This window comes from Indicator indicator, chromosome 19 (genome assembly GCF_027791375.1).
Source record: "Indicator indicator isolate 239-I01 chromosome 19, UM_Iind_1.1, whole genome shotgun sequence".
In the NCBI taxonomy this organism is placed as follows: Eukaryota; Metazoa; Chordata; class Aves; order Piciformes; family Indicatoridae; genus Indicator; species Indicator indicator.
Genome location: NC_072028.1, coordinates 3,208,124 through 3,352,302, shown reverse-complemented (window position 1 = coordinate 3,352,302; position 144,179 = coordinate 3,208,124). Strand labels below are relative to the sequence as shown.

General features: G+C 40.2%; 1 protein-coding gene across 1 annotated transcript; it reads right to left on the bottom strand.

Moving 5' to 3' along the window:
- Nucleotides 1–29,714: 29,714 nt before the first annotated feature.
- On the bottom strand, nucleotides 29,715–105,386 carry ADAMTS18 (ADAM metallopeptidase with thrombospondin type 1 motif 18). Its single transcript, XM_054389619.1, has 23 exons — nucleotides 105,285–105,386; nucleotides 105,054–105,132; nucleotides 102,793–103,109; nucleotides 78,118–78,400; nucleotides 74,087–74,286; nucleotides 73,032–73,115; nucleotides 72,074–72,233; nucleotides 71,349–71,454; nucleotides 67,594–67,731; nucleotides 66,059–66,212; nucleotides 64,935–65,030; nucleotides 63,566–63,714; nucleotides 57,906–58,078; nucleotides 55,830–55,960; nucleotides 55,569–55,692; nucleotides 54,137–54,381; nucleotides 44,369–44,510; nucleotides 42,736–42,862; nucleotides 38,131–38,335; nucleotides 35,785–35,976; nucleotides 35,226–35,438; nucleotides 33,668–33,815; nucleotides 29,715–29,830 (listed from the first exon to the last, which is right to left on the bottom strand). The coding sequence occupies exons 1-23, from the start codon at nucleotides 105,384–105,386 to the stop codon at nucleotides 29,715–29,717; spliced, it is 3,684 nt and encodes a 1,227-aa protein (XP_054245594.1).
- Between the last annotated feature and the right edge of the window lie 38,793 nt (nucleotides 105,387–144,179).

Sequence of the window (144,179 nt, the reverse complement as noted above, 5' to 3'; positions counted from 1 at the left end):
TGGCTGATTTATGTGGGCAAGGGTCATTACATGTGGGTAATATAAAGTGGCTGAAAGAAAAACTAGACTGCTTAAAATTAATATCTAGCTGAAATGAATTGTTACAATTCATCTTTACGTTTGGATTAGCAGAAAGAACACCAGCATGAGAGGCAAGATTTCTTCAGGGAATCCTGACCCTTGCTCTCTTTCATACCCTGCCAATGAGAAAGTGGATGTAGACCTATGGAACACAGGTACATAGCGTAGACACCATTGAATCTCAGTTATTATCTTGGAGAGACTCAAAAATGCAGGAGCTGTGTTCAGCAACCATCTTCATGAATTGTCCTCTAGCGTTACAGCTCCACTATCAGGACCTGAATTAATTCCATTTGGCATCATAACTTTTCTGTTGGATGTAGGAGGGGAAAAACTGCAGCCTGCTCAGACTGATGAATGTTTAAAGACTTCTCTTTAATTCCTCTTTTTCTTTTTTTCCATGGGGTTGGGTTTTGGTTGGTGGGGGGGTTGTTTGTTTGTTTTAAAAAGAACATCATATTTTGTTTTTAAACTGCTTGGCTTGAACTCATCATCCATCAATAACATGCCATACTAATGTGGCCTTGTGTTAGTCCTGTGCTATGTATTTGAGAGAAGAAATGGTGAGGCTTTTAACTGTAACAAATACATTATTTTTCTACTCAAAGGAGCCAGACATCCTGTGTGGCCATCACATGATCACCACCTCACCTTGAAGGAAATTACAGTGATGTGTGTCTAAAATGTGAGTGCTCAAAAAGAGTTTTATCTGCAGTTTGGTTCTTCTCTGCATTCTGCCTCAGTAGAGGAGACAAAACCAGCCTTGCTACATTGCTTAAGAATAGAGATAGTAGAAAACATACAGTGCATTATTACATTCCTTTCTGTAGTGACATTTGCTTTAAGATAAGAAATGAACAAAATTGCTTGAGTTCTGCTGATGGGAAGTGAAATCTAAGACGTGGGCATCATTACTGCTACTGTTATTATTATTAAAGTAGCAGGAAGTGCAGTGCTATAAAAACTTTTCTAAGCAGTCATTAAAGGTTCACTTCACACTTCTATCTCTTTCTTCCAGACTGAATCCTGAATCATTAATTTTGCACTTGACATTCCTAGAAGACAGGTTTTTTGAAGCAAAACCTTACCTGATGTCTGAATACACCCTGAAGATGTTAATGGTACCACAGCCATGAATTCAAGACAAAAAACGATCCAAGTACCTTGAGTTTATTGAGACTTGAAAACAGTAAGATGTGAAGAATTTTGGTTTATTTTCCAGCACCATACAGTGTCCAAGCTTTAGACAATATCCTTTACTAATAACAATCTGAGTAACCAAAGTTGTTAAAAATAAAACATGGTCCAAGACACTATGTGAAAGGGTCATATATTAGATTCAAGAGCAAAGAGAACCGAACCAGACCAAACCCAACCCTCACTCCCTCCCTTACCAAACTCAGTTTACAGATAAACTAACTTTAAAGATAAAACATGCAGAGAGACTTGACAGTAAAGGTAAATACAATATTTGGGCTGTGCAAGTAAAGTGCCTCTAGAGAAAATACTAATATTTTTTAAAAATTGTACCAGCCTCTATAAAGTGTTTTGTGTTTTGTTTCTGTTCTTTTTCCCTCTTTCTTCACCCTTTTTCCTTTCATTTTCCCTTTTCCCTCTTCTCTCCTTTCCTTTCCACGAGATTTTTCTCTGTCTGTGCTTCACCAAAATAAAAAATAAATTCAGGGATCTTAAAATGTCACTCAACACTTTGTTTGGAAGAGACACCCTTTCACTGTATGCAGCTATCCCTTCCAAAAGAGTTTCTCACTTTAAGAATATCACAGCAACGGGAAAGAAAGGAAATGCTGGTGGGTTTTTTTTCATTTCCAGTCTTCTGTGAAGCTTTTTCTTCCTCCTTTCCTATCCCAGCAAAAGTCCTTTCAAAATTAAAGCAAGCATGTGAAGCAAATTATGAGTTATGCTTAACTGTTAACAAAGGGAGAGCAGCAGGCTCAGAAATTCTGAATATCTCATGCATTATTGCCCTCTAGTGTTACTGCGGAATGTATGTAAAAGATTCCAGCTGAAAAATTGGAGAGAAAAATGTACATTCCAAAGATACAAGACTATAGCTGAACCTGAGAAGAAATGATCATATATCTGTGGAATGAGGCGTTTTGCAATCCCTTGACTTTGGCTGGATCTTTACTAAAGAACAGTGCTTTGAATATTCATTTCCACACAAAGTGAATGAGGAGCATGGGGATCTTTATTTTGCTCTCTACATCTCTATTCATACTCCAAAAGATGTCTCTGGTGCCATATGGGCATTTTGAATTAATCCCAGTTTTCCTGTGGCTGGAGGTTTCTCAAGGAGTTTAAAATGCTTGCTTTAGCAATGGGCCAATATAAATGAAATAAATGAACGTGACAGTGTAAGCTCAAACCAGCACTGTTCTAGAGTGGCATGGCAAATTGAAGTGTGGTCTGTTAAGATGTGTGATTCTTGAGACTTAGATATGAATTAGATAATAGGAAAACAGAAAACAATTATAATTTCCTATGGCAATATTCCGAGGCTTTCAAATTTCCAGGGAAATGTACAAGTTGAAATAGAAATAAAATTGCAAAGGCAAATTATTTTGTTGTGTCTAAAACAAATCCGTGATGCAAAGAGTCCCAGATTGTGAGGGTATGTGGATCTGGATCCGCCCTCTCTGTGAAAGCAGGGTTGAAATAACTACTGTCCTTCTGCCACAGAAAAATTATGTAGGCTATGCTATATAACTCCTTACTGTTGTATTAAATGTGTAAGGAGTCTGTTTTGTATGTCTTTTGCCAGCCATTTAAGGCACTGACAATTAGACTTTTTAAGTCATTTGGGCAGTTGCCATGCTCACTATGTCCTAGAATTTTCAAAACAGCTGAGATACTTCTGGATTTAAAAGGGTTTTGACAAAGGTGAGATAGACAAAAATTTCTGAACTGTCAGTAGGTATTTATCTACATCTGAAGAAATGAAATGTCTTTCAAAATGTGACCCTAATCCCTTTTCTGAGAAGAGCAGACCATCACATCTCAGTACTGGCTGTGTTACATGACACTTTTGAAACATATTTTGCCCACATTTTTACACATCTCCTTCACCTGCCTGCAAGACGTTAGCATGCAGACAACTTAGAGAGGATGATTTAAAATCTGATCTTGAGCAAGGCACTATTTTTCTAGAAGATTGCAAATGTCTCTAACATTTCATGCTCTGAAGCTCATTTTTTTTAACGATGCTCATAACTAGATTTTTATGGTGAATCTTTATGATTCAGAGAAATCAAATCTCAGAGTGATTTGTGTCCCCCCTTAGCTATGGCTATAGCTTTATAGTAATGTTAGGAGGTGCACTAGTTGTTTTTTTATATTCAAGGCCTGTTAAAGGATTTATATCTGAAGCTAAATGGGTAAATGTACTGCAGATTGCACATTTTCCTAGTACATCATGAGGCCAATTGTCTTCATGTACATGACTGAGGTGAGAGGTTTTCCAGAAAGGAGTTCCACTAGCGTCGAGGAAGATTTCAGAGCATCAGCAAAAAATGTCTCAGGATTTTCTTCACAGCTCACAGCAACTGCAGCCATCACAGCTGTAAACACTTGTCTCCACAGAGGAATCACCTGAGGTAAGCACAGCATAGAGATTCTTAAGGTAGCTCTTCATCCGTGTGAGGCTCCGCACAACCCAACACCACAAACACTGTGGAAGTAAGTGCTGGCTATTAATTTTCTCTTCTGAGCAGTACAGCTGTCCTGGCTGATACTAAGGAAAGTGCCAGTTTCAATCTCTGAGCAAAGGAAATGAACATTGTGCTTAAACTCTCTTCATCTGTTGGCTCTGGGACACAGCTGCCTTTAGGCCATGACTCAAACCTCTTGCACTCTAGATTTACTCTTGAGCCAGTGACAGTAGTAGTGTATGTAAGGAAGATTGCACCTTTATCTCTAATTTGAACTGGACACAAATGGGATGTTGTCATAGTCAGAATGGAAGAGTTGTTTAACTTGGGAGGGCGGATTTATTCTTTTAAGTTTTGCATAAACAGCTTAGACTGGAAGGTAGGATGTCAAAGAATGCAAGAACATCTTTTCTGAGTTCAGAAAACATACTGGTCTCTGCTTGCACCCACCTGGCCTTTTTTCCTTCTCTCCTTCTGGTCAAAAATGCTCCCTTCATAATCATTAGATCTGTTGCCTACCTGCCTTTTTCCTTTTTTATGGCAAAAACAATTTCCAGGCTCTTTTTCTCCTCATTAGTCCTCTATGATCAGCAGAGCGGTAGGGAAGCAGTTTGGATAATTTTTTCTCTCTTACGTTAACAATAGAGCTTTAACTAAGACACCACTACAGAAGCAGCAGTAATGAAATGCACAAGTCAAGGAGAACACAGCTGTGACTTTCAGAGTTTGCAGGGCTGTCAGTGAGAGAAAATGTGTCTTTACCTGTAAAGCAGGCAAATTTATTCTGTAAGACTTTGAGAGAAGATACACTGGGAACTTCACAATGCTATTTATTCAGAGTCACTTTTCAGCATATAACCACTTCTTAAAGTTCTTATAATAGTCACTAGGAAACTCATAAACATCTCAATGCACCTTACATCCTTACCTCTGTCAAGAGTCAGCAGCCAAGTTGATAACAAGACCTATCTTCTTTTATTTTGCTGGAGAGACTTTTAATCAGTTCACAGTTGCCTGGTATGTGTCTAATTTTATGCAGCAAGCAAAAGATGAGCATATCCATACTGACTTAGCAAGTTCAGAGATATTTTGCTTTGAAATTTACAAACAGATAGGATCCATGACTGGAATTGCAAATGTAGATAAGCATAACACATTCAGAATTGCATTTCTTTTCTTCTAAATTGTTTCTCTGCAGCTTGTCATTGCTTGTGTACCATATCAGCAGACTCAGGACAGGCACAGCAACACAAATGTCATTGGGCCACATTCAGAGCAGGATGCAAGCTCTGGTTTCACGTATGCAAATACATATTCTAAGATTGTTCACATTTTCAAAGAGAGCTGTATGTGAGATACATGGGAGAGTAACAGGAAAATTTCAGCTTTAAATGCATTCCTGCCACTATGCCTGGCAAATTTCCACTGCGTTCTGTAAAGTTTAAATCTATACTAAGAAGAAAATTTGGTCCTGGGAATAGCACAGACTACAGTGTGTAGGTCTGGCCAGGAGCATGCTGAGCTAGAAGGAGAATTTGGTCTATATTATTGAAGAGCATAGTTTCTACCTTGAGTCCCATAAAGAAGCAGAATGACACAGAAAAGCCTATTTTAAGCATCTTTCTTTGGCTCAGGAGCTCATGTCTTAAGGGTTTGGTGGTATTAAGTATACCTCCAAGCAGATACTTAACACCTGAAGTATGTTAATGGAAATTATTTGATTTAGATGTTAAGTGATAGCTCACACAGGGTTTTGAAGATCGAAGTAGCTTAAACCTTACCACTTTGTTACCTGGGCTCAAGCTACTCTTCATGTTCAGAGCCATCTCTGTTCTTCCTTTCTGAGCACAGGGGTGAATTGATCTCCATCTGCCTAGGTTTCCTCTAACTGGAGTGCAAGAGAAGGTGCAACATGTAGGGCTGTTCCTCCTTTAGTAGAGTCTTGGTTCAGATCCTCAGAGGTACATGACTTTCAGCTGGCATGAGGTGCACTAGAGTAGATGCTTAAGCTTATTTAGGATCTGGACCTCAAGTCTTGGCAGGAATTAGCTCTTTAAATCACTGCTAAATGGAAGTGCAGAAAGGATTTTTTTTTACCTTAGTCCTTTTACCATAGTCCCTTCCAAAGGATGAGGTGTTTGCAGGGTACAGAAAATATCTTGAATGTGCTGTACTTGCACTATACCTGTTCTGTAGCTACACAGAGAACTTTCAGTTCTGGCACCTCTCCCAGATTCTGCAGTATGTTCACTTTCAGTTTCAACCAGTTTAGTAGTAAAAGATCATTCCTTGGCAGTGGCTACAAATATCACAATTCCCACTGTGAGGAAAAGTTTAAATATTCAGAAATTCCCCTTTAAAGGATTACTTGAAAATCGTTGTAAGAAATTCTGCTCTTGTCTGTGTCTGTTATTTTGTGAAGTAAAACAAAACCATAAAACCTTAAGAAACAAAATCTGTCTTTGGCCTTACCCTTGCCTGGACTGAGCATACACATTGATGGAACTAGAGTCTTGTTAGTCTGTTTGAAAGTTTCATAATAATAATATGTCCTACCCATTCAATACTAGAGCTCAACCACACTAATAACAAGCTCTTGGAGATCTGGCAGCTGCATTCTTCTTGTGCTTGCTGCTTTTCTTTTTACCTGTTGCAGAGCACTTGGGCAACTGCTTGTATGGCAAATTCAAGTTGACATTGTCTTAGAGAGGCAAGAGAAGACCACAGCTGCATGCCCTAATTGTAATTCTCAGGTGTGGAAAATGAAGTAATTCTCTTGGTCCAGTATAAAAAGGATCTGATAAGTGCTGTTCTGGTTGACTGTTTTTATGATGGAGAGGAGGCCTTTAGGGGAAAGACTTTCAGCAAAAAAAAATGTTAGAAAAAGTTTCTCAGAAATTTTCATGCAATATCTTGTGAGTCTTGATTACATTTGGAAAATCAGGCTGAAGGGAATTGCCTCTTTATTCTTAAGCTCTGAGTTTGGAATATAGGGAATATACTTGTTTTTCTAATAGTTCTAACTGTAGGCTTTTAAGCTGTAGTTGACTTGATATGTTCTTGGCTTGCTGACTTTGCTTTATCCTCTTAACAGAATAAATGATCTTATGTAATAACAAACCTGACAGATCTTCATAATTGATCACAGTTCCTGACATATGAAGGACACAGGATGCAAACAGGATGAAGCAGTGTAAGTATTGTGCAATGTAAGTATTGATTTGTTTAATAGCAGTACTGCTTTTCTCTGTAAGTGCCCACCTCAGCAATAAGAAATTTATGGGGAAAAAATAGAAGTAGGAAGCAAATTTATGTTTAAATGAAAAAAATGTATAACTGATAACTCAGAGCTTGCCAAGTAGTCTTTCATTGCCCCAGGGTTCAGTTTTACATAAAGCCCTTAACTGTATCAATAGATTCTTTTTGGACTACTGCAGACTAAAACAAGTGTAAATGTGGTAGGAGTAATAAATCAACTCTGCTTGTACTAGACACAAGTTGGTGGTGTTCAATACCCCTCTGCACGATGGTTTACAGATGAGTGATTGACAATAGGCGAAGACGTGCTGTGAGTAATGGGCTAGAGTGGTGTGGTGAGGGCTGCTCACATCTCTTACAACAAAATTATAATCTAGTAAATTGTGCTTTCAAAGCCCAACAGCCTTGATAAACAAGGAATGGCAAGACTTATTAAAGTGTAGTCCAATCATTGTTACACCCCAATGCTGGAAGAGATTCGTGTCAGGTTCTGTTACTGCCATAGTTTTCACAGCATCCAAATATCTCTTTTGAGGTATGTGAGAAGGCACATTGACACATAATATGTGCACACCTATTCCCAAACCTGCAAAACCACTGCAGGAACCCTTTAACCTCTTCTTTCATCTTCTCTTACACATCACTGTTGTCTCACAATCTGCTCCCACTGAGCATGCTGCAGTTGTCTAACAAATTTCACATTTAGGTGGTTGACTCACATTACACTCCACAGGGTCATATAAATGTTCTGAAACTGACAGTTGTGATTACAAGTTAGTTGGGTAAGAAGAGGACCCCTGGGCACAAATCTCTGATGTACCTGAAAATTTTTTTGGCAGCAGCAACTAAATCTATCCCAAGCCTACAAGGTCAATTTGCAGCTCAGTTGCCATCCATATTTAACTGCCTCACACATGGAAATTTTACTATGACAGTGATAACATCTCTAGGAAATACCTCAAGTAAATTGTGTCCAAGGATAGCCTGTAATCCTCATTTCCTTGAAACAATGTTCCAGGATAAGTCATTCTCCTAATGATGCCACCTCATGTTAATTTTTTTTTTAAACTTAACATGACCCATCAAAACACAAATGAAAATATGTTCTTAAATAGAATTCACTTTGATTTCAGATCTCAATGGCTTGTAGCTTGGTAAGGCTTGGTCATAGACTAGTCTAGACTTTGCTCTGCTAACCAGTAAGGGGAAAGGGTTGGCTGCTAGAAGGGATGGAGAATCCAGTGTAAGATCATTAAGTTACTTAGGTTTCCTATGTTAGTTGTGACAACTCATATTATGGAAGCACTTAAGGGTAGGAAAAAAGGAAGACAAGGAAAATCCTGTTTACATATGCAGCCTCTTCCCTAAGAAGTTTTGGTTTCTGATGATTTGCTATTAGGAGTTGTTGCTGAGAACTAATACATTTAATCCAGTAATAGTATGATGAAACACCAGATAACTACAGTTACAAGAGGAATCGTTCTTACATGCATAATGCATGTAGTAGAAGCAAATTAAGTGTGGGGGAAATCAGACTCTTGAAACATGTAAAGTATTTTGCATTTAGCAAGTTTTTAAAGTATTTATCATGAGATGATATGTGAGAAGTTTTCAGCTGAGTTTTTTGAGAGAAGCACTTTTCTCTTGGTCCGTGATCAAGGCAGTGCATGGTTGTGTGTGATATAGGGATATGCCTGAAATGGAAGAAGATTTTAACCCGCATTTTTTAATTCACTAAATGAAATGGATGATGCTTTTCAACTCTCAACACAATCCACTTCTGAACTGCTAAATATAGGGTCTGGGGCATAAGCCTATGAGGAGTGGCTGAGGAAGCTGGGCTTGTTTAGCCTGGAGAAGAGGAGGCTCAGGGGAGACCTTATTGCTGTCTACAACTACCTGAAGGATGGTTGTAGCCAGGCATGGGTTGGTCTCTTCTCCCAGGCAACCAGCAACAAGAGGACACCATCTCAAGCTGTGTAAGGGGAAGTTTAGGCTTGATTTTAGAAAGAAGTTCTTCACAGAAAGAGAGATTGCCCATTGGAATGGGCTGCCCAGGGAGGTGGTGGGGTCGGTGTCCCTAGAGGTAATTAAGACTGGATGAGGTGCTTAGTGCCATGGTCTAGTTGATTAGTTAGGATTAGGTGATCAGTTGGACTTGATGGTCTTGGAGGTCTCTTCTGACGTGGTTGATTCTGTAAAGAAAAATAAGACATTCATTGCTCTGAAGGAGTTGTTTAATATTGAGAAAATGCAGCCGATATTTTGTCTGATTTTTTTTTTTCACTTTTCCCCCCCAAGAACAAAAGCATGTAAAAGCAAGGGAAATTGCTCAGTTGTGGTAGCCTGTAAAATAAGAACTGCAAAGGAGGGGAAGTAACTTTCTCTAGCTGTGTGTTTCTTAAGTTGTGAAATATCTATCCAGCATGAGAGTTCAAGAACTTCAGCATTCAAACACTGCAACTAACTGCACCAAGGGCCTAATATAATGCATGCTGAAGTCAACAGGAGTCTTTCCATCAGCTGGAATGGATGTTGGATCAGGTTCAACACAACACAGAAATGCACACTCTGCAGTCCTTGCTCTCAGAGGAGCTTTGCACTATGTCAGCTGAAGTAAACTGTCCATTAGCTGAGTTGGTATTGTCATCTGCGACACTGAACACATAAGCAATTCTGCAAAATAAACCTTATGCTAGAAGGCAGCAACAGGCACTAGATGCAGGTTCATGCATATCTTGAACAGCACCACCTCTGTGCTATATATGTGCTACCATGTCTGTTATGCAAAGTTTCAGCTCAGCAGAATTAGTCTTTTCTGTATACTTAAATTTGATATTTAATCAAAAGGCTGAGTTATATAGTTACCTAAGGAGTAACTATATTTCTATATTTCAAACTGTATTTCAAACTATATAACCCAAGATAGGGAACGAACATGCAGGGAGGTGAAAATGCAAAAGCTTTTTCTCAGTCTATACACCAGTCTCCCTTGTGACCCAAGGCAAAGTTGCTGTAGCTTTCTCCATCGTTATTAATTTGCTAAAATAGCAATAAGACCTAACCAGGGACCAGTAAATGCTGCCAGTGTTCTCTTGTGAATGTGCCCTCTTGTATTTCACAACCTGGAGTCCTAGTCCTGCATAATTTTACTTTTTTATTTATAGCCCTCTAAGTACGTTTGTAGAGCTACATAATGCAGCCTTTGTCAGAGGTAGAAGGTTACTATATAGCTGGCATCTCTGAGGCAGGAATACAACCCAATCAAAATGATGTAACTGACAACACTTGGTGCTGCAACCATTGTGAAGTCTTTGCAGCACTCTGAAATGCAGAATGGTGCTGAAATCATGATGGTTTTGCCAGGAAAGGCACTACACCAGTGCCAAGGAATAGTGTCCTTAGTTGCATGAATTTAATGCTCCATGCTAACCCCATTCTCACTGCAAACTAGTCACCAGGGACAGCTCAAAGGAAGACAGCTTTTAAGTAAGAAATCTAAATCAGTGGAAGCTTCCTGTGGAGGTCTATGCTTTCTTTTGCTGCCAGAAATCCCTGTCCTTCATGTCAATAAAATTAATTGATTCTAATTTTGCTAATCCCATTGCAAATGATAAAAACCTTACTCTCTTCAAGTCTGCTCCACAGGGCTGGAAAGTGATTGTTGCAGTAGATGTAATATGATGGTGATGATGAGTTGGAACTCCTAACATCCAGCATGATAGGGTTGTTTTGCTTGAAGAGCTGTGTCTTTAGCCCTAAGTATGCTTTATGCATCACCTATTTCTTGAAGCACTAACTTTATAGTGGGCAGCAAAGTCTTTCTTCCTATGCAGAGGAAAAGAAAGTTTTGGTTCTCGTACAATCACTGTGCACTTGATGGTAGGAGAAAATACTAACCAGATGTATCTTTGAAGTATCTGTGGTGATACAGTACAGAGTAGGACAGATACCAATCCTCCTATAAAAAAAAACAAAACAAAACATAAAGACTTTTGTAACTGAGCCTGGAAAGCTGTTCAGTAACTACCTAGGTTTTAACCACTTGAATTTTTTGTTCCCCCTTCTGCCCCCTCAGGAGCAACATAAATTTAAATGAAAGATAATTTACAGTGTTTTGAAATAACATGGTGTATGTTAGCTTGTAAGTGTCAAATATCATTAGACCTGATGGGAAGGATGAAAAAGGCTATATTCTGTGCCATGCAAAAATGTGCTGTTTGTAACACAAGCTTGCAGCAAAACTCCAACCCTAGCAGGCTGCCTACTGCTTTGCCATATTGCTGCAGGTGATACTAGAAAGCTAGACAAAAAGAAACAGATTTTACTTTTTCAAAGCTGCATCTTTCCTTCTTTCATCTCTTGTCTGCTTATCTCTTGCTGTTGTTCAGACCCCCCTCTAGGAGGAAGATTAAAGAACAATATGAAAAAACAAAGGAGATAACAAGAATGTCTTATTTTAAAGAAACCTTTCTCAAGAGTCTCTGCTCTCAAATCCTTATTTTCTGATTTTAATATTGTTTGCTTTTCTGCTTAAAGACATTCTTCCCAGTCACAAACACTCCTTTTGCCATTTCCCATGTCAGGAAGGGAAATCTGGGGCTGGAGTTGCTTGTATTAAGGTACAGTTACAAGGAAAAGCAGATGGAAGATAAAATTTGGTTGAGATTTTCTGTCTGTCTAGCCACTCATTCATTTATTCGTCATTTCCATCTGTCTTTGCCTGGCTTCCAAGATTGCATTGTCTATTTCTCTAAGTGCTGATAAGTGCCAGAGGTTTAACTGAGTGCTACATTCGCTTACTTCAAGAAGAAATAGTATTTCATTGTAGTGAACTTGTTTTGTGTTCAGTGTTTCTTATAGGATTTCTTAAGGTATATTTGTTAATGGGCCAGCAGAAGGTTTTTGTCACAGGTTTATTGTGTAGATCATCTTAAACAAAGATGTGTTACCTGCAGCGTGGGACATGTGCTTCAGGGTTCTTTATCTTTATTCATCTTGCAAGGTTTTAATCATTTTTCTCACTTTTCAGCTGGCTTGATGCTTTATTATATTCTTTAAGATTTATTCAGCAAGATACTTCTGGGTTTTGTTAGCATGGGAAAGGATTCCATAAAATAGGTGGGATTGTATGCAAGTTTTAAGGTGACTTTCTTGAGCAGATCAGATCTTAATGCTAGGTGTTACTTTAGGGGGAACATAAACTTTTTGCCTCTGTCTCCCCAGCTGGAGCATGGAGATACTAGTGGTACTCTCTCAGGTTGCAAATGGCTAGTTAAATAATCTGAACTGTTGACTCTTTTATACACTGTGCTGACAGTTTTAAAGTGCTGCAACCTCAGAAAGACTCACAAAACCTGCTGGTTTTAAGCTCATGACGTTTTGATCAGATAACCACCAGTATTTTGCATGTAATGTGAACATATGTGTGCATGTATATAGCAGAATGCAAAGTCTAGTGTTGAAATTATTAACAGCTTTATGTTAGAGCACTGAAATGACCCGAAAAAAACACTAAAATGTCATATAACCCTACTTAGAATAGTGGTAGAAATACCTGATGAACTGAATGATGTGATGCTAACAATTCCTGGGTATGGAAAGCAAGATATGGATGCTGTGAAGTTAACCAGCCAGAGCTAATGACCATGTGCTGATGTCAGGGAGTGACCATGGGGAATGACCCAGGTCAGATCTGCAGCTGAGAGGGGATGTATGTTTTGAAGAAAGGATCAGGAGATGGAGGTAGAGGTACTTCTCTTCAGGTCATCATAGCAAGATGATAATTTTAAAGACTTAAAATACAAATCAGAGTCTTTCAACACCTAGAAGTGGTTACTGCTTTGTTCTCAGTGTGGTTCTTTTTTTTTAACTGTTCATTCATCCTTTCTCTGATTCTTTGTCTTAAAATAAGTATGTGAATTGGCTGAAACACTCCACAAAGTTTCATAAGGTTACATTCTCAGCTTTAAGGGGGGGAAAAATGTAATCTTTCTTCCTCTCAGTTTCCAGGATCCTTTGTCCTCCCTTTTTCCTTCATTTGCTCTATTAACTCTGTTTGTGAAATAGTTAAATCCTGCTAGGCATTGAATACCAGTGCAGAATCAGCATTGGGATGATTTGATATGCCCCACAACCCTATCAGCAACTGGTGAGCAGTTGGAAAAAAAAATCACATGCAAGTTATTTCTGCAGTTTGTCTCAAGATAAGCATCACATTTACTGTCTCGAGACAAATGTCTATATCTTTGTGGAGCTTAAATATGTTACCAGTTTTTTCATTATTATCTTTCACTCACTTGAGAATACTTCTCTGTGCAGTACACTTCAGTGAAAGCCATTTGGGTAAGAATTACAGGATTACGAAATGTATGATTAGAAACTTTCTTCAGAGAAAAGAATCTCGTTTTCTCTCTAAGCAATTATTTTATTGGAGTACAACTGGAAGTTCCCCAAAACTTCATGCTTGCATTTCTGAAAAGAGTCAGCCTGTCATGATCATTTCCATATGTTTTGCAAAAAGAAATAGATGTCTCTCCTCAATTTCCTTCAGCAGTATGCATTAAAATATTCATTGCATTTTTATAGTGGACACATACAACATGTATCTTCATGTCTTGTAAATAAATGCTTTCTCCTTCTCTTGACCAATTTCATGCTATAAGCCTTTCTGAGATATCATCTTAGCTGACATGTTTTTTTTTCTTGCCTTTTTATAACATTTCAGTGGTTTGGGATCTGAATTGTACAATATTCCTCGATCTGATTTATTTTGTTATTTTATTGATAGAGTTGCATGGTCACTGCTGTGCTGCTAAGATATTCAGAGTAAGAAGGAAAAGAACTTAAAGTTCGCCTTCAACCTGCTTTGCAAACTTGGCAAGACCAAGGTGTAAATTGGTGGTGGGTGGCATGTGCTGTTCTTCAAATATTCTGAAGGGAATTTCCTGGTATGAGAAGTCCCCAGTCTGTTAAAATACCACCACCAGCTCCTTTGCCATATTCCCTTAGAGAATCTGAGGACATTGGAAAATTTTGTCTAATGTCTGCTGAAGTCTGACCAGCTCAGTATGGGAGATGTCACGTTGGAAGCCGGCCGTTACAGATCAGTGTAGTTGCACTGACTTCCCTGACTACTGAAACACTATGCTTGGGTTCCTGATCTTCCCAGCGTAGTCAATCCCATCTGCAGAAAATGTTCTCATGTAGTGCTCCCCTCAAGCTATGCAACAGCCAGCTTCACCACGGTTCTGTTGGCACCTCTGGGTGCAGAGGCAGAGATAACTGCACTATCTAGGATGTTCTTATGAGACCCCTTAGGGTAGGACTAATTCCTTAATGACTATCAGAAGCTATTCCAATACTCATTGCCACGTAGTGAGACACTGCTCACATTTCATGTTGCCTCTTTCACAGAAGAGAATGTTTCTAAGAAATGCATTAGATTTTCCTTTAAGTGTTTATGAAAGAGGAAGAGAGAGCCATTGGACTGTCGTGTAGGCTGCTTTTCCAACCCCACAGTTATCTGGCAATAAACACTTGGATAGGAGTAAGATGAAATTGTGAAATTGAATCATTGTGTCTCAACAGATGGTCATGAGCAGCCTGAATAGGAGGTGAGTGCATCATATCTTTGACTTGATTCTGAGATATATACAGTTGTGTTCTGCCTTCAAAGGAAGTGCCTAAATACCTTTGCTATAATGGAGCTATACCACGTTAACTTTCAAATGTATACATTATCTCCATTGCACTCTAAGGTAGAATTTTGGTTCTCCTGAGCCAGAAGGCATGTAAAAAATCACAAAAGGGAGTAGGCTTCTATTGAATCTAGCAGAACGAGTTGATGAATTGTATGTGAAATAGGACGTTGGAAGCCTAAATATGTTCTACATCCTTTCCATGACAGGCTATGGAATATTTATTATAAATGGAGACATAAAGCAGGAATAATCTTCCCCATGACCTCACTGTGACAAACTGGCTTTCTAATTCTTGCTGAGTGCTGATTATTACTTGGCTAACACTCTGAGCTAAAGATGAAGCATGTGCTAAGTTGCAGGAATTCTTACAAGTAGGCTGAGCTATTTTCAGAAGGGCAGTTCTAAGGACACATTCATCCTTTTACTTGCAGGAGTATTTTTTTCTTAAAGAATGAGAGTAGATCCACATATTGTTTTGTCTGAAGGTTTTGCACATATGAATGCAATCACTCATTTGTGTATTATGTTTAGTGCCTGGGTCAGTGAAGTACAACTGTGAAGTGGGGGTCACAGAGCTTGGCTACATGCTATGAAAGGTGCTCCCATTAAACACCTTTCTGGAGGTGTATATAAAAGGAATGGGTGTAACATCAATAAGCTTGCTTCAGTTTTGATCAACTCAGAGAGAATGCTGGTGAGAAAGGTAGCTCAGAAATAGATGTGACATGAAAGAACAGAGCTAAGAGATTCCTGGTTGAGGTTGTCCCTTGCTGGAAACATTCAAACCACTTTTACGTGCAGAATTTCCTCGTGGAAGGAAGCAAGGCTGCTGCTTCTTGTAGCAATGCAGCTGCTTTGCCACGTACTTCTTCTACACAGTGTTTTCAGAAGGCTAGAGAGAAGAACTACAGTGAAATCACAGACAGATGTAGAAAGTCATTAAATTAAGAATTGTGCCGTTCTTCATGAAGGTTTCCCCCTTGTACCATACTGATGATTTTACCATGAATTAAGCCAAACCTACTTCTGGTCTGTACTTTGAAGGTAGGAATCAATGCCCTACAGCAAAGATTCACCAGATCTGTCTGACCATAAGTAGGCTTTCTCCTGCCCAGAGCTGTAACTGTAGCTGTCAGGAGCCAACACTTCTAGTGTGCTCTGAGCAACATATCACATACTTTATGCTCCTTAAGTTTACCCTGGACAAATTTTAATCTAGCAAGCATGTCAAACCAGTCAGATCTACCTGAACAGTTGTCTTGTTCCATACCTTTCCCCTGTTGCATGATGTACTGTTCCAAATCTCACAATAGCCTTTAATCAGTTCCTCTTATGCTTACCCAGCAACAAGCCATAGTCAGGGAACATCTCCAAGTTCTTTCTTCCCATGTTTTCAGAGCCTGTTAATGGCAGGCATTTTGCAGTTTTGTTCCACAGCCCTCTTGATGTGTAGATACAGGAGCAAGGGGGGAAAAAGGTAAAAGGTTTCATGTCTTACTGAGACTGAACAGCAAGCATAGCACACTTCTGGGGATGATTGTTAAAACATTTCTTCTCATAATGTCCCAAAAGTGCATAAAGGAAGGATCCATCATTCTTTTTGTCATCATCTAAACACCTGTAACTTGCTTTCAAAGTTTTTCTGTATGGCACAAGAGTTTCTCTACAACTTATTCTACCGTCTCACCATGCAGTCTGCTTCTATGATACAACACTTCTGTTCTGAAATTAAGACCACTAGGGGAGATCAGTGGATGGAATTGTCTCACAGGAAGAGTGTAAAACATCAAAAATAAAATGAGCAAACACCTCTTTTAAGTTTTAGATGAGCTGTGGAAAGTTTCCTCTTCTATGAAGTTTCACAGACTGCCTGAATTTAAATCTCCCAAATCTGTGAAAACAGAGGTTTGTGTTGGCTTCTTTCTTTCTTTCTTTCTTTCTTTCTTTCTTTCTTTCTTTCTTTCGGATTAAAAATATGAGTCTTTCTCCAAAACTAGATAGGCTCACATTTAGCAACACTGACAAGAGAGAAAAGCTATCTCCAAGCTCAGTAGTGTGTTTCTATTGGCTCTGTCATCTAAGCCCCATGGTATCATCAATGCAAGCATATTGTTCATCTGTGTAATGTTCTTAGTTTCTCAGATGGATCAACATTTCTCCTGTTTTACAAAAAGCGTGACACCTTTGTGTCTCTGAGGTTGTTTTCACTCAAATGGAACAAATCTTTTTTTTGCAAGCAAGTCAGCTTGCAAATACAGTTTGGGTTTTGTTTTATTTCTCACAGTCTTGATATGACTTTGAAACTTTACTGCCTGCAGACTCTGTTTGCAGAGCAACCCTTGCAAGCACATACTGCATCAGTTTGCTTTCAATTCCTTGGATGTTTTCAGCTCCTGCCTAGACTTTTCACTTGATAACGGCAGAACAGTGATATTGAACAAACTGTCAAATGCATGAACAGATGTCTTAGAACAAAATTGTAAGCTAGGCCTAAACCTATCTGTAGTTTCAGAAGCTGATGACACTTGTTTCTACAAGCTTAAATTCTGCAATGTCTTATGGCTATCCATCAGTACCTTGTGGGATGATCACAAAAGTCAGAACAAAAGGTCATGTGGGGGGGAAAGAAATCTGAGTCAGATTTTACAAGAGAGATGTTCTTCCGTAGCAGATGTCTATAAACATGCAATACTTGTCCACTTTGCAGGAACAGAGGTTATGTACTCTCATAAAGGGATCCCTAGGCATGTGCTGATGGGAATATACAGTCAGACTAATGCAGGGGAACTCAGGTATTCTGAATCCATCAGGATTTAACCCCTCTTGCCCTCTAAGGAAGGCAGTGAGATCTGACTTTCCATTCCAGTTGCTGGCCTGATAGCACATCTGCTTGTGTGTGTGGGAGGATAAAGGGGCTGTAACTCTTATCTGCAATAAATAAATACTGTTTCTCCTCCTCCACAGATTTTGTGTGGATTTTTGGTACATATGTTCAGCTTCTACACAGAAGCATGCCATATGTGCAGGCTAGCTCTTCCTGAGGTATGAAAAAATCAAGAAACCCACAATTAGCATCAGTCCCACATATCTGGGGAGTTTCAGAATTGGAGCTCTGAGGGCTGGGTGACAGTAAATTCGTAAGGAACAGAGAGAAATTGGGACAAGAAGAGCAGCAACCAGTGTGAAAGGGGAAGCAGAGGCCTGGAGCACAGCATGCAATCTCAGTGTGACTGAGCATTTTGTAGTGAGCTGAGCCATGTGAGGCTAGGAAGATTTTGAGTGAGACCTAATTAAAATCATCTGGCCCTCATGAGAGAGATTTCTTTTTCCTTGCAATTACTTTTTGTGTGTTGAGGATTTAATTAGGCATGTAGAGCTGATGTTTCTGAGAGGAATTCAAAGCACACTCATAGCTATTTTTAGGATATTATTTTATTGTTGGGATTTGGGGATTGCAAACACTAGTCTATAAGAACAAAGAAACTATGTGTCCAAGGTTGCAGCAATGGTTCATGACTGCCATGATCAGCAGCTATGGCAGATCTGCAGCTTCAGCCCTAGCTGAACCCAGGACAATATGATTTTGGGGAGGCATCCCAAATAGGTTTTAATTATTTCTTCTTTGACCTACTCCTGGCCTGCAGCTGTTCTGTGATATACTAATATTAGATGAAACTTTGGACAACTATGGTTTTGATAAGGTTTTCCACCCGTGTCCTTATTTTTTATTTCTTTTTTTTTCTTTTTTTTTTTTTTCCAATGATCACACTTAGAAAAAGAGACCTTCTGGGAGCTTTCTTCTTGCAGCTGGTCTTCATAGCAAAAAGTAACTTAGCAAGCAGTGGTTGATAGTAGCCACAGACCTGATGAGGGTGCCAACTCTGGCTCCTTCATTTCAATTCCCCACGTTCTGCATCTTTTTAACATGAAGATAAAGTTGAGCATTATGGCTCTGTGAACATCCAGAGCACTAGCACAGCTAAGAGACCAGAGATGTGTGATTTTGCCAGAGGTCTCCCTGGAATAACTTTGGAAAGTCAAACTGAGAAATCATACCTGAATGTTTTTTGGTAGACCCTTATGGCTGAGGGATTTCTTTCTTTTCTTGCTAGAATTTAGAGCTAGAATTTAGCACACACAGTTGGCAAATGCAGGTGCTATTCCTGGCTGAACTGGGCTCATAGGTTCTCTTCTCTTACTCAAAAGACTTCACATTATTTTCACCCCAGAATTCAAATGTCAGTTACCAGAAATGGTAGATTACAGAGAGCCCCATGAAGCAGGCTCTCTGTGTGAACTCTCAGGGGAAGTTCTAAGGATCTCACCCTCTTCTGCCCCTTTCTTACATTGTATGGTGTGAGGGTTTTCAAGCAACAAAAATGTCTTGATTTAGAAACAGGTACATAAGAAAAAGGTGAGGTGAATATATACGTGTGTAAACATACATATATTCTTGTTCCTAAACAAGATTCTGAAATTCACTTAACCCTCAGGCATCTCTTTTAATCCTTGAACTCTCACCCAAGCATTAATTTCTAGAATTGCAAAGGGATGAGGAATCTTGTCTCTCAACTGTCAAATAATTCAAGAGCCCTCCTGCTCTGCTACTGCATCGACTATGAGGAGAAAAGCCTGAGAAACATGCTGCTAATTTTTAGCTCTCTTTTAGCACTGTTTGTAGTGTAGCTCCAGTCTCTAAGAGTTAAGGGAATTTTCTTCCAGCTCTTGGTTTCTCACTAAATTCACTAGGTGGCTGTCTAAGAACACACATAACCTTGTGCTTGCTGAAACACAGCTTCCGTAGCTGTGCCATTCTCTGATCTCACACTGGAGAGCACCCTCTCATCAGCCACAGCAGGTACCAGGTAGCAGCTGCAAGGTCTGGGCTGAGAGAACCTCAGCCTCATGCCTACTGGACCCCATATCTCTTTGATTAAATCAGTTCTGTTCTCCAGGACAGAATTTAGTATTTGTGTAAACTAAGTGCATGTCTTGCTTGAATGGCTTCCTTGCAACACCAATTGTTTTAATTCTGTGTGGTATTCCTAGGAGTCAGGTAAGGCTAGTTTGTTTGAGTAAGCCAGAGGAGTGAGGCAAGGCAGCTTCCAGAATCTGCAGACTGTGGTTAGTATGTGAGGGGATAGACTCAGAAGACAAAAAGCAAAGTTCAGTTCACTGAACACCCTTCTTGTTAAAGTCCTCATTACCAGATGTGGCTTGAGTTTGGCTTGTACACGTGGATTTTGTGCAGTTATGAATCCTGTAACTTAAGGGAAATGATTTCTGATTGAGATGAAAATTGGACCCTAAGGCTAAGGCTGAGCTGAGCTTTGGGCACGTATCTCAGTTTTCCAATGCTTTTCACTGGAAACCCTGACTTAGGAAGGAAAGTATGCATGGATCTATCTCCAGTCCATGTGTCATCCTATTGTCTTCAGTACTGCAGAACATAAAGCAGGGAACAAGACCACACAGGAGTGCATCTCTCTAGAGCACCTCTGAATCTTACTTGCTTGGTTTGTGTTACTCTGTAGTAACCCAGCAGGATGAGGTGGGGAATGGTCAGTACCTCATCTCTTGCCTTAATGTGATTGCAGCAAAGCTGAACCAGCACATGGCTGGGAATGACCTTAATTGCTTATGGATGGAGAAACGAGGAGGATGGGAGAATAGCAGGGCATATAAAAGTTATCTGTACTTGAATCAGTTTTTTGCCATCACTGTGTTTTCAACAGGATACTTACATTCCATGAAACAGTATTTTTTTTCCTTTAGTTTAGCCTTGTTGAAAAACGTAGATTTACCTGACACTTTAAAAGTTTTCAGTTGGAAACGCTGAAATGTGATACTCAGGCTGAGGGCTGGGTCAACTCCATATCTTCCAGAAAATCTCAGACTGTGAAATAGTTTGTTTCCTGTCATCAGGACACAAAATACTGATGTACAGCTCTCCAGTGCCTTCTGAGGGTTGTAATTCACTTGTTCTCTGCCCAGCTCTGGTATGTTTTGGCACCTTACAACTGCACCATACCATTTCCACATGAAGAGAAGTGCATCATTTTAAGCCTTCGTTTGCCATAAATCTTAATTTGCATATTGCAAATTTCTCTGAGATAATAACAAATTCCCCAAATGGTTTTGCCTGGCCATCAGGCCAGCATGAAGGCCAGCATTCTTGGCTCAGAATCTGCAGGATTAATATAAAACACTAAAACATGATACCAGAGCTGATCAAACTCTGCAGCCTACACCTGAGGGGAATTTTTCTCATGGAATTCATAAAAATGTCCTTCCTTTCCCTTGATTAGATGTGACTGTTAAAGTTTAAATAGAAAGCAGCAACTTGTACATGGACAGCAGTGGGAGCTTTACTGTTCCAAAGCCATAACTTTTAATCAGCGTAGCTCCCTGTCAAAGTGGATTACCCCAAGACACTTCACAACCCACTCTGCTCCCACCCCCTGATGGCTTCAGAGGGGGAGCTTTGGAACAAGAGTAGAGAAGTAGTGAAAAAGGGGATGCAATTGTCCGAGAGAGACAGAGCTATGTGCCAAAATGTCTGAAGGTTCCAGGAGTGTATGATTCTCACATTATTGGGACTTTAGTGTTTAAATGACTGCTGCTTCTAAAAGGGTAAATCCACTGTTTGCCTTCCTCTTCTGTAGAGTTAGTATGCCACAGTAGCACAATTTGGAAACTGAGGTGTAAACTCTCCTTTCAAAGAGTCCTTTGGTAGTTGAAGGTTGCTGGCTGAGATCCATCCAGTAGGCAGTGAGGTTCAGAAGGTTAATGAAAAGTTCAGCGAAGAGCATTAACAAAAGCCAGCACCAAGAATAACACAGTTCTCGAAGTGTTCTGCTCCTGGGCAAAGTGTGATTGTGTAATCTAAGGAGCTGGGGAACTATTTGCTCTGCCCGTTTCCTGAAGACAGCATAGCATGTATGAAATAGTTTGGGGGTGTTTCTACCTTAATTAAGTCCTTTATATAAAAAAAGACCTAGACAAACAGTCTGGAACAGATATGAAATGTATAATGTGGATATGTGGAAAGCAAGATTTTGTGTAGCAAATCCTAAAATTGGGGTTAGAAGAATCTCTACTCTGACCTAAAAGAAGACTAAAACGTTTAATCTCCCTTTAAGTCACAATCTCCCGACAGAGCAGTGCTGTTATCAGTACCAGTTAACAGGAGGGCCGCATTGCGCTTGCCTTCATGTAGACACGAGGTGTGAGTTGTGTCTGCCCTTAATAAAATTAACCATTCAATTCAATGTAGTGAATATAGTGAGCTGGAAGTGATCCCTTGCTTTATCAAGTCCAGTCTCTGCCCACCACAGACTGCTATGTCACAGGTGTGCAGCCCAGAATTAACCACTGTTCCACTTCCCCTCTTCCTTACACAGTGCAGGAATTTGCAAGAACACCACCTATTGCTTTTTAACAGACTTGATACAAAAGGGCAAATACTCAGAGCCTTGTAATTCACAGAAGATTGTAGAAGTTGTTAAAATGTGTGTGTGCAATAATACTAGGAATGTATTTGAAAATGTCCAGAAAATCTTAATAGGGTGAGAAAAAAAATCCTGCTTCTTGACCATAGATTTAGCATTGGGTGTGAAAAAAGAGCAAATCACTCAACCAAGAACAAGAGAGTATCAGCAAATCCTGTACAGTATCTCATCTGCTTTTTGTAAGTCAGGAGATAAATTCCCTTCTGTTTGGTGTTTCCAAGTTACACTTCAAGATGAAAAACCCTTTCTTGGCCTCTGCTGAAGCCCAGCAGTACACCTAAGGGTAGGTCAAATTCAATGCAATGCAAATACTATGCAGCAAGTACAAGTCAGTGTGTCCTCCCTTCAACCTCCCAGTCGTTGAGCAACTGTTTTATAGGCAGCTCTGTGAACTTCTGGCTTCTCAGCTACTTAGCTCAGATGAGGTTTTTTCACCAGTGCTCACAACTAACCTGCAACACTGCACTGTGGCAGTGAAGCATGGAGGCTTTAGTTCTGCCTTACAGACAGCCATATGACTGGTGAAACTGAGCAGGATACTCAACAATTTGTAAGCTCTGGGGTAGAATCACTGTGCTAAGGAATAAATGAAATGGTTGATGACTGTGCCAGATGTTAAATGTGTCTTAGTGAGTTGAATGTTTTATATCACCTCTGCAGTGGTACACTATTGAATCTTTGTGGCCAATGGAACATAGGCGTAGTGTAGAGATTAGCAGGCTGTTTGTGACATTTGAGCAAGCTGTATGCTTACCTGAATGATAAGCTTAGAACAAGTTCATGATGTTCATGACAAGCTCCATTGCAACTGAGAACCAAGATAAAAAGTCAGCATTAGTTGTTAACTGGCCACAAGGCACGATGCCAAGTCAAATTCAGAACATGTAATATGGCAGACGTCTATCACAGTGCCTGATGGTCTCACTCAATAACTGAGTGCTTTGCAAATTAGATGTTCCAGTCTGTTTATATACAATTTGAGGTTTGCAACTAGTATTTTAGAAGTGGACACCAAACCCTCAAAATTAAATTGTGGTAAATGATAGTGTTTGAAGAAGTATATACTACACTTAATTGGAGAGAGCTGTCTTTAACCGCCTGTTATTGTCTGTGTTGGTTGACTTTTCCCCACACATAAGCAGACATGAGTAAATCGTGGTACTTCTGGACAACTTGGCATTTGCAGTGGTTTTACCATGTCTGAGGTGATGATCTTTCTGCTGACAGACTAGAAATTAAGTGTTCTGATCCAGTTAAAATATTTTCTGTCAAAGGAGTGTGCTGAACAGCTAAAGGAAGTTCTTTGAAAATTAAAATTTCTTTAAAGGTGTTGGGCAGTAGAATAACATTTTGTGGAGGGTGAAATTACGATATGTATATTGAATCTTATTTAGGTCCTGCAGATAAATGGTGGCATATCATTAATACAATGAGTAATCTTTGAGCACTTTCTGCAGGGTTTATATATTTTTATCATTTGGGGGTGGGGGTGGGGGAATCAGTGAGATTACCTGTTTGGATATTAAAAATATGCCTAGAAAGCTTATTCTGTCTTTTTCAATCAAAAGTTCAACTTCAGCTATTAAAAGCCCCCAAAATGAAAGCCACAAAATACTTTATTTAGTAGCTTCTGGAAATCTTTTTTTGGCAGTGGTCCATTCTGAGGAAACAGAGACTTCGATTACTCTTTACTTGCTCACTAGGATGTACAGTGTGGAAATGTGATTTCTAGTGCTCCAGAGAGCACTGTGCACCAGAATGGCTTTTCCTGTGAGATGAGCCATAACTGCATCCAGAGAAAACACTAGTGGCATTTTCTCTCTTCTTTCCTTATGGAAGGATAACTCTGTGTTCAGGTGCACCCCTCTGCTTGAGCCCTGCAGGGATCCTGAGCGTCATTGCAGCGTCCTGCAGTGCCTGAGGTGAGGACTCAGCATGGCTGCAGTATGTTACCATGCTAGAAGCATGACAGTTGGTCAGAAAGCACATTATACATAGGATTAAGTATTCTGTACCAGAACAGCTCTTGAATTCTGTAGATATCCTGAATCTCTTCAAATGTAGTCTGAATAGAGCTTATTGAGGGTTAGTATTTCCATGGAAGCACAGGAGTGTTGGCAGGGGATTCCTGCTTTGGGGAGAATGCCTTCAGTTTCTATTAGACAGACCTAATCCAGGTATTACAGTGATAAGAGAAGGTGAAGATCCCAAAGAGGGAATTCTTGTGTGTTTTTTCTCTGAAATCTCTTTGCTTCCAATAGGTAAGAACTTTGAGTAAACATTTCCACTAGAAACCTTTTCATACTGTTTTTTGAATGTTTGTGTCAGCTCTCCTATGTTATTATGAAAGGATTAGTGAACATTATCAGAACAGAACATAATAAATTAATACCTGGCAGCTCAAGTCACCTAAGGGATGCAAAAGGTCTATCTCAAGTTGCAGTGTTAAGGCTGAAATATGCAGTGATTTAATGGCTATAAAGCAAACCTGGAAGTTAGAGCTTAGCTGAAGGTTCCTGTCTCTATTGGCAGAATCCAGAAGTTAAAATGAATTCTGTTCATTATTGAGCATTTCTTATTATTGAAATATTTAGTAGTTTGAAGTATAGGTCCCATGATGCTTTTCTTCAGGGAGCTTAAGGAAACCTGGTTGTGATGTTACTGCACTGCATTGTAAATTGAGAAATTCAAGTTTTGTGTCTAGTTCAATCCTGCTGGGATGCAAGCTGTTTCTGTCCCCCGTATCTCCCATGGAAAATGAGTGCACCACCTACCTTAGCCCAGCCTGGTGTGTGTTGGTTGTTAGAAGGCAAGCTCCTGGGGCCAGAGCGTGCTTCTCTTTACCTGTACCCAGGGTAGAGGCAGTGACTTCCCATGGGCAATGCAACACAGAAACTCTAAAGAGCAACCTGCTCGTGCACCACTTGCGGTGCAAGTCTGAGTCAACACATCCCTGCTACTGCTCTGTCACTGCCTGTGGTTGTGGGAAGCATGTGTTAGTTGTAAGCTGCAAGGTGAACAACTCCAGAATGTGATACCCCTTGAAAGACACATTCCAGCACAGCCTGGGCCTGGGTTTGCTCTGAGGAGCAGGAGATGAAGAATACCTGTGCTTAGTGGTGAACTGTGTGCAGGAAGTAGCCAGGAAGGTCAGTTTGATTTGGCTGGTGCTCATACATCGTGGCTGGGGAGGAATGTAAGGGACTTTGTAGCAGCAGCAGCATCTCCTTATTTCAAAGCATTCTGATGGAAAGAGCACTTAACTGCCTTGTCAGAAGTTCACATCTCTCTAGTCCCTGGTAACTGCAGTTTACACAGACTCGCAGGATTTAATACATAGTATTACAAATAACAGCAATACTGGAATGAGTCACACCTACTGCTTTCTTCTTGTGGTAGCTTGGTTAGGACGCAGCATTGAGCACACCTCACTTGATTCATTCCACTCTATCCCAGCTTCCCTACTGCTTTTCCCTTCTACTCTCCTCTCAGACCTCAGCAATGCTCAGTGTTTGCTTTCGAAATAGAGTCAAGATAAAGTTCCTCAGTGCTGCTTTTTGAGATCTTATCTGCATGGAGCTGCCTTTGAAATGTTCTGCAGTGTCCAGACAGTGAGCCACAAGCAACACTTTTTCTGCTAATCACAATGAGCTCCCTGTTAACATGTTCTTTGCCTATTATTTCTTGTTGCACCCTCGGTAAGCCTTTCATGACATGTGTATACAGTGTTGTACACAATGGGATCCTCGTGACTCAGCAGGGTTGGACTTCCATTGCAATGGAAATAATTTCTTGTATTGATGCTTTTGAATAGGATTTGCTGAAAAATAAAGGAAATATGGGATATGGCTCATGTTACTGTAAAACCACATGCAGTGAAATGTTCTTCTGTCTCCAACATTTCATGTCTTCTGGGCATCCAAGACAGTTGAGTTTGATTTACACAATCAAGCCATTCATTAAATATCTGTTTGAGTTTCAGGCAGATGCATCCTTTACCTGAGTGATGAAATCTGACTACAGGAAATAGAGCTGCTCCTTTGTGAAAAGACCCCATTCTGCTTTATAAAGAGAGCCTTGCAGCAATATACTTCTAGAAAACTGCCAAGCTTTGTATATCAAATATCATTGTAAGGGCTCAGCAATAAAGCAGTTGTGGACTTGGGGTTGATCCAACCACACACTAGCACATCTTTATGCAATATTTCCTCTTTCAACATCCATCTCCAACACTGTAATTCACTGACAACCGTCAGTTCATTTTAATTCCAGAATTCTAGCCCAGAACACAAAGCATTTTAGTGTCTGAACTCTGGTGTGGGCATAGTCATTATTTAAATCACTAGTCCAAATCATGGTTGAAAGAGCCCTTGCTGGGAATCCTTCAGAAGCTGGCTAATGTATTGTTTGCTACCACTTACAGTATAATCTAGTAAGTCATGTTCAGTATTTTCTATCACACTGCTCTTTGGGGCTTGCTGTTGTCAGAGAACTCAGTGGTAGTGAATGAAGGGGAAAGTGGCAAATGTATGTTAAAGAATATATATGAAATGATCAGTGAATTGATGGAGTCCCTGCTAGGGCTTGGCTTGGAAACTCCTTAGCTCAGTCATTTTAAGAAAAAATAAGTATCACCTGGGCAGCTGGGAGTGGCTGCCCTAATGCTGTGTTGAGTAAGGCTTCTTACCTAGCAAACCACCTTCCTGATAAGTACATGCAGAGAATCATGCTGGTTCTGTGACACACAGGTGTCTGCTGTCTTGATGAGAGAAGCAATAGGTCAGTTTTGTCTTGCACACGGAGGGCAGACAGATTTTTGTGTATTTTAACTTTTGTGTTGTTATGAAAATAAGCCTATGGGATTATGTCCCTTTTGCCTTTTCGTGCCTGAAATGGGCACAACCCAGGCCAGCTGCTTCAATGGTAGGGTGGCTATTCAAAGGAGAAACATCTTCTGCTCTTAAAAGGCAACTACAATATATTCACTCCATTGAATAAGCAGTCCTGCATTCCTCACTTGCCAGTATAATGGGACCTTCACAAGTAGAGAAGTTTCACATGACCTTAGCACATATGGCTGACTTTGAGTGCCTGAAAGGAATGACCTCCCATTCATCATAATGGCTTGTTAACACTCACATCCACTGTGCCAGGGGTCCTCACCAATATTAACCCATACCAGACCTGGCAGAGAGGTCACACACAGCTGTGGTGGCTACATTTCCACTCCCCCAAACAGGAGGCTTTTCTTTTGGGCAGCTTTTGTCACTACCCCTCCACCGAACTGGCACAGGCTGAGAGTCACATACAGCAGCCAGCAAAGCAGCACAAGAAAAGAGGATAATGTTTTAATAAAAGATACTATGGGACAACAACCACGAGTGCAAATGAATGCTTTCACCACTTCTGTTACTTGGTATTTACTTATAGCCTCCATATTTTATTCATGAATTTTACAATTCCAAATATAATGAAACAGTTAGAGTACTTTATTACAAAGCTTATAAAATAATTAAATATTACACTTATAGTTTTTGCCTTTTTTACACCATAATTCATACTTTGTGACACTACCATTTTTTTTCCCTCAGTTGTCACTTAAGGAAGTGAGCAAAGAAATATAAAGGAAAAGCTATGCATTAATAAATTAATTATTTTACATAAAATAATAAAAAGGACACAATTATAAAAAAAACAAAACAAAACCCCCTTGTAGTTTTCCTAGAAAAAGCCCAAAAAAAAAAGTTATAATTACATGATGTCCAATGTCAAGACAGAGCAATGTAGGCTGAGATATGTTTCAAATCATCATTTCTTAAAGTATCACAGAATTCATGGTTTTCATTTCAACTGCTGCAGAAGGAACTGCTAATTTAAGTGACCACTGTCTGGCATTAGTGCTGAGCTGGCTAATCCTAGGCTGAAAGGATACTTTAAAAAAAACAGTAGGACTGAACTACATTCAGCAAAACAAGTTGTGGGATGGGGTGGAATTAGATAAATATGGCCCTCATAGGCACTGCCCAGAAAATTACAGCAGAACACAGCTCTGTCTCAGGGTGGGTTTGGCAGCTGGGCTGAGTATACTTTCAATGCAGAAACTTGGAAAATGGGGAGGTCTTGGGTTGCCCCTCCCTGGAGGTGTTCAAGGCCAGCTTGGATGAGGCCTTGAGCAACCTTGTTTAATTGGTGTCCCTGCCCATGGCAGGGGGGCTGGAATTGGATGATCTTCAAGGTCCCTTCCAACCTAATCTATGACTCTATTTGATGTGTAGTGTCACTGAAGAGCTCAGCCTGACTGATTACAAATACCATTATGGTTACATTTGCGTCATTTGCTGGTGGAATCTGAACTAAACAAAATTGTTAGGAAAATATATAAAAATAGAATTGACTTTTATTTGGTTAGAGTAAGTCCTCCACTTCTTCATTTTTTTTTCATATAAACTGTGTGAATAAATAACTATTTAGAGAGGTTTAGTATGAATTAATGGACTGTAATATTCTCGTTAGTCCCTTTGGGTAAGAGATGAATCAAAATTTGCAGAGATTTGAGATTAAAAGGAAGACATTCTTCAGTATCTTGGCATTCCAAGGACCTAGCTTCGGAAAAAGACCTAAAATATCAAGTTTAATTTTTAAAATTACATATCTAATGAGCTTAGAAAGTTGAAAACATCATCATTGAGCTGAATAATTGTGAGTTCCTTGAGGAAATGCTATTTTACTTGTAGCACAGCAATATTAAAACTCCAAATACTCTAATGCTGCATATTTCTAGGAATACATTTCAAGTTACTAGTTAACCACCTCTGAGTTTTTACACAAAGCAGAAAATGAGTTCTTCGAAAGGATAAAAACATAGCACGATGCCAAACTTGCTTTTCCAGCAGCAAGTCTAACAGAGAAGCACCATTTATCTTTGTAGTGCACTAGTTACCTCCTGTGGTCACACGAGTGATGCCGCCTTCTCCGGACGGCAGGCACCTGAAGGTCTTCCTGTGAAGGTGGCAGTGAGCAGCTTCCTTACCCTGGGCTGAGAGTATCATAAGAACAGAAAAGAAAAACACTTCTGGTGGTGAGATCTGTCCTGCTGCCATGCTGTAACCTTCCTCCTTGAGCTCCCAATTTCTTTTGCTTTGCATTCTGGTAAATTAGCCAGAAAAGGCTTCATTTCCTTAATTTCTTCCTCAAAACATAAGACAGTGCAAAATGACACCTTAAAGAAAGAACTGCCCCTCGTGTCTCCGTGTTCAAGTGAGCCATAGTACCCTGTGCTTTAGTGAGGTCAGCAGATAAAGGAAAAAAAGAAAGAAACGTTCCTTTTTCATCATCTATCCAACCATTACTGTACCTCAGACACTCCCTCAGAGAAAAGGTCTCCTCCATCAGTGGTTTATGTGGCACCATGTCTTGCTTCAAAACAAAGTTAATTCCAACATAAATTGAAGAGGAGAATCCCGTCGCTGAAGGGTTCAGATAACATGCTGCTATCAGTTCTTCTTCGTGCATGATTTACAACACTGCTTGCCATAAAATTTGTGGTTACAGACACCGTGCTGGGGTACCAGATGACACCAAGTGAAGAAATCCACACAAGAAGGATCATCTGAAGAAGAGAAATCCAAGCAATGCGCTAAGACTGTGTTTTAGCAAGTTTGCAAGTCAGGCAATAGTCATATTAAAAACAGGATGGGTGACTCCACTCAAGAAGAACCATGAACTAGCTTTCATCTCAAAAATGCTAACTTCTTTTTTTAATTTGCTAAGAGATATTTAATTTGTTAACTTATGGAACTAACATAATCAGAGGGTCAGAAGCTAAGGGAATGAAAAAGTTTAGAGCACACTTAGAAGTTCAGGAATACATGAGGCAGTTCCACTGTAGAGGATAAAAAAGGCATCTGTATTTTCAGCTCTAATGACAAGTAATTATCCTAAAGCCAGGTCCTTTACAAATGAGCCTGCTCCACGCTTGGTGCCTATTGCTTGTTGCCATCAGCACCACATGCAGTTTACCTGCACCTCAGAGGAGTGTCAGCTTTGAGTGTGTGTCCATGTACACAAGAAATGCATGGAAATCTGAGTACATGGATTCTACTCTGCACAAAGTGCTCCACTTCATGTTCCAGCACTTTCTAGAGGGACTTATTTTGCACCATTTGACCGTGCAGGGAGCTTAAGAAATCTCTCCTTAGACTCTTTAGTTAACTGGCATGAATCAGGAATTTGACTATGCCACATTGGTGAAATCTTAATTAACTGCAATGGGAAGAGAGACAGGCTGACAATGATGAGCTCTGAAAGCCAAGCATTTAATTACAAACACAAATAGACCTGAATTTTCAATTCGTATTTGATTTCATTTAAATTTACGTACAGATCATTTATACACACAGCCCAGTTACTTCAAAAACATTTCATAGCTTCTCCTTTCTCCAGTTTTGCAGTGGCTGCTTCATGTTTCTTTAAAAGAGCTGAGTGATGATTCACAGGGATGATTTATAAAGAAATTCACCATGTCTGAGAGAGCAGCAAGACACTTAAATGAGGTTTAGCAAAATTTATAGCTAAACTGAAATCTCCTGTGAGCATGGGAAGAGTTTCCATTTGCCTCTCAGAACTACTGTTTACATGGTCAATAAAAGGAATTTACAAGGAGACAGTGAAGAAAAATCTAGCCACTGTTGTCTGCATTCTCAGATCAGTTAAGCTGAGTCACAGAAGATAAATGCTCCCTCACACAGCACAGACAACTTCCTCATGTTCTGGGGGCCAGGAGTCATCTCCATCTCTCTCTCTAGGAATCTCTGCTGATTAGTCATTACTTCACCTTTTTATCACCCTCAAATTTATTTAAATGAACAAGAAATTAATTTAAGATGCCATTTTATTCCTCATTTTTTTACAACATAAGCCTGTCTGTAAACAAAGGCTTATTACATAAAGAACATGCTGTCCATGAATGAACAGTTATCCAGGAAGAGTCTCCTTCACTGGAGACACTCAAAACCCACCTGGCTGTGTTCCTGCATGACCTGCTCTAGGCAGCCCTGCTTTGGCAGAGACATTGGACTCACTGCTCTTTTGAGGTCCCTTCCAATCCCTAACATTCTGTGAAGCTGGACTCCAAGCTGCAGCCTTCCCGCTCCACAGCATTGCCTTTCTATTCTGAGATGAGTGCCAGCAGGGATACAACTAGGAGTTCAGCACCAGCTTTTGTCTTTCTTCACTTACTGGTCATCAGACAGAATTTGCTGCTGGAAGGACCCAAAGCAGACAACAGACGAAAAACACGCACAGCATAAAGTTAGGAAAGCCAGTCTAAGCCAGGGAGAAGCTCTCCTGCCATGGAAGGGTAAAGTTTGGTTGGACTTGATGGTCTTGCAGGTCTTTCCTAACTGAAACACTTACTTTATTCTGTGATGATTACAGACTGACCCCTCCCATTTCCTCCTTTCTTAGGGAAAACGTTTTGTGGTAACTTAAATCTGCATTACAGCTGAGCAAGGAGACTAATCCCATGTGTGGGTTTATGTACACCCTTGTGCTGCTTCTCCACAGGCCATGGTTTCAAACTAGAGAAAATTTAGACTGGATGTTAGGAAGAAGTTCTTTATCATGAGGGTGGTGGAACACTGCAACAGGTTGCCTAGGGAGGTGGCTGAGGCCCCATCCCTGCAGATGTTCAAGATGAGGCCTGAAAAGGCTCTTGCCAACCTGATCTAGTGGAGGATCACTGCAGGGGTGTTGGACTAGATAACCTTTGGAGGTCCCTTCCAACCCGAACCATTCTATAATATTTCAAAAATGCTTACTTACTTTAAAAAAAAAGAAATCTGCAGAGCACTGAGGAGGCAATGTCAAGAAATCTTTGTGCCCTTTGGAAGATTGGAGTGCAATGCTAACGTTGCACAAGTATGGCCCAAAGCTCTGCTCTTGGGACCTAATCCAAAGACTGTTGGAATGAACACAGAGTCCCAGGAACTTCAATGGATGTGGATCAGGCTGTGGGTTCCTTACTTGTGTTTACTCAAGTATTTGTATGTGTTTAAATTTTCATTTGTTTAAGCAGTTGGATTTCCTAGGAGTTACGGTGACCGTAACTGCATCTAACAGGGGCATGGAAGTGACCCAGTTAGGCATGGAAAGTGTGCAAACTCTTCCTGAAACATTAATTTCTTGACTGTGATCACTGAGCTGGAGCTGCATGGCTGATAATAGAGACTGATTTGCTTCAGTGTGATTCCAGCACAGCTGGTTCCCTCTCTTTTTGCTGGTTTAGACAGAAAGTTAGAGAGCAGTGAAGAGATAATTGATCTCTGGAGCCTGACGACCCAGTTATAATAAAGGGGAAAGGGCTCCTGCAGATGTGGGGAGAGAGGGAGAAACAGGCCAGTGCCCAAATTAATAACAGACATTACTCCAGACATGAAATATAGCACGGGTGAAAGAAAAGTGCTTGCTATATCGTGACAGAAAAGGATGCAATACAGAAACTCCAGAGTACAGCACGGCTTTTTAGGAAGGTTAATTTGGTGTGTTAGGAACATTTAGTTATAAAAACAGCAGAACTATTTACTTATCCCTTTTAGGACCATTTCAGCTATATATCCTTGCTTGGATTCAGGTCTCCTGATAGATCAGTTTGATACATGTCTTGAGTGGATGAAGCAGAGTGGTCTGTTAACACATGACTGAGTTTTACAGGGTTTCTGTGCGCAGTGTATGCCAGGAATCTGTACAGAGGAGGGGTGGTTGGCTAATGTCAATTTACAAGATGCAAGGCCAGAGCTTGACCTTTGATCTCAACTCTGTTGCCACCTTTCTCTTGCAGTCTGGCCTAGGTTTTATAGAGGTTACTTTCAGCTCACAGTTTTAAAATGGTAACGTGACAGCATATGGGATTCATGTTTAGAGTGCTTTAGCGTACCTAGATAGTTAGCATTATATGGGACCAACCTGGGCCTCATGAGCTTTACTCCTGCAGTTAAGGAGGAGTCACAAACTGTAAGCAGCCTGTAAACAAACCAATGGGATGGGGCTAATTCACTCGCTCTGTCTGTGGTGGTTCTGAAGTTAGTATTTTTCATCATAAAACAGTATCAGCATAGGATGCTTCTATGTCAATAAACAAGATGATATAATGATGCAGCTTAGCACCACATGGTATACTTTTTTGACATACTTTAAAAACCCAAACATATCCCTGTTTTTTTTTTTTTTATGTCAGTTTTTCTCTCAGGCCTGCTGTAAGATGGCTCCCTTTCGGAAGAGAGACCTCTAGTATCAAAGAGTAACTGAAGCTGCAAAGTCTGGGAAAAAATAATTTGAAATAACATGCCAAATACTAATCTTCAGTGAGTGTAAGTGTAAAAGGTGATTTTTACTGGATACAGAGGTCTAAGCAACCAACTCTGCTGCTGCATTTGAGGCCGAGTTTTACCTCTTTTCACAGGGACTGGGCAGAAGTTGGTGTTGCAGGCTCTCAGGACTGCTGGCTTCTGATGCGGCAAGCACCCTGCAGCTGGTCTTCCCTGGCGCAGGCACTGAACGCTCCGGGTCTGCACTCCCCCTCCACAGGTCACTGTACACTGTAGAGAAGAAAAAAGGTAAAGCTACCTTTCATTATAGACTGTCTGAGAGCCCACCAAAGCCAAAGGAGTAAGTCACAAGGGCTTTGGATTAGCCTTTCAAAGCGAGAGAGGTCAGGCTTGGATGTGTGGTTATTCAGCAAGCTCCATCAGGACCAATTTCTCAAAGGCGTGTATCTGTCCTGCCTTCCAAACCCTGGTTATTTAAGGACTCAGCTGAGTATCTGGTTCCTTACTTAGACATCGAGACAGAAACTGAAAACCTGTTCTTGATTGTCTGCACTGATTTCTTTTGAACTCTGAGCCTCTGGACCCAATGCTGCTGTCTGAGCAGAGATAAAACTCCCACTGGAACCATAGTTGTAGCAGTATCTGGGGAAAACCACTATGCATTTGGAGGAAGATCTATGAAGTATTTTTAAATGAGTAAGCCTTTTACTTGTATGTGTTTGATGAAAAGTTGTCTTTAAGATAAATGTGATCATTTTCATCTGATTACAATTGTCAGGCATACATTGTTTTATGTAAATGTTATTAAATGAGTCTGTGTCTCATTGATAAGTGACTCATAAAGTAGATAAGTTCCAGAAATACAGAAGCTTGTTTGCAAGAATGTAGAAACAAATGCAGACTGATCCCGTAATTAATCATACCATTTAGGGAATTCCAGGCAATCTGTAGGGATGCTCAAATACATTGTGCCTATAGATATGTAATAGTTCAGCCACAGTGCAGTCTGAAGAAGACTGAGAACAAAGTGTTGGAAAAAGTGTGGAATGTAGTGCCTCTCAAGCACGAAGAACATTTTTAGGTGACATTCTGTGGTTTCAGGACAAAGAAATGAGCTGCACCAAGTACATGATGGATGTGGACCAGCTGCATCATGTTTCAGTGGCTGAGTGGTGTGACCTTCGGGGAATGGCTATGTGCAGGGAACGCCTGTGAACTGTAAGTACTGGAGATATCTCCTCCATACCATCAGACATTTGACTACAGCACAATGTAAGACAGGAGCTAGCTTTAATCTGGGTAGCCTGGACTCACATTGCCATAACCCCAGTGGCCTAGTCTTCCAGCATTTTATGCTTGCCAGGTGTTTGTGCCACTCCAGCTCGCGTTCTTTCCATGTCAGATGATCCAGCAGCTTTTCTAGGTCTGGTGCTCTCTAAGCCCAGCACTGCAACCTAACCTTCTAATTACAGTAGAAACACTGTCCAAGAGTCAGCAGTCACAATACAGTTGTTTTGTTCTTTAATGCTGTGCAGTGAAAAGCACTAGGGGATGCTACTTGAGCTACCAAGCAGAGAAACTCGGTCCTTTTGTAAACTCTCTAAAAGCCAAGCCATGAAATAGTGCTGGAGACAGTGCAAGATAGGATAGGAGAGAGGAGAGAAAGTTTCTCACTCCTACCTGCTGCCAGGGTGAGGAGTACCAGCCAGACACCATGGTGTACAAGGGCTGTGATGGACAGGCTCCCTTGTTACAAGCTTCTTCCAGGTCAATGTTTGGCTTCTTGATGTTTCTGCATCTTCTCTGAGGGAAGGTGATCAATTTCCCGTGGATGCTTTTCTCACCACATTTTAGTTCTCGCTTTTGTGTACCTGGACCACAGGAGGCTGAGCACTGCAAAGGCAAAGTATACCCTCGAAATCCATAGAAACACATTGGATAATGTGCTGTGGGCAACAGGCTCCAATGATGTGAATCTACACCAGCATTATGTAACTAAACCCACAAAGCAAGCCCATGTTCTGTAATGTGCAAATTGAAATATGAATCCAGCCCAGTGGAAGTCCTGAAAAACATCAGGGCACATCTGACCACATCTGGGTGTGAAGAACTGTCTTGCCTTGAAAACCTGACTTTCAAAATGGCAGCTGAGCTTACTTTCCCCTAGATGGTTTGTGTGTGTCAGTGTTTCCAAAAGCAGCAAAGGAAATCAGCAAGCCATGTAGCTGCAGCACTTTACCTCACTCCAGGCAGATATCACCCACTGGAGACGGTCGTTTTTGGGGCAGCGTCCCAGCACACAGCTCTGCTGGGATTCAGGTTTATGGTCTCTGCTGCACATACTTTCAGGCAGGATTTTAACCTTAGGCGAACCTGTGCTTTTGCAGTAGACATCCCGTTTCTTAACACCTCTCCCACAAGTCTTGGAGCACTGTGATGGAAAGAAATATTCATTTGAACTAGAGGCAATGAAAACTGGCATTGTTTGCATTTTACAGCAGAGCGGTGTGGCCATTACAACCAAAGTAAACTTGAGATTCCAGTGGTAAATAGCTACCAATAACATCTGTTGTGTCAATTCTAAAACATTGTTCTTAGGACTTTCCTAATGTATGCTGTGAGTTCTGCAGCCCCCATATGCAGGGCAGGTAAGTAGTATCTCCCTCCTGTAGATGAGGTAAGTTGGGCCTGTGAGCAACATGCTTTCTTTCCCAGACAGCACAGTTGAAACCTGGTCCTAACATCCCATGGCAGAATTTCCCACAGCAAGATGTTCTCAGCTATTTGTTATTTTGTCCTCACCTTGGCCTAGAGGGATGAGACAGAGGCAGAAAGAACTACTCAGAGAATCTCTATGTTACTCCATCAAATGAATCTCACTATGAGACAGGATCTGATACAGACAATGGTTAAGACATTTGACTAAAGATACTTTGATTGCCAAGACTACAACTGAAGCTTAGGACAAGTCATTAGTGAATAAATACACACTGCTGGAGTGTGCTTCATAAAAAGATATTCTGTAATTTTCATGGCCTTAGCATACAACAAAATGCATGAAGGAACCATTTCTGATGAAAAGAAGAAATAAAACAGTCCTGAAACGATGCTGCCAGCTTTCTACCTTACTGCATCCTCCTCTAATTGTTAAATCACAAGTGTTTTAAGAAGATTTTGTGAAAGCAGAGGAGTATTTGCATGCTGAAAATTTGTGGGTTTAATGTTTCCCCCAAAGAAATAAAAATCTCTCCCCATTTAAAATGACTCTGATTTGTGTGGAGAGGCTGTTTATTTTGAGCTTGTGATCTGACAGCTTTCAGCTAAATCTCACAATCTTCACTACCTTGTTCAACAGGCCTGCCCACTGCATTTCAGCAGGACTTGTGAGCTTCATTTTCATGGGCTGATTTGAAAATCCCAACTTGAATTGTACACCTCCTAAAGAGGTGGAAAATGGAGGGGGTTTGAGTTTATTTTTTTGCTAGAGAAAGGGAAGTTTGAAAGTATGAATGCCTTTGAAGCCTTTGTTCTTCCTTTTTAAGTATCTGATGGTCATACCTGCTTTTTATGATCTCCTGCCACAGTAAGGTTTCCTTCATGTACACTGGAAGAAAGTTTCTTTGTCAGTGTTAAAACTTGGACTACTGAGTAGCTACTTGTCTGTCAGGGCACATTACAGAGCAATCCCTGGAGAGGCAGTCTGAGCAGCTCAGCTGGGAATGCTTAGGTCAAAATGTTCTTAAGAGTAACAGTACTAGAAGTATGCACAGAAGAAATAGATTTTTTTCAGTGAATTTAAATCTGCCTCTATTTTCACCAAACGCAGATGTGAAATGAAAATAAAATCTCTCCTTTTGCTATGTGTAGTGTCAGCTCTCCCTTAAATCCCAGATTTGCCAGCACTGCATTTATCCTTGCACTAATACGTCTTACAAGCATCAACAGTAGTGAAAGAAAGAGCAGAGCAGAGTTCTGTGTGTGTGGTTTTTAGCCAGGCTGGCTTGATGTCAGGCAGTTTGCAGGTTTGTGGAGCAGGGTGTGTGCAGGCAGGAATCTGCCCGGCGGGCTTTTTGCCCCTCCTGGCAATTAGCTGCAGCAGTACTCTACTTGTAGTGCAATAGTTACTCTAACAAAGGCAAAAGTAGAGAAGTAATCAGTGAACATGTAAATCACAAACGTATCGATTCAATGTGTGTGCATTAATATGCAACTCCAACCCCAAATGTTTCTTCATTCCCTGTCTGCCTCTCCTCTTTGAGAGAAGGTAATATTACTCTGGGAAGTAATCTCAGAGGGGGGTTAATGGTTTTGAAGGCTTCACAGAGCTTTAAGATATGAAACCAGTAAAAATGATCCATCTCTTTCTATGTGCTAGAAAGGCTACCACATGTCCACTTCTGGCAAGCCCTCCTGTCTGAGCACTTAGGAAGGCTTGATAAAATCTGTGACAATTATCTTCATGGATACAGCCACTAGCAAAGTATTCTTTTTTCACAAAGCTTGCACTATTCTTCTTTCACAGCAGACTTTTTGCCAATATTTTCATTATGCCAGCAGACAAAAATGAAAGTTTTTCTTCATTTACCTGAGACCATAGGCCAGGGCTCCATTCAGGTGGGCAGTCCTGACTATTGCACATCTGCACCTGTGTAGGAGTGCTGACAGGACACAGGGAATGGGCCACGACCTCCTCTCTTTGGAAAGCTCTTCTCTGCACACACTGAAGGAGACGACTTTGTTGCCCTCCTCCACAGGATTTGCTGCATGCACTCCATTCACCAGCTGACCAGCTTAAAGGAGAAAATGGACGTTAGAAACACAGCAGTCCAATGAGCTTTATAAACCCAATGCACAGCAGCCACGTATCAAATGGGAATTACTCAGGGTTTATCTGTTCCAGCAATCAAAACCCCCATAGTTACATAACCCATCTTCAAAGCATGGAGCACTATGCCAGGGATGAAATCTTAAGTCACACAACTAGAAAAACCAGTATTACTGCTTTGCAATTATCATCTACCAGAACCAGCTTGCCTATGAATCGGACCTGGAATCTGGAATTCCTCAGGGACTGAGAGATTCACTGCCATTGAGACTGGTGGAGTATCTAGAAGATCTAAGGGTCTGGCTACCAAATCACTATTCCTTTCAACCACATCTAAAAACCTCTTTAAAACAGGACACAAAGAATGGTAAGATGATCATTTTGTGTCACTTCAGCTGCTGAAGAGACCTCCAAAGTGCCTAACAGATCCAGGGCTCAAGGAAGCTGGACAGAGGGAGTTCGGTAAATCAATAAGATTCAGTTATTGCAAAGTTCTGCCTTTGTTGCTATGTTTTCTCTTTTACATCTCTCTCAGAAGACAGGGCAGAGGAAGAAGATTCACCTAAGCTGGCAGAAGAGAAAAGATGGCATAGCAGGGAAGGAACAGGCACAGGGCAATGAATGCTGGCATGCTGCTGTCCAGTGGTATTCATGTCAATCCTTACTGGCCTCTAGTCACAAAACAGAGCTTGCTTGCTAAAACCAGCCATTGTGTCATTAGCATAGCCAGGATTTAAATGTCCTCAGACTAATAAATTTGGCAGACAGATGATGTAGAATCTAAATACAACAGAGGAAATTTAACAAGCAAAAGCTGTTGGGTAGATCTGTACCCCAGTCACAGGCATGCCTCAGTTGTGCATCATCTCACTGAAGTTACCCAGCGTCTGAAGAATTATTGCCAATTGCTTAGGATAAGTTCAGCCTGGAAATGTCAATAGCTGCTTGCTGTTTCTGTAATTGCAACACTGAGGGGGACCCCTGCCTTTATGGAACATTTTGCAAACATACAACCAAGTGTCTTTGTCCTCGAAATCTTACAATGTGAAGTAGGAAAACAAAAGTGGAGAAACAAAGGAAGTTATGAAAGAGTAAATGATTACTCAAGTTGAAAACTCTTATTCAAAGACAGAACATTGAAATGAAACTGGAAATTTAAAAATAGCAGTTTAACAAATTTGTAAATAATTTCTGCCATAGAAGGGGTCTCATCTCAAATGAAGCCTTGGCCCATCCTGCTTCTGCAGCTTCTCACAGTGTCAGTCCTTTGGGCACTGGGATAGCTGCTTACATTCAGTTTTAATGGCAAGAAAGCTCCTCTTCTTCCTTTTTCTTTCCTTACTATGTGAAAGATGAGCAGCATCCCATTTGCCTGTCTGTTCACATCTGCCTGAAAACAAAGCTGATTTTAATTTGCAAAAAAATGTATAAAAAGCCCGTTTTGGAAAACTCCCTTTGGGAACAGAAGAAATCCTAACTCTCAGTCTAGTAACTTCAGTAACTGCCAAAAATAGTGGGAAATATTAAAAGCACTAATTTAAGGACAAAGAAATACTAATGTGAAAAGTCAGTAGTTATGTAATCCCAGAACACGTCAGAAGTTTTCTTTTTGTCTGATTTATAAATATTTGGACTGTTGCAATACAAACTTCTGCAGAGAAAAAAAAAGTTACAGTTTTATCCATTTTACAACTTTTAATTCATTTGCCTTCATGTTTTTGACAACAGTGATTGACAGAGCAACCCAAAGTGTTCATGTTAAGAGTTTATTCACTGTAAGTGCTCAGAGGGTTCCCCTCTTCACAGAGGACAGGGCAATAAACCTCCTTTAACGTCCTCTAGTAAACTGCCATTTTCCAAGACTATCTGGGCTGTGCTCCAAGAGTATCTTTCATTAGCTCAAATAACTAAATAATTATGACCAGATTTGGCAGCTCTGAAATCCAACAACAACAGTGTGCAGTACTGATGCCTTTCTATATTCTTACTGTTGGGATAGTAGTTTGCTCCTACTCAGACTAATAAGTCTTTGTTCTTATGCAGTAATTGTTCCTCACTGACCTTTGTAAGCCTGGAGCCTCTTTCATGTCACAAAACTGACAGGCTTGTATCTCATCTATTATTCACCTCCTTCCCTTGCTATTACACCTAATGTATTTGCCTTTGCTTTATTGCCTGGCAGTTGAGCACTCTTTGGATCCTCCATGGTATTTGTTAATGCTACTTTTTTATTATTATTATTTTGGCAGTCTCAGTTTTATGGCAAATACTACATGCTGTGACTTTCTGGGCAGATTCCTCAGCAGATATTCTGGCATAGTTTCACTCAGCTGAATGGCAATCTGTTAATTTTAGACATGGTCCTACATGTAGAGCCTCCACACATTAATAGATACTAAAGATTTTAAACATAACTAATTAGTGAGTTGAGTTGGTTTTCCCTAGAAGTGGCTTTGGGCTTTTATGGTTTTTCTTCTTGTACTCTTTTTAGGGTTCAGGTCATTAACTGTATTTTGCAGTAGTAAAACTAAGATTATCAGAACAAGTACAAGTCCAAGTCCAGCACCGACTGTCAGAATGTCAGAATGGATATTTGGCATTTTCAGTGATAGGTGCATCAGTGGATATTCAAACCACTTTGGAATCTCTGCTTAATAGACATGGAAATTTTGTGTGTGGTCAGTAGAAATGAATAAAATTTTGGTGAAGCTTTAGAGCATAACAACGCCACATCAAAACAAAGGTGAGCACAAACTGCTCTAAAAGACCCCTGGGAACATCACAGACAATACATTTCTGTGTACATGATACTGAGTTCATTGAATAAAAATAGTTCTGGCAGAAGATAAGTTGCATAGGAAAAGATTTGGTTTGGCTACAAAGATTACTTAGAATTGGTATTGAGAAAATCATGTGGCTAAATGCAATCAAGAGAAACTGCTGAAGCAGGAACACAGGGCTCTCTTGTCAGATGGTGCCATTATATAAACCTTATCTCCATCCTTTTGTGGTCACAGGCTGTAATTTGCATTCTGCCTACTCTTCTGTCTTTAGATTTTGCAGGGAATTCCAAACTATTACTGGACTATTTTTTAGTATGTTCAACATCCTGCAATCTATGGATTTTTAAATCAAAACAAAGCCACCACAGAACATACATCTTGTGCTTTGCCCCATCATCCTCTTCTGGACTGGGGGAGATGAGGAATGCTTCCTATTAAACTTCCTTAAATTTGCTGTTCTGTGAAGCAGGGCAGCAGGCTCAGCCAATTGCTTTTATCACTGCAGAGTAAAACCAGCAGATGACACCAGGCCTACAGTTTCCCTCCATTTCCCCTGCCTTCTGCTGCCTGGGCATTTCAGTGCATTTTCAGCTGTTTTTTTTTTCTCACTGAAACACTCTGAATGTTTTCAACATATTGCTTCAGCACATCTCCTGTTCTGGAAGTCAAAATGTTCTGTCCCACACAGTAGAGCTTTTCTGACCTTCGGTGTAAAATTAAAGTCACATTGAAGTTGCAAAGTCAGGCATCCAAAAATGAAAACCCAACAACCAGCAGAAGAAAGATGGCCAATGTGTCCATAAATCTACCATTTCTATTCTAAGCCACATAATACTGTCTTTAATTATATGAGCACACAACAGTTTCTTTTCCAAAGGACCCCTGCTACAGCTCCTATAAATCAGTGTAACTCCCTTGTTTGCAAAGGAGCTGATTTAGTTCAGCTGGATTCTAACCACTGATCTGTGTGTCAGTGTCTTCTTTTGCATCTCTTCTTAATGTCTTCTAGAAAATAAGATTGTTCACATAGGAAGTGTCTCTGTATTTATTTTTGTGGGCATCAGGAGCATTGCTGACAATTTATTTGGTTTAGATAGTCCTCTTCTTGGGTTCAGAATGCTCTGTGGGATGTTTTGTCCAAAAATTACTGATTACACTTCACAAGATTCTTTTAACCTAATCTAATATGTGGAATCTGAGTCATGGGGCCAAGCTTCCACACAGGGAGTAGCACTTTACTCAGGAAATGGTCTTATTGATTCAAGGTGAGTAAAGGTGGCAGAACAGGCCTCTAAGTAACTTAGATTTACTCAGTGTCACATAGCTAACCCCAGCATGGTGACAGAGCTGCAAGCAATCCTCAGGAGGTCCTGCTTAGCAACACTAGAAATACCTCCTCTATTGTTATCCTTGGGCAGAAGCCTACACAACAGTTTTAAACAATTACTGCTTTACCTTACAGAATAAAAGTGGATTCCTCTAGCAGGCTATACAGTCCTCTGGGCCTGCCAGAGAGGACTTCTTTCATGGTAAACTGAGTCATAAGGCACAGCCAAAAGGTGCAAAAATAAAGAGAACTTACTATGCTGGGCAGGGATTAGCATTGCAGAGCTTCATCTCGGTTAAAGGCTTCATCCTTGGGCCACACAAGGAGGAATTAACTCGTGTTCGATGATCTTCTAAACAAATGGCTTTTGCTGTAAGGTGTCCTATGGCAGCATCAGAAAAAACAATACAGTAAAATAGGTGTTTACTCAAAAAAAGTAGAGAAGAATTTTAACTCAACAAGTCCAAGCTCATCCTCGGTCCATTTCCACCAATCTGAACTAAATAAAAGCGGATTTCATTTGGCAATGCATTTTTAACATTCATTTCCTTCTCTTAACACCACTACTCTTGAAATCAGACGAACCATTTTAGCTAGAAGCACCATATTTGCTGAATCATCCCCCAGAAAAAAATTACTAATTCTCCAAATCCTAATTCCCTGCAGAAAGTAGCAGTGCTTGCTTAGAGCTCTCCTCATGCACTGGCAAACTGCAACAAAATATTCTGCTGCTTTTGACAGGAAAAAATCTTTACAGACTTCAGAATTTTGCAGGTTCCTGAACCTGAACTCTATCCGGTATCAACATCAGAACAGATCACAGAGAAGACCACAGATGCCTTAAGAGATGAAGTGATTGGATAATTTTCTATTTAATTGAGCTATGTCATTCACCTCACACAAGCTTCACTGGCACAGCAAGGCAGTTTTTGAAATAGGGTTGTTTCCATCATCTTTATATTCATGCTGCAAGCTTCATTTGTTTTACAGGGAAGGAAGAAAAATACAGTTGTCATATTTTATGCCTGCAGTGCTCCTGGTGGGTTTTCTTCCATAAATAATTTGCTGAGATGCTGCAAAGTCTGACAACAAGCTGGCAAGATATTCCTGAATTTCACCTGGGCTTTTTTTAGCCAACATAGGGGCACAGCATGGCATTTTCCTTTGTTACCCAGCCCTGTTCTTTGGTATAAAGACAAGTGCACCATACAGACTTATTTATATGGCCAAGGTTCAGTTTAAAGACCACTAAAATTTTAATTCTCAATTCTTTTCGTAGGATGCCCCACATGCTACTTTTCTGCATTCACTGACAAAACATCCAGGATTTAAAAACAATATAATAGATGGTCTGCATGAAGCAAATAACCAGAGGAATATGCTAATAAAAAAAAATACTTGAGAGAGAATTTCAAACTTTGGCCTGGCAGCACTCAAATATTTGTAATTAAACAGTGAGAAGATCATGGTGCAACAGCCAGTAAAGATCTTGATAATATTTTAGTGTTCAATTACTCTCTACAGATAAGATAAATGTTACTAATTATTTGGTATCTTTCTATGTTCCCAAATTACAACAACAACAAAACACAATTCCCACCTTGCTTCAACAGCAAGATATCAAATGCACACAGAGTGACCTAAAAAAAAAAAAAGACTGAGTCACTGTAAGTGACAAGAATTGAGGCTGGCAGGATTTTTTCCTCACTATAAAGGAAGTATGAAGCTACTTTATTTACAAGTTGTCCCACAAAAGCCCAAGGACTCAGTGTTCAGTGTAACCCCCTGTATGTACTGGCACACAGCTGCAAAATCAAAGGCAGCTGGAATGTTTGGGATATTTTAAAAAATGAAAACCAAGAGGATTAGCAATTGGGAAGTTACCTACCACCACCACAGGTAGCTGAGCACTCTGACTGCACCATCACCCAGGAGTAGCTTTGTTTTTTGACAGATGTCTTGCTTTCGTTGTTGGTTTTGGAAAATGTATATTCCCAAACGATCCCAGGATTTTTGCCTTGTAACAGGATCTGTAGAGGGGTTTGTTTAAAAAATAAAAGGGAGGGGGTACAGAAAGGGATTCTGTCATTCTGAAGGAAGATGAACTAACCATGTTACACGGATTGTATATTTATACACATCATGCTTGGGAAAGGATTTTCAGGATACCTAAGTGTTCAACAAGTTAAAAAGCATTAGAATAATTCCTAACCAGCAATGCATTTGCTTGGACTAACACCTGCAGGGCATGTAACAGAAGAGTGCAGAAATACAGAGCTCAGCATAATGCCTCTTTAAATCAGAAGGCATTTGACTAGATTGGTGAAGCAGAAATGCCTCCAGTAGATGTGCAAGCTCATCCAAAGACTTGGCAATGCAATTGTAGTCACTGCCCCTGCTCCAGCTCTCGCTGCTCTGTAGCCGCAACCAGCCCTAACCAAGTGAGTCCCTGTGCTCACTGGGAGCCAACTGGCAGGTGCTGGAGTTTGCCTGTGGCAGTGCAGTGGATGGATTGAGGATTTGGAGTGGGGGAAATTTCCTCTGTCTTTTTTCCTTGGCTGCTCATCACTATTTGATGTAAATGTTTTATAAGATTTAACAGCCCCTTCAGCTGAAGGAAAATACCTCTTCCATATAAACTTTTATTTTCACGAAGCTCTCTGACTGCTGACAGTAAAAAGTCCAACTCTGTTAAAAGAGCTGTTCCACAGTCATGCTGAAACTTGAACCTCAACTCCACAGGCATTACCGTTTGTAGAAAAAACAGGTTTCTATAATGTGTGTTCACTCTACTGTCCTTTTCTTAAGGCCAAATTGAGAGAAATATTTGATGTTCAGAATATGTATTCAGAACATGTGCTTCAGGAGAAAATAGGAAGCACTAACCCTACTAAGAACTGAGCCGTGGAAAAGTATTTCTTTAATTAAACCAATTTCTTTCCTGATTCTTGTTACACAACAGACCTCAAAATACTTTAATTTGCTTTTCTTCACTGGAAGGTCCTATGAGTTCCAAGGTATTAGCGTAGATCTCAGCACCTTAGGCAGCCAGAAACAATTTTGAGAGTAGCTTTATTTTCTGGCTAATGTACCAACAGTCAAAGTCAGATTTCCTCTGTCATGGTCCTATGAGGATTCACTTTCCCCATTTCAGTAGGTGCTCTGTGTTCCTTCAAATGCAGAGGCTGAAGTTCTATCTGGCCCTTTTGAAAATTGAGTGTCAGAAGAGGAGGAGGTTTTGTTCATACCTCAAGACCTTGTGTAAGGGTTAGCCCTCATCTCATTTCATTCTGACAATTGTCATAAAGCTGCACTATGTCAGTGGCCATAAAAGCAGTAAAGCTAGTAGACTGAACACTTGTCTTCTGAAAGTGCTCTGCTTTGTGAAAGGAGAGGCAAGAGGCAGAAAGAATGCAGCCTGAACAACAGAATTACAGAAGGCAGAGGAGAAACTGTAAGAACATAAAAGTGGCTACCAGTTTTACTCCTGTTAGACCAGTATCTTCCTGGTGCTGCAACAGAATAAATGAAATGAAGAGCAAATGATCTCAAGACGAGTTAGAACAAGACATGTTAGTATCTAGCACTTCAGCAAACAACCACACAGTGATGTAAGAACAAACCTCCAGCTGAGCGAGTGCCTCTAGGGTAAATCCTGCACCCCGGGCAACTTGGCCATACACATTTCAAGACCTTGGGCCGCAGCCCCTTCTCGTGCATTGAAGGGCAGACATACTTGTAACAGGCAAGTTCACTTCATAGTGAACTTCCTTCCCTTTCCTGGCCACCTGCCAAAGCTAGAGCCCCTTCTCACCCAGAAGACTACCAGAGCTGCATCATCTTCAGGTCTCTTACCTCTTGGACCATCCCAGCTATATAGAAAAGGGGCAATAATCAAACTCTGGAAAAGTACAGAAGACAAAACATTGCAGGACACAAACCCATACACTTCAAAGCCCCTGGCACTCAGCTGAAAAGCAGGATACAGTGTATAATGTTCAACCAAGTTTTCATCAGGAATGCAATACTATTGCAAAGTTGCAATTCTGCCAACATAATGAGCATATAAAAAGGTTTTCTACTGTATTTTCAAACATTCATTATGAAGCCCTTCCTTAACAACCCAATAACCGAAGTCTGCACATACGGCCAAGTTATCAGACCTACAAATTTGGAAAGACCTCCAGTGCTAGTCTACTTAACTGGATGCATTCCAGCATCCTTCCAGCCAACTGGCATTTGCTCCCAAATTTACAGCTGGCAAACAACCTCCTTAAACATTTCCAGTTCCTCAACAGAGCTGTTTAATGTCTACCTTTAACACACCAACCACCTGACTTCAGACACAACACTCAGCAGCTCTGACCGCAGGGCGCTGAGTTATAAAATTTACAGCTTCTAGAGTTGGAAACCCACAGACTCTATGGCTGGAACCTGCCAGGGCTGTGCTGCAGAAAAAGAGCTGTGGCTTTTGCTTAGGGCACAAAATGTTAAAACAATGGTTAAACTGAATTTTCCTAAGCAAAGGACCTTTTCCTCTTGCTGCTAATTTGATTTCAAAGCTAAACCAATACATTTTCTACACTAGCTGTCCATCTGCTCCTTTGTTTGAGGTTACATTTTCTTTCCCATGTCTATCCTTTGTTTCCTATATAATGCTGTACTTTGAGGTCCCATTTTTAAAGTCCATCAACATTGCTTTCTTATGAATGGCTTTTCAGGTGTTTTTTATTGAAAGACATGCACGTGAGCTTCCTTGCAACACACGGAATTAAAAGATACTAATTTAGACAAGACAAACTCCTCTTTCTTCCATAATATTCTGTCCAGTGTAAGTGTATAGAAAAGCATGCTAATGCCTGACATGAAATTAGCTAAAACCCAAACCCATTACCTAACGGACACTCACTAATCACTTACAGAGTGAAGCTGAGCACAGAGAAACAAGCAGGTAAAGGAGCAACTGTTGTTTCCCACCATGTCCTGCTTGTATTTCCATCTCCACTGATTCTCTATGTGCATCATTTTTGAATTCCAGCAAGCATGGCAGCTTTATTCCGAGTCTTCAAACTGCATCTACATTTCCTGGGTCACTCCCATGCTTTGTAAGGCTTTGGATATGTCTTTAGGTGGATGTAACAGAGATAAGCTATCTGCAGTGAGCCATCAATTACCCCAGAGGGGCAGAGGGAGAAGTTTGTCCCCATGAAGACTAGTGCCAGGCTGTGTTATGCTTGTGAGATCTGCAGGCTTCACCCACTGTGAGTCTACACACTGCTTAATAAATAAATTGTAACATCTAACATCCTAAGCCAGATTCTGATTTCTCTGTTCAGTTAAGATTAATTCCAAAGACTTTTATGAGTTTACTCTGATTTCAGTAGGACAAATCTAAGCATGCAATGTATGATGATTAAGGAAAACTGTGTTAAACAAGTTTTAAAACAGGACCATTGTCTTGAATGGGCAGTTATTGGGTGGGATCCTTGACAGGTTCTAACATCAGGAGCTTCAAAGGAAAGTGATAGAGCATCACTTTGGAAAGTACCAGTTGAAGAAGTTACCCATTGGTTGCTTAAGCCAAACCTTAAAACAAAAGGGGTTTTTATCCCTTCAGTATTTTTAAAGTAACTTTAAACACAACCTTAACTAAAAGCTTATGACAAACTATTGTTTCTCAGGAAAGTCCACTAAGGTCATTAAAAGTTAAAAAAAAAAATATAGAGTATCCTTGAAAGGTCCTGGATGATCTCATTTCCACTTCAGCTGTTTCAAATTTATCTGCTGTTGTTATTGTGTCTCCACTTTTTTACTCTTCACATGCTAAATGTCCAACCTTGAGGGATAGTGTCCAGTTAATCTCTCCTCACTAGAGGAGAACGCTTTTATCCGCTGGATTGAACCAACATCTGTATCCCATAAGCACATCTTAGCTCTCTTTAGCTCACTTTCTCTTTAGGGGAAATCAGCACAAATTTATCATCTAGTAGCTAATAATACATGCAATGCTTCATAACTGCAACTTGGCTTTCTCCCAATGGTAGCTAGATGATCACTAAAGTCATTCCACCTGGCCTCCTTTCTCTTTTTTCCCCCCTATTGGTAAAGAGGAAGTGATTTACTGGTTTTAATTAGACATATTCCTGCCTTGAAGCTCCCTTCGCTTTCTCTTCCCGTGAATGTCTGCCTCTTTGCAAAGCACCCTCCCCATGTTACTTACTGCTGTCAAAATAAAAGATTTTTTTAAAAATTATTATTTAACAAAGATTTCACAGTTTCTTGATCCAATATTTCATTCACCAAGTTTGAGGTAAATTTCAGTGAGGATACTGATCCTATCTCACCCTGAAAGACTACAGTGCCTTCCCAAATTGTATTTGATGTCTCAGTTCAATCAATTCTTCATCTATTTATTGATAGACTGGAAAACCAAATTATTAAACTCACCAAAATGATCAGAGAGCTGGAGCACCTCCCCTATGGGGACAGGCTGGGAGAGTTTGGGCTGTTCAGCCTGGTGAAAAGGTGGCCCTGGGGAAACCTTAGAGCAGCCTTCCAGTACCTGAAGGGGCCTACAGGAGAGCTGGGGAGGGACTTTTTACAAGGGCTTGCAGTGACAGGACACGGAGCAATGGATTTAAACTAGAGGAAGGTAGATTTAGATCGGACATTAGGAAGAAGTTTTTTTTCTATGAGGGACGTGGAACACTGGAATAGGCTGCCCAGGGAGGTGATGTAGGCCCCATCCCTGAAGACATTCAGGGTCAGGCTTGATGGGGCTCTGAGCAATCTGATCTAGTTGTGGATGTTCATGCTTACTGAAGGGGGATTGGACCAAATGACCTTCAAAGGTCCCCTCCAACCCCATGCACTCTATGATTCTATGTTTTAAAGTTAATGTATCAGTCCCAGATCACACAGTATTTTTCATCCCCACCTAGCCATTCAGTTTCTTTTGCCCTTTCAGAGTCTTTCCCATAATTCAAATGAGTCCTGGAAGGTGATTGAATATTTCATCAAATGGCTGTGACAAGTGGACCTGATATGAGTTGTGCATTGATAGAGCCCAGTGCTGGCAATGCCTCTTGTGCTCTCCCAGCTTCTTCTGGAAAGTATTTTCAGCAGTTACTGGTGCCCACTGGCAGCCCTTATTTGCAAAGCTAGATAAATGAATGATGAATTTACTGCTTGTTTCTCCTCAAGTTAAATATTTTTCAGTTAACAGCAAAACCCTGACAAGGTCTTTAAATGGAAAGTGCTGACCGAGGCTTACCTATGACCAAATGACAGATAAATGAGCTGAATATATTCAACTACATTAAAGAAAAAAACATCCAGCATGTTTCCATTTAAGATGAGACAATTACACTATAGAAACCATATTTTTAAAACCTGGTATTAATTTCTGATTGTAGGTTGTCATTTATATAACCCATTTCTGCCCCTTTGCCCACTGTCTGTTATTTCATCTAACCTGAATCTGACTATTTGGGGAATTGCCTTCTGAATCCATGATTATTTTTCATTTCAGCTTTTACTGATTTCTACAAACCCACAATCACCAAAATATCAGTAATTCTAACTTCAGAAGGATACAGATACACAAAGTCTGAAGGTCACTGGTTAGATGGTGGTTTTGTTTGGTTTTTTTTTTTACCTTCCCTCCATCTGTGAAATTAATTCCTGAACAATCCAGAAAGGGTTCTGATGAGTTCTAAAACCTCATCATGAATTTGGACTTCCAGTAGTGCTCAGGAAATACTACTAGTCTTACACATGGAATTCCACATTCATCTCTCAGTGCTCTCCTCCTCAGAAAATATTTGGCCAATATAGTTTGTATTTTTCCTTCCACAAACTAGTCAAATTACAGATTCACTGCCTTCATTGGCATGACTCCTTCCCATAATTATAGCCATAAAATATATGTAAATAGACCAAGTGTATTTATTTTTTGGTGCAATTTCTGGGTAAATAAGAAAAGCACTGTATCAGTCTTTTTTCTTGTCTTTCACCCATTTTTGAATAGTGCTTAGGACTGTGAAGTCTGATTAAATGATGCATGCTCAGCTACTGCAAAACCTGATAGAAAACCAGATGCCTAGGAACACCCTGTACAGTAAGACAGAAATACAAAACATTCTGCTGAACTGCAAGGCTGAACTTGTGAGAAGCAAGACATGAAGGAATTTTATGAATTTTTTTTTCTTATTTGGGTTTCCTCCTTCTCTCAATACATGCTTCAGATGTCTCTTTCAAGAAAATGTTTTAGAGAACGACTGCATTTCAAAGGCAGTGATTGCCTTGAGCATAGACCTGCCAGACCTGTCTGGACCCATACCTGGAGAGCACTGGTCCCATCCCCTCCTGTGGATCTTGCTCAGGGGACGTGCATAACCTGAACAGTTCTGGAAGTGTGCAGGCTGATTTGCATTCAGAAGCACAGTCAAAAACCTGGACTGTTTGAGTCACCACCCATATGTCTAGCAGAACTACGACTACAAAACTAAACAGGCACAAGATGTGTTAATCTGTCTTTCAGATCGCTGTGGAAAGGCATTAAATACACCTACAAAACCTGAATAATAAAAGTTCCTGTGCTTATGTCTGCAGTTTATTTACTTTATCAATACCTGCAGTGTGCACTTTTACAAGGCCTTGCTCTGAATTCTTCTGGAAAAAAAAATACCTAGAAAATAATGATTCCATTTCCTTTTAATACAATCTAATATTAAAAATTAAGAAAAAAAAGATTACATGAGAAGCTGAGGTCTGCACCCTGCAAAGCCTTATCTTATTGAAAACTAATTTAACTGGATAAAAACATAATGGCAGGACTTTCTTTTGTTTTATATTTCCCTGAACGTTACAGCTGAGATTTAAAAAAATAAAAGCCATAATATGATATGTTGAAACACTTCTTTCTTCAGTCTTCTAGCAGTATCTGGTATTTACAGTTAAAGTAAAATTTGTTTCCTTATCACTGCTGCAAACAGATCTTCAGCAATATGTCTGCTTTCTCAGAAAGTCCTATTTCTTTACTTTTCTTTGGCATATTTGCTGCTCAGACTTACTGGTAAATCATAAATAATGCAGATCTCTGAGCAGAAAATTTGGTAATTTTTTTTCCCCCAAATTCAGCTTGTCGACTCTTGCTTAAACTATTGAAAGAAAAAACCCTCCTTAACTGCATCTTATACAAATATCTAATTGGGGAATATGCAACTGCAACATTTTCAGTCATTAGAATCTTAGAAAACCCAGTGGTGTAGGTATTCCAATAAAAATACAAGGGAAGTTTAAAGAAGCTCTCAAAGGAGCAATAGCCTCCAGTTAAATGCTAAACCTTAATAAAATTGTTTAGCATAATTTGATAGGATGAAAATAGAAGTGTTATTTGGCATTACATTTTTTTCTTTATTCTGCAAGTATGTGCATGATATAAAGCCAAGTCATCTTGCAGGCAATTTATTATTCAAACCTCAGCTCTATTAGAATAGAGTTCAGTCCTCTTTGTATTATGACAAATAAGATTCCTGAGAGTTCAGCTGAATATTTCATAGTATCATAGAACAGTTTAGGTTGGAAGGGACCTCGGAGATCATCTACTCCAACCTCCCTGCTATGGGCAGGGATGTCTCAACTAGGCTCAGCTGCTCAAGGCCTTACCCAGCCTGGCCTTGAACAGCCTCAGGGAGGAGGCAAACACAGCCTCCCTTGGGCAGCCTGTTCCAGAGTCTCACCACCCTCATCCTGAAGAACCTCTTCCTTAGATCCAGTCTAACCCTGCTCTCCCTCAGCTTCAAAACATATTGCTAGATACCCTTATGAAAAATCCCTATCCAGCCTTCCTGTGGGATCCCTTCAGATATTGGAAGGCAGCTCTAAGGTCCCCCTGGAGTCTTCTCTCCTCTAGGCTGAACAACCCCAGCTCCCTCAGCCTATCCCCAAAGCAGAGGTGCTCCAGCCCTTGGATCATCTTTGTGGCCCTCCTCTGGACTGGCTCCAACAACTCTGTGTCCTCCTTATGATAGGGACACCAGAACTGGACTCAGTATTCAAGGGGGTACTGCATCTAGTATTTAGAAATGTGCTTGTTTCTTTGGACTAAGGCTATTTTGAGATGATTTGCAGAAAGGGAAGCATGTCTCTAACATGTGGACCAAACTCTTCCTTGAACCAGAGCATCCCTATTAGCATACAGACCCCAAATGAAAAAATCTTCAAGTGAGTAAACCTGTTTTTAAAAGGCATTGCAAATTTTGATGGTAATTTGTGTAACTACACATCCTTAGCTGATGTTAAACTGTCCATTCCAAAACGTGTTCATCCTAAAGTACTTTAACATATGTTCATGGTCCATGAACTTCAGTGGTTCGTAAGGGTGTAAGTACATTCCTCAGTCAGTAGGAATAGCAGCAAGGCTCTTCATTATTCCAAATAAACACTTACTGAATAGTTGTGAGAGTTCAAATAATCCTTGAAGACTGTATATCATGTCAGTCTGCACTTACTGTGCTGCTTAGTTTAAGAGAACAAAGCTGAGTAAGGGAGATGGGATGCAGAGCTCTCAGCTAACTGCTGAACTTCTGCAGAGAGCAGTATCAGTCCTGGTGCTTTACAGGGGGAGAACCACAGAGGGCTGCCCCAGAGCACAGCTGCAGTGCTTGCTCTCATGCTTCCCAAGTGCACCCTGGAGAAAGCTGTGTGTGATAGTGAGCTGGCCAGAAGATTGCTGGAAGGTGTGGGAAGGAATTGAATCCTATCTGGGCAGGGTCCTTCCTTCTCACAGGGAATGACTCATCAAAACAGACAAAACAGATTTGTTACAAAGCCAAAGACTTGTTAGAGCTTCCTAGCAAAGCAGGCAAACTAACGGAGCTAACAAGGAGTGAAGTCCTTGGAGATGCAGCCAGAAATTGACTCTTGGATGTTGTGATGCATTTTAAAATAAAATACAGTAAAGCAACCTGAAGTAAAAAGAGATTTTTCTTAGAACAGAAGTTTTAGAGGCCAATTTCAAAACACTGGGACAACCCACTTCAAGTACTAGAATTTCTACAAAATACAGTTTCACCACAGGGCATCTTGCAGAGAGTAGGTGATACAGTTTTGACAGGGAGATAAAGTTATACAAAATGTGTTATTTTAGATGCTATCATCAATGGAACCAAAACAACAGAACTTACACTGCAGCCTATGTGTAGCACTTTGACCACTTGTGTGTCCCAAGGTAGATGTCAAAACAGCTGTATACACCTGAAGTTTCACAAGTCCTGTTTGAAACTGCTACCATTAAGCCTTGCCATAAAGTTAGATTTCACTTTTACATCACTTTTATATTGTACCATTTTGTACCATTTGTTTTGTGCATTTATAATCTCAATTACCATTGTGTAGCAACTGAAAAATAATGCCCCACAAGGTGTTTTATGCACCTTCCTTTTCACTGAATTTGTGACAGCTTACTCAACTTCAGCCCTTGATAAAGTGGTGAAAGGCCTTTCAATCTAGCATGACCACATGATTAAGTCTGAAAGCTATCATGACTCAATGCAATTCTTTAATCTTGCTGAAAGCTACAGTGCAGAGCTAAAGCTGTCGTTGCTAATTCTGTAATAGACATCAGGGGAAGAATAAACAGAAGAAATCTTACTTCAAAGACCAGCGTCTCATTAGTTGGTCCTGCTGCATAGAGACTCTCTGGATGGTTAAAAGAGCGTTGATAATCAAAAACTGTTCCAGCAAAAGAGAACTTCCCTGGCCAGTCAATGGTCCAATCTCCTGTCAGGTAATACTTCTTGCTGAGGTTGCGCACCGCAAGGTAGCTGTTGGAGACTTGCATTTCATGGAGCTGTATGCTGCGAGCCCCTGCCGGGACAGTCACCACGGCATAGTAGTCTGGAATGAAAGAAGCAAGCAGCATTTTTGCAGATGTCATACAGATAGAGATGGCTTATCGCCACTGAGCCAGCTTTAAATGTTTGCACTTTAAAAGATATTGGAGACAGCTGTTCTGACCCACCAAATTTACTCTATTTTCAGAAGCCAGCTCTGATTTAACCCTTCCACACAGCCTGTAATCAGAGTTAACTCTGACGTATTTCAATTCCTGGAATTTTTCTTTGTGATTAAAGACAAGAAAAAGCAAGTTCACCTTAGAAAAATGCAGAACACATTAACAGAGGTTTCACTGCAGTTGTTTTACCATGTTTCCAATGTAGCTCCCTACAGTACTGCTCCCATCATGGACCAGCTTTGTGAGGAAAGATGCACTGGGAAGGAGAGGGCTTTTGGAAAGCCTTGTGCTCCACTCCATCTCCCTGCTCTCAGCCAGTGCACTCTGAGCACGTAGAAATCTCACTCATTCTGCAGCCAGATGAGACACTGCTGAGAGTGTCCAGCATGCACTGCACACAGCTGATTTTGCAGACCATGCAGCTCAGATTATTTCTCTAGTGTTGCACCTCTGCACTAGTACATCCTGAACAACTTCCTGGCCTGTATGACTTTATTATTGACATGTCTTATGATCAACAATAAATGGATCCTCAAGGAAATACTATCTGCATTTTATGCCTGAGAAAATGCAGCACAGTGAGATTATTTCACAAGAGGCCTGTGACAGTCCACTGAAGAAAAGTCCACCTCCCAGTGACTGGATCATCCACTGAATGAGCTGGATGGCTTCCAGTCAGCTTCATTTGAAAATGGACATGGAAATACTGTCATGTTTGGCATTAGGCTGTGGATGGCTTCTTATATCTTCTGCAGTCCCAATGCAGTCAGAGCTGCTGACAGCTATTTTTTCACTTAAAATCTCTTTTAAGAGGAAATTCACATGTAAAGGGAAAATGTGGCTTAAGAAACAAGAGCAGTGTTTGCAAATTAACTAACCAAGACTTATGCTCATAGCTTTCTTGTTACCAAGAAACAGGAGAAACGTGAACTCTCCTGTCACTCTCCCTGTGATTTTCAGTTCACATCTGGACTTCTAACCACTGCCCTAATGAGCAAGGAGTCATATATATTACATGGGGCTACAGCACAGCAATGAGTTGATGGTCATGTGGAACAGCTTTCCTTACCATTAGCTTTGTGCTGGATCAAATATTGGCCTTTAAAGAACTTGCACGTTGAATTATCTCCTTTACAAACTCCACAGGCATCCAATACAGCTTTGGAACCAAGTCCATGATCACACCCTACTTGCTGCAACCAAAAAGGCACAAGTGAAGGACTCAGACACAAGGGAATCTGAAGACACAGCTGCATTTTCCGTAAAGGAGTCAATTGCCCACTTAATAAAAATAGACATTAGGACTGTAAGAAACTTAATTTTATCTTACTTCACATATTCCATCAATGCAAACATCATATTTATTTGGAGAACACAGAGTTCCATCCTTCACTTTGGTGGACATTGCAAAGAAAAAGTCAAAGTCTTCAGCTGTGCAGTACAATTTACATCTGTCTTCCTCTGGGGGGGAAAGAACCAACAACAAAAATCAAGAGATGAAACTATTAGCAGACCTGCAGCACAGTTTCAATTTAAAATAACAAAACCAACACCCTGCTGTTCTTTTTTCCTCCATCCTAGATGTCAAGCTACAATGATTAATTGTGTGTGGTGACAAATTAGGACACTGAGATGGGCAGAAATATAGTCCCACTACAGTAGCTTATATTATGCTGTTTTAAAACACCTTGTGGGTTTGACTGACCACACATAGAATTAAGAATTAAAAACCAGTGTGAAAACATGTACATTGCATTAGCTCTGCTGATGTGGCCCTGATTTCATTTCCACCAGTTCACAGTTTCAAATTCCATTTTTTTATTAAGAGAAATTGGAGACTGTAATAATTTTATTTAATTTTTAGCTACAAGAATATATAAGATGATACAAACGATCAGTTCAGCTGAAAGCTAGGACTGGGGCCAGATGTTCCTCTAAGGAAAGAGCTTTTCTCTAAAAAATCCCAACCACCGTCAATCAAATTTCTTCTCATACATGGATGGTATCTTATGCTTAGAGAGGGCTGCCTCTACACTGACAGAAACAGTCATGCAATTGTAAATATTGACACAACTGCTGAAATACACAATTTTAAGTGCAATTGTAAGTGCAATAAATAAATCAGCATAACAGAATTTAGGAGAATATGAAGCTGAATTAAAAATAGGTTCCTTTTATTCTTCAATAAGCAGCTGGATTTCCCATACCACTTTATACAGGGGCAGGGCATCTGCAGCAGTTTGGGAAACCAGATCATTTTTTCAGGACTATAAATGTAGATCTTGGGGGAGATTTTGCAAAGCAGCTACAAGGACAGGCATTTTCAAGTCCCATGTCACTTGGGAACATCCTGCTTTTGAAAGTTACGCCTTTTGTCCCTAATTTTAAGCTCTTTTTTTTTTTTTTTTTAAAGTAAACACAGCTTCTACCTTTAAAAGCGATGGAGGCTACCTTAATTTCAGTTACACAGCTCTTGTACAACATCCACTGTTACATGCTCTCAAACCGTATTTCCTCTTTCCTCTGGCCACACTGGACATAGATTTCTACATACCCATGAAAACATCTACAAGGACTTTTGAAAGAATATAATCAGGCTATGAATGAAAGTGACCTGTTTGTGCATGTTTGTATATATAGATACAGATACATAGTTAGGCACTTATTATCATCAAAAGCAAATATATACAGGTGCTCAATGAAGCATCTACAATGTGACAGACCAGCCACTTTGATTCAAGTAGCAGCAACTACACCTACAAACTTTGCTTTCGAACTGCAGACAATGTGTTTTCTATCCGATCAATATGACTACTGATTCAAAATATTTGCACAATGAAGAGGTAGAAAGTAAAAATAAACTTTGCTTGTGTAGAAGTCAAGAAATAGTTGTTGAGACCTGAACTTTATGTAAGGGTCTCTTAGTAAAAGATGCCTTTAGAAAATGTATGCCAGTACGTTGTTTGTGTTTGCAATTCTCATGGGACTCTATCAGCAGAAAAGTCAAAGGGCTGATTTATTGTCATGTTTTGAAATCTGAGAACATTCCAAAGGAAGGAAGATTCTGGTAGTGTTACTGTGGGAGCTCACATTTCCCATGCTGAAAAATCCATGGAAATTGTTCTGTTTGGGTTTTACACTAACTGATATATAAAATGAAATGAAAGAAAGGAGTAGCAACAGGCAGGGAGTGACTCTAAGGACAAAGATTTACATTCGCAACCCAAATCAACCCTCTGCACGTTCAGATTCAGCTGTGCTAGAAAGTAAACACATCTCAAATAAGGCAACTGAATTTCTGTTTGCTTACATCAGGGTGATATTTGGCCAGAGAATATGGATGAATTACAGCTTATAGCTCTCTTCCTGCAATTGCCTTTGTCCATCAGAGCTGGGGCATAATTACCTTCCACTTTAGTATATGGCTTCCATTTGTAGTACCATCCCCGGAAAGGTTTGCTGTTGTACTCTGCGCACTGCTGGGCACGGAAGTCCAAGCTGTCTGCTGGACATGGCTGATGGTTACAAAGTTGATAAATACGACTGGAACCTTGGCAGAATTTGCCACCATACTGTGGCCTGAAGGGGTAAAAGGAAGAGACAAAAAAACTCTGCTGATAAACTTATTTTTGTGTGATCGGCCTGTTACGAGTGTGTAAGAATACAGAGAAAATGAAAGGACGCTGTCTTAGGGGATCAAGATTTCATATATGGGTTTTCGTGGTTCCTAAAACCAAGCAAAGCAGTTGCCATGAATTATCTGCTTGGATCCCTGCAAACTCAGCAAAGATGCAGCCATCTAGAGGTAACTCATGTTTGCACTGGTATAAATTTATGGGGTATTTTGTATTGGCTGCTTTCAATCTCGTTATACAGCTATATTTACTCTGCTGCACCCAAGGAATGAATATGTGCAAAGAATTACCTGTGACAATAAGAGTTAATAAAGGATAACAGAACACCGATCAAATGTAAACAGAATGAATAATTACATTTGGTTCTTCATTTGTTTTGTAAATCATTTTGAAAAAAAGTGCTTTGAAACAGTCAAAGGAACCAAGGACTGTGCATAGCTGACCTGCTTCAGGGAAATGTTGGAACTCATGGATAGCTTTAAACATGTCACATCCACTTCAGCAAACCTTACCTGGGCCTTGCCTTTCATTTGGGGCAGGAAGAGCATATTCTGTTACTTATATCTTATCAGAAGAATAGTTTTTTTAGCTATTTAGTCTACACATACAATCCAAACAATGTAAGGGGTAAGATTTTCTCTTTTTAAAACGACTGAGGGGACTCACAAGCTGCTGAGAAACACATTCACTCACTTTTGTATTCCTTCTGGATCTACACAGGAATCCACTGACGTTATTTTTGCAGTTTCACAATGCTCAATCTGCCAGTACTGAGCCAAATCCTCAGAACAACAAATTCTAAGAACTGTTGGTTGTATTATACATTTTTTTTTGCATCAAGTGAAAAGAAGTATTAACAGTTCTGCACTTGCACCCATTTATACAATGATTTTAAATGTTAGGGAACATACATGCCTGGAAGACAAGCTGTGATTGTTTGGTGGACACACTTAAGGAAAAAAATTGGAATAAAAGACACTGCATCATAACAATAAATTAACTAACAATTACAATTCATCATTAATAATAATAGCCTAAAAGACACAGTTGCAATGTATTGTTATTTTAAAACCCTAAGCACTATGTTAGAACTGTTCTCCAGATCAAGTATTCCATGCAACTTCTCTTGGCATGCATCTGCCTGGAGCAGTGTGGTGCAACATGGCTGAGAAAATTCAGCTGCTTTTCCTTTTTTGCTGCCTGTTTTTTATGTTTTGAATCAGCTTTGAATGTACACAGTACCTGCCTTTGCCAGAATTCTGGGCTACCGAACAGTCTTTCAAAGACGAGGTGGAAACCCACCTGCTACTCTATGTAAAACTGGGTTAAAGCACCAGCAAAAGTTGTGGAACAACCCCTAAACTTCTAGTGACTTTCCTTGAGGCCACCTACTAGCTACACTGACACTGGGATTGAAGTTGAAGGTCTTAAAAGGAAGTCACAGTTTTGGTCCTAGTTGGTGGCAATTCAGCCTGTGAAGGAAAGGGAGGATATTCAGCATCAGTGAAGTCAGAATGTATTTATGTTCATTTTGTGCAATTGGTAAGAGCTTTGAGTTAAGGCAGCCAAACCCTTGGGTCCTTACTCAGTTCTCTACAGGCATTTTTTACAGCTTCAGCACATGTGTGATTTTTGACCTCCTTCAGCCCTAGAAAGCAAATCTGCTTCAGAGTAAAGAAAGAAGCAATCTCCTTCCAAGTAAATGCCACCAAACAAGCAATATAGGAGAATTATTTATAGCTAGATCATGATTTCTAGCCACACTCTTGCATTTGAGGATGGTATAAAATTCCATGAAACTAAAGGAGCACTGAAAGAGGGATTTTGTTTCTCAGCTCTGTTACAGCATTTTAATATTACAGTACACTCCCATTACTGAAACAGTTGGCCAGAGAATTATGGAAACTTCTCCACCTTCGTTTTTCACCAGCAAGATGTCAGTAAGAGTTAAGTAATTCACAGGAAACTAGATTTAGATCTACAAACCCTACAAATAGTCTGAGAAAAGACTATTACCTACCCTGACAAAATAATTCCTTTATTAGTGATGTTTACACCACCAGTAGAGTTTGATTTGACAGCCTGCAGAAGCTCTGTGCTTACAACACAGAGAGTATTCCACATTTCTCTAGTGCTGCAGTGCTCCTCACACAGATACAGCCTACATTTTTCACTGGTGTTCCTCCCCAGAACTGACATGCATGGGTAAAGAGTTACCTGTGTATTCACAGATGCTGTTAGACATGAGGTCTTGGTAAGGATAATTGGGAGAAATTTGGTGAGAAAGGCCAGCAAAAAAAAGTCTCCAAAGAATGATTTGTAAAAGGAGTGTAAGTACAAAGATGTAAATAATACACTTCATATAAGACTCAAAGATTAAAATGCTACAAAAGTAGTTTAAATTAGTCCTGCAGTACCCTTTAAGAACAGGCTGCATGAACAAGGACAGTAAAATGGATATTCACTGCAATACCACATGGAGAGTAAGAATACCTGGAATGAATCTGATCAGGAGAAGTATTTTATGCATTACAAAATGAGGATTAGATTCTGAAATTCTGGACTTCTACTTTTTAATACTTTGTAATCACTGAAATTCAAGTGTGAGGACTTCTGTTCATGTTGTGGCCATATTAAGATAGTGTCACAAAGCTTGACTGTTTTATTCTGCATGAATTTGAAAGGTCTTTCAAGTTCTAGATATTAATCCCTGTTTTAAATGGCATCCTTACTTTGCATCAGTTCACTATAATCACTGTTCCAGATACTGTACACAAGAGATTAACAAGACATGTTCAAGCAATTTTGATTTGGTCTTTTGATTGCATACATGCCTAGAACTTTGCTCTTACTGAACAATGCACTATTGTGAAGTGAGTAGGATATGCAGTCCCACAGATATGATTTAGGTATTACTTTGAATCTCTCAGGCACTCTCTTCAGGTTCTTTCCCAGCTAAACTATTAAATGATGTAGTCTATTGCTATCTCTCAACTGTAAAACGTTGTGCTGTATGAAAACCAGATCATTACCCTGTGACAATTTACAGAAACATAATGATTTTAGCAAATCTCTGCTGTACATAACTCCAGGGGTAACGCAGAAGCTGGACCCAGAGCTGTTGGGGCGTGGTCACAAGGTCTGCCTTAAAATTACCAAGAGAAAGGGAATTGAATTAAGTTGGACATTATTTGCAAGAGGAAAATTTCACCTACAAACACAGGTAACTACATTTTCATAACCAGCAGCCTGCTTTGGTGTCCTTCACCATTCTTTCAGCCTCTACCAAGATGTCTCACTGTTACAGTCACTGGAAACCTCCCTCAGTACCTATAAGAAGCCATTTACTTTGAAAAATGGACTAATTAAAAACCCTCCTCTTAGAGTCCACCCTTCAGAGCCACACCCCCCTTGTCCTAATCTCTTAGAGAAATATATTTTGTTCTTTGCCATTTTCAAAATTTCACTATCCAAAATTGTCTGTCAAGCTTTTGTACAACATAAACATTAGCTCCTACCCAGATCTGGATTAAGAGCAGTTAAATATATTGCATATGAAACAACATACATATATGCACTGCAATGCATAAACACATGAAATATGCTTCATAAAGTCCAAAAAGAAAGGAATCATTATTCTTTGTGTGTAGTTAGAGAGGTGCACAATGAACAGTGACTAGGTTATAAATCATTCCATGTGGTGTAACACTGAAAACAGTATCCACATCTACGCAAAAGTGCTGTGATGGGGAATATCCAGCTCCCCAGGTACTTCTGTATTGTGAGAATGGCTTATTCACAGTCCTGTCATTTCATCGCTCTAACTCTGAGACTTCTAAAGCGTCTTCTCTTGCTCTAACTGAATTATCACTAAAACTGAACAAAACTGGATTTATTACAAACACAAATCAGTTCTGGTATCAAGTCTTAGTTAGCTACATCAAGTCTTTAATTAGATCCCTCTGAATGGAAGGTTTAAATACATAATGCTAGAGTTACAGACACCCCTCCTGTTAATGAGCTTCTGTTTGAAGACCATTGGCAATCATGGTCAGCTATAGTAGTGAACCAAACTGGAACATTTCAACTACTGGACATTCTTCCATCACACAGGGAGAGCAAGGGAAGGCTTATGAAAAATGTGCATACATAGGAATTTGGCAGGCAAAACAAGGACCAAAGTCAGAAGACCAAAATATATGTATGACATGTAACTGGGACCCTGGACTCTCTTGCTAAATAGTTTAATAAAGGTAACTGTCCAAGTAATTTTATTTATCAAAATACACCAAGAAACAACAGAAAAGGATGAAAAAAATGCTCTGCTATAGATCTGCAAAAATTGGCTTGACTGAGTGATGGTAATAAAGACTATTTTAACTAACTCACATTTTCCTATAACACAGTATATGAAGCATGGATATTATTACTACAGCACTGTATAGTAGGTGTGAGGCGTCTTTACAGCCTCATATAAACTGTGTCATATTTTCTCTGGTTTTTATTACTGCAGTTTAAATGCTGTTTTTATTGTGTGCAATGAAGAATACATGTGTCTATGCCTGCTCAAGTTGTGTATGAAATAAAACAGTGAGATTTTTTTTTTCTGCTAAGTTGAAGTGAATTGAGTACTTGGGAAAGATGCTGGTCAGATAACACTTTACCTCTGCTTTGAAAGAACACTGTAAGGAATAGCAGCAGTTACAGTGATAAGACATTCACTGCAAGAAAACACCAGAAATGTTTCACAAGAGCATACAATTCTAGGGTTCACCAACTTCAACTTGAACTGTGAAACAGAAAAGAATGCAAGTAACACGGCAGACATACAAAGACGTCTGTCTATAACCACTGTGATATTGAATTTCATAATTTTTCGGGTTATTATCCTAGACAATAATATCACATCAGAAGCCTTAACAGCCTTTAAGACCCTTTTCTCTTGTTTTAGAAATTATTAGGTGTGAATATGTCTGTGTGGCATTTTGTTACTTCATAGAAAAAACTGAACCATAGAATGGCGTAGGTTGGAACGGATCTTAGAAATCATCTACTCCAACCTCCCAGCCAAGGGCAGGGATGCCTCCCAACCAGACTTGGCTGCTCAAGGCCTCATCCAACCTGGCCTTGAAGACCCCCAGGGAGGAGGCAGCCACAGGCTCTACTTTCGAGCATCAGGCCATACTTTTGTCTTTCAGCTATGACTCGTCATAAAGGACATGAAAGAAAGGTCTTAGAAACATTTTCACATGTACTATTTCCCTGCAGAAATGAACTCATTTTTTCATACTAGTAACATAAATAGTTAGTATTAAAAAATTAGAAACATTTTCACGTCTACTATTTCCCTGCAGAAATGAACTAATTTCTTTTGTACTAATAACATAAATAGTTAATATTAAAAAAATACCTTTTCATATCTATGCCTTACTTTGGGTTATTGCAGTGTCTTTCTTGATATGTGACTCCTCCTCCACAAGTGCGAGTACATTCCGACCACTCAGACCAGGCTGACCATTGGCCATTTACCGGCTTGGGCCCATGATCACCGTACTTGACACACTGCCCTCTTCGACACCACTGCCAAAAGAATGCCAAAAACCATCCCATCAGAGTTAGCAGTGCCTAGCAGATGCAGAAGAAAAAAAAAAAAAAAAAAGATCCACACTTAAAGCTCCAGGCTTTACTCTAATAAACATGAGGTCACCCACTGAACTCAGTAAGAGAGCTCACAGTAGAACAAAGACTCTGAAGAAGATGCACACAATGGTATAAGGAAGTATTGTCCTAAGCATATAATGGTTTGGCTTGCAAAAAACCTCGAAGGTCACCTAGTCCAACGCCTTCTGCAGTAAGCAGGGACATCCTCCACTAGATCAGGTTGCCCAGAGCCCTGTCAAACCTCACCTTGAGTATCTCCAGGGATGAGGCCTCAACAACCTCCCTGGGCAACCTGTTGCAGTGTTCCAGCACCATCATGCTAAAGAGCTTCTTCCTAACATCCAATCTAAATCTGCTCTTCTCTGGTTTGAAACCGTTGTCCCTCATCCTATCACTACAGGCCTTTGGAATGAGTCTCTCTCCAAGTTTTGAGTTGTCGATTTCTGAGGCACACATTTGCAAAACTGTTCTCTTGGAGAGGATCTTTTTGCGTTACTCTTCCTCCCAAAATGTTAATTTATGGTCCAGTGCTATCAGAACCTCAAAACTTCCCATGTAATTTTAAAACAGTGTTGCAAAGCTCTCCCTTTTATCATTCAATTATGAAAGACTGAGCAAAGAAAAAGCAAAACATTTGTCAGTACTTGCAAATCAAACCAATATTCTACTGGAAGAAACATCTTAGCAAAAGAAAATATTTTGGGCAAGTAGAGATGAGTGTAAATTACAAGGTTCACCTAAAACAAATTACCAGGCTCTTCTAGCAGTGATCACTGATGATGATGTGCATGGTGGCTTTAGACTGTACAGCAAATATTATGGCTTAAGAAATGTTCAGATTAAGAGTGGAATTTGAAGCCTTGATCTAACTTCTGTTATAATGAATGGATTTTCTTACTGATTTAGATTTGCCAGATCTATCTTATCCCATAGCACAACAGGAGAGGCATCAATCCCTGGCATCAGATAGGTGCCACTGTTAGGACGAGTCCTGACTATGGATATGCAATGCAATCTTACAGAGCAATCCAGGTAGCAAATATGGAGGGATTTGGATAAAACTGGTTTTGACAGGAGCTGATATTTGACCCAATACAGTTCAAAATGAGTTAGAATGTCCTATCTATAAAACAACTTACCATACTTATACCACAAGCTGTTCCTTCTGCTGCTGGCATGAACTTTGTCTCGCATCTATGACCCACTTTGTGACACCAGAGAGACTTGCATATATCCTGAAAAGGCAAAAGTGCTCACTTCAGCACTCAAAATTCCCATTATTTCCTGGTGTTCAGAAGTAACAAAGATACAAGCTTTTTCTGCTTTGAAATTCATATAAATTAAAAACTTTTCTGAGTTCAGAATATCCTGGGTTTCAGATTCATAGCACAGCCATACCTTGTATATGGCCTTGTTTATGCAACATTTCACTATGTAGGTTTTTTAATGTTTTTGAGTTTGAGACCATAATAGAACACAAATGGTGTTAAAAAGTTCAAGGCTAAAATTTCATCAATTCTACAGGACTTTAATACTGTAAAGAGACTACAGCTCCTAAAACACAGGAGATACCTGGAAGCACAGTCTCTTCACAATGCTGCTCACTCTCTCTTCTTTATTAGCTGTAGAAGAAACGCAGCTGCCATCACCTGATAAATGTGGTTAGTATAAAATAAATCCAAATATTCCAGGATAATAACAGGAGTAACAGAAGTGGCCATACTTCTTCTTAGAATGAGCACTCTAGATTATTTAATAAAATGTCTTTTCTGAAGAGAGGAGTGTAGCAATCACTAAAATAATGGGTTAATTTAAATTAAACCTTCATCACAAAGTTAAGAGTGTAAGTTACATTTTTATTGTTCTAAAACAGCCCTATAGATCTTTTCCAGACCTTGCTGTCAATGCAGGAGTAAAACAAAACATGAGAAGCTTAGCCCTCCTTACCCCACACCCCACGCAAGCTTTGATCAAAACTCTACTTGCCTGCTAATTTCCCTTAGCATAGTAGGCAAGAGCTCATGAGTCTTACGTATTCAACAGCACTCCTTATGACTCCTAAAAGAACCCATTTCCTTCTGAAACTCCCCCTGGGATTGTGATATTCCTCAGAAGAGGCCAGTGCCTTCAAAGCACATCAGCAAGCAAGATAAGGCAGAGAAATAGCCCAGGCCTCTCAAGAACACTGTTTCACTTGTACTTAGTTAGTGTGCTGCAGCTCTCTAATGTAATTTTAACTTTTCAAAAGCATATCAATAGGTACCTTTACAAAGCTGAGGTTGCACAGTTTTGCTTTCATTCCAAATTGCCATTTGCACTGGGTATCAGCATCATAGATCTGCCCTGGCAGTTTGTCAGGGTACTTATACTGTCCTGTTTGCTTAGGTTCATCAATCAGGCAGGCTGCTTGAGCTGTACTATAATGAGAATGTATATTAATCACGACTGTGATCAGTAGATCGAAATATTTTAATTTGCTACAGACCAGCAAAAACACAGAATATGTTATACAGTACCTTTGACTAGCACTGAAATGAGAATAGCTGCTTGCAGGAGCCAAAAGACCTTGGCATCTTGTTGGTAGCCTGAGTGCAAAGTTTTAAGGAAGCAGGAATTTCCAGGCTTTGGGACAGTTGTGACAAGAAAGAATGATGTCAAATTCTTTATTCCTGTGTAACCAAGAGCAAGGTGATCCAGTCTGCTTCTTTCCCTGAAACGGATTCCCAAAATTGGGAATCAACAGATCCAGCAGGCACACTGAATTCAGCATCTGCTTGGTGTGGCTTGACAAACAGAAGGCTGCTGCAGCTTATGTCCTTTAGGCTGGCTGTGGCCAGCTTATGACCAAAGGTACTCTCTAGTCTACCCTTTTCCTTTGGATATTCTTGAGAACACGTGTAGGTCTCTTGGACCATATGGCATGTTGGAAGGCTTATGTGACTGTTTAGTTTGCAATTTGCTCGTGTTCTCAGAACGTGTTGCATCATTGCAGCAGGAAAAAAAAAATAATCACCAGATCTCTATCACCTTTCCTTTAAGGTACTAACTTAGAATTCAAGGATCAGATCCACATAGTTATCTAGGTGCTTCATTCTCATTCTAAGGAATTAACAACTATAATGCCTGTATTGGATCTGGGTCTTAGCACTGCCCACGCATTTTTTAGTAGTCCTGTATAGTTTCCCCATACATCACAAACAAAATAAAAGGCAAGTTGTACAGGAAAGGGCAATTCTGATGAAATCAAACTTAGTCTGAAAACAAGTTCCTTTAAAAGCACCACTGAATAATGCCAACATGCTGGGGAAGCAATAGGCATTTTTCTCTTTTTCCTTGTATTTCACCCCCCCAGAACCATATGAAAAATGTACAATGTCCTTACTCATGACATGAGCTACATCAGTGAGAAAGGCCACTGATGTTAATTTACATTTGGTAATGACTTTGGTACCACTGTGTCTGCCCTCTTTTGTGTTCACTTCCTACTCATTCCCTAATAAGCCTAGCTGCTGACAGGAATGCCTGGGAAAGAACGATATGCCTGTCATTACTGCAGGATATTCATGGAGGGTGCCATTCATGCTTTCAGAGGGAGGCAGGACAACACCACTCACACACCCCCCACCACCTATAGGCGTCGTGAGCCTGAGTGTGTGGGCTCAGAGAGGACATCAGCTTGAGCATGTTTTAAAAGAGGAGAATTTCACACTTAAGTATTTTTTATGTCTGTTCAACAGCTCAAGCCCAGTTACCGAAGACACACTCCCTGGCAGCAGCCCAGACTTACATCTGACCTACCTGAGGAATTTGTTGAGATACTGCCTGCTGCATACGGACCAAGAAAACACTCCATTGTTTCCTGTGAGTGTGGGAGACATAATATTACCCTCAGCTTTTCTACAAGGATTTCCTTCTCCATCATGAATCATACCAAAGCTGAAAAGAGAAACAGGCATGAGAGTGAAAATCTACCTTATTCAGAAGCAAGACAAAATTTGGGGCAGAAGAAACACCTTCTGTGTAACAGCTCTATGCTTTCATTCCAAAGGGACAACATATGCAAAATACAGATGACTATTAGGATGAAACAAGCTCCAATTACTAGCATTCAGATGTTATCGTTCATCATATACTTGCCTGATGAGAAAAAGCTAGGCAAGTTTCAAGAAAGACCCATAGTGGTGATGCACAGGAGCTCTGCAGTGTGAGCTAATGACAAGACACTCGCATGTAAGTACCAGAGCTGCAGGTTGTGCCAGAAGCTTTACAGTTTAACCATTGCTCTTTCCTGCAGGAGAAATGTTTTGTGGTGAGATGGATGGAAGTGAATCTTATGTTCAGTCACACTTGCACTTGCCTATAAATCTATCAGTTTAAAACATGCACACAGTCTGAGCCTTTCTTTGCCTAGTGATAATGTCTGTTACAATAAATGGTGTGGAGATCAGAAGGCAGGGAAGTATCTGTGTCACACAGCTATAAGAGGAAGGAAGAACCACATGGCTCCATTCAACAGCAAAGGGAGTGGGACTGAATGAATAGAATACAAAGAACACAAAGTACAAAAATAATTATTTTTCTAATCTTGGCCACTAACTTGCTACATTATCTCAGGCAAATCACTTTCTTTCCCTCACCTTTGTTACTACCTTGTCACTTACTTTGTCTAGCCAGAAACCCTCTTAGTGGGAATACTGCCTCTTACTGCCTCGGACTGTAGCATCATGAGGCCCTGCTCTCACTAGGAGAGATATTAGGATAATATAAAGAATAATAACCAATAAAAAACCCCACATTAAAAGTGATAAATTATGTGGCACTTATGGATATAATAGGGCTAATTTTCAAGTTTTTTTCATTTCACTGTTTTATATTTACCCACTGTACACTACATCTGTGAATTTCAATGTGTTTTGAATATAAATTTCATCATCTGTTACTTCAGGGTTGAAGTACACTGCTGATTCTTTGCCTGCAATCTGTGCACGTGCAGAGATTATCTCATTTACTGGACTCGATCCTCGACTACCATAAATCACTGCAGGCTCATCAGTTACTGCATGCGGTGCCTCCTGCTGAGGCTCCAAACTTGCTAAAATATATGGCTCCTGCTGTAAGTGGACAAAGAAAGTCCCAGCTGAGTTAGTATTTTAGAATCCTTTATGAAAGTTAACTGCGTTCACATCCATTGCAGCCAAAGAATCCACAGTTCATACCCCCACTGACAAAACAGGCCCTGAACGCCTGAAGGAACTGTTAAGCTTTCAGGTAAAAACACAAACTACTTAAAACAAGCCATAAAAATGCATGCCATATGAAGCTACTCAGAGTGTGACACAGTATCATCCTCCTGTGAAATCTCAAGGTTAATATATTCACAGGGAACTTCAGTACCTCCAAAAATGTCACACGTTTTTCCTCTTCTAGGAATCTCTAGATCACAAAAATATTCTGTTGTCTTACATCACATACCAGGGTGGTCTCACGAACATGAACAAATTATAATGAAGACATTCTGAATCTGATGCACTTTTTTCCAGGAGATAAGATGTGAAGGGCCCTGAACACCACACTTATGAGGAATGACTGAGAGAACTGGGGCTGTTTAGTCTTCAGAAGAGGCTGAGGGGAGACCTCATCACCCTCTACAGCTATCTCAGAGGAAACTGGAGAGAGGTGGGGTCAGTCTCTTCTCACATGCAACAAGTGACAGAATAAGATAAGGCCTCAAGATGTGCCAGGGGAGGTTTAGGTTGGTTATTAGGACCAATTTCTTCACAGAAGGGGTTTTCAGGCATTGGAACAGGCTGCCCAGGGAGGTGGTGGATTCACTATCCCTGGAGGTATTTAAAAGATGGGGAGATGTGGTACTGAGAGTTATGGTTCAATGGTAGTGGATTAGTAGCAGTGATGGAATTGTGAGCTCTAGGCTAGCTGGACTTGATGACTCAAAGGTCTCTTCCAACCTCAATAGTTCTATGAATCTATGACTCTAAGATGCAATTTATCATACTGGAGTATGGAAGTCCAACTAAGAAAGGCAGAATAATATGAGAATCAAAGGCAATGATGAAAAAGGGGGAAAAAAAAAACAAACAACAAAAAAACATTCACACATTTCCAACCAGAATCTCTCAAAGCAAATTAAAAAATAAAGAGGAAGGAGGACATAAAGAGACTATAGGGGAAAATTCTTGAAAAAAAGCTCTGGGGCTGATTCTCTCCTACTTCTGACTGAAGGGCACTGAAACTGTACTGAGGCCAGTGAAACTGCATTAGTGTGAGAGAACCAAACAATATCTATTTTACATATTTGGTCCCATTGAAAGCATTGCCACAATTCCCACAGGCTTCACCGGTAGCTGGAACATTCTTTAATTCCTTGTTTCCCTTCAGATGTACAGAAACCTGTGAAAGGGTCACTCATGTAGACATGAGGTCATAGTATATACTGTAGAGCATATTTGTACAATGAAAACTAAATAGTCCTGATTCAGTCATGCAGAATTGGAAGGATTCATGCCTTGACTAAACAGCAGAATACAGTACCACTGCTTTTCAGGGATATTCTGTGCAGTAATGCTTTATCTAACCCTTGATTCCAGGTTTGTACTGCATAGAGAAACAATGCCTCTCTACTGCCAGTGCTGAGACAGACTCCAGCTTGAGCTGTGTTAAAACTAGAAATCAAAACCAAGCAAAAAGTTGTGAGAAGGCAATTCAAAATGAATCCAACAATTCAGAGAACAGCTGAAGCTCCATGGAAGATTATTACTGATCTTGTTTCAGACACAGAAGGTTCTTAGGAAAACAACAGTCTTATTACCACAAAAATCAAATGGAAATCCAATGGGTATAGATACAGAAAGAGGCCACCAGAGTCTTTTTAGCCAAATTACACATTACACGCAGAGAGAACAACGAAAGACAGGGTGAATGGAATTAATGTCTCCCAGATCCTATGAAACACCAAGCTTTCTGGGAAAAGGGATTTCCAACAGACTCAGAGAGATCACACCTCCATACTGTGTACTGCAATGTGGAACAGCCACACCAATAGTAGAAGCAATTTGTCCACCAGAGCATGGCAATAGTGTGGGAAGCTTGTAGAATGTTTTTGTCAGCTTTTACTGTTTGTTCTGATGATTACCTGGAGTACAGGAAATGTCAAAAAAAAAAAAAAACCCAAACGAAAACTAAAAGGAAGCAGCCTGGGCAGCTGAGTCTCCATTTAATGCTAAAGGAAACACCTCTGAGTGGAGAGTCTTGACTTTCTTTGGTCTAAAATTGCCTGTAGCTTTCCTATCAAATTAGAAACAGGTATCTGTATCAGAAAAAGGTCTCTCTGCCTACAGCAGCAAAATTGGTCAAAATACCACAGTGGTTATTTTTATGATTGTTGAAGAGATGACATTTAACAAGGCCAATGCCTTAGCTCAATGCTCTATATTCTAATCAATATATACCTCTCTAGAAATCATCCATACTTCAGCAACTGATGCTGTATTTCCATTCACTTACATCTTTATTTATAGAAGGAGCATGGGACTTACTTGTGCCCAGATTCATGAGCAATTGTAAAAGCCAGTCCAAGGCCTGTATCTTCATTAATGGTGCAGCTACGGTATTTGCTGCACATGCCACTGATAGGTGCAAATCCTGAAGGAAGGAAGCAGTAGAACAGTTTGTTCCTCTCCAGAATTCCACATACATATCATTTGCAGTGCTCCTAATAAGACAGTCTGTTGTGGTTTATGAAGATGGTTCTTTGCTTCATCAGGTTTGTCACAGAGGAATCACAGGAGACCGTTATTTGACAATAAAGGGACTCCTGTATGAGACGCATAAATCAAACCTAACCTCCCAAAAAACATTTTACTTAGAAAGACTGTTCTCCCCACCTCATGCAAAATTTGTGAGGAATCCTATTTGAAAAGGGCAAGTAGACAAAAAAAGGGAAAAAAAATTAATCAGAATGGCAAGTAGTCAAAAAAAAAGAAAAAGAAAATGATCAGAGTGGCTCAAAAATATTCTCAACATCAAAAATATTCCTTGACAAGGTGACAGCCCCAAAGGATATCTTCAGATAGCTTATTGTGCCATTTTTCATGGGGCAATGACACTCTTTTTTTCTTCAAGGTATCTTAAACTCTGTAAAAATGATCCTGTCCTTCTCTCTTCAAGAAGGCTAACACTGTGCAAAAATGGACCTTTTAACTTTAAAACATTTCAGTCTGTATGAATCAAGAGTTTATCAGAATGTGTTTTCAGACCATACCTAAAGTATCACAGGGCTCATTTTTCCAAGAGCAGATATCAAAACCCGTAAGCAGGATGGCATGGTCGTGGCGCTTTCCATTCTTCCCAACCAGAGCAGATTGCCATTGACAAAAGCTGTTCAGTGACTGGTCTGCATGGTGGTTAATCAGCAATCCACTCTGTAGGTATTTACAGACACAGAAATAAGGTGCTTCCATCAGTACTTGAGAAAGGTGGTTGAAGGAATAAGAGTTGGCCAGGGAAAAGGGAATTACTTTTTCATATTTGTCCTACATAAACTTTTGTACTCCCACGTTAACTGCCTGTGATGGCTGATTCAGCTGATGAGTGAAACTATTACAGCTGTAAAATAAAACTCCCTCTCTCTGCAGACATAGCCAAAGTCAGTGGTTGGAATTACAGTGTACAAACAAATTTGATTCCTGATAAAGCTGAACACTAAACCATTTTCAATGTTTGGAAATTTCTGTGGAGGAAAAGCGTTATCCAAGTAGATCACCCATCACAAATTTGGTCAAAACAGATTTTGTCTTCTTTTGTCTCAGCACCCTTGCCAAAAGAATTGGCTCCACTCCCACCTTTTGTTACAGCTATCTTCAGTGTGGGACTTTCTGACTTCTTCCTCCTTCAGATCATCACATCCTGGAAAGCCCTGCTCAAAATCTACTTATTTAGATACTTCTTAAGTGGATTTCTCATCCAGCCATATCTCTTACAAAAAACGAAAGATGGAAATTAAGTTTTTCTTACTGGAAGCATTTCAAGGTTTTTAAAGACTGTTTCTATGAAATGAAGATTTTAGTATCAAAACCCGAGAAGCAGTGTGATTTTTATCTCCTTCTCCAGCTTTATGTCTTAAGAAACACCTAATGAAAGCTCATGCACATAATGTGGGGACACCCAGTGCTCCCCCCCTGTGAACAGTAGCGCCACACACAAATTCTGACACAACTTACAGGCTCTTGTTCCAAAAGAAGAAGGCTCACAACGATAATGTTTATATCACTTCCAATTGTTCCATCTTTAAACAGGCTGGAGACCTGCAACAATTATTGAAGAGGAAATATCAGCTATCCTTTTTTTTTTTTAAATAGACTAAACATATGTATTGAGTTACTGCATTTGGCTTCAATTTTCACTACAAATTAATGGAGTTATATACCTTGTAGGATTAATCCAAAAGAGCTTAACCCAGAAAAATTATGTCCCACTATACTCACTCAAAAACCTAGAAAACCTTCTACAGATTTTAAATAGGCTTTGTTCTGTCTTGGCTTTCTTAAGATCAAGTGTAATCAAGTTAAAAGTTCAAGTTTTGTAGTATAAAATCAAAGAGCAGAGCCACAAAGGAAAACAGATTTCTCGTTAAATTACATTCTTTTTCTCCAATCATTTTTGTTTCAAGGACATCAGACCAAACAGACTAAACTTGATCATACCAAATGAAAAGAAAGTTTCAAGTTCACAGATTCACAGATTGCATTGCATTGGAAGGGACCCTCAAAGGTCATCTTGTCCAATCTCCCTGCAGTGAGCAGGGACACCTGCATGCAGCTAGATCAGGTTCTTTTTTGTACTACTAAAGAAGTATTTTTAAATTGAACATTTTTACTATTCTCCAATTTTATTTTTTACCCTGCAGTTCTGTTGCCAGAGTTGTGATAACCTTGGGATGGTTTTTTAAAGAATGTTTTGAAGTAACACATTAGATGAAGTTTGAAGAAAAGTTGTGTAAGGTGCCCCTGCTTTTTGCTGGTATCAGTCTGCCTATGTGAAAGGCAAAATACTGGAACAGGCTGCCCAGAGAGGTTGCAGTCTCCTTCTCTGGAGACATTGAAAACCCGCCTGGACGTGTTGCTGTGTGACTTCCTCTAGGTGATCCTGCCCTGGCAGGGGGGTTGGACTGGATAATCTTTCGAGGTCCCTTCCAACCCTTAATGTTCTGTGATTCTGTGATACTCTGACACAACATTCCACAGGGAAACCATAGTTCAGCTACACCACATCTTACCATATTCATAACTGTTAAAATGTATGTTGTTACATTTTCCTTGCCATGTTTCTCCAACATTTTTTTATCTGCCACAACAAGAGTTTCAACATTTAGGCTCCCGTTTTTCTGAATTTTAGCAGATGATCTTTTGAACCTTGCAGAAGTCCCATATTCATCTGAGAGAATGTATGTCTCTTCTGTGGGTGGCTTAGGTGCATCTTAAAAGAAATAAAACTCAGTTTTGGAAAAGGTTCAGATCACCCATGAGCAGTTTCATCAGAAAATGAAGTATCACAGGTTTAGAGCCTTAGATTATTTTTACAGCATGTGATTTAATACTTATGGCTAAGTTCTTGTATATTTATTAAAAAGGACCTGATTCATTCCTAAGGGAAGGATGGCTACAGGGAGAGAAGGAAATGGGAGAACCACAGTCATATGCAATAAGCAGTTTAAAAATAAGGAATTAATCTAATAAAATAGTAGCATCTGTGGCAAAAAAAAAAACAACAAAAACAACAAAACTCCACCACACAGAGAATTGTTAACAGAATATCTGCAGTTTTCCTGTCCTTTTTGATAACTTCCTGAGACGTTTGGCATGTGCTATTTACATAGCAGTTGGTAAAAAAGTGCTTTCCACAACAGATGTCCACCATCAGTACATAAAGCACACACCACAAGTAAGATTCCTGCCAGCCTGCTCTTGTGATTGACATGAGCCTTCTACACGAATCTGCCACTGTGATTATTCCTGCTGGGAATATATTTATTTAGGATAGAAAATGTCAGGCAACAGCAAGGAGGGCTTGACAACAGGATATGCACATCCAGCCCACACTTCCCAAGGCCAGGGTGTGCTTTTTTCCTCTCTACTTGTGTAGCATAGTCAATGGCACAGGCAGACAAAGGTCTCTATTTCTTCAGAGAGACAGCAAATAGGTAATCTGTGTCCTACATCCTGTAATGCTGCTTCTGCATACACCTACACTGCCTCTGCACCAAGAATTAACTGGAAGGCCACTTCACCATACTGTTTGGATAACAATAGGAGGATTTTTTGACGTAGGGTGTAACATGACATTGATTGAGGCAGCCTCAGGTAATTAAAAAAAATCCTGCATGTGCCTCATCAGAATGTTACTCCAGCAACAGAGCTAAAATAGACACTACTTTCTTCCATGCCAAACTGGGAAATCCAGAACTCCATAGAATGCACAACAGCGGTCTGCTTTCCAGAACTAGGTCACACTGAACTATATTTAACATTGCAAGTGGCTCTGCTAGTAGATGTTAAAATGCACCACTCATTATAAACAATTGTGCTTTACAAGCTCAAAGAACTTTTCTCTTCTGGAAGCACATCAAGACATGAAGACATGCTTCACACAAGAGTGCAGCATTCAGTCCAAGGCACACCAGTTTCCGTGTACTATTTTAAAGGCAATACAACTTTAAGGCATTTGACTCATAAATCCATGAGCAGTGGAGTTTTGCTCTTGAATTAACTTCACTGCTACAAGTAAAACCTAAGCAGCAGCAGTATTTCAAGCATGAGTTACTAACTACAGTCCAGTTAATTCTCATGATCTAAAAACATTTTGAATGTAAAGAAGAGTTTGAAAGATGATTAGCTGGCTTCACTAGGTGCTCACAAATTGCCAGCATATGAAACTTTACAAAATGGTGAGTGGAACAAGCTACTTTTATGACACTAAAAGTGGCAGTGTGCTCTTCCCTCTTCTGTTCAGCAAGTCTGGATTCATTCTTAGGTTAGGATAAATCAGCCTTGCCTTCCTTAAGGCAAGGCTTCCTTAAGACTGCCTTCCTTAAGACTGCATTCTCAATGCCTTTGTTCATTCAATCTGGCATTTTCTGTTCCAAGTGACCAGACTGGACTTTGAAAATTTCAAACTGCTATGACTCCTGATGTCAGAACAAGAACAGTAATACAATGTAAAACCTGAAAATTTAAAAAGAGAAAAAAGAAGGAAAAAAGAAAGAAAGATAATAATAACAAAAATAAAGACACAACTTTTAAAAAGAAGTCAGGAAGAGCACAAAAGAAGTCCCAAACACTCCTAGAAGGGGTGCTGCCTTTACTGATGTATTTTCTTCTACATCCTGTATTTGCCCCATCTCAGTTAAACAATCACATATGGTTTTATTTGTAGAGCCAGTGAACATGAGACCAACTTATTGTATAGATTAACCACGTCTGGGTGTGGAAATGGGTGGTTATTTCTTAGAACTCTTATTTCCTTTCTCTCAGAAGGTTATAGGCATGTACTGCATGAAGTGAAAGACTGCAAGATGCGAAGAGAGTTCTGTGTTTAAGACAATTACATGCAATCTTGCTTAATTGGATCCTAACAGAGCATGTGACACTGAGTTCCTAAGCAGTGATGGGTAAATCACTTACACTAAACTCACCACAGTTGGATGTTAATCGCATGTTCTTCATTTAACATAAACCCAGCTTGAATACTCAGCTAAGAACTCATAGCTGTAACTGAAATTACTGAATATATAGACATATACACAACAACAGAAGCATATACTCTGAGAAGTATTTTAAAGAAAAACTCAGTTTATCCATTTGGTACCCAGAAGCAATTGCAATTTTTGACCTCTCCTGTGTCTGCAAGTCCCATTTATAAAGCAGGAATAATTATATCTTCTCACATGGAAGGAGGTTATGAAAATACAGTGTTCAAAATGCAGTCATTTATTATAAGGATAAGCACCATGGAAAAGCTCAACAGGACATGAATAATTGTGAACTTGGACAAGCAGCCACAGGGGTTACAGTAAATAAGGCACAAGACCACAGTGGACAATGCAAATAAAATAAACCACTGTGCAGCAGATGAGCTAACCGAGCACCATCACCCTCTGCCCTGAAGCAGGCAGCAGGAAAACCAGGCTCGAGGGAAAGGGAGTATGTATGAGGTAGTTTTGAACTGCATCAGAGTGCACGTTTACAGGCTGACTCACAGCAGCATCTGAGGTCTTGACTTCAAATCTAGGGAGCAGGATTTTTGAAGCAATGAATTTTTAGTAAGCAATTTTCAGGCCTCAGACAGGCCTCAGTCTCAGCCTGGCACCTTTTCACAAGCTCACAGATTACACTGGGTTGGAAGGGACCACCAAAGGTCATCTTGTCCAACCCCCCTGCAGTCAGCAGGGACACCTTTAACTACAGGAGGGCTGCCCACGACGACATCAAGTCTGATTTTGAATGTCTCCAGGGACAGGGTTTCAACCATATTCCTTGACAGTCTGTTCCAGTATTTCACCACTCTCACTGTAAAGAACTTCATTGTGATGTCCAGCCTAAATCTACCCTGCTCCAGTTTCAAACCATTGTTCCTTGTCTCAGTGCTACAAGCCCCTCTAAACAGTCCTTCCCCAGCCTTCCTGCAGATCCCCTTCAGATATTGAAATGTAGCTATAAAGCCTCCCCAGAACCTTCTCTCCAGGCTGAACAGCCCCAATTCTTTCAGCCTCTTTTCAAAGAAGAGGTGCTCCAGCCCTCTGATCATCTTTGTGGCCCTCCTCTGGATCTGGGGGTCCCAGAGAAGGACACATTACTCCAGGTGAGTTCTCACCAGAGCAGAGTAGGGTGGCAGAATCACCTCTCTCGACCTGCTGGCTAAGACTTCTTTTGATGCAGCCCAGGATCCCATTGGCCTTCTGGGCTGCAAGTGCACATTGTTGGCTTATGGCCAGCTTCTCATCCACCAGTACCCTCAAGTCCCTTTCTGCAGAATTGCTTACTGAAAGCCATGTCAATGTCAAGAAAATCAGACAAAGGATCTTTTAATCTAGGTAGAGATTAAACAAACTAACCAGTTATTCTGATGGCTTAATAAAACAGGTAAGGGTATCAATTTAAAAGGAAAAAAACCCCAGTTCCTCATATCTATTTCAATTTAGAAATGTATGATTTAAACTGATTATGTCTCCATCACAAAGGTGACTATGAATCACACCTCAGTTTCTAAGAGCCACTACCTCAAAGAAGGAGAGAAAGTTTCCTTACATACATTTCTTGCGCCGTCCACAAAAATGTTGCTTTTGAAACCTTCCATGCTGGTAACCATTCGCTTGAGCATGATACTTGTGGGAAGTGTGAATTCTGTGATGAGCAAAAGGAAAGTGTTTGGAATTGGCCTGCACAGAGTAGCGGTGCACCTTCTCTTCGGCAGTTCGTTTATACAACACATGGGGATGGTGTCCAGCAGGAGATGTGTAGTTGTGCTCCTGTGCTAGCTGCTGAGGTAATGGAGATATAAGGAACTCGATCTTCCGTGTCCTTATCAAACCTGACTAAAAAAAGAAACAGCACCACAAATTAGAGAAAAGACTGTCAAGGTTCACAGCTGGACCATGATGGCTCTTAAAGTGATCTCCTTTCAACACTTAGGTAATTAAAATGTTTTCCTCTGAATTTGATTCACTCAAGATACAATCTTTGTAGCTTTCCCAGTTAAAGTGCACCTTGTTCTCCTTTGGAGATGACCAGGTTTCGCATTTGGAAGCATGAAAACCAAGGATGTTGAGGGACTGGCAGGACCTTCACACAGTACCATGAAAAGTTTCATATGCAATAGTAGTCCATTCTTCACAGTACAGATTTGTTTGTGCACAGCATATATGTCCCATAAAAAGACTTTGTATGCTTTTGGAAAATGCAACTCCTAATAAATTCATACATTAATGAACCAAAATATTCAATAAACCAAAATATTCAGGTCTTTTGCAGAACAAGGTATTATCAGATGGAAGTCCTGGACTTATGGTGACTCTAAGCAGAAATGCAAGCACATTATAATACAGCAGCACAAAGTAGAAGTATCTGGGTATTTTAGTGCTATCATTCAGTAACCAACTCCCTGCAATTTGATCATCATAAATGCAGTTTAAAATTTATGCCTTCCTACAGAAGAAAGCTGATCAGTGAAAGCAAATATCTGATTGTTTTCCTTCTTGGATCTCTGAAAGACAGAAGTAAGTATGGGAAAACTGCACCGTAGTTTTCACATAGTATCTGTGCATAAAACTGCACATGTGATGAAGTGTTTCCAGGACCAGGGCCAGGGAAATGTGGGTGGCACTGAGGAAGTATTTCCATGCAGCTCATTAATCAGTTATGATTTTATTTCATTTCTTGGTTTTGTAAAACATGTTGTAATAAACACTCTTTTTTTACCAAGTCAAAACCCAAGAAGTTTCATCAGGTAATTCTATTACATTATATACATAATACTAGATACAGATTTTTGGTTTGGATCAGTGAGGCTCTACCATGTGCCAACATCCTCCTGCCAAAACTGACATCCCACAAGGACTACATATCTCCTATGCTTCAGAAAAGTATGTGCAGACAAACAAATGTCAATTGCAAACCATCTTACCCAACATCTGAAGTCCTCCCAGACCATGATTCCACTTATTAGACATGTATCACCTATTCCCTTTTGAAATGGATGTTTTTGTTTAGCCTAACCTCCTAGGACCAGAATCTCAAGAGCATCAGAAGGAGAGCAGTTCAAAGGCATTGTATTTCTTAAGGATTTGTGCAATTTTCTGCACTTTCAGAACTGTTTCTCATGGAGAAAACTCAACAGAAAACCAAAAGCAAGTGATAATAGGAAGTTACATATGAAATCTCCACACCTTTAACTGTTTCCTAAACTAATGCTCAGATTAAGTCTATTGAGCTGAAAAGATGATCAGAGATACTCAGGTCCTCAACAACCTATAATCATACACTACCCCCTTTTCAGGGACATTCACTTTTGACTTTCCAAATCAAAGACACTCCCCACTATGAGCATCTTTCACAGGAGCCCAAAACTAGCACTCAGAAAATGATACTTGTGATCTTAATTTTGACAATAGGAGAGAGTCTATATTATGAACTGGGAGGGTCTAATTGCTTCCTGGGGGGAAAAAAAAAAGATGAAAACAAACATAGCTGATACTCTGATTAACAGTTTACCCCCTCTCCTTTCCTCAACATGAATTCATCATTATGTATTTCAGCCTGTATCTACTTAACATTCTAAACGAAGGTTAAAATTGCCTCTGTCAATAAGAGACAGGCTTCAAATAACTGACAAGAATTTAACTTGCCTGCTCACTGCCATAAGTTGGCACATTTCAAATGTCAGATCACATTTGGTCATGACAAAGTACTTTCCAGTAGAGAAAAAGACTAATATTTTAATCCTCACGATGTGTGTCATCACACAATTTAAAAGTGGTTCTGAGGGGTAATCTTTATTTACTAGAATGCACTGATAACTAAGGACTGATAAATGATTTTTTTTCAGTTGAAAACCAGAAATGTAATGAATCTGTTTTTTATTTCCCCATTTTAAAGATTTCCACATCTGAAATTATTCCTGTAGGAATCATTTTGTAAATGATTCAAACCATATGGAACAAAGGGTTTTCTACATTTTCCTGTAAGAAACTGTCCCTGATGTACTCCAAGCTTCAGGCCCAAATGTAGTTTCTATATTTAACATTAAAAGGGACGATTGAGAAAAAAAGGCAAACTGAATTTTCTGCAACCTGCACTGCATGTACATTGCTGCGCCTTTGCATAGGCTGGAGGTGACTGAGTGCCTTACAAATGTATTCACTTTATTTTTTTTTTCCCCAGCAGAAATGACCCTAAATCTCTACTAAGACTTCTTTCCTTTGGGTTTTACATCAGACACATCCTCCAAATTGAAAAATGTTGTGTGAGTGAGAGATACCTTCTTTTTGATAACATCTAGTTTTATGAATTTGTCAAGAAGAAAGGGGAAGTGCCACAGAGCAATCTGGACACTCATTCAATCACAGACCATTTTCCATTTCTGCTACATATTGGATGGTTTCAAGGATTCTTATTCAAATAAGCTCTTTGGGAATTCCAAAGTAATGATGAGAATGCTGGCCTGGCTTCTGACAGAGATGCAGTGCCCTGCATCCTGCAAAGGGGCAGCTGGGTAATACCTGCCAGATACTTCTCTTGCAGATTCTTGGATGTTAGCCTGAGGTAAAGCAGTGGCCTGTGACTATGGCCATGTTGGCTGGGAAATGCCAGGGCACAGAGGCAGGATACCAACACAGACTCATCTTTTCCAACTTTACACTGCCAAGGAATTTCAGTTCCTTGAAGTCCAGGCTTACATAGAATCATATAATAGTCTGGGTTGGAAGGAACCTCCAAAGGTCCAACCTGCTCTGCAGTCAGCAGGGGCATTTTGGCTTGTCTGTACTCCCAGGCAGTGTAAGTGTTAAAAAAACAAAACCAAAAAAAAGCACAAACACCCCACAACAACTCTTAGGCTTTTTTTTCTACAAGTATCAGAAAGCTCTCTCTAATTGTGAGTTAGACGCAGTATGTCTATCCAAATCAAATACTTCAGTAGATGAACAAGTACTGTCAAAATTCTCAGGGCAATGTCAGTGTTAGTTTCCCTATTGCCAGCACAGCTTTAAACCTGTGTGTGGTTTTCCTTCAATCAGAATTTAGTGATATATTTCCATTAACTTTGATGGGTTTGGGACCCAACAAGGAGAGGGGCAGATAGGTCAAAACTCACATTTTTACTTCAGATTCTCTGCAATTATAACACTATGAGAGGAAGCAGGATGACAAAATCTTAACATTCTTACCAAGTCTAGACAACACAGCATGAAAAAGCCCAGGGATTCCTGTCTATTCCCTTTCTCTCCCACTGTGGCTATCACTAATAATAGCAGTAATTGTGAGAATATGGTGGGAAGGAAAACCCAAGAGATTGCTCAGCTGGAATTTGCTGTTCTCTTGTTCTTCCCTCACAACAGATATTTGCTGTCCTTCTGCAAGGGATATTCTCTTCCATTGGAAAGTAAATGGAAAGACATGCATTGATCTGTGTAGTCAGCAAATAATTCTGAATCAATAAATTAGAGGAACCGGCAGTTTGTTTGCAGAAAAGTTGAGAAGAAATGCAAAGGCAACATTCCTTCCACTTGCTATTTGTTATGAAAAGTTTGTTTAGCTCTGGGCTAAAGGAATTTTCAGATCCAATCCCTCTTTGTGAAATTCCTCAGTATCAGGGTGTTATCACCAAGGTAAGGCACTTGTTCTGTTTTCATGGTGTTTTTCAAAAGGAGAAAGTCTCAAAGTGAAATTTGGACAGGGGAGATTATAATAAAATATCTGCTTCAAGAATTCTTGTAATTAGATTATAAACTAAACAATAAGGAGAAGTTTTTAAACCACTGAAACCTGCTCTTAGCTATACCAAACCAGGTAAATCTTCCACTGACTTTAGACCCACATGAAATGGTTTTGAGAGTCACATACAAACATAGCTGTTTCTCATAGGTCTCATTGGCCTCTAACTGAAACAGCACAAAAGCTACTTCTGTTTGCCTCTTCCTCTGTCCTTAGAGTGAAGCCTTTGGCATCTTACCAGCCTGTAAACCTAATTCATTTTTTTAGTTTCAGCATTTCCAAAAAACAGACTTTCCATAAAAAAACCCAAAATCAACCAAACAACAACAAAACAAAAAAATCCCACAGAACTGACAGTGAGCAAAACACTTTGAGAACTTCTGTTTCTTGCCTATAATTTAACAAAGCTAAGTTAGAAACAGACAAACTCTTGCTCTAAACTAAAAGAGCCTCATGGCTGTGGATTATCTGTTTGTATACAAGGCATTTTCTTTAGATATTAATTAAATTAAAGGCAACAAGTTGGCCACATGCATATTAAAACTACAGGAGTTTCAGAAACGATGCAAATAATGAGGTAAGAAGCATAATGCAATGAAACTGAGAGCTAAAACATATGAATAAAGGAACAGTAGTGTCTCTGCTAAACATTACTTAATACCAACTGACACAAAGTTAAATTACAGTTTGTACAAAGGCAGGAAAATGTCAGCAAAATAAAGCTCTAAAAAGGTCTGCATGTATTGTCTAAGGAATACTACTTATATCCAGAATGTTTTATTCAGTATTATGAGCATACACCTAAAAATAGGTGTTAAAAAATCCACTGTCTTAACTGAGAACAGCCAAACCAACGTCGAAAGAAATGAACAGTCTATACCATTAGGTGAGTGTGCATGTATTCAAGATGAAAAATCTCTCAGAAGGAAGAGTTAAATGGTGTTTCACACCCATTACAATAGTTCCAAATAGTCATGCAAAATTCTAAAAGACTTGACAAAAGGCCAGCTGAAATTGGCATAAAGCTTTCCACAGACTTCAGTGGACATTGATCCAAGACTTCTGCCCAGCTGCTAAAAAACACAACTCCTTGATTCAAGCACATCTTAACAACAGTTACAGCATGTAAAGTACAGAAACATAAAGTACAGTTCTTTGTTCTACTTAAAGTGTAAATTAAGTATTTTCTCAACATATAAAAAATGAGAAGAACCTAAGGACCATGGTTGCTAGTTATTTAAAATTAGCTGAGGTCAAAGATGCCATATCTAGTATTCACACCCCAGTGGTGTTGGGACCATCTCATATCACAGCACACTGGAGTCTTCTTATTCACTTCGCAGTGGAAACTCATGAAAAGCTCTTGGCTACAGTTCATTTTAATCAAACTCTTCTTTTCTACCCTGATGCTCTGCTAAGTCTCCAGCACTTTGGTACCAGAAAGGAAACACAGAAGACTGATCTCTGCCACCAAAGAATTCTCTTGCTGGAGGAGACTCCCCTAGACCAGATGTCCTGTCTGTGGGTTTTGTCCATCAGTCTGCTTCCCATACTGAGCATCTTGGAATAATAATGAGTGTCTTGGAAGCAGAAAGAAGGTAGGAGATCCAGAGAACAGGAACATATTTACACAACTTAGAGATACCTTGCAATAGCTGAAAGTTTAGCTGAAAGTTGCCTCCAGAATTGGAGTTTTCAAATACCAAAACACCGCACCATGTGCTAGAAGAGGTCTCCTCATAACTCCTGTACCTCTGCTCAGATTCCACCACAGACTGATGATGAGATGAGGTCCTTCCCTCAGGTTTTATAGGCAGATAATGGCAATCCCTTTACAGAGTACAGAAATGAGTTTCCTGTTTGTGATCAGCCCTCCATTCATTCTGCACATCCTCCCAAGGCAGCTGGTAGCAACCATCTCAAACTAGAAACAACTTAGCTGTTTAGAGACTAGGTTATTAGCTCAAGCACTGCACAACATTTGTGTCTACATGGTATTTTGCAACATCTAGTTCATAGCCAGCAGCTTGGAGAACAGCAGATCTGTTTCAAATGCATACTCATAGAAACCCATGTGGAGATGGCAGTCTCCTGTGTATACACCAGCAGCCTGATACAAAATCCTGTCAAGACAGCAAGAAAAATGCCAGCTGTTTAGAACGAGGTTGGGGTCATGCTTTGAAAATGACGAAGAGATTCAGTTTTCTCATACATGCCAAGCAATCCCAGGAAGAATAAAGTCCTGTTAAATCTGCCAACATTCGTCTTAGACAAAGCAAGGCTATTCAGTGAATACTAGGACCAGGCTGTTCATAGCAATCCTGCATCGTGTAAGCAGTCTAAATAAATTATTGTCTCTTTAGAGAATGTGTAATGAAGTAGACTCACCTCTTGGGATGGGTTAAGTTGGTATTCTGAAAAATATGTGAGACTATAATCTTACTACAGTCATAAGCAAAACTACTTCCAAGAATTATAGCCAGCAGCATAGTACAGCCTGACCTGGAATCGCAGACACCCAATATCTCTAACTGACTTTTTGAGAGATGGGTTATTGAGCACCTCTCAGGTTAGGGTCAAAATGTCAGTGCTCTGGAAAATATAATCAAAATGAGCAAATTAAGATGTGAAATTAGGTAGAAAAAAAAATGACAAGGAAGATATCTGGCAATGCAGAAAGAAGGAGCCGGATTGCAGAGCGTGTTGCTGAGGTGAAAGATATCTTTACCCTTGGGAAGCATCATGAGCAAACAGCCAAACCAAGGGCAGTAAATCATGCAATTAAAGAAATCCATTCCCTCTTTGCTTTGACCTACAGCCCCTTTTCTGGGTGGTAAATACAAAGGGGACAGCAGCAGCTAACTGAGCTGAGGCACATTTTTCCCTTGTACAGTGTCTGTCCCCTCAGAAGGGCACTTGACACAGATGCACCCAGGGTGCTGAAGCACTAGGTAAATTAGAACAAGCTTCTGAGCCACAGTGACAGGGATACCATCCATGATTCTTCCAAAAAAAGTGAAAAGCCTGGATTCTAAACCCACACATAGGTTGTTAAATAAGTGAGTGATTTTTAGAGAGTGTTAAGCACCCAGGAGCTTCCTTTGAGCTGAACATCATCTCTGCAATCATTTCCAAAGTGGGTTTATACCAATTTGGGAAAGAAAACATTCTGGGAAACTGGTGAGAATAGACTCTCATGAGGTTTCCAATAATACACATGTATTATTGAAGTCAGAAATCCCACGAGTAAAACTCAGAGTATGTTCATTTTTGATCCTATCCCAAACCAGGCAGCACAAAGGCATGCGAACACACCAAGAAAAAGAGAATTGCAGTGAACTAAACTTTTCCCTAGCTTTTATGTTTGCCAAGCAAATTCATCCATCCTTCAGAAAAAGTATCAAGTCTGTACATGGGCAGTTACTGGCAACTACTCTGAGTCAGAGAAATATAAATGTAATGTTTTATTGGACTGGGTCCTTGGCTGATGAGAATAACCTCAGTAGACCTTTACTGATTTTCACCAGACTGGAGTACCTGGCTCTGCACCACAGCAAATGTTTAGGTTAAGTTAATGTTTAGGTTAAGTTCATACACACTAAAACACACACTTTTATCATGGAAAAAAACAGCAGAATTACTGTTTGTCTATTATGACTTCAGAATGGTATAGCAGATCACATTTTTTCTTTAGATTCTAAGTGACTCCAAAAAATAACTCCATTTATTCTTTTTTCTAACATAATATAGATTTCTTGCAAAGGTAGAGTGTTAAAGAGTTCTTAACAGTATAGCACATCTAAGGATGTGACAGAAGGAGGGTATGATGTTTAAATTGCCAGTCTGAGTTAGTCATGAAAGACAACTCAGTTTGGCTGCTCAAAAGAAGTGCCATGCAGAACATTCAGCAATTATTCCAACAAGGTAACAAAATTGCATGTCTTTAATTATTTCTATATGAACAAAGCCAGTGTTATCTCTGAATGGTGCTTTTGTGTTTCTGCAGTTGACTGAACTTGTTTAAAACATCTTCATGCAACCCTCTGTCAACATATGGCAAATACGGAAATATTCTTGTTTGTTCCTCCACTTAAGGTAATTGAACCAGGCCCTGGTATTTCAAAGTGTTAAATCGGGATTTATTGCAGAGTAATGAGATATTCTAGAAGTAACTCGAATTTGATTGCTTTGCCACAGATTAAATACTTGCTTGTCAGTACAGGAGCTCTTTCATTTCTCATGCTTTGGGTTTTTTTAAATACAGAAGTAGGCACGATAAATGAACAGGAGAAAAATACTAATGTAAACTACAGCATTATAACACTAAGTAGACACTAATAATATTTAAGTTAAGTGTCAGAGGTTTACCAAGTTGCACTCAAGATCACTTCATTCATGATCCCATCAGTACGGTTCTTTGGCTGGCTATAATGGCTCTGGAAAGCAACTAGCTAAAACCAGCAGCTTGAATGGAGGCTTGGTAGCTGTACAAGCACTTGGCTATGGCCTGTTTAAGCAAACCCCTGTAAGCCCAAGATAAAATCCAGATATGGCATTGGTTATGCCAGTTCTGAAATCCTTCACAATGCTAACAGGAAACAGCAGGATTGTTTGATGAATGCTTTTCTGCTTCACTTTTCCTAAAAAGAGGCTGCCCTCTCTTTGTCATCTGCTGTCATACAGTTGATTAGGTACTGATGGTACGTCAAGAACACAACTGACATCAGGAGGTGGCTTTTTCAGTCTCCTAATCCCATGTATCTGAGTGCACAGCCTAAGAGAATCCTTGAAGTGCGAGCAGAGATGTGCCTTTGAGAAATTTTGAAGCGTCAGCCCTGTCACAGAATGGCTTAGGTTGGAAGGGACCTCAGAGATCATCTACTCCAACCTCCCAGCCAGACTTGGCTGCACAAGGCCTCACTCTGCGTAACAGCACAAAATAAAAGCACCATTTATGCTTCTCTTAAACGTGACTTCAAGATGCCTGGATCTTTAACAGACCTCTGGACAGGGCAGAATTTCACCCTCAAGTTGGTTTGCTACAAATTATTCACGTTCCTTGAAGGATTAGGTGCAATGAAAATGTTCTGGCAAGACTTTCCTCCTCCTTTGTGTACAGCTAATCAATTTTCTGTGGATGGAATTCAGATGCACTAATATTCTAGGGAAAGTGCATACCTTCTTAATGTATCTTCTGCTCCTGTTGCTGTGATAAAGGCAAAAGCAGTTAAGATTAGGGGGAAAAAAAGAAGATACAAAAAAAATTGATGATGATGACAGATAACTAAAATCAGGACTTGGAAATTCTTTTCCATAGGTACTTAGCATTAACAGATGTTTACTTGAGTGTTTCTGATCAGGAACATTCCTCCCTATCAGACAAGCAGCTCCAAACATTAAAGGTCATGAATCAGGTCTTTCAGGAAACAACGCCATGAATTATAAGATTGTTAAAGATAATGTCAAAGTGCTTTGGTGTTTTATTTTCTTTCTGATTTGAACTATTTTTAACCAAGTTTTAAGAGTTCTTATTAGCCTTTATGATCACAGGTACTAGAATCAAATCTGGGATTTTTCAGTGAAAATGCCTGTTTTTCTGTGCTGATGGGACTTTGGCAGCTGGACCTTTCCAAAGATTTCATATCATGAGTGAGAGTGGCAGGCAAGCCTGAAAGACTCCCTCTTCCTTACAAGATATCCTGCTGAAGTTGTACCCAGTAGAGAGACACTTACCCAACACATTTGGACACTGTATAGGGCTAGCTAATGGTAAACCCTTCAGTCTGTTTGGAGGTCTTGGCTTCATGACTTATATTGACTGCATCAAAGCCCCAAAGCAAATGCTTCAATACCCATACCCACTTTTCTCCAGAAAACATCCTCCAGATGAAAGCTTCAGCCTGGCAGAGCTGATGCAAATGAATTTGAGGGGGCAGAAGATCTGAGCCTGTCTGACCTGGGATAATTTGCATTCAAACAAAATAAATCCAGCTCAATTCCCATAGCAATTTGACTTTGCTATGAATAGCTCAGGCAGCTCCAATAACGAGGAGCTCGGGTTACATCTGATTGCCAGCTGTATTGCTTACTAAGAAGTTAGGTCAGTGGTTCCCAACCTTTTAATTTTCCTTGTTGGAATATACATTGCTACGGATTAGTTACATGAGAGAGTGGTTGCAAGGAACTCTGCAGGGAGTAAAGTATCAGCTTTGCTGATATTCCACATACACAGACATATACATATGTTGAAATATCTATGTGGGAAGGAAAAAAGGGAGGGGAACAGAAGAGTTTAGGCCATTAAGGGAATGAAAAACAAGAAGCAAAGATGGCCCAAGAGTGAGAATGTCAGGCTGGTGCCCAGGTTATCTGGATTAAACTCCTGTTTCTTCAGCGGTTGAGTTTCAATGTTGCTTATTTCTCAGTTTTATAGGCAGAATTTTGTCAGCGACCCAGTAAATGCTCAAAAGAGACTTGTGAAGGCTCACATTTGACTCCAGTTGGGTTTCTCTATTAAAACTCCTCCACCTTCCAGCCAAAACCTTCAGGATGTCACTCAGTAGCTTGGACTGAGATGCAGTGACCAGATGCACTAAGAACAGGTCAGAGCACAGCTAGATATGTGCAGGGTTCCATGCTGGCAAGTGTCCCACACAGAGACACAGCCTTCAAACATGGTTCTGCCCAAGATCCGTCCCTTGGCACATCACTGGATGACCCCACTCACAGAAACAACAACATTACATGGTAGGTGACCCTCAAATGTGCAGTCACATTCATGGCAGTCTGAGGTTTGTCCATAATGAAGAAATCCCTTCCTATAATGCTCTCCATTTTTCACATTTATAAAGTGTGATCACTTGGTACCACTGGGAAAGGAGAAGCAGGAAAGACTACATTTAATCTTCTTTTGCTGCAATCACCTTTCAAACAGGACAGACACCTAGGTGTGCCTGAATCACATTTTGTCCCCAAGAACTGGCAAGTAAAACCTGGAGTGCAACTCATACTATTAAATCTGACATACAGGGCAGCAGTACCCCAAAGATCCACTCAGTTACTGTCAGTTTTTCAGACTATTAAGAAACATCTACAATAGCAACTCCCATAAGGTTTGGATAACCACACAAACCAAACATCTTTAGCAACCAGACCTTAGTTTATGATGGGCTTTTGAACAAGAAGCGAGTTATTTGACAAGACTAAAAGTAGCAAATGACAGCTATAGTCAACATCATGAAAAAGCTTCATTTACAGCCATGAAACCTGCCTTCATGATATGATACTGCCAAGTATAGCTGGGCCTAAAGAGTCTTTGCTTTCACAAAACCACAGAGTTAACCAGGTTGGAAAAGACCTTCAAGATCATCTAGTCCAACCTATTCTACTTGCAGCCAAACACTAGCCATCAGCAGTGCTCAGATGTACTGCACTAGTCCTTGTCCTGCCTTAAAACTCTGCACATTCATCCACAATCCTCTCCCCCATAAATTAGCCCCCGAGTTTGCCCCATGCCACACCACGGCCAGCATCTGCTCTCCGTAGAATTCAGGCCTAAATTGAGAGAGTTGTTGCACATCTTGGCTACTCTGGTATCTTGAGCCCTTACTCAGAAACAAGGATAGGCTTGGTATTCTGTGAAGTGCTGCATGACTCTAAGGAGTACTGTCAAAGCACACTAGCTCCCATAAACAAGAGGGTTTATAGGCAAGAACTAGAAAAGTGAACATGGAAAGTAAAAATTGTGATCTTCTCATGCTGAGTATCTCTGAAGCTCCATGTCACTTGCACAGCCACCGATTTATCATTTTCAGATTCTTACTTCTCTGCTAGAAATATCCTCAAGCCCCTGTCCCTCATATTAGTGCATCCCTGACTCTTCCCCAATACAAACAGGCCGCTCAGTTGCCACTAAAGGTGCATTGCTTCACCAAAGACTCCTGGGGTGAAGGCAGCCAAGCCCTATTTGTGCCTACACATTTTCTTAGGTGTTTCCAGGAGTTAAAGTGCAATCCTGACACATCTCTGCAAATTTGCCCAGCTTAATGTTTCATGACTAAAGATGTGGCTGTTCATGCAATCCATCTGGATCATCAGTCATTTACTCCACCTTTTCTTCTTTCTAGGTGGTAATGTAAACAGAGGAAAAGCCAGAAGGAACTCTTGTTGTGAAACATTTCCTCTCTTCACAGCATGTTACACTACATACTCCTCCCACAGCATAAAACCAGCCGCGTTAATGTGCTGTGGAAGTGAATTAGTCACCATAGGGAACTTAAACATTTTGAAAGTATACCATATAATCAGGAAAAGCCCACCCTCTTTATCTGTCAGGAGCAAGGAAACCAAAGCTTTGTAATTTTAAACTGCCCATCAGTTGTTACGAATCAATCAAACATCTTGCTGTGGAGAGCCAGCATGCACAGGAATGCTGGTAAGGTAAGGGAGGGTTTAAACTACACTCCCCATCCTGTTGGAATAGTTTCAGCCATTGCCTTGTGCAACCTTAAGGAAACACCGATATCTTAACAGGTCACAATGGACCCTGAATTTCAGTGTCCATTGTAAAATCAAGATTACAAGATTGGCTCCAGTTCAGTGCACTGCTTTAGATACATATGTACAGATCTATAAATTTATCCTCCTTTTTACTGTCAAGTAAAATGCAAGAAGTCAGGTCCACAGGCTAAGCTGTCATGAAAGGAATGTGACATATCCATGGAGGTATCTTGGGCACTATTCAAAGAATCACACAGAATGGTAGGGATTGGAAGTGACCTCTGAAGATCACCTAGTCCAACCCTGCTGACAAGGCAGGCTCACCTAATAAAGGTCACACAGGAACACATCCAGGAGGATTTGAAGGTCTCCAGAGATGGAGACTTCACCACCTCTCTGGTCATCTTGTTCCAGTGCTCCATCACCCTTAAATTAAAAAAGTTCCCCCTGATGTTTAGACAGAACTTCCAACGTTCGAATTTGTGCCTGTTATCCCTTGTCCTGTGTGATGGTTTGAAACTGTCTTTTTAATTTTTCCTTGCAAAGTTCAAAACAGAAAAAGTGAAAGAGTGTAAACAAGTCACTATTGGGTGTAAGACAGTGAAAGTGAGACATCCTGTCACTGAGCACCACTTTAAAAAGACTGGTCCCATCCTCCTGACATCCACCTTTTACGTATTTGTAAGTAGGGAGAGGAAGAGTCGGAAACAGCTACCCCAATGTCAGAATGTTTCACATCTTCTGTTAAACCTAACAGAAGTAGGGCTGTGGAGGTAGAGCGACCTTTGCTACACACCAATGCTAGCTGGCAGAAGACAGACCTCCATTCTGGGCAAATAACATTTCCTTCTGTTTTGTTTCTCACATTAGAGCCTGTCCCTGACTTTCCCAAACTGTAATCTTTAAAATTGCTAAATAAATCATGTGAACAGCCACAACAAAAAAATACACAATTCCCTCAGCCCTCAAACTATTTCCAGCTAATTTGGTGTTGTGGTGTTACTCTGAGCAGCAAAAGCTAGGTTTCAAGAAATGCTTGGAAAATTACAACAAAAACAAACTCCTCATGGCACTATAACCCAATAGCTGAAAACCTGTAAATAGAATTGGTGCAATACTCACAGGTCAATCCCAAAGTCTGGCACATTTTTGTTTCCAGCCTCCATTGTCTATGGTAAACTATTGCCTCTCTTTCTGATTCAGGTTCTATTCCAAACTGTCCTTCAACTGATACTTCATCTGTCACACAGACTGGTAGAGAAGCAAACCTTTGTCACCATACCATTAGTCTGGCGTTCAATGCCACATGGCACCAGCTGTATGCTGCTCTGTCATGGCTCCTACCCTGTATTTGGGTTCATTCATGGTCTTCATTAAGTGAGATCCACAGGATACTCAGCGCCTCAGCAGCTAAAATGACCACCCAGGACTCTCCAGTAAGCAGAGGAATCCACTAACTATTTATGTAACAGATTGCATGTTCTACTCTCTGCAATTATTTGGCTCTTCTACTAAGAGCAGAAGACAAACAAGGTCTTGCCTTCTTCAGGTGCTCCCAGGAAGACAAGTAACAGTATCTGCACATTTTTGTAGATCAAAGATTATGAGGGCTATCTCCTAATGAGATACAAGCCTCAAAAGCTACTTTCCTCTTTTTCTCCCAATGCCACAACTTGACATTATTAGGACTTGACCACAATTAGGCCAAGTAAGCTCTTTATGTTTAACTCTTGACTTCGTATTTATTGGTGACCATTGTGCTTCTTTTACTTCTTCACTGTCCTAATATGCTGGCAGCCCAGCAGAATTAAAATAGTTGACATTAGCACACTGAAATGTATCTGGCAGATGCAGGCACCAGATGCCAAGCACTTCAGTGCATTTTCTAGCAGCACTAGCAGCAGCTGGCTCTCTGGGAAACTGCCTGGACTGTCACCTCCTTTCTCTCCTGGTTGTTACTTGTCTGAGTGGTTGCTGAAAACAGCATAGGGTCAGTCTGCAGATGGGTTTCTTTGCCCTCCAAGTAAGCCCTTTTCCTTCATCTCACTTCTGATTCAGTGAAACCACCACAATGGATTATTTATGAGATATGTTTTGGGTTTCCCAGGACAAATGGACATGCTTCACTTTCTTGATGAGGCAGGAGTACTTTGCATCTGCAAAACGTCCTTCTAAACCAAACAGTGATTCCAGTAATGTTCCCAAAAGAAATGGTGTGCCTCTTGGCTCAAGGGCCAAGATGACGTAGGGAGGAAGAAAAGAGAACTTTCCTGAGGCCAGGTGCTGATGCAAAGCAGTCAACATAAAACCTTTTACTCACTACAAGCTTTAGATGCAATCCATAAAGCAGCAAATACATGTCAATGAGACTGGAAGATACTGTGCTGCAGTAATCAACAGACATCAGCCACTCACTTTTCTCAGCATGGAAACTGTCCTTTTCCCACTCCTGTTTTTGCTCAAGCTTTTTCTGCTAGAGGGAGGATAACAATCCGATCATCAGCATATGATGTTGGGAGTGCAAACAATATCTATATGGCCTTCAGCATGACTTCTAGCACAATGAGAAACCAACAGAGAAACGCTGCAGGCTGGCAATGCTGTTGTGTAGGCTGGTAGCTGAAGTGATCTCACAGACATCTATTGCAAATTAGGAATGATCCTTTGTCAGGAAGTGCCAAGGCGACAGAAAGTCTTTCTTGTCCCTACTGTACTGTCTGCAGTGGGGTGCAAAGAAAAATAATCTCAGCTCCAGCCTGCAACTGGCATTTTAATCTTTAACTTATACTTCCATCTAACAAGGCAACTTTCTGTCAGGTGTTAACAGGAAATGAAATTGGGTAGCCACATTTGTTAGAAAGTTTAAACTTTGTTCTCTGACGCTCTGTTACATTTACACCTATCCTTGACCATGACCAGTTTATACTCTGATTACAGTATTAACCTGAAACCTTTCTTGAGCGTTAGCCCCATTTTAAGACTCAGCTTGGATGACTTCTTCCGAAGAACAAAAAAAAAAAAAGGAAAAAAAAAAAAAAAGAACGGGTGTGTGGCATAATTCTGTCTCAAGATAATTAAATGCTCACTCTTTTCACTGAAGTGCAATAATTTGCTTGAAGAAAAAGCAAATCTGTTTTTAATTATTAACCCCCCCCCCCAACTAATTATATTCTGGTGTTATATAAATTCTATATCTCGTGGCAAAGAAACTGCATATCTGAGGAGTAATCCACGTTTCATTAGTTTGTGTATTCTGCCACAGAATATAACATTACGTTCTTAAATGAGTTGGAAGCCACACTGTGCTGCAGAGTATAAAAACAAAAGTGAGGGCTCAAGCTAGGTCAAGCACATTTCTGTATAGGTCTATTAAAAATCTCATTCCATTAATATTAATAAAGATGTTGAGACACAAAAGTCCTTCAATTAACATATATTAGGGAGGCAGGCACAAGCATTCAAGTGATCCCACTGTGAACAGCAAGAATCCAGCCCTCAAAGAATAAAGCCCTGAGTGTGCTGTGTACATAGTGGGGCAGCTAGAAATGCTAATGCCACAGAAGAGTGAAAAGGCAACGCCCTATTGTCTGTGCAAGTAAATATCACTTTATTGCCTCAGCTTCCTCTTCTATTAAGCAGGTTTGAGCTGGGCCTTGTTATTCCAGCAAGAATAATTTCAAGACCTATTATCTTTGTCATCAAACTTCTTTCTTGTACTATTTTTTTGGCAGGAACTAGCTGGGCAGCCACACATGAGAGTCAGGAAAAGGATTTTCATCTGACTGTGCAACTTGTTTGTAGATTTCCCCAGCTTATGAGCTGACATTGTAAAAAAGAAATTAACTTGCATGTTCCAGAAATTAGTTTGAACAATAATGGTTCCCACGGTACCAAGCTTCAACCATCAAGACTCATTCACTTGCATATGACCTGATTATTTGACATTTCTTCACCCTCATTCTTGGTGACTTCCGAGCATGATAAACAATAAAAGGTTACTGATGTCAACCTATTATGAGCCAGGATGCTGTTCTTGTCCAACACAGAGTAAAGCCAGCACTGAAGCTTAATTAATACACGTTTGTAAATTGTCCTGAGCTGCAAGGCATTATGATTTCAGGTTTCTTCTGTAAATGTTTACCTCAAAGCTTCAGTCAGTGCTTTACTGTCTGAACCAAAGATAAGTTCTGCTTCCATCAGCTATTCACATAGCTGGTCAAATCACTGTCAGAGCAAATCAATACGAAATTCCTTTAGCATAGTGTAATTTATGGTAGACCTGCAGCAACAGAATTGGGATTAAAACGGGATAAGAAAAGGCAAGAAAGAACCAACATTTCTGCTCCCAGTGACATGATCAAAAAGACAGAGGAAAACCTTGTTTGTAATGTAATTATCCATTAAAGTTCAATTCAGATACCATTTGAGGGCTAGTCAGAGCCTTCCTAACACAAAATGAGTGGGTTTTAGGAAAAACAAAACAAAAAAAAAATAGAAGATACTGAAGTCTGAGTTTCAGCTGATAAAGCTCACTGTAGGTCCACTGCTAGCTCTCACTGCAGAGATGATTAAGTTTAACCCTTCTCTAGCAAGCTGAGAGAAAACTATTAGAAAGTGAGACACAGAGCTAACAGTTTCTGCACATGGTGAGGAGTCAAGTCAGAGGGTACACTTGTGACTAAAAAGGCTGCTGCCTGCAGGGGAGATGCTGTGAGGGCATCACTGCACACTGCAACTTTCAAAAAGAGAAAGCAGGTATGTTGAGAATCCCTGAAGGCCTATGTATCTGTAAGTCATTCTCTCCTGAGCATGAAATCAGATGCAGATAACTTGGAAATTGTCTTACAGAATTGGCCAATATATTTTCAGTATCACAGCTGTGGATGTCTTTGACTAACATGGTCCCAGTTTTTACCTCACTCCCATCCATGCTCTGCAAATTTCCAATCACAGACATTGAACACAGTCTTTAGATCTCCATTCTTCACTCAGTGTTTGCAGCACTGGATAGAAGTCCCAGCAATTAACCTACCATCTCTTTCAAAGAGCATAGGGTCAGAAAAACAAACCCACCCTAGAAAGGTGCAAAGCAGAAAACATTATCTCATAGACTTAAACACATCTGTGACAAACAAAACTGTAGGTGCCAAAGTGGGGGACAAGGTGGCAGACTGGGGGACTTAAGGAGCTGTTCACAAACTCCCAGTGACCATTCAGATGGATTATGACCAGGCAGCCTTTGTGGAACCAAAATCAAGTTCCCAACTGAGTACAAGTGTGATAATCACAAAACTGTCATCATAATCAGGGCACTGTTTTGCGGAGAGGCTAAGGAGGAAGAAAGCTTAACCAAAAAAAAAGTGTTTAAGGACAGGTTTGATGCCACTGTTTGCTGAAACTAAGCAGACTGTGAGGGAGGGCACAACCCATATTCTCCTGTGCTTTCCATTCTACTGCTTTGTGTCAAGTACAGAGCTCTAGGGGTGGGCTCCTTGAGTTGGACTTGAACTACAGTTTCACAGACTGTCATTGTGTTTTGGGTAAACAAAGTCTTCACACTTCACATCTCCAAACCTGGTATCTTCCTCAAACACTTCTGAAGAGGAGGAAGAAGGGGAAAAAGACAAAAATAAACTGTGTTTAGGTTAATTATTAGTGATGGAAAGCTGCTATTAGTTATTAGACTCTGCCTCTGAAAAGAGAAATATCTGAGCTGTTCAGCAGCTTGCAGCTGTTCACAAGAGAGCATGTCCCATCTCAGCAGCAGGGATAAGAAGGTCCAAACGAAAATAGTGGTGCTTAAAATAAAAATCTTCATTTACATCAAAGACATCCTGTTATGAAGAGGTCAAATCTGCACACACAGGTCATACTCTCCTGACCCTTATGAGGGCATTTGATACAAGCTTCTCTCTAATGGACTAGAGAAAGTGTGGGAACCAAGCTTTGGGGAAAGACTTTGCTACAGCAAGAAAAATGCCAGTGTTTCAACTCTAGATAGAGGCTACTGTTTCCTTTAGAAGACTGATGCTTATCAAGCAAGACCAGGATGGACAGCCCACCTAGGTACAAACGGCCAGTTCCCTGTTTCTGGAGCTCCTTGAAGAGCATAAGCAGTGATGCTTGCAACAGCCTGAAGTTTGGTCTGAAATACCCAAAAAAATCTCCATGCTCTTACTATCAGCTGAACAATATTCAAGCAGGCAAAAAAATGCCTGAGAGGACCAGCTCCTGTGGGCACCCTTGTGAGCTGTTCCACATCCACAACCCACTGTGTTCAGGCTGACAGAGCTGAAGTACTCTCAGTGACACAGTACTTCCTCTACGTATGTTCCAGGTTGCTTAATATAAAACCTGTAAGCAATGCGACCTCTTATTATTTTTCCTGTCCAGCAGAAGCAGATTATTTCTCCATCATTAATCCTCTTGAATTCCATTTCTTACCCATCAGGAATCAGTAGGGTCAAAAAGCCTGGGATAACACTGTTTTTGTCTTGCAGAGATAAACCTAGAGTTAAACAGAAACCTTATCAGACAGATCTGGAGAAGGGCAATCCATAATCTAATCACACAATTCATTCCCCATCAGCATTCAGTTCCAGGCTGAGACCAGAGAGAGTGTCTTGTATTTGCCTAGTATAATTTAAAATACCTTCTAGAACATAGCTTTTCCCCCATGGTCACCTCAATTTCCTGTAAAGATTTTTCTGGTTTTCATTTTTATCATAGCATGGAGTGAACAGTGGCAAATTGTCCATCAAATCAGTGGACAAAATGATGATCCTGTAAACCAGTTAGTGCTTTATAAAGGGTGAAGATGTAAAGGTGTGAATGTAAAGAAAGTTAAAGTACTCATTTGCCAGATGCTGTTCATATTGTGCTGGCATAATGGTAGAAAATGTAAGATTTGTGGATAGACTAAAAATAGTTTTGATAATGAGTCAAATCACCAGTTCTGTACTTTCCTTCTCTTCTTTCCTTCTCTTCAAGGTCCCACTAGGTGAAATTTTGTCCCCTTTTTTTTTTTTCCTTTTTTTACAGCTGTAGGTTTCCAAAGGAACCTCATTGCAAACAGCAATTATTTTCTACTTTTACCAGCAGTCTAGCTCACTGATTTTGATAGAAGTTTGTCTGCCTAAGAACCTTGGGCTTTGTCTCAACATATTTAATTGGACATAAAGTGTGAGCTCTAGGAATAAGAGGCTGTTGTTAGCATGAACTTAAATAATTAAGGGTGTAATTAAACGACTACAAAGAATGGGTACATGAGTTCCTTGCTTGCCTGCCTCTTAGGTGGCCAGACTATATTAAGAAGCTTTAATTTTGTGGCTTCTTTGATACTTTGAGCAAAGTCCTGCCTTTAGACATGCACACACAACTTCTGTTGAATTAATACACCTCCTGTTTATCTATCAGTGCTACATCTAACCCTTTCTCCAGCTGTAGACTCCTCTGACAGCTCAATGAGTGTAACATGATTCATCCTTCCCTCCTCTTTCTCTCCCCTTGACTAGACACTAACAAACACAACAGAACTTGAGACAAGAGAAAGAGGCCCCTTATAATGAAAGATTCAATCACATCTTACCAAAAACAAAGGCCACTGCATGATGCTGACTCTGCTCCCCTAATTGAGGTACATAACAGGGAGAGAATGGCCTACATTCACCTCTGGTGTGAGCAGGTGCAGCCTCTCACGCCTCCAGGCAACTGCATTTGCTTAGGGCTGAATTTGGCCTGAACAATAAAACCCTCTATCATATATTTTTGATGGACTTGAAGTGCACCACTGAACTCTGATTTCTCTCTGACCCAAAACAGACACACATACCTCCTCTGAGATGGAATGGTAGGAGAATTTCTTTATGTTGTACATAGGTTTCTTTCCCCTGGGCTCACAGGCTTTGTACTTGCTATATACGCTCACCTGCCTCCTCCACCAAACAGCAGCAACATCCCCACAAATGTTATATAATAAACTACTCATTCTTTTCACTACTTTCTATGCTGTGTATCGGACTGTAGTGTGAAATTGAGTTTGTAAGAGAGAGTTCTTGTTCACAAGGGGAATGTGACTTCTGCTCCTAAATGCAGAGTTATAAATTACTTTAAGAATGAACACAACTGGACTACTGACAACTCTGGGCTACTCTTGTCTTCTGCCCTGATTTACTGTGTGACTGCAAAAAACTCACTTTACACAAAAGATTATGTATACACAGACCTAGCAGCACAGGGAGACAACACAGTTTACACACAGACTAGGAAGACAGTAGTAAGGCTTCTCAAAACAACGGTATCATCAAAGTGGAGTTAAAGATGGTGAACCTACATGTAGATAAGAATGGGAAAGGGAGCAAGAAGAACGAGGTAGGAATACAGATAAAGCCACACTGAATAAGTCTTATTCTAGCAGTGGCCAGCACCATCTCCTTCAGAAAAAACTGAAAAGGCCATGCATTCTGTGGATTTGGCATAGTCTGCTTCCCAAACAGAGAGCTAAAGGCAATTAAAAGTAATACTATATTGCTAAATAGTAATAGCAATAAAAACATAGAGTCAAAATAAGTAGGAATTACTCAAGTCAGGAGTTTTGGGGGGAAATAATTGAATTTGGCAAGAAGAGCAGCCTGGAGAATGATGAAGTAAGACAAACCACTGGTCTGGATATCTCAATTGAGAGAGCCTAAGGGAGTGAAGGAAACTCCAAGAAATCATGCTAGAGTAACAGAAGACTTTTATTAAAAGTCATAATGAATATCAGTGAAGAAAGAGGAACATTGCATTCATTTCTACTCAGGCCACATTAAGATGATGCCAAAGACAGAAGCTAGTTTTTTATTTACTACCATCAACTAATGACCCAAAGGTGTAAGAGTTAAAAAACCCCACCCCAAAAGTGAGGATGCATTAATATAATACATGAAAACTTAACAAAAAATATCACAACTTCTTTGGAGGGAATGTATTCTACACTTCAGATAGTCCAGAACACATTTTTCTGAAGGTACACAAAGTACATCCATCTTCTAGGCATTTCTGATAAAATGCCTGAGCAAATCTGCCTAACAGAAGCCTGAATTTTAATAAATCTGTCATACTCTTTCATTGCCAAGGAAGCATGACATTTCTACTCAAAGCTTGATGGTGAAACAGACACCTAGGAAGAGCTAAACAAGATTTGTTGCATAAAAGATAACTTCATTTTCAAAATAAATAAAATCACAGTTTTCTTGCTGAGTAACAGACATTCCAGCAGGTAATGGATGCTGACTGAAGCAGGAAAGGGCAGAAGAAAAAAGGCAGTCAGTTTCCTTTAGAAAAATCAAAGCATCTAAACACTTTGATGATGAAAAGGCTGGAGACAGTACTCACAGGAAACTTGTACACAATCTCCTAAAATGTTAATGTATCAGAGTACTTCTTCAGATAAAAAGCACAGGTCCAGTTTGCCTTCTGACACATGAAGAAAATTCTATTAACTGATAGAAACATTTGGTCTCAAATCAACAAATCAGCATAAAAATGCAGTACCTTACCATCGCTAAGCTATTGAAAGGTAAGATACACACATCTCTTAACAGATCTATACCAAAGCAACAAATTCTTCCTCCTTTCCAGTGTTAAGTTAAGGTCATCCTGCCTAACAAACCATTTCATATAGACTCTCTCAAAAGTCTACTCTGCAGGCAATGGCAGATAACAGACAGCTGAATGACTGAATACTCTAGGTCATCCAAAAAATTAGATCAAAGAGTCCCTGTAGTCTATTGAAATGCAATTGCTTCCAAATCACATTGTGGTGTTCCAAGCTTGAAAGAATGGGTCACTGCAGTTTTATTGTAGAGAAGCTATTGCTAATGAAAGGAACAATGGAAAGATTAGTGCTACCAACCATATAGAAGAAACACCACTTTCGGTTTAATTGCAGTGAACAAAGCAAATAGGAAAGAAGGGCAACCAAGTGACAAAAGTAGTTGGTGCAAAGAGGATATAGAAGCTATTCACAAGGTTCTCTTGATCAGAGCACAGTGTCCAGACTTAACATATGATTACTGAATTTGGATCACACTAAAAAATGACGTGGTTGTCAGTACAGACAGCTGACGACATTTTTAAGAAGGCAGGCTTGCAAATTGAAAGACTAAGAAGCCTGTTAATAATTTGCTTGGGATTCATTAGGTGCACTGGTATTAATAAATAGACAGGGAGACAGGAACACTTATACTTTATTTGTGATACCTACTCTGCAGGAGATTACTATAAGTAAATGTTTACTTCATTTACCGGTTTAAAACAACAATTTCAGTTGAAATCTGCTGAATCTTGGAAATGATTAAAGAAAGATTCTAATTGGTGATAATCTAGGTACTGAAAAAGGTTCTGCCATAATAAATTTGTTCTTGCCATAATATTTATTCCCTTTTGATCAGTTTTTGGATATTTTCTAAGTGAAGCTTACCAGTCATAACAATCACTATGTCGAGACAGTGGTAAAAGATCCATTTCAGTCTCAGTTAAGATCACCACATTCTGTTTCTCTGTGACCCGAGGCAGATTTGAACCTTCCTTTTCCAGACAAGACTTGACAAGCCCAGCTTCACTTAGCTCATAAAGCATGTTAAAAAACAAAATGTGACTAAACAGAGGACATCACCAAACTGTTACTGTTCTGTGTAGGTAGAGCACTTCTGTTAGAGGAAAAGAAAATCACTGCAATAACTGAAAACATTTTTTCTGCATAAATCTGCTAAAAGCTAGTAGTTGTGAAAATGAAGTTTGCACAGAAACAAACTAAGCACATCCAATATTAACAGTTCAGCAGCACAAACACAACTTGAAAATAAAAAACAAAAGAAAGCTTCATCCCAGTTCCTGGCACCTGCTCCAAAGTCATATTTGCAACTGTTCAAATGTACTCTAAGATGCCATTTGCTCTAACTGGTTGAGGGGAGGAGTAGAGGGGAAAAAAAATAGGTAGAACATTCAAAATATAATCCAGACTACTTCAACCAGTTATCAGTAATACCCAGCCCTTCCTAATGAGCCACCCTCTTCTCAAGTCACAGATTACTATTTCAAAGGAAACACTGGGTGTCTCAAGTGCTCCTTTTTTGGTCTTGTCACACAGCTTAATAGCCCTTATGGACAAGTACCTTTGCAAAACAGATTTCCAGAGGGTGACCCAACATATCCGCTGGACCTCAGTCAACCACAAAGCACAAATAGCTTCATACACCTAACACTTAAACATCACTGCTTTATTCTCATCCATTGGAGGTTGCTTTGCAAGTGCAAGGGCATAAGCCTAAAAAATCATCAATAATTATTAATTCTCTAAATGGTTCTTTCTACTTCTCTGCAGGCAATGAACACAAATGTATTTTGAAGGAAAAAAAAAAATCACTTGATTATTTTCAAGAACTTGCATGACAGCCATAAATGAGAAATACACAATGATAATATTAACACATTCATAAGAGATCAACTAGTCAAGAGTTCGAAACCCAAATGAGGCTGGAATTGTCAAAGGAAACAGAGGGAAATAGGTTCTTACCTCCTGCTGAGCTAGGAAATTCACCCTTCCTTAAAGCAGTTTACAAACTTAGGTATAATGTATTCTTTTCTCACAAGCTTATAGATTTATTTTTTTTCTTTATTCATAGTAGTTCACAAAGGCAGGAAGAGCATTCACTTAAGAGCAAGTAAAAATGTAAAAGCTATCACAAATCATAACAAATAATTACTAAGACATCAGCCAGTCTTCTGGGTGTTTTTTTTTTCCCCTGCAAGACTAGGATAGAAAAACACAAAGAGTGTAATGCAATTTATTTGCCATAATTAAAGTTCTTCTGTTAAGTGCAGTACGAAGTAGTGATATTAGGAAAATGACTAAATGGTGTATGATATACTGATATCATTTGAATTCCATACCTTCAGCTACTATTCCACATATGAAAATACTTTTAAAGTTGATTTGTCTTAAATAAACACTTACCAAGCCTACACATGTAGATATTGCTACTGAAGAGGTGCTATCATTCCTTATAAATCCCTGGTAGAAACACTGCTCAATGTCATGTTCCTGAGAATCTGAGACTCCATCTTTCCCGAGTACCTGGACAATAAAACTGTCACTTAAAATGGTCGAAGGTTTAAGTTCTAAGTGAAGTTCCTGTCCAAATGCTGAAAATTTGTAGTGCAAGGAACTCTTTGAACTCTGAGTTGATCTCTTTCTCCTAGTACTGTGCAAAATATCATGTGAAATGTATGATCCACTGGAATCCACTTTGACAGGTGTCACAAATACATAATCTGCAACGATAAAAAGTTAGCCATCAGCTTTTGTATCCAGTGAATAAGGTATCATTCTAGCACAGCAAGCATCAGGCTTTCACTACAGCATGAAGTGTTCCCTCCTTCAGGGGATGGCCTGGAAGCTCTGCAGGATATGTGTGTGTAGTCCTGGTGCATAAATTCACCCCTTCAAGTCACACAGGCTCTCAAACTGTGTTTGTTTCCTTTTTGCCCCACTGAGAGGTACAAACTAACTAGCATAGCTGTGAACATTCCCACACTCGCTCTCCTGAAGACATATGTCATCATCAGCAGATATGTAGCTTATCTCCTCCCCCTGTATTAATTGCTGTCAAATGTGAAGGCCACTCGGGCTGGAGAGGTTTTTTCCTTCCCTAAGAATGCAGTAAATATTGTATCACTCTGGGGGTAACCATGACTGAGACTTTGTAGAACTGTACCACTCGTTCAAATGGATTAAAGGATTAATTTATTAATGCCTTAACTGAGTGAGACCTCATCTCTTTGTAGTGACTTGAGTAGACTGGGTTTCAAATTGTAACTGACCTCCAGCAGAAAGAGGTTACATCCCACCTAATAACCTTTAGTCAGCCATTGCTAATTGCATGTCAAAGAAGTTTACTGTTTTGGATACAATATGTGAAAAATTACAAAAATATTCATGAGGAGAAGGCTAAGATAGACTCAAAAGGACCCAAGAAAAGTAAAACCAGAGTGCCACAATTCGGCTGGCTGTATAAGCAGGTGCCTAGCTTGAAGGACATGATCATTGCTGTCGACCTAGCCTTACAGAGGTCCTTTGCATCCTGGAAGCTATGTCTGAATTTTAGTCGTTTGCTGAACTAGGATGATTGTCCCTCTTTCTGGTTATACAAGCAGTTATGCTGAATAAACTGCTTCCCAATCCCATTTCATTTTTGAGCTGCATTTATCTGTGAATACTACAAGATGTCCATGCATTTGACAGTGAAACAATTCATTTCTCTTCCTAAATTGAAATAACACTGTTGAAGAACAAAACCCCCTCCTTCTTGTATTGTAACAGATGTTGCAAAAATTATCAATCTCCTTGTCTGAGAAGACTTTATGGGACACACATTAAGCTGAAAACATAACCAGTGAGAGGTTGCTTTTCCTTAGACAGTGGAAACAATACATCAAGAACTTTCACTTTCCTCGAGTGGTGTTAATCAACAGCAGAAGCTGAGGACACTAAGCAGGCTGATGGCCAAAAAATGCAAGCAGCTGCTGGAGAGAGGGAATCCCCCAGTGACCAGATGATAGGGTGCAAGAGGGTTTTCCTTTCTGCACCCTGGTGTGGTTCTCTATTGTAATTTGTTTCCACTCACACCCAATAAAAACATATCCTGCACTTCAAACCTCCCAAAGTCATCAGCATCCAAGTGTTAGTCTCTGCCACTTGGGAACAAACAGATCCCGAGCTCTCACTCACACCAGCCCTTTCTCCCCAGGTTTGTTTGCCCTCAGTCTGCACTGCACGGCTTCTTTCGCTCTCTCACTCAAATCTTTTCATTACTTTTGATTCACTGCTTCCCTAACAGACACATAAGGCTTTGTTGTTGTGGCTACACACACATTCATCCTTCTAATCACACATGTAACCCTGGATGTATTCACCATCTCATTCATTTGCCTTGCAGTTACAGATCAGTCCTTTTAACTTCTGCACACAGGGCTTAACCAGTTAATCTCTGCCCATGATTAGCTATTTCACAGCAGCCAACGTGCTTCACTTTGGGTTTCCCTGATCACTGTGGCTTTTTCCCTTTAAATGCTCAGTCTACCAAAAAAAAAAAAAAAACCCAACCCCAAAAACAAAACAAAAAACCACCCAAACACCAGACCACACACCAAAAAATACACCAAAAAAACATCCATGCAAATGTTCATATACACAGACACAGAAAGGGCTATACAAACCATGGTTCAATTCACTGATGCTGTCACTGGTTAAAGTTGCTGCATGAGACATGCAACAGAGGCAGCACAGCTGAAGGGTCTGCAAGAGAAAAAAAAAACGAGAGAGAGAAAAGGAGTATTGGGCGAGATTTACTTGACAAGGGAAGGCAGAAAGATAAGGCACCAGAAACTGCAGTAACCTGGCATCAAAGCACACTAGGCAACTGCAAAAGAAAAGTGCTCTCGACCTGCCTTTACAGTGCTTCCAAGCCACGGGAGAGTCCGGAATTGCATGGAGGTGCCGCCGAGAATCGCAGCAGGTAAAGTCCAGACGACCAGCAGGAGACAGTCCATGTTCCGCCGCGCACCTGGCGTGCTACCTGCTCCCCGAAGTGTGCGGCGGGCGCGCCCGGATCCCCCGCATGGTCACCTGGGCTCTGCCCCGCAGCGGCTCCGGCGGCCGGCCCGCAGCGCCGCGCCCCCGCCCTGCGCGGCGGCGGAGCCCATGGAGCGGCGCCCAGGTGAGCGCGCCCTCGCCGTTGCCGCTGCCGCCGCCGCGCACGCTTTAAGCCACCGCCAGCGCCGCTGCCGCCGCGGGGCAGCGCTGCCTCCGGCGCCGCGTCTCGGCGCGGCCACCGCCCGGGGGGCGCCGCGGAGCGGCGCGGGCGGGACCAATGGGGAGGCGGCGGGGCCGGGCCGGGGCTGGGACTGGCGGGCGCGGGCAGGGAGGCACCTGGGAACGGGGCGGCGGGGGCCCCCCGCGCCCGGGGCAGCGACGAGCGGCGGGGTTGGGCGAGGGCAGAGCCGCGGCCGATACACCTGCGGATCCGCGGAGGGACCGGGCTCCTTCGGCGTGGCAGCAATGAGGCGAAACTGGGGGCGCCCCACGGGGCTTAATCCAAAAGACCAGTTGTGGTGATTATGCTGGGAGACAGCAGAGCAATTCCGTTCCCATAGCGCCGCGCATCCGGGGAGCCCCGGCTGCTATTATCTGCCATCTTTACAGGTGAAGCAAACAAATCAAACGAAGGACAGGTTGCCTAAGAAAAGAGAGCTGTGACAGCCAAGACCAGTTACTGACCAGTTACACGGGTGCCCACGGTGGAAGTGTCTGGCACACAGCGGCTTACATGTACTGAGCCAAATGCAGCACCAGCTTCTGGTCAATGCTATTAGGTTACACTTTTGTCTTCTACAGAAAAATCCCATAAAGGATCTACAGAATCTGAAATGAAACTGGAGTAATGGCATGAATGGGACTGCTCCAGGATGGAAACCAATGAAGGAAGACTTGGTGTTGGCTGCACTTCAAGAAGTGTCCTTCATCTCATGATATCCCTTTTATGCCAGAGAGTTTTCCAGAATGCGTCTCACAGGATCTCACTCAAAATCTCCCTTGTCCCAGGGGCACACCATGAAAATAAACGGTAGCTGTGTCAGGTTAAGGTACCTTGCTGCTCCAGTTGGCACACAAGCTGGAGAGTACAACGGAAGCTGAGGTGAGCTGGAGGTCATCTCCTCTATCTGCCTCCTTCAGCAGTGGTTCCGTGGTAACTCGTTTAGGGCAGTGGATTAGACAGATTGGAGATATTTTCCCTTCTAAACCATTTCCTGTCTCTAAACATTACATAAGTTCCCAGGTGTGGAATTTCTCCTTCCTCTCTCACTGTTTCCCAGTGGGTTTCACATTATCACCTTGCTGAATATATTATGATAAAGTTCCAAGATCAATTTGTAATAGTGCACCTGTCACCTCCCACTGTGTGTATTCAAACAAAATTGCTGGCTACAGGCTTGCAATGGTCCCAGTGGGGCAGAACACATAAAACGTGCTGCGCATTGCAGATAATAGGAGAAAAATATGAAATTATTGGGCTGTAACTTTATTATCAGCCCTCAACACTCTGAACAGTCAGACTTGACTGTTTCCAGTAGACTATGTGACTGTGAAGACTTACATTGTCTTTGCTGTTAGGGCAGGGAAATACAGTTCTCTAGCAATTACAGGAATTGTTTAAGAAAGAGATAACTTTCAACTATAAACCTAGCACCACTGAAGGGAGTTCTGTTCTTCATTTCTGTGGAGTCAAGATTTCACCCTGGGGATTTATAGTTTCTAAGTATGATCAAAGAAGAAGATGCAAAAAGTGACACTGCTTTCAGTGACTATAAATGACATGCAACCGAATTTGAGTTGGCATTAGGCAGAGGACCCCAACCTTTCTTGGCCTGTAGGCAGCAACGCTGATCCATTAACATGCTCAGACAACAGCATACTTCGCTCCCCAAGTCAATCAAGGTCCCAGCAGTGATGATCATAAACATCAGAGAATCCTGCAGGCAGCTCATTACCATGTGCAAACATAGTTACCATGCAAAACATTAAAGAAATAGAACTCCACAGTCAGCAGGGTAGTAAACAATGCAGTCTGAGGGGGTTTTTCTCCCCCCACTCCTAGCAAGTCCCCCCTCAACTAGCAGGGTAATCATTACCATACTATAGTCTGTTACTTGACTCTCTTCTCCTTAGGCTGTCAGATTGGATGACCCTATCACTTTTTCACGCTCATCAGTTTGTCATGTTTTCAGTTGGGCTTTTTTCCCCTACTCATTTGTATCCACCTGTTGTAATTGTGTTCCACCTATGTGAGAAACGCCTCCATTAACTGTGAACACAGGACAGTGTGGAGAGCCAGGAGAAGCTTGTCATCCATAAGCAGTACTGCACCACAGATAACAATACCCTTCTTGGGGAGGGGTCGCCAGCATAAGGAAATCATCTATGTACCTGTCTCAGGAAGTCAAGGTTTCTCTTGTATCTGCAAAGGAAAGCAGGCAGTTTGCTGCACTATGCCAGCAGTGAGTTACTGCTTCATTTCATCACCACACCGAGTGGTGTAGCTCAAGTTTCACCAGGACTTCTCATCTACCCACTCTAGACAGACCACACCTGCCTGCAAAGTGTCCATTGTTTTGATGTCTAGATATGAAGATGTTGGATATTCTTGTTTCTGTTTGCTAGCTTATCACAAAAAAAATGATTAAAATTTGTAATAATTCTGTTTCTTCTAATTCTGAATCCCTTTTTTCTTGTGAATTTCCCCTGCACTCTGAGTTACACTGTGATAGAGTCTAGCCCCACACAGAACCCACATTATTGGTAACATGACTGACAGGCATGCAGAAGAAATAAGCCCTGAATTAAAATGACGTTGTTTGTTTTGCCATTTTTTTAGAACAAATTCTTTATCACATGAGACATTTGTGAGCACTGAGATGAGTGAATGATTCACAGAAGTCTGTTGTCTAGTAGCTGTCACTTCTGTCTCTGTCAGACTAGATTATTTTTCCAAATATATTTGTATTAGAAATTAATTTGAATAATTTATACCACATTTATATCACAGATGATTGGATGACTGGAAGCAGAATACTTCCAATGGGAAAATGGTGCAGTGAGGGCTTGTTTTAATCAGGCAGGCAGATCGCACCAGGTGACTACACAGACCTGGAGCCGATGCAGTTTTTCCAGTCAGCTTTCAGTTGCTCTAACTGCTTGACCCTTTCTGCGACTGTTTCTTACCAAACCAGCGTTGGGCTATTGAGGATACATGTAAGCACTCCACAAGATTATTCCAGTTCGACTTTTATGCTCTCTTTGTGTTTATCCTCAATGAAGATGTTTCACTCTTAGGAAGCACAGAAGCCCTTTGCCTTCATTTACTGTGAATGGTGATTAACCACATGCTGGGTGAAACTCTTTGCAGAGAAACCTTCATGGAAACCCCCAAATGCAAATGGCCCTCTTTTAAACAGCTGGTAGTTTTCAAAGCCTATCAAGTTCATCTTTGTCCCAAAGCTGAGGATGCTCCAAAGTGCAGTTACGCTTGACAGTTAGTTATGCTCTGTACATACCACAACTGCTAAGGAGGCTTTTCTTTCCCATTATTCATTAATCTCAAGACATGTTGTGAATTTATATAATTTGTCTAAAGAGTTCAGCAACTGTTCCTCAGTTGTAGCAGGGCAAAAACTCTAAATGAACAAAATATCAGCAATTTGACAGAAACTTGTGAAAGGGTTCATATAGGTTAAGGGTAGTTGCAGGATGCAGCCATCTGGTATCAAATTATATTTCCATGGCTATTTGTATGTTACCTAAACCCATCAATACCATACAGTTTGGGAGGAGGCCAAATCCTTCCAGCTGGCATAAATGGTCCTAGCTCCTCTATCTGGCTGAATTACAGAATGTAAGAAGATAGTCTACTGTATCCTTCCTCCCAGAAAGATCCTTTGGGCAGAAAGGAGGCTATAAACAGACTTCATGGCCTACTTACTATAGGGAACACCTCAGATATGGTACTGGGGCACAGCTGCAGCATGACACCTCCTAACAGACTGATGGCCTGAGGCCACTGGTCAGCGTCCCCTCCAGCTGGAACAGCATTAGCACTTGCTCTTGCATTCTTAGAGTAGGACACCTGCTAACACCAGACCCACTCCTATATATCATCCTTTCCCCTCTTCCCAAATTTTAAAATAAATAAAATATATTTATTTTATTTGCTCTCATAAAAAGAAACAATTAGGACTTCTTTGTTTACTTCTGTGAAACCTGAAGCTGAGTACAGTATTCTTAGGAATGGAAATGCTCCTCCAGCATGCTCCCAAAAGCATATTTCTGCATTTCTAACCAGTGCTCCATGTATAACATGAGCTACTGCAGTAAAGTTTCTTTTCATGATGGCTAATCGCATTCTTTAGTGACACACATCGTGGGCTACACCATGTCACCAGTATTGTGTTTATGGATAACTGTATTTCAGCTGACATGGAAACTATATAAGTAACAAAAATATCTTCTGGTTGACTTAGTGTGGTTCCTCCATTAATTCCTGTTTCTTGAGGGCCCATGAGTTCACAGAATAAAATTCCACTGTCTCACTGGTTTCTGTATTAAACTCTGCTTTCTGCAGAAACCTCCAAATGTGGTGTTAGGACTGAAGTCCTCAAACTGTCTCTATACCCACAGTTTTCAGTTTGAATCCTATGAATTCTGGCAAACTCCATGTAATAAAGCATAATCTCTGTAGAATAGGTTTTCACCACCATTTACAGTTATATTTTCTGTCAATAAGTCCCTAAATTCATTTTGCACAGCTTTTTAATAACAGCCACAGCAAAAGGAGCTTGATCCAGCATTCCTGCCGTACCCTAACTCCCAATGAAATCAAAGAGACAGTGTTTACATTTTTTCCTCACCCAATTTGCATGTAGCACTGGGCTGTTATATTCCCCAATAAATGCCTTTGATTACAAATATTAAACACAATTTTCTGCTTACATGCATTTCTCTGTATTGCACAGCATGTCCATCCTAATTTGATTAGTTCTACACATTTATTTGTGCTAGCTGGACAGCCTACTTTCTGGCATGGAGTATGAAGTTCCAGCTATCCTGCTGACTTGTTGCCATTGTACTTTGCTCTATCCTGCAACAGAAGAGATTTGGGCTGGGGAGCGGAACTAAAACCACCTCCATGCTGGGTGCTTACGACTCACAGATAGAAACTTCCCAGAGCAATGTTCTGCATTTCTCTTGCAGTCAGTGCTGTAGGCTAATGCTTAGATTTTAGAAGAGATTAACTAACTTGCACTTCATGTGTCACCAGTGGATTTTAAAAGGGGAAGGGGAGACCAAGGAAGCAAGAAAGACAACCTAAAAACTCCACAAATATCGTTCATTTGGCTTAGATCCAAATGTCACAAGTTGCTGCCACAGTGTCCCAACACACTCTGTGGCTGAAAAGTGAACAGGAGGAAGCTGCAGCTCAGTACATGGGGCTCTGTCACACACCCAGACCAAAATTAAATTAAAATGTCCATCACTAATAGAAGAAAAATAAAAGCTGTCATTGTGGGTGGCCTGGCTAAGGCTTTGCAAGCATTACATTTTAGAAGAGGTTTCCTGGAAGCTTGCCAAGTGTAATTAAAGCACAGGTACCTCCAAACTCACAGAACTCTAATAAAAACAATTATGCAGTTTATATGGTTGTGCACGTGCCAGAATTTGTATTTATACAATGGATCAAAAATGGCACGGGAGAAACCGTGCAGTCCAGCAGGTTCAAAGATCCACTTTGAAAATGCTTTGGATAAATTCTGATTTGCACTGTGTAGCCTTACAGAGTCACAAAAACATATTTAAATCCCCTGCAAATTACTTCTACGACACTAGGATTGGTTTCAGACATACTTTGGCATCATGTGCAGGAAGGAAAGCCCAGTCTCTGTTACAGTCAGCCAGCATCTGCACCCCAGAAAAGGACAAACCAGGCCAAGAAAGAAAATCCATATGGAAGTTTCAACCCCTGTCTTCCATGATAGGAATGCATGAGGTTACTCCACCCCTAAAACAAATGGCATTGGGATGAAAGGGCACCTTATTCACTTCCTGTTGGTTCTTCTTTTCATCTCTGTAAACAACATGTACTTGTTTCATCCAACAGAGGCTAAATGTCCCTTCATCTCATCCAATCCTGGCATATATTCTTGCCTTTTCATTTCCTTTCTGGACTGGAAAGGTAAACTTCTGCTGATGTGACTTTTTCCCACCACTGCTAGCATCAGTTTGCAAGGCTTTGCAAGATAAGATCTCTGATGACAGTTTTCCTGCTTGCATCCAGTTAGTTTCAGGGTGGGAGTCTGAGTTCTGGGATGAAAATTTCAAGTGCACTCTGGGGACTTAATTTTCCAGAGTACCAAGAATTCACAGCTCCAGTTGGAATCAAGAGGAACTGAACCTGCTCAGCATTTCTGAACATGAACCCTTGTATTCTTTTGAACAATACACCATGAGAAGAATGTTGCTGAGAAGATTTAGTCTCCAGTCCTTTTTACATGTGTTTCTTCTTTTATTTGCTACTAATTTCATGGGCCAAGCAATGAAGAAAATTGGCTTCTCTCTCCTCTGAATTTCATTATTTGCAGATTTTTTTAATATAAGATAATGCTTATTTGGCTGGCTCCTGGGATTCCTCTATTAAAAACTTCCCCCCCTTTTCACATCAATGAGCCTTTGTTACTTCGGCCTTCTTGCTGGGAACACGGACTGCAAAGAAGTTCAGGAGTCTTTTCAGTCCCCTCCAATACTTGCAGCACACCCACAAATAGTTTGTTTTGCCATTTTCAATGGTATCAGCCCGTTTCCTATGAAAATGAGGCGCTTTTTACTTCTGGTTCAGTGTGTGTTCATCTTCCCTTTGTAGTTGTCTGCCCAAACCAACCAACTTCATCCCTTTCTTACTCAAAATGGACCACTCAGTGGGAAATTTAACTGCAGCTTGGCAATCAAACAGGAAAATGTCTCCCACAGAATTATGGAGCTGTTCCATATTTGCTTCTGTAAGAAAAGGTTTACAGCAACATGCAATACTACACAAAGAGGATGTTGTCTAATAAATCTGTGTAGAGGTTCTATTTGCTGTGTCCTGAAAGAATTCAAATTCTTGCACCATAACAAGAGTGGGGTTTGTGTAAGACATTGGAAAGTAGTATTTCTTGAGGACTGCATTCTCATCTCTTTCAGGTTACTTTGCACCACAATGGCAGCAAGGAATCACTTTGCAGCTTTGTACCAGGGATTTAACTCTACATATTTCATTTGCTTTATACTCTGTCACCAGGAAAACAAGACCTTCAAGACTTGCCTTTTATTTTCTGCAAAGGATATATTTACCACTATTTTTCTTGTCAAAAGATGATGGTAACATGAAGAATATGGTAGCAGTAGTTCTACAGTACCCCTCAAGCTAGGTGCTGAACACACACAGAACAGAAAATTGGTCCCTATCCCAAGAGCTCAGCTTACAGTTTTTAATTAACCACAGCCTTCTTTGCATTCCTAATTTGCAAACAAAACTATTCCCTGACTGTGGTGTTGATTTCCAAAGAGATTTCAGCATGTTGAGGAGTCAAACAGTTGTTTTACAACTCAATGTTGCATGGTTGCTGTGACAACATTTAATAATATCTCACTCTGTGTGTGTAGTGCATGGAAAGTGTTTGACTTTTGCCTATTTTCAATAGAGCTGCATGTTGAGAAGAAAAACGAATGAAATCATTTTAGGCTGTACGCCTGTAACACTAACAGCTCCTCTTCAGCTGAATTCAGTAAAGGTAGAGTTAGACCTTGTGGCAACTCTGAAGGCACATACTGACACCAGCACTCTAGTGGGGCAAGAATATAAGGGTATCTGGGAGAGTTAAAGAAGGGATTTTTAGGCACATTGCAATAAGAGAAATGTGGAACAGAATATTGATGAAAATCAGAATTCATGCAGGTTGAAGCTTTACTCAGTAAACCCTTTTGTAAGAGTCTGATGCTAGGTATGTTTCATGTTTGCTGGGAGGTGCCTTACAATCAAAATCCTTCCCTTCCCCTCCCTTTAGAAACACCAAATTCTGTGACAGTGCTGTTGTTTTGCTCCATGGATGAACTCCTTAAGAGTGCAACATCAATAAAAGTGATTCATGGCCTTTTCAATCATTTTACTTTTAATGAGACCAGGGTTTTTTTAGCTTGAATTTAAATGAGATTTAAACCTTCTTGGCAATGCAGACACTGCAACATTGTGCTAGAGCTTCATAACCAGAAACTGAAACTGATCAATCTGTTTGAGGGTAACCTGATTATTTTTTACCCAAGCTCACAGGATAATTTTACTGAGTTGAATTTAGCAGGAAGAAATGCGCTGACTCCAGCTCTGCCTGGTGTCCTCAGGGTAACTGAAGTTGAACGCTGTGTGATGTGTCCTTGGGATATGCACAGGATCTTTCAGAGGATAATGGAAGGCATCATATGTCTAGGCCTTAGCCATGGTCAAGCAAAAATTATTTGCTGTCAGAAGTCTACATACTCAAGTTTACAGCTAGTGTAAAACGTGGCCTGTTTTCAGGATCCAGAATAAAACTGAATTAAAAGTAAACCAAAAAATGTGGCAGGTAAAATACCAATTAGACTGACAAAGTACTTTTATTTTTTATGACCTATAATAGCCTAAGATGAAAGAGGTTTTTTTTCCCAAGATATACCTTCTGTATCCCTTTGATTAAATATCTACACCAGGGTCTTGCTTATCTGCAATCACACACGAAGGGCATCAAGAGCAGGATCATAGAATCACAGAGTGGGATTGGGTTGGAAGGGACCTTAAAGATCATCTTGTTCCAACCAACTGCCATAGGAAGGGACACCTTCCACAAGATCAGGTTGCTCCAGGCCCTGTCCAACCTGGCCTTAAACACCTCCAGACAGAAGTCATCCACAACCTCCCTGGGCAACCTGTTCCAGTGTCTCACCACCCTCACTGTAAAGAATTTCTTCCTAATATCCAGTCTAAATCTCCCCTGTTCCCAATTAAAGTGGTTCCCTCTCATCCTATCACTACATCTTTCCCTCCCCAGCTTTCTTGTATCCCTTTAGGTACTGGAAGGCTGCTATAAGGATCTCCACAGAGCCTTCTCTTCTCCAGGCTGAACAGCCCCAACTCTTTCAGCCCGTCCCCATAGGAGAGGTGCTCCAGCCCCCTTTGGTCATTTTTGTAGCCTCCTCTGGACTTGCTCCAACATTTCAATGTCCTTCTTGTGTTGAAGGCACCAGAGCTGCTCTCCTGAGTAACACTTTCTCAACGCAAACAGAGGGAAATGGGCAGTTTATTAAATCTCTGCTTTGCAGATACATCTTTTCTGAAACCTGCCTCATCACAGCATAGAGACAATGTGACCTGAAAGCATATTGCTTTGGATGGGGGCCAGCCATCTGGGAATCCTTCACAAGTACCTGAAATAGAAGTAAGGTAGGGCATATTGAGGTGAGCAGCTTCCAGATTTTACCTGAAAGCTTTGTAGGTGGCCTAAGGCCACTTGAATCTATTCCAAAACAGGCACCTGGCTCTGGCCTGGATGCCTGCCAATTCCACAGCATATTCTCTCCCTGAATTATGGTGTCTGGACTTATTTCATGGCTTATTGTTGTATGCCTTTTTAAACTAATTCCTCACTGAAAGATGTTTGAAATTCAAAGCTTTCTTCAGTTTCCCACTTTATTTTGGAGCTGCAGACACTTGCCTTATTAGGTCCAGGAAAAACCTGCTCTAACAACTCACTAAATACAGCTTAATGCATTGGTTAGGTGCAGGTCGTTGTTACTGGGAGGAGGAGGAGGAAAATGAAGAAGAGAGGATTGTGCTATGGCTTTACCTTGCTGGTAAACATGAGGAGGCGTAATGTCAGAGTATTCACTAAGTGCCTGTGCTGCTTAACTTTCAAAGGGCCTTTTTTTACAGATGTAAAGGGAGCATTCTACATGCAGTGATTAAAGCTTGGTTGTTTATTAACTACAAATGTGGCTTGTACATGCCAGTCCCTGAATTATCACAGTGCTTTTATTACAGCTCAGTCTTTCATATTTCAGCAAGATTCTTCTTCCTTATGGGCTATCCAGAAGCAACTCTACCACAGAACTTCATGACTAATGGACTTTTTTGGAATACCAAGTCAGACATACTCAGAAGCCAAAACTCTGAATGGAGAAAAGTAATCTCCTAAAATCCAAATGTGAGCAGTATAGTCGCTATTTCCTCCACAGAGGAATAAACTACTTAAAATACCTAAGGAATAATTTAGCAAAGGGTGATACCTGTAAATAAGAAAATTTTTCCCTCAGAGCCAAATGTTTAGCTTTGGATGCTGAAATATTTTAAGTGGAAAGCACTACAGGATTTTTCAGTGCTACAAGGGCAGCTGAAATGGTAATGTATTCATCTTTCTTCTCTCTGTCAGATCTGTCAGAATGGCTTAGATGGGTGGATGCTTCACTGGGTTAAAAAGTGGCTGAGTGGCTGGGCCCTAAGAGTGGTGGTGAGTGGAGTTAAATCCAGCTGGAGACTGGTCATTAGTGGTGTTCCCCAGGGCTCAATACTGCAGCCCTTCTTGTTTAGTGACTTTATCAATGATCTGTATGAGGGGATTGAGTGTACCCTCAGTAAGTTCGCAGACGACACCAAATTGGATGGTAGTGTTGATGTGCTTGAAGATAGGACAGCACTGCAGATGGATCTGGACATACTGTATCGATGGGCCAAGGTCAGTTGTATGAGGTTTAATGAGGCCGAGTGCCAAGTCCTGCACTTGGGTCAAAACAACCCCATGAAACGCTCCATGCTGGGTCAGAGTGGCTGGAAACTGTCCAGCAGAAAAGGATGTGGTGGTGCTGGTTGACAGCCAGCTGAACATGAGCCAGCAGTGTGCCCAGGTGGCCAAGAAGGCCAACAGTATTCTAGGATGGATCAGGAATACTGTGGTCAGAAGCAGTAGGGAAGTGATCATGTCCCGGCACTGGTGAGGTAACACCTTGAGTACTGGGTTCAGTTTTGGGCCTCTCACTACAAGAAGAATATCAATATGCTGGAGAGCATGTCCAGAGTAGGGCAACAAAGCTGGTGAAGAGTCTGGAGACAGATCTGATGAGGAGCAACTGAGGGAACTGCGTTTGTTTAGTCTGGAAAAGAGCTGAAGAAGCTCTCTACAGCTCCCTGAAAGGAGGTTGGAATCAAGTGGGGGTTGGTTTCTTTTCCCTCATATCAAGTCACAGACTGAGAGGCAATGGCCTCATATTGCACCAGGAGAGGTTTAGGTTGGATATTAGGAAAAATGTCTTTACTGAAAGAGTGATCAGGCATTGGAATAGGTTGCCCAGGGAGGTGGTGGAGTTATCAAAACACATGTATACATGGTAATTCAGGACATGGTTTACTGGGCATGGTAGTCTTAACTCAATGGTTGGACTCAATGAGGTCTTAAAATACTTTTAATGTACTCTTAGAGGTCTTCTCCAACCAAAACAGTTCTATGGTTCTACGTATCTTCATGATTTTGTATAACCAGCAAATCTAATCCTTACCAGATGTCTGGGCTTTATATTGGATTAATTACGCTGCTATCTGTCCATCTTAATACTAGAATATCACACTAAGCAGTCTACTTAGTGAAACCTTTAGAGAAACAGAAAAGCAGACTTCTGCAAACTCCTAAGTTGGGTAGCCTCCCTGTTCCAGAAAGCATGTTGCTGTTTAAACAGCCCAGAAAGGAATTACCTGACCAGAATAAATAACAACTGCCTTAGGGCATGTTCCCTCTCAAATGCTGGTTCGAAAGTGCTGATCAAGGGTTAGATTAACTGAATTACTTACAACTCTCCATTAATAAATACCAAAGCAACTTGACTAAGAAAACAACAGAGAACATTAAACAAAGAGAATAATGCCCACGTCTGCAAAAATCACTCGGAGTGGTTTGTTAGATACCAGGGCATTACACAGAGAAGAGATTTCAACTGAATCATCCTCAGAGCTAATTCAAGGGTCATCTGTTATTTCCCACCTAAAAGTCTAATAAGCAGCTCAGAAGGATTTAAAGGCTGTTGGGCCTATAGGAATGTCACAAATAACTGCAAAGTCAGGAGAACACTTAACCTGAGATTTATGTGTTGTATCAACAATAATGGAAAGCCCAAGAGAGACTGAGGGTTCAAGACATCAACCTATTACATTTGTGTGTGTGGAGTTTGGAATGCAGGAAGCTTAGGGCTACCATATTTCTGTCCAGGTTTTCCCAGACAAAATGAAATGCAGTGAGACTAATGTGTCTGGGATGCATCCTTGATTTGTACAGATACAGTAAGGTCAGAGTGGATTGGTTTTACTGTGCTCACACAGATCACCTAGTCAGTGCTCATTAGATCCCATGCAGCTTGAATGCTTGGGATCCATTGTTCATCTCCTGCAGAACAGATCTGACCACATCAAAGAGAGGAGTCTGCAAATGGCCTTGATCAGCTCTTCAGAGTCCGAAACAGGCATGGCATTACCTCAGTTTCTCCTGGACAAAATATCTAGGTGAAAAATAGACTTGCTGTATATCAACACATTCCCTGTCTTGGACCGTAAAATTGGACCATCAAATAACAAAGTGATTCTACCCTCAGTATTGTACCTTCAATATTTTGCCATACTAGAGGAAATAAGTGAATTTATAATGGTTAGTGCAATATGTCGCTCTAAGCTCTAAGCATAACACCTCAGAAAGCTCTGCTCTCTGTATGCCTGCTTTTCTGGACCCTGTCTAATGTCAGTGTACCATGACCCAAGCTCTGCACATACTTACTGACTCACAGTTACAGAAACACTTTAAGACAAAATCTGACTTTATTTGGCAATGTATGCTGATGACTATCAGTGATAGATCATATCTTGCCTGAGTCCTATTTCTTTGGATTTAAAAAAAAAAAAAGGCCACTTCTTCCTAAAATCAGCCTCATGCAGCATACAATGCTAAAGGGACACTCCAAGTTCAACTCCAAGCTTATCTCTGTGTAGCCTAACTCAAAGCATACCCACAAATATTTTTGACAACAGTATAAAAATGATGCTAAGTGATTTTTCTAAATTCAGAGGGTAGCTCGTATTCAGGCAATCACAAACCCAAAACCACTTCTGTGGTGACTTTTGCATCCCGTCCCTCTGCATGCTCTAGTCTGAAAAGCAGTCACTGGAAATGATGGAACTTGCTGTGCATGTCTGAAGGATATGCTAGACCTAGTATGTGCATAAAGGAATTCTTCTGTTCTATACCACCATAACATTTTATACCCTGACTCCACTGCAGGCAAGAAGCAAGTCAGGAAAGCTGAAATTCCATCCAGCAGATGTCAGCAGTGAGCCTTGGGCACCCATCTTCAGGTTAATCCCTGCTTTGTAGCTCCTTCCAGGTCATCTACTGAACTTAACTCACACAAAAATTAGAAGACAAGTCATCTACATGTAAATCAAAGAAAGAAATAGCTGTATTAAAACTAATACTTCAATTTCAAGGGTGGAATGTGGGAGGCCTGTTATCTTTTAAAGAATTTCTGCCTTCCACCTTCTGACTCAAGTTGAACCTATTTCTGTATGTCTTGTTTTCTTAGAGCTGCTGCTATCTTTTATAGCAAAGCTTTTTAGCTCTTTCATGCTGCTATATAACTGAAATGTGGAGACTGTGTAACACCCAGCATTGTATCACTAAGTGTGGCATTACAATCCCATCATCATCAAGTCATCATGGGCTCAGTTTTGTACATGCTCCAGATCCTTCACTCTGCTGAAACTACAGTGAAAGTTCACACTACCTTTCTCATTCAGAAGAGAATCCTCCTGACTCCTGTTCTGCTAATCCATGTAACTGACAACTCTTATAGAGTGGTTTGAATTTTACACCACTTCACAGCAAACATATTTGTAGTAAAACTGGGTACCAGTTTACTAAAAAGCATCAGTGCAACTTTACAGGCTACTTGTTGGAGTCTCCTCAAAGTCTCTGCTGACGTGAACTGGTATGAACTGAAGTAATTTTTTGCTGAAATCCATTGCTAGACAGAATTTCAGGCAGCTCCAGTATAACAAAGCAACGGAACTGGAGCAGTGTGTATCGATAGCAAATTTTGTCTACAGAATGTAAAGCAATCTAAGAGGCTTTTTAATGCAGTCTGGATGTCTCATATTGTTTATATCCATAAACAAACTGTAATACCCAGTAAATCCTACAGTCAGGATTGCTTGAGGGATAGACTTTGCTTCTTTTCTGTTGAAGGAGAGAGGAGAGTGCTCTCACAGAAAGCCTGGGACAGTCTAGGTACACAGAGTAATCTCAGTGGTTCTTAGGGACTCACTGTGTAGGTACATCAATGCTTTTGGGGACAGCTTCCAGAAAGGCTCCTAAGTAGTAATGAAGGCAGTTGCTCTAAGCAACTAAGACTTTAATAGTCAAAAAAAAAAACTCTGTCACTATGCAGCCTAAACACACTTTTCTATCTTCATGGGAGAACTTTGCTGAAAACATATGTTACTGAGGATTTTGTTGGGGAGGACAGTGCAAGACTACTCTAGAGTGAAGACTACTCTAGAATGCCACTTATCACAGCCTAAAGAGCTCATCCCAGTAGTCTGTCTCTAGTTCCTTCAGAGGAAGATGGTTCTCTAGTGTATGCATCAGAGAAGGTCTAACTCCAATAATGTTCCAGAAATGCCTCCAGCAATGGCAATGTGTTTTTCTACTCCAGTAAATACACAGTCATAGGTTTAGGTCTACCAGTGGCCTCAAAATCAGCTACAGAAAGTCTGTTGAAACCTTTAAATATCAACAAGCCCACATGCTCAATCTTTTGAGAGTTCTGCTTGAATACATGGGTTGGTGGCATTCACTATACAAAAGGGGAAGAATTTTTTCAGTACTGTTGACTTCTAAGAATTCTGGTAGTTAATTTTCTTTACAAAATTCTCATTCAGAATTTTAATCTGTAATTAGCTATTGTATCCCTTCAGGTTAAACTTATAATTTAAATTCAAGAGACTTTAAAACTGTCTGGACAAATTAGATATGTACTTAGAATACTGGCACTTCTCCAAGACAAACAGTGTCTGTTATTATCAACAGTGCTAGTGTTACCAGAAGAACTAGGAAGCTTTACAAATCAGCACGATAAATTAAAAAGAGGGAAAACAAAAATCTCCATCCATAGGCAATGAGTTTTTAGCACTCATTTAAATTTAATCTTCATGGCTAGATTTGTTGCCATAAATATAAGTTTGTTGTAATTAGCTACTGAGACTGAAGCTTAATGAGTTTAATAAATATTTCAGGCTATTAAGAGATAGCAGTGGCACTGTGATGACTAGAGATTTTTTGCAGTTCAATGAAATATAAATGAAGAGTAGAAATTAATAATTAAAAGAGAATTGGAATGACTGAATCACACATTTCCTCAGGGCCAAATCTGACTCTCTGTGGAGTAGAAAAAGTTATTAGGAAGTGGGCATGGACCATAAGCTTCTAACAATTGTCCAGCACAAGAACAGAGGATCAGTCTGCTGGAGGTATCCATTAGGGAAACCTGAATAATTATGCCCAATGAAGACACAACATCTTCCCCAAACAGGAGACTGAAGAATGCAGTGGAGATATTGCTATTTGCTTCCAAATTATTTTCACTGCAACCCCTGTGAATATCACAGAGTTTGATGATGCCCTATGAGGAAACAAATAACAGGAGCTACACACAGGATTAGTGTTTTTATAAATCTGCAGACAGCACCCTTCTTAATTTAGACTTATAGCTGATAAAATAACTTCTCTTTTTATTTTTCTTTTTATTTTTTTCCCTTTTATTTTAGAATATTTTGGTTTGAGATGTCATAGGAAATATTGATTTTCACACTGTTTGGATTTTCTAGTTTTGAGTATAGATGCAAGTATGTTTCACTCATATGCAATCCCAAAGCTAATTCTTGGCAGATTATACCACCTCTCACTATCCAGATATCCATGCTACCAGAAAGCAGAAAAGACTGAGGCACTATTCCAGTCCTAACTCTAACATTTCACACCAAATCAGATGTATGGCAGCCATTTCAAAAATCCTGAAAGAAATATACAACTCATTAAATCACTCTGCACTCATGCTTGCATGAGGGTTTTTGCAGCAGAAGTCAGTTGTGCATAGGTTATTGGCTTTAGTTTTTTTATAGACTTTCAGCTTTCTTTTATACCTACAAGAGGGAGGCGGCTTCTTTTTTAGGTGAAAGGTAATAGTATTAAATGACTGCACGATTTCAAGGAACTTGGGACACTACTTCCTCCTTCCTACAATCACTGAAGCTGATAATAAGCACCAAGTGGTGGTCCTAGAAAGCAAAATTTTGGAACTTCTTGTCAGTACTGACTATTTGTAGAACAGGGACAATTTTTGCTTTTAGCTGATGAAATCACTCTTCAGAAAAAACAAATTAAATGCTGCTCATTGTGAAGATTCTAGCTCCCATGCTGCCTTCAGGCACCTGTGGCTAGATACTTCTTAAAACCAGCCAAGGAAAATTCACTTCCATAATCTTGAAGCAAGTACTAAAGCAGACCTTGCAGCTTGATGTAGAGTGTTTGCCCAGGCTTTTGAGATTCTAATAATCTGTGTTGCATGGAGGATCATCTATGGATAATCTAGTCCATACTGCACAATAATTCACTACTTCAAAGGAAACACAGAACTGTGCAGTTATCAGATAATTGTAATGTCATGAAAGGCTGAAGGATATAATAATGAGATTAAATCACAGAGATAGAATGTTTAGTATTTAAATGTTTATGTGGAAACACTTGCTACATACCATAAAATGCATAAAAAAAATTAAATTAGAAGAACATGGAGAGGTGACTTCGGGCTCCTTCTCAACTGTTATTTCAGTATCTGACCACAGGTTATCACTCAGTAGGCAGGTGTAATCCAGCAAGCAGATAGCATGAGGCTTTGGAGAACTACCCCTTACTTAGACTACCAACAGATAGTAAAGCTGCTACTTCAATGTGGAACGCAAATGCCATATCAAAGGACACTTGAGAGGTTTTTCCTTTTCCTCCTTTCTGGCTCTTTATGCTACAATGTTAAATTACCCTGACTCACAGACCAGACAAAATGGGCAAACAATCCAAACTTTTGTTTGGAGCTGATTTTTTACTTATTTCACTCAATCTTTCTCCATTTTATTCAGTGGACCTATAAATGGAGCACTTTCAAACTTGTTCTCCTGTTTGACTCATGCCTCATTCCTTAGGCAGATGCAAAAGAGGGGGAAGGAGGATTATTACATGGGTTTAGCATGTCCTAAATTATCCTTATTCTATTTAGTCCAGCCAGACGCTTCCACTGGTTAAAATATTTTGCAGAGCACATATGTCTCAAGAAAGACTGCACCATGTTAACTATGAATGTACCAACCACGAAAATCAGCTTATCTCAAGCTGTTCATAAAGACAAGCAATATAATGAATGACACAATTAGGAATCAGCTGTCATCACTTTGTAATACTCTCATACCCCACAGATTTTCATAATTTCACTTGGTTATGTCACAGAGCTCTTTAATGATCATAAAAGTTTTGTGTCATGAGGTGGAAAGATTTAGAATTGCTAAAAAAAAATTGGAATGACTTTCCTTTTATTTTTCCTCACAAATTTGACAAGTTTCTCATGGTCCTGTTAAGAGAGGGCTCAGAAGTTGAAAGCTGCTAAACAGTATGTTCCAAAGAACATGAACATGGCTCAAATAATATAGATTAATTAAACAAATCATAACTGCAGATAAAGGAAGCTAAGCAGAAACATATTGGACATTTTACAGATAAATCTTCAAAAATCAAGCCCCATGAAACATACTCTTCTGCACTCAAGTGGAAAAATGTGATCTCAAACCAAGTGTTTACTTTTCAGACAAAGGAAGAAGTAACCCAGTCCTTTTTCTTCCAATGTCTCCATTGTGGTCTAATTAATCAAATCAAAATGAAAGGAGCTAAAAAAAAAAGGTAACAATTTGCCAAACACATAAAAGAGATGTCTGATGCTGATGATTAAGCAAACAACTCCCCCAAACAGTCTGAATTATTTCTAGAGGAAAGAATTTTAGGGGCTTTTGAGCTTTCTGAACTTTTTCTCGTAAGTTGTTTTCAAAAGATCAAATAGAAATTTACCATTTATAAATCATATTACATACAAGAATTAGTGGTGTATTTGAAATTCTTTTCACTTGAGTTTCTGCATCTCCTTTAAAATAAAATAATAATAATTTAAAAAGTCTCAGTGGATTTTTTTCTTCTAGAAAAGGCCTCATTTATGGATAGCTCCACTAAAATATATCTAAGTACAAAAATGAGCACAGATGCAGGTGCTTGGTTTATAACATGCATTCCTGATGAACTCAAGCAAGTCATTCTTATTCATCTCTCAAGTAAAAAGCAAACACAAATACTTTTATGACATACATGCATTATAAGAATTCAGAATTTGATAGATACTTGTTTCTTGCCATCTTTCCAGCAGCTTGCCAGAGGCAGCCTCTGCCCCGATGGCCGTTTTTAGCCATCATTTTATACCTATGGTAACAGTGTTCTCCAGTTAAATTTTCAATTTTAATATTCATGCCATGGTTATGCCCCTACAGCACAGATACATGGCTCAGAGACATCACTGAACAGGTTTCCTGCAGCTGAAAACTAAACCTAGCAGTTACCAAATATAAAATATCCCTGAGGCAGAAATGAAAGTCAATAAATAATGAAGAGAACAAGAATCACTTTTATGTTGCTAAATGGCAAAGGGGTTTAGCCTTATTCACTCCAACCAGATTTAAAGAGGGAGACCATATCAGGCATAAGCAAAGTGGAGACAGCACATCAGAACAATAAAGTGAACATGCAGGCAAAACTTCCTGAACACAGCAGCCACATGTTCCCATTCAGAGACATTATGTGAACCAGCACACTGGGAATTGTAACCACAGCCTCTTTGTGCCCCATACCCAATACTTTAAGGCCAATTAATCTGTGTGTTCACACACCCTATGTGTGGTCTCCTCTCCAGTCTAGCCACATTTGCTGATTACTGGTGCCATGAATACCTTTTCTCTGCCAGGCCAAAATAATGCAGTGACCCTCTTGTGAGGCCGCTACACTGGTGTTTCCCACACAGAACCAGTTCATGCAGAGAGAAACAGCAGTTTCATCATGCTCTGCACCAGAGTGCTTCACCTGTTTTGAAAACAAGTAATACCAAATGGGAGAGAAAATAATTTCACCATGATGTGGCTGCTGCTGTGTAACTGTAGTTACTGTGTCTCAATCAGAGAAGAGTGTAAAATGTTTTCCTATTGCTTTGTTTGATGTCAGCCTCTACAGAAAACAGGTCAGAGCTCTAAAGCATCTTTCTGTTTTTTTCCATAGCCAAAATCAAATGGAAATTTGCACACTTAAGAGGCAAAAACTAGTTCTAGTGTCAAAGGAAATGTTCAGCAAGAACTGGCAGTCAACTTAAAGGATTAATACATGAAGAGGATACAGACGTGTATCTGGGGACATGTGCAGACAGCTATCAGAGACTGAAAAATGAGATCTGTCGTCCTGCATGTCTGAAGTACTAATTAAGTTATTGTTATTGTACAGGGAAAATACATTTCTGATAACACAGCTTTTATCTGTCACTTTCCTATAGACACCAACACAAGAAGTTTTCACACTGATAAAAATTATCTGTTTTACAGAAAAACTGACACCAGACTATTCATATTTATGGTCTGCTTAATAATAATTGTGAATGTCATCCTTTTGATGAGTAAATTGAATAGTGCCCATATTTCCAGCCTAGCAGGGGATCCTTTACTGAAACCAATTAATATTACCATCTAATCCTTTGTATGATCACAACACTGCCATCTGCATTCTGCAGAACTTAGAAGACCATTCCCAAAGGACATGTCACAGAAGAGTCTTCTCAATAGAGTTGAATATTAGAGTAGCAAACAAATCAGCTGAGAGAGATTTGCTTGCTTAAATAATTCCTCTTTGCACGGTACAATCATTAAGGATCTGAAGAGATGATTCATTTCTTACCTCAAAATCCCCATTAACCTCCAAGAGCCTTGCCCAGGCTACTTTACAGCTTTAGGTTTTGCGTACTCAAATTTTGAGCAAAAAAATAAAAAAGGCTTTTGAATATTGGCTTCCTACCTAGCTGGCTGACACAGCCTAAAAACCACCCACCCACAAATGATTTTCAAAAAACACTGGAGTCAAGGAATGATGTTGAGTAGATTCTACTGTTTCAACCTACAAGCATATAAAATATTTTTACAATCTACTTGTGAACTTTTTAGTCTAAAATAGAGTCGGCTTACAGATTCACAGATTGCATCAGGTTTGGAGGGACCCTCAAAGATCATCTTGTCCAACAGAGATGCAGGACACATCCAACTAGATCAGGCTACGCAGGGACACGTTGAGTCTGATCTTGAACGTCTCCAGGGACAGGGCCTCAAAATACTGTTCCAGGATTTCATCACTCATTGTGAAGAACTTCCTCCTGATGCCCAACCTAAATCTACCCTGCTCCAGTTTAAAACCATTGCTCCTCATCCTATCACTACAGGCCCTCCTAAATTTAACTAGCATGGCAAGAAAAGTCCCCTAACTAAGGGAACTGTTGTCAATAGTGCATCATTCCTTTCACCCAGGCTACAGTCTTCTGTTGTTTTTACTCAGCTTTAAAGGTCATTGATCCTTTAGTAAATTACCATTGGCCACTGAAGTCAATTGGGATCTTTTCTGTTCACTCATACACTTGTTAGATTAGGCTCATGCACATTCCCTTGCTCTAACATGGTACCCCGACCATATCCAGAGAGGTAAACCTCTCTTTTCCCATCTGTGGTAGCAAGACAAGCCTATTGAAACACCTACCAGAGACCCACTCCATGTTAGCAATGAGAGGAGCACTCAAAACACACACTCTAGTGTTTTTCTGACTCACCTGGCAGTTGGGTGGCATTGCATGCTGGCAGTGGCTTGGGATCAGTGCTCCTCATTGTCCTGAAGAAAGAACAAGCATGTTACTATTCTTGCAGTTACAGCTACAGAGCTTTACCAAGGAAAAAGCTTTTATTTCACTAAGCTCTTCAGGCTTTTTATTATTATTACTGCTTTTGAACTAAAAATGTCTGCTTTAACCAATATGGTTACACTTTCCTGCTGCCATCACTGAAGTCAGTAAAATTCATTACAGTCAGTAAAGTAATTACAGGCCAGCCAAAGGGACACTCCCTCTCAAAAGAGCAGCATGTCTCATGAAACAGTTTGTTTAAAGAACATCTGCCTGAGTTTTCAGAATGTTGCTGTAGGATATGGTTACACTGAACTGTTAGACAAAAATGTCTGGTTTTACTGTGTTCCATATCTCAGTTATTAAGTCAATTTTATAGGACCACTTATGTAGGCTGAAAGTTTTCCTAATAAATCACTAGAGGATATTTGGGTCTCTCTCTCAGTTTGTGGTCTTTGTTTGTTTTCCAGTAACCACAAAACATCTGACTTAAATTACCTAGCAAATTTGATTACTTGTATTCCAGAAGTTGAACATCTTCAAGATATGCAAATGTCATTGCTACATCAGCAATTCTACATTCTCACTGCATTCAAACCACTCATCTCTCTTTCACTGCATTGCAGCCGCACAGGTGGTCAACCCTGCACAAGCAATATTATACAGCTGCAACATCTTCTAAAAATTTACCAGTTTCAGCCATGACCCACTACTCCTGCAGCTGGTGAAGAAAAATAAGCTGGCATTTTGCTCCAGAGCTGTTGGAGCAAGTCCAGCAGAAGGCCACAAAGATGATGCAAGGGCTGGAAGACCTCTGCCATGAGGACAGGCTGAGGGAGCTGGGGTTGTTCAGCCTAGAGAAGAGAAGACTCCAGGGGGACCTTACAGCTGCCTTCCAGTATCTGAAGGGACCCTACAGGAAGGCTGGAGAAGGACTTTTCATAAAGGCATCTATCAATAGGACAAGAGGGAATGGTTTGAAGTTGAGGGAGAGCAGGGTTAGACTGGATCTTAGGAAGAAGTTCTTCAGTATGAGGGTGGTGAGATTCTGGAATAAGCTGCCCAGGGAGGCTGTGGATGTTGTCTCCCTGGAGGTGTTTAAGGCCAGGTTGGATGTGGCCTTGAGCAGCTGAGTCTAGCTGAGAGGTGTTCTCACCCATGGTGAGGCTGGAGTAGATATCTGAGGTCCCTTCCAGCCTAACCCATTCTATGATTCTATGATTCTATGATTCTATGATAAAGGTACAGGTTATATGGGTTTAGGATGCAGGGTTCTGAAAGAGGGTTTGTGACTACACCTGGATAACTGGTTTGTCCATTACAGCACGTTCTTTAATGAAATAGAAATAGTTTAAAAGTGTCCATTTGGATACACCTCACCTTAGGAAGGTGTCTTTCCACATTAGCATTCTTCAGCACAGGGTATACAGAAGTTAATTACACTTTTGTTTAATCAATATTAAGTTAAACATAGTTTTGACACAACTACAGTTCAGTGGAATTTTATACAATAAGCTCCCAGAATTATTCAGGGTCAATAAAGAATTACCTCAGGAACCCCCCATGGCACAGACACTGTCCCATCAGGCAAGACAGGAATGTACCACACATTCCACTTTTCAAACTGGGCTTTTAACTGCTTAGATTTTTTTGGGTGGGTGAGAGAGAGCAAGAAAAGGAAAATGAACAGTCTTTCAGCAAACAGTTTGATATAATAGGAGCAAAGAGTCTTTCTCCTCTGCATCGCTTCCCTGGCCTGCCTGAGCAGACAAGGAGGCTTTCAGGCACTCCATTTGTGTCACGCTCCAAGATACATTCCACTTTTCCTTGCTTTGGGCACCATCTGTAGCTTGCATATTCCTTTCGGACGCCAACCACCCCTGGGAAAACAACAGCAAAAACCCAAACATACACAATATGAAGCCCATTCTCACACAGCAGAAGCCTCAGTTGGAAAATCTAGACAATAAAAGCTTTAAATAAAAAATATGATCTCTAGGCAGAACTGAATTTCCTGCTTCCCTTGAGAATTTTTTTCTCCTGGTTTTGGCTTTGTTTTTTGCCAGTGGGTACCCCACTTCCCTGTTGTTTGAGGTAAAGAAATCTATAATGATGTCTCTCTCCATTAAAATGTCCCTGCATATGACTAGAGATAAATTCACAGGATTTTTAAAAGCCTCGGTAGATGCAAAGTTGGAAAACTGAAGTGTTTTACTGCCATCCTAAGAATATTACACAATGTGAGTAAACCTAATGAATCTCAGTACAAAGTGTGCAGGTTGGGTCATTGCAACACAGCTTGCCCCCAAGAAAGAACTTTGCCTTTACTGATCTCCTGCCGAGGCCAGGCAGAGGTGCAGGGGGAAGTTTACCTCCCACATCTGCAGTGTTTGCAGAAGCTTCAGTAGCAGTATGTTACTTTTCCACACAGCCCTGCCAGCTGTTTTATCTTACAGATCACTCAGGGAATGTTCCTACAGAGGAAGAAGGTGAAGGAAAGCAGTGTAAACCCCTTCCTTAATGTACCTCCCTTTTCCAGCTGTTCCAGAGGTGAAAAGCAGAGCATTAAATATATCAGTCACCATTTCCTCCAGCTAGGGCTTTGCTATTACCAAGAAAGACTTAAGCAATGCTCCATTCTGTGAGAAGTGAAGTTCCTGCATTTTACATGCTTTCGGTTTTGTCATGATTTAATGTTCACAGGGTATGAATTGTCTGCTGCAGGCTTGAGCTTTCCTGGGTTACCGTGGGACACCATAACAGCCTAACAGCAGTTTTCTTCAGAATAGAACTAGACTGGGACTGCCCAAAAGTGGAATTTTGAGAGTAGCAGGAGGATATGGTATGAGGTCTCAGTAATTGTGTGCTATCAGGGAAGCAGCAGCAGAGCTTGTGGATATCATCTAGCAGCACCATGAGAATCTGGAGGTATTCAACCCGCTCCTTCCCAGGTCAGACTCTTCAAGTATGGCTCCCTTTTTAAGATCTTCACTAAGGCTCTACCTCCTTAGTTGTCTTGTACAAGAATATGATCAGGATCTCATTTACTCTGAGGTATCATTTGTATCAGCTCTTTGATGCAAAGTTATCTCACAAAACAGTACAGGATAAGCAGACCTCAGCAAGGGAGTCTGTATTTGACACAGGAGGAATGCAGTTTATAGATGAGTATATTTTTAACAGCCAGGATCTGTGTGGTTTTGCTCTTCTCTTTTTATAGGTGCACATTTTAAATCACGCTTTAAGAGATTGACCTTTTGCTGTAGAGGCATAAAATGGAGGTGAGAAGGATTAGGGGAAAAGGAGCAATAAAAATGTTCATTAATTTTTACTTCTGCTGCTGCTAGCAATGGTGACTATGGATGAGAAAGCAGTATGCATGTAGATCTGTCCATCACCTCCCCAAAGTTAAGCTTCATGTCACACTTCATCTGAAATAGGTAGGGCCAAGGAAAGACAAAGCTCTGTTTGACTTTTTTTGTGCATGTGGTCTGGCTAAAGCAGGAACAGCCCCACAGACATGGCTCTCTGTTTACATGTCCTATATGAACATGAGGGAGTTGCCTTGTTAGATTTTCACAGAGTTCACAACAGCCCAGCTCTGAAGCCCACCAACACTGGAATTTTTGTTTTTCAACTTGCACCAGGTTTTCCTGCTGCTGACTTGTATGGATTTGTTCTTTGTTGTTTTGGTTGGTCAGGAAAAGCACCACAGGATTTCATAGGGAAACTTAAGAAGGTCTCAAGATTCTTTGGTTTCAAAGCTATTAGTAGGATAGTTCTGTTGAATTTTTGGGTGGCTCCAGGCTCAGAGCCCTCCTGTAGTAGGCACCCTATGGTACATTACTCCTTGCCTCCAGTGGACTAGTAGGAGGTGATTTGTTTTTTTAAAATATGATACAAATAGTTTTTATTAAAGAAAATATGACTGCAGAAAGGGATGCTGCCTTGTGATGATTATAAAGGATCTTTAACCTGTTCATTTTCAGTACAGAACTGAGGCTGAACGATGTATGACCATCTTCTATCACGATTGATTTATTGCTGTACTGATACGGGACAGACGAGATCACTGTAATACATCCCAAAGACACAGGGCTTTTTTCACTACCTCTCATGGTTTTTATATCCATCCATCAAGGACTTTGTTATATTTAAATTATAAACTCTTTGGCCTGGGACCATCCTTTTTTATAAGTTTCCACAGTGCCTAATGTAACAAGTTCCTACCTTCAGGGAATTCTGCAGTGCAAATTAATGCTGTCAAGTCTCCCAAAACCTATACACAGAAGGACATTAAGTTTGTGAAGGAAGAATTCAACAAGCAGGAGGTATTAGAATTAAGGTATCCTCTGCAATTGCCTACACAGTCTTAATTTGGTATGCATACGTGTATCTGTTACAGTATAGGCCCTCATTATACAGCCTAATGTATATTAGATGCCCTGGACAGGAAAAAACAATGCTCACTACTGTTATTGAGTATTTCCTTTTGTTTCCTTCCTTCACTGCATAACCTCCTGCCTTCCCTGCTGCACCTCATCAGACTCATGAGTCTGCCATAAAAGCCGAATGTGCTATCATGTTTTGATCGCCTGATTTAAGAAGCATAGGGCTTGACTTTTAGAAGTAATTACAGTGTGTAGCACATTTCCACTCAGAACAGATGTCAATGCAACAGAGATCCTGCCACATCTGCAGACCAGAAACGTTAGCTTAGATGTCTCGAGTTGGAGCCCCAGAAAAGGAGGAACACAGCATTATCACCTCCAAGCCCTTGGTTTAAGTCATTTGCTTTTACCAACTGCACAGAAGTGTTTGCCAGCCATATCGTTCAGCAAACGTGTGCTGCGCTACACAAGTACTGGTTTGTCTCAGTGCTTGAATCTTCTGCCTCTGTAGCCATGACATGTCTCCTCAGAGATCTCTTGGAGCAGGCAGTTATTTAGCTATTTCTTCTTAGGGCTAAAAAACTTATTTTAGTCTGTGTAAACTATACACCAGAAGATAGGTAGAGCTCTCGTTAGATTTCTATCTGGCTGGAGAACTTGGCATACATTCACTGCCTTGCCAAGGTCTTCAAAGGGAGTCCCTGTGTGCTCCTGCCAGGTTCCTAATCTGAACAGTTTGGAAAAACATGGCCTTAGAGCATGCAATGCCACATACTGTGGCAGGGTTCAGCTACAGCCTCAGTAAAAAAAATGCACTGCAGCATCCAATGAGGCTAATTTCTCATAAACATCTACCATGCAAAATGCACAGAAGGCCACTTCGTTCACCAGAGACGGATCTTTTATAACATTCCACTGACCTGGGACTTTGCTTGTATCCTTGACTTCTTTGACTTGCATTTGCCTACTTGCCATACTAGTCCTTGCTGTTTTAGGCTGCGAAGGCTGCCTAATGATCTTGTTGTGACCTTACAGAGCAGTGATCTCCTCCTATTTTTCTCTAATCAGCCTCAAGTCATAGTTAACCCTTCCTTTTCCCACAGTGAGTGTATTGTTCAAAAGCAGCATGACACTCAGGTAGTCTGCTGTAGAGTCTCACCCTCATAAACCTTTTTCTTTGCTCAGACACTTTTGTTGCTCCCTGCCACCTTTGAGAATAAGGAGCCAAACATTCCAGGAAGAAACTACCTGGACTGCCTACACTTGCAAAAATAATACATACGGGCTAAACAACACTTCTGTTTTAAAGTTTACTGATGGTGGGATGAAGATTCAATTTTCCCTCAAGGAGACAGAGATGAGTGTGCCTTCCCCTGAAAGTCTTGTATTAATTAAAGAGAAAATAGTGCTTTACTGGAACAAATCCCTCATGTTACTTCCTAATCATCAATTTACAAGTACAGATTTCTAAAGCAAAAACACGTGGGTGGTTCTGAGATCTTTAACAAGATATAAGCCTTTTAATAAATAATCTCATGGGTATGGCATCTTAGGAAGACTGATACAGTTCCTACAGTATTTTAAAGCCTGCTGTGCAGTTAGGCAGGAAGCCAATGCTGAAAAAGAACAGCCTGGATCTTGGCATGGCAAACCTCCAGTGGGCAGCTTTAGTCTGTGAGTGGTCATATTGTGTTCTTCCAAGGCACTGTTTCGCAGGAAAGCTATCACAGGAAAAGGCCCAGATACTGCAGTAGAGCATTAGTGATGTGTAAATCCAAGTGTTTTCATGCTGTCAGCTGAAGCCTACTTAACACACACTGTGTGTGCAGCATGTAAAATAACTGGGTGAGCACTTCCCTTCCCAGAGTGCTAAGGTCACCCTTAAGGAAAAATAGCTACCCTGTCAATTTTCATCTAACTCTTTCAATAAATATACAGCACACACAGACTCCACAGGTGTGCATGTCTATGGTGACAGCAACAGGAGGAAGAACTTGCAGAGGGCCCATAATTTTGGATGTGTTTTTTCCCTCCTAGCATGGCTGTAAGTGATGGGTGATCTCAGAGGTGGCTGAATTCAGTGCCTTTCTGACTGGAATGATAATGCCATCAGGAAGATAACAAATGAGATGAAGCATCCAAAATGCCTTTGATGGGATGTGAGGAACTGCCAGGAGAAGCAAAATATATACGATCTGCATTTCAGCTGCTTTGTGCATGGAAGTGCAGAGCTGGAGCAATGTGGAGGGTGTGCATACATTAATTCTCCTTCCATGTGGCAGAGTGGGTGGAAAAAACAGCCAGGAGGAAGAATTATAGGAGCCTCTCTTTTATTATTGTGATCTTATTTGCGGTCAGCTTTGTCCGTTCAGTCAGTTATTTACAATTCTGTTTGTTCTTTTTATTGTGTCAGGATCTTACACTTGGCCCACAAAGTCAGCGTCTTTTGCATGAGGACCTTATCATTTGGTTGTTTCTTTCAGCAGGTTTTTTTTCTATTCTAAGCTGCTTGCTCTGGCTATTGGGTCTGAATGGCTGATGCAGAGTTAGTCTATTGCGTTGGAGAGTAGTACAAGGTCTAGGAGAGCTTATTGGGGTGTATAACAATGAAAAAGACCTCAAACAACTTAAGAAAGAGGCTTTGTGTATTCCCTGCCCCAGCTGACTTGACTGTTGGTTAGCACAGCAGCACAGCATGTGGTCAGACTCCTTCTCTGCCTCTCATTGTCTCCTCTGAGACTACGCTAGCTCTATAATGCTGAGCACAACTGTTCATTTGTTTGTGCTGTCCTCCTCACCTCCACCCTGGGAATACATATAATGGAAGAAAAGAATTTTGACCTGTTTTTACACTTCATAGTATTCTGGCATTAGCCAATTTTCCATATGTAGCTGCTATGGTTAAAATAACACTGTTATAGTAGCACCTCCCCAGCCAAAAGATGTAACAGAGTGCTGGTTGTGTCAGGTATGCAGTCCCCATGCTGCTGCCTCTGCCAGCCCCAGCTGTTAAGGTCACCATGAGCCAAACACAAGATAATCAAAGTCTTTTTTTAAGAGATGATACCTGGAGCTCTCTCTGTCCTCTGACTTTTGAACTTAAAACCTTGCCTGTGATGATGAAAGGTAGAAATACGAATCTGGTACACTGTTATTCTTCTAACACTAATTGGAGATTTGTTGTTTGCCCTGATACAAAGGATTTTTTTCAAGGCAGACACTAATTCTTGTGGTTTAGCTCAAACACAGTAAGACTCAGAAATAGATTTGAGGCTGAAGGAACTTGGGTTTCCAAGGACACATGACATAAATCATACTACTTGCTCATCAGTGGTAGAGACTACGAATAGAGAAAGCTCATGTTATCAGTGGGCATCTAAGGCTCAGGTGTGCTCTTTCATTTTCTCAGAAGCTAGCAAGTACCTCCAAAATAGTATTTTTATTATTTTGTGTTATTTGGGGCTATTTACATTCTTATATTTGTTATACTTAATAGCTCAAAAAAGCCATTGAACTCGTTGTCATTAGTGAGGGAGTTGGTGAAAGTTACCCGAAGCAGATTGGCTTCTCCACTGTCTTAGCTTCTTAAACATTGCACTAAAAGTGTAGTGCCTCACACTAATCTCATTATCCATATGTCTCCTGTCCTACAACACCATGTAACTTGGAAAATCAGTCATTTCTTATAATGAGTAATTGAACCATTTTAGCTACTTGCTCTCAAGATAATCTCTTCAACAGGAAGTGCAACTGATTTAGTTTAACAGTGAAATGTCCATAAGGAAGCATTTAACAGTAAAGCTTTACAGGAACTGCCAGAGCAGAATACAAGAAAGGAAGAAATACAACTGTTTGTAAACGTGTAGCTGAGCAACTTAGTTCAGCATATTCTGTATCTATAGAGAATCTCTCCGATTAGATTCTATTCACAGACCACACTCGTGGTTCTGTTTTGCCCATTTTTTATCACTTCAGCACTTGGCAGAACAGCACCTGACAGGACTTCATCTCAAAACTGGTTTTTATCTCAGGTGATTGATCTCTCTCTCTCTTCTGCAATCATCCTACTTTTGGGAGTGGACAGAAATAAAAAGAATCTTATGTTTTGGACTTTTTTTTTCAGTTTGCAGGAAGTCTTAAAATAAGAGTTTGTAGAAAGCATGACTGAAACCCACTTGAAAACATTTTCTACTGCAGATGTTGCAATCCCATGGGAAGGAAAGTATGTCAAGAATTCTTTTACCATCCCATATGATTATGTGACAAGCTTCAAATGCATCTCTCACATTCAACCCACAACTGCTGAAGCGTGAGATAAGACAGACCAGTTTAGCTGGGAGCAGACTTAACTTGGGGGTCTGTATACTACAGGCATTAGTCCTGCCAAACACAAAAAAATCCTGCTAGTGCCCAACACTTACTACACTGACTGCATCTGTACATGCCAATATATTGCTTTCTGTTGTAGGATTTCAGCAAAACAAGCCCTTTGGTAGGAAGAATGCTGATAGCCATGTGGCAGGACTGGAATTTACAGAGAAGTAAACATGAAGGTGTAATCCCAATGAGCAACACCTTCTTACTCCATCTCACAAAACCTTCTGGCTGGCAAGTTGGGTCTACATAGTATGTTCCTTGCTGAGCACAGAAGCAAAATATTAGGCCATGATCCTTATAAGCATGGCAAGCACTAGGTAAAGGTTCAAGAGAATGAGGAGATTCCAACATTTACTGGAAAATGAACTTGACAAAAATGCAAATTATAGGGTTAAACTCAAGGGATTCAGACTGTGGTCTATCTAATGAGGGCCCATGTAAGAAGAGATCTGTGGGTAATGAGGGTGGTTATGCACATGGGGGTTTTTGGTGAAGCAACCATAAGTTAATCAGCAAACCTGAACATGATGACTCCAGTGTAAAAGCCAGCGCTACAATATTCAATGAGCTGTCATCAGCATTTTTTTCTTTTCACTTGTATTTGATAGTCCCAAGTCTTAACCTGGCCAGTACGGTCAAAACCCTTTGGCCTGCTGCTTGGGAAGTATCTCAATCTAACTCTGCAGTTTCTCTCCTTTCTCCATCAGTCAGGCTTCCTGACTCCTTCAGCCTTTTCATCAAAAACACAGGACATCCCACAGTCCTCAAACAGAGCAATCATGAATCTCGATGACTGCAAGAACAGAGAGAGACCTGTTTCTGCCCACAGCTTCAAGAAAAGGACAGTGTTTGGAGACAAACCATGGCACTTAGTGACAAATGCTTCAATACCCAGCAGGAGGTTTTTCCACTGACCATCACAATCCTCAAAGCTACCAGACAAGCATACCTTCCTTGTCATTAGCTCAATCTTCAATTTTGCATTAATTATAAATTATAAGGTCCTTATAATTGAATTAAGGTTTATTTTATAGGCTTATAAAGTGAGATTATCCATGATATTGAGATAGATATATAGAGAGATATATATATAGAGAGATATAGATATAGATATAGATATAGATATAGATATAGATGCCAAATGCTTTAATACCTGTGAGAATGCCTTCTTTGATATTAGCTATATGATTGCTGAAATATTTGAAGCAGCAGCTCCTGGCAACAGTAATTGACAGGGCTTGTTACAAGGAATTCTAACTAAGTAGAATAAGAGATAATGACATGTGGTTAAGTAATTTAGGCAGGATATCAGAAGAAAATTCAGAGTGAGATCTATTAGACAACGAAAATATTGTCGAAAGGAAGAGATAAAAGCCACATCACTTAAAAGTTTTAAAGCTGGTTTGTTTAAAGCTCTAGAGAGGATAATTATAGTGGAACAATCTCCATTCAGAGAATGAAATCAGTTTCTATTCAGGAGCATGAAATAAATTACTTAGGTGGTCAATGCAGTCTCTAACTGAGGTGACTCTATAGTTTTTCTTCTCTTTGGGGATGCTGCTTCACTCTCTATGCTTGTTTTCAGAGAGGAAGAACACTTGTAACAAGGAATTCACCTGGAAGCCTAGTTTAGACAGCTGTACTCCAATGTATATAGTGCATGCAATGGTGTAGAGAGACTGGAAAATGATTCAAATAATGCCAGAGTATCAGGGTTCTGCTAGATCCTGTACTTAATAAAATGACCACTTTTTTATTTCATAGTCAGTGTTTACTGGAACACAAACAGGTCTTCCACATGCTGGCTTGTAAAACCCCCTTCCACAGTATATCTATTCTCCTTCAGCACATTTAACCAATCCATCCGAAAGTGCTATTCCGCTTTTCTGTAATGCTGAGCCTCAGTTCTACTGTGTGGATGATTTCAAATTAGGATCTCTGTGTCATTACTGCCCTAGGTCATATCATAAATCAGACACTGATGGAAGATGTTAGCACAAGTGATTTATAAGTTTTCAGCTCTGTGTTCCATCTAGATGTGCTCTGATTGTTTTGCAGTTATTCCTTGGAGGAAATCTGTAAGAATATTCAGGAACAGGACACTGGTGGGTTCCTGTCTGAAGACAATTCATTTTATTATATATAAATCTATATAATAGTAAATCTATATATTTATACACACACACATATACACATATATATATATATATACACATATATAATAACTGCAGTACTGGAGTTGTTCTTATTCCATTAACAGGAGTCTCTATTGAGGGCTGGTATCCAAATGGAAGGTTTTGATGCACACATCTGTTAATAAAATATTTACTACTTTACTTTGGTATGGAAATAAACCTTGAAGCCTGGTGAAGTCCTAGAGAATCCTTAGGGCAAAAAACAAAACCAACCCTCCTAACCTTCAGTTTTAACTAAAACGAAGAATTATACAACACATTAGAGCTATATCAGGGTTTCTACTATAACACCATTTTCTAATAGATCAAAGTTTGCTACAGTGTGATTAAATATTCTCAGTATGATGCACACCCACCCAAATAAATGTCTGTTCTTCATAATTAATATATATTCCTAATTCTAGAAAGACTTAAGTTCACATTGAACTAAGTCCTAGTAGCAATCCACTGATCATAATGAGATTATCCACAGTTTATGGACTTAAACCTCTGCATAAATCTCTACAGCAATGGAAAATAATTTTTTTGCACAAATGTATCTATACATTATACAAAAATATTTAGGACAGCAGTCTGACTTTTCTAGTTTATTTTTAAAGGGATGATGCCTCATTTTGTGCAATTCCTAGTGTCTGTGCATATACAAATATATGTTTCAATATATTCCCTTTTTATGGAAAGATATGTGAATAAAAACTTTATAAGTATGTGTCCAGGTACTTTTGACTTAACCACACAGCAATTAAGTGCTCACATCTATGCAGATTTACATGTTTCTGTATACCTACATAGTGATGTGTATGTCTGTATGTACAAATATTTCTACATCCACATATGTAAAAATAAATATAATAAGAAGCAGAGTAAGTAGAGAGCCATAACCACATAACACCTTAGAATCCATGTTTCAAATACGTGGTATTAACATACATCAATATTACAGGGGATTAGGAAGAAACAGTGGATTATCACGAAAGAGTTGAGAACTAATAAGGAAGAATAAACAGCTGAAAACTGAAACACTTCTCCAGCAATTGTGGGATCCTATTCATCCCCACTATCTTCTCCATGTCAATGACTGTAAATTGAGAAATGGATGTACAAACATTGCCAGCAGTCACTAGCAGTCAGGATTTTGGTTAGTACTTCATGTTTTACTACTTCTTCATGTCTTTGTAATATCACAAGTACAGTCTGCTTCCTGACAAAATGAGATAGTTAATGTATGGGACATCAAGAAAAAGAGGAGTGTAGCAATTCCAGCTGTTCCACAAGCCAGCACGGACAAGTGTACACTTCCACCTGGCCCATAACATTTTGTTCAGAAAAGACTGGGATGAGCTGTTCAGCCAGCATGCACTGCCCCAGCAGCCAGCTGGCTGCTCCTGTGTCCACAGAGGAGCAGGTGGTTCATCTGCAACAGGACCAAAGGGCTGTGCACAGTAACATATCACTCGCTCTATGCCACAGACAAAACACTCAAAGAGCAATCCTATCAGGAGTGCTCAAGAAATGGCCCCAGACATTGGACAGTTTTCCTAGTCAATTCTGTGATTCTATGAAAATAGCCTCCCCAAGACTCTTCTGCAATGTCAGTGTGGCTGTGACACACCTAAGCATGGATACAACCAAATGATACACCTGAAATCTACATGATCTTTCAGACATGTCTGAACCATATGGCAGGGTTCTGTGTAGTAGTGTTGATTCTAGAAGAGTACCTAATAACTTCCATTAGCCACTAGCATTGACACAGCTGTAGCATGATGAGTTAGGTCCCCAAAACAAAGGAGTTAACTTTAACCAGCATGGTTTTAGAATAGTACTATGAAATTTGCTTTCAACTCTTTTAGCCTTAAGGGTACACATTTATGGTTTCCTTTCACAGGCAGAAGAACGAGGAAGTTGCCTTCAAAAAATTTAAACAGAACTAGGAATCCATTCTAATTTATGCTCTAGGAGCCGGAATTATCTTTTAAAGTAATTCCAGTATTGTGAGTACTGCCAAGCTCTGAGACGGGATGAAAATTGTCCAGCATTTCCTCCAATAATTGTCTGATTTTTTAACGAAAAACCAAATTTATTTCCAGAGTTTGGGGAAGTACAAAAATGCCTAACATTTCTGGCCTAAGAATTTGAGTGTGCTGTTTGAAATATGATTATTTAAGAAGTTGCCTTAAACCATTTTTAGATTTTTGGCTGAACTATATTGGGCTGAACTATAAATTTTCCTTTCCCTTATTTTTCCTTTGAGCTGCAATTTGTGTCAGTAGAAAGCCACATGGGTCTCTAAAAGCCATAACTTCAAGCATGGCCATGTGTGTTAATTGGAGAAGTCAAGGAAGATAAACAAAATAATACGCGTTAGGGACAGGATACTTACTCTTGAATTCTAGAAATGACTAGAAATACACTAAAATATAAATGAGTCCCACTGGCCTCTGCACATCAGTGTGGCAAATTCAGAATTCCAACACTCTCTGTGTTAACAGGCACTTGCTGGCTTTTATTTGTATAAATCTTACCTTTGATTTAACACTTTCAAAACACTGAGAAAGGGAACTACTGCATGAGTTATGGTTCAGTTTTTCCACTCCATACTTAAAGAAGTTAGATATAAAATCTTATATGAAACAGCTTTAAAAACAAGACTTCCTAAAGAAGTGATTTTCACCGCTCCTTAAAAGTCACAGCTGAGTTAGCTGTACTCACTGGCGAGTGCAGTGTTACTGAACAGGAGAAAGTGTGGTGGAGAGCAGAGTCTAGAATCAGTATCTGCCATTCAGAGAAGGCAGTGATGGGCACAGAATATGCCAGCTAGGCTGCATACAATAAAGTACAGCCTTTGAAAGATACATCCATAGGATATATCCATGGGATTCTCTCCTGGCATCTTTTCAAGAAAGTTGCTACCCAGCCTCAGTGCTGCTCAGTGAGGCAGACCCTGTAAGAAACCTGGTGGATGCCTCCAACAGTTCCCTTTTGCAGGGTGAAGCACATTGCCCAGCTGCTACACAGACCTCTGCTGTGGTTACCAACACCCCATTTTTCTGTGAAATCATAACTGCTGTTTCCTGTGGCACCTCAAATCAAATCCCTGTCATCAGCCAGGTGTTGGTGTTTGTTTCTGGGGATTGCTAGGCTTTTCATTGGCTGAGATTTACCATGTCACTCACTCTGACTGCCAGTCCCTGCAGAAGATCAGGGTCATGAAAAATCGAAGCAGGGAGGAAAAGCTGAATTCACTCTTTACAATGGTTTTTAACAGTTGCCTTTGGCTGTGGCTTGAAATGGGCAGCCAAGTGCAGCTCCAGGAAAGCCCTTTATAAAGCTTCCCTCACTGCAGACAGGTGGCAGCTGCAATGGAAAGGCCCCTTTTTGAGCTGAGAAATAGACCACATGGGAGAATATATTTTAAAATTTTAAATGTCTTTTTCTTTTCTGGTTTTGCTGTTTCTGAAGCAACAGCTGCGTCAGCTGAGCTGCTGTGTTCAAAACTCTCAACATCCTTCTCATAATAATAGATGCATTATTGAGCATTATGAAGGAGTCTCTCCAGGGGAATGAGGCTGCTCTTGGGGTGCCAAAAACCACAGATATTAGTAAAAAGACAGATGATTTGTGAATTTGAAACTGCCTGGTTCTGTCTCTCACTGTGTTAATAATGAATTCATTACAGAAGAGATGTAGTTCTCCCCACCACCCAGTGAATCACCTTTTTTGCTCTGGTATTCCAGCACTTTCTAGTAAGAGCAGCTCTGATCTTGGAGATACTGTGTTTCTGTAAGCATCCATTAGACTCCTGTGCAATCCAAAAGTTTGCACTATGGCTTCTGTGCTACTGACTTCAGGTGGTTTCAGACTGTTCCACCTGAGCTGAGGAAAGAAAATATGCCTGTATGGTCTGGATAGTTTGCCATCTTTCAGAGCAATCAATGAAGAATCACAAACTTTAGCCAGCAAGTGATACTGCTCTATAGCTAATGAGTGAAAAATTGATTTATACAACTTCAATGTAGCTTGATAGGCTCTTGGAACAAGACACTCCTAGTATTTCTTTGGTGAATTGATTTTGTCAATTCCCTATTATAAGCAGAAAATAACAGCCCAAATAATAAAAAGTATCACAAAGCCAAATGGTCCAACATCAGGAAAGTGGTTTGGCAGGGATGCATTGTCACTCACTCAGCTGGTCAGTCACAACAGAAGAATGGTCATAACACATTGATCTTGATAATGAGATTATGGAGTGTTATTCTGAGGAAACAGATGGTGTGGTCTTGGGTACAGCATGATGATGATGATGATGATATCCTTCCTTATTGCTTACTTGGAAGAATCAGTTGGGGTCCTGGTCACAGAAGTGTCTATGCTTGTGTTGTTTCTGGACTACACATGTAATGTGATCTTTTCTGGTTTTCTTTGGACCTGGTAAAGTCCAACAACAATGGACACCGGTAGTGAACTACCTGGGAAGGAATCTCAATATCCCATTTTTCCAGACTATAAAAAACTAAGGATGTATCAAAATATCTGTGAAAAATAGTCAAGACCATGAAAATTAGGAGATTGTGAAAGGCAAGCCTTTCAGTAGCTTACTTGATTCCCTGAAAAAAAAAAAGAGGGATAAGCATGGCAGGTAGGGATTCCATTAGGTAAATGAAGCAAGGAACTACATAAAGAGTGAGCAGTAAAGAACAGCCACTTTAAAACTTTGGCAAAATACTGACCAATGTATATCATAAAAAAGCAATCCCAAACTATGACAGCTGTTATCCCTGAGTATAATTATAAATGGCCTGCAACTGGCCAGCAGATCACCTGCTTTCCACACACAGAGCCCTTCACAGGTGACATAGCATCATGGCATCTATGGACACACCATATGACATCCCTACACACTGTGACACCATGCTGAACTTTTGGGAAGTGCCAAAATATTTAATGCAGCAGCCCATACCCCTTGTCTCCAGCGTGTCTGGAATAAGATACAGGCAATCATTAGGTAGATGTGTTTTTAAGCATGGCTGCCAACAATGCTCACTGAAACATCATCCTACTCATTTAGGGAGATTAAATCATTTACACCCTCACTGAAAAATATCTACAGGCAACCTATAACCTTGCTTAATTAACATGCTACTCAAAACTATACATTTGTGTAATTTTTGCATGTTTCTGCACATTAGTGAAGTGGTTGACTTTGAGCAAGTTCAACGAAGCTAAGTTGGGCAGAGACAGGAAGTTCACTTAAAACTATTTCAGACTGGCAGATCTCTCTAGGTATTACTCTTGGGTGACCTGGGGATCTATAGGGACAATGTGGAACACAGTCACATGAATCCTTTGAACATAATCAGTGTGGATTATATATCTTTAAAAATTGACCAAAGTTCTTGTCTGACCAATAAAAATGTTTTACTTCTTATGACCATTCAGATCATTATGACCATTCTAATACCTAGCTACTATTTAGACAGAGAAAAAAAGTACATCTGAATCTGGGTATTGCTAAGGTAGAACCAGATACAATAAAAATACACTGTGTTGTAGTAAGATAGTTGCAATGTCACTTGCTTCTCATTACATTTTTAAGAATTTATGACTGCAGAATTTCCAGCTATAAAACAAAAATACCAGTGCCTGAAGGGAGCCTACAGGAAAGCTGGAGAAGGACTTTTCATAAGGTTGTCTAGCAACAGGACTAGGGGAAATGGTTTGAAGCTGAGGGAGAGTAGCTTTAGATTGGATCTTAGGAAGAAGTTCTTCAGTATGAAGGTTGTGAGACTCTGGAACATGTTACCCACAGTGGCTGTAGATGCCCTCTCCCTGGAGGTGTTCAAGGCCAGGTTGGATGAGGTCTTGGTCAACCAAGTCTAGATGAGAGGTGTCCCTGCCCCTGGCAGGGGGTTGGAGTAGATGATCTCTGAGGTCCCTTCCAACCTAAGCCATTGTAATTCTCTGACTTTAGGATCCCTGTGTAGGCAGACTGTATTGCTAATATAAAACCCTATGTTAAGATCAAAATGCTAACATGTGTTACACTTGGTATTTTGCATGCAGTGATGAAAAGTTTTGATTCATAGTATTAGGCATAAATTCTCTTCTCCTCAAGTGTTTTTTCTAACTCTTTTTGAAGGTCATACCAGCATGGAAGCAAGTTGGCCTGAGTCAGCATAGATAGTAGCTGTATCATTCTTCACACTTTAAAGCCTAACTCATGTCTTTTTTCAATTACAGAAAAAGAGTTCACAACTGCTTTTTCAACATATTGCATTTCAGCTTTAAAAATAAGCCTTCAGATATATGCCCTTTTGAAAACACAAAAAGGAGATTTCAGTTCAAAATGAAAGCCCCATCATTCCACTTAATAAAAAACACTTGTTAAAGCAAAGATGAGACTTGGTGGAAATGTAAGTTTAAAATTATTTGGACTAAATGTATGTGTAATAAAAAACCTCCCAACAGAGAGGATACATTTTTACAACATATTCCTGTCATTTCTTGTTTTCTGGAGTACAGAAGCACTTGTACAACTGTATGTAGAGCAAATCTCCTGGCAAACTGCTATGTGCAATTGTTCTGACAGCTAATGTAGTGACACAGTTCAGAGCTGAGAGAAAACACACTTCCAGCTGCTAACCTAACATGCAAATTCTTTAACTTTTAT

Excerpts from the sequence above, each read along its gene's own strand:
- ADAMTS18 (XM_054389619.1), bottom strand. The coding sequence starts at position 105,386 with ATGGACTGTCTCCTGCTGGTCGTCTGGACTTTACCTGCTGCGATTCTC. Across the intron at positions 105,133-105,284 it reads GGCTTGGAAGCACTGTAAAG|ACCCTTCAGCTGTGCTGCCT; the intron begins GCAGGTCGAGAG and ends TTTCTCTTGCAG. Across the intron at positions 29,831-33,667 it reads CCCAGTCCCTGTGAAAAGAG|ATGATCCTTCTTGTGTGGAT; the intron begins GTAAAACTCGGC and ends TCTCTTCTTCAG.